This window comes from Erythrolamprus reginae, chromosome 7 (genome assembly GCF_031021105.1).
Source record: "Erythrolamprus reginae isolate rEryReg1 chromosome 7, rEryReg1.hap1, whole genome shotgun sequence".
Lineage (NCBI taxonomy): Eukaryota > Metazoa > Chordata > Lepidosauria > Squamata > Dipsadidae > Erythrolamprus > Erythrolamprus reginae.
The window spans coordinates 67,452,142-67,596,320 of NC_091956.1; the positions used below are offsets into that span (position 1 = coordinate 67,452,142).

At 40.1% G+C, this 144,179-nt stretch overlaps 6 protein-coding genes and 1 long non-coding RNA gene across 12 annotated transcripts in view; 3 read left to right on the forward strand and 4 right to left on the reverse strand.

The window, feature by feature from the left end:
* The window catches only part of LOC139170468 (ETS-related transcription factor Elf-2-like), a 37,583-nt gene extending 36,489 nt beyond the window's left edge, over positions 1-1,094 (reverse strand). The window contains exon 1 of one of the 3 annotated variants that reach the window (XR_011559632.1): positions 1,006-1,094. The gene's annotated coding sequence lies outside the window, so the exon portion shown is untranslated. The other 2 variants (XM_070757735.1, XM_070757736.1) reach the window with 2 other exon arrangements.
* Positions 1,095-19,211: 18,117 nt separating this feature from the next.
* NDUFC1 (NADH:ubiquinone oxidoreductase subunit C1) lies at positions 19,212-23,479 on the reverse strand. The gene is made up of 4 exons (XM_070757737.1): positions 23,372-23,479; positions 22,343-22,446; positions 21,010-21,094; positions 19,212-19,318 (listed from the first exon to the last, which is right to left on the reverse strand). Exons 1-3 carry the CDS (start codon positions 23,430-23,432, stop codon positions 21,029-21,031), a joined length of 231 nt encoding a protein of 76 aa, XP_070613838.1. The 5' UTR covers positions 23,433-23,479; the 3' UTR covers positions 19,212-19,318; positions 21,010-21,028.
* Positions 23,480-25,558: 2,079 nt separating this feature from the next.
* NAA15 (N-alpha-acetyltransferase 15, NatA auxiliary subunit) lies at positions 25,559-78,272 on the forward strand. Its single transcript, XM_070757731.1, has 20 exons — positions 25,559-26,009; positions 37,969-38,053; positions 38,906-39,010; positions 40,450-40,607; positions 44,002-44,136; positions 44,907-45,060; positions 48,685-48,804; positions 54,650-54,745; positions 55,010-55,116; positions 58,285-58,357; positions 58,911-59,080; positions 59,971-60,123; positions 62,145-62,273; positions 67,665-67,878; positions 69,788-69,981; positions 72,349-72,457; positions 73,949-74,047; positions 74,939-75,082; positions 76,275-76,372; positions 76,841-78,272. Exons 1-20 carry the CDS (start codon positions 25,956-25,958, stop codon positions 77,039-77,041), a joined length of 2,598 nt encoding a protein of 865 aa, XP_070613832.1. The 5' UTR covers positions 25,559-25,955; the 3' UTR covers positions 77,042-78,272.
* A 2,804-nt stretch (positions 78,273-81,076) lies between these two features.
* Positions 81,077-87,828, forward strand: RAB33B (RAB33B, member RAS oncogene family). The gene is made up of 2 exons (XM_070757729.1): positions 81,077-81,526; positions 86,593-87,828. The coding sequence occupies exons 1-2, from the start codon at positions 81,287-81,289 to the stop codon at positions 87,031-87,033; spliced, it is 681 nt and encodes a 226-aa protein (XP_070613830.1). The 5' UTR covers positions 81,077-81,286; the 3' UTR covers positions 87,034-87,828.
* A 6,926-nt stretch (positions 87,829-94,754) lies between these two features.
* LOC139169952 (uncharacterized) lies at positions 94,755-108,237 on the reverse strand. The gene is made up of 8 exons (XM_070756637.1): positions 108,100-108,237; positions 107,910-108,005; positions 104,873-105,041; positions 103,138-103,197; positions 101,745-101,882; positions 98,460-98,606; positions 95,203-95,263; positions 94,755-95,091 (listed from the first exon to the last, which is right to left on the reverse strand). The coding sequence occupies exons 3-8, from the start codon at positions 105,035-105,037 to the stop codon at positions 94,979-94,981; spliced, it is 684 nt and encodes a 227-aa protein (XP_070612738.1). The 5' UTR covers positions 105,038-105,041; positions 107,910-108,005; positions 108,100-108,237; the 3' UTR covers positions 94,755-94,978.
* Positions 108,238-113,616: 5,379 nt separating this feature from the next.
* Positions 113,617-138,418, reverse strand: SETD7 (SET domain containing 7, histone lysine methyltransferase). 4 transcript variants are annotated; one of them, XM_070757741.1, is made up of 8 exons: positions 137,999-138,418; positions 132,337-132,466; positions 129,898-130,099; positions 124,445-124,634; positions 122,061-122,142; positions 120,415-120,532; positions 118,399-118,556; positions 113,617-115,131 (listed from the first exon to the last, which is right to left on the reverse strand). In XM_070757741.1, the coding sequence occupies exons 1-8, from the start codon at positions 138,036-138,038 to the stop codon at positions 114,951-114,953; spliced, it is 1,101 nt and encodes a 366-aa protein (XP_070613842.1). In that variant the 5' UTR covers positions 138,039-138,418; the 3' UTR covers positions 113,617-114,950. The 4 variants fall into 4 exon arrangements, with proteins under 4 accessions (XP_070613842.1, XP_070613843.1, XP_070613845.1 ...); XM_070757742.1 differs by lacking the exon at positions 137,999-138,418 and adding an exon at positions 137,423-137,502; XM_070757744.1 differs by lacking the exon at positions 137,999-138,418 and adding an exon at positions 136,358-136,369.
* LOC139170473 (uncharacterized) overlaps positions 138,006-144,179 on the forward strand; it is a 20,669-nt gene continuing 14,495 nt past the window's right edge. The window contains exon 1 of the long non-coding RNA XR_011559633.1: positions 138,006-138,100. This is a non-coding gene — a long non-coding RNA (uncharacterized lncRNA). The remainder of the gene's footprint in view (positions 138,101-144,179) is intronic.

A 144,179-nucleotide genomic window follows, 5' to 3' on the forward strand; every position in this document is an offset into this window, starting at 1 on the left:
TCATTCTTTTGCCAATACGGCAAACCAGCGTTTCCCAACCTTGGCAACTTGTAGATATTTGGACTTCAACTCCCAGAATTCCCCAGCCAGCGAATGCTGGCTGGGGAATTCTGGGAGTTGAAGTCCAAATATCTTCAAGTTGCCAAGGTTGGGAAACACTGCGGTAAACATCGCCATTCAAGCAAGGCTGAGGGAGGGCAGGCAGGAGAGGCTTCGCTCCCTTTTTTCTCCCCCTTACAAAACAAAATAAACCCCCGACAGGCATCCAAAGCGTCGCTGGGGGAGAGAACCTCGCAACCAGCTCGGACCGATTTCCCTGCTCGTCCCCCCCTCCACTCACACACACACACACAGAGAACCACATTCTTGGGTACAAGTTGCACAACCGTTTCAACTGAGAAAGGAAAATTACAGTTCGGCGGACGGAGCGGGGGCAAGGGAGGGCTTTCCCCCCCCTCCCCACCAGAGGCGGTTGATGTCACTCTCCCCCTTAATCGCTCCCGTCACGACCAGACACCCCGAGCGACTCGTGTAAAGGGGATTAATACGGGGAAAGATGGATCCCCCCCACCCACCTCCCTATCTGAGATTAAACCCCCCCCCCCCCCACATCTCGTGCCCAGTGGGACCGCCTGGCCGAGACCAACCTTTCCCGGCCGCTCGCCAACGGACGGAGAAGGAACCAAGGTGTGTGTGGGGGGGGGGGGTGTTCAGACGGAGGTCGGCTCTTCTTCCCCGCGGCGATTCTTGTTAACGGAATCCCCCCCCCCCTTCCCTACACAACACAACCCGATTCTCATTCACGGGACCAAACTAAGCGAGGAGGAGAAAGGGGGGGGGAGCTCGCCTTTCTTTGCCGCTGCTGCCCGGGCCGGCTTCAGCCCCCCGAAAGCCGCTGCCATTTCTCTCCCTGGGCCGAAAAGGCTCCGGGGGTGTCGCCTCCGACGGCGCGGACCGGGGCACCGCGAGGGAGCCCCTCCTCTGCTCCGCCTGCCCTCCCCTTACCTTGTTTATGTGTCAAAGGGAAGCGCTCGCCCCTCTCGCAGCAGCAGCAGGCCGGGCGGCGGCGGGAGGGGAACAGCCGGTTAGCAACCGCCGAGAGGAGAGAAAGCAGCTCCGGGCGAGGGGGGGGGGGGGTTGAGAGAGAGAGAGGCGAGGGAGGGCTCCCTCGCGAACAGCGGCGGCGAGAGTAGCAGCCGCCCAACGCGGGGGAGGAGACACTGGGGAGGGGAGCTGGGCCCGTGCGACACAGCGGGCGGGCGGGCTGGCCTTTTTTTTTTTTTTTGCTTGCCTCATTCACTCGCCGCTGCTGCCGAGAGAATTACGCGACTCTGGGCCTCGGTCCCCGGTTTTTGTTTTTGTTTTCCCCTGCACATACTCAACGCACCTGAAGCGCTTTCGTGGAACGGGCCCCGGGCGCTCTCCGTTGCATAAAGAAGCGCCGTCGCCGCCTCCGCCGGAGAAGGGCAGCTAATAATATTAATGTTATTGTGCGACGAGTTGAGGGATTGAACGCGAAAGGACCCGTCGGTTTCGCTTTGCGGGTTGCTATTAGAGGAAGGGAAGCCGCAGTAGGATGAGGTGGCTTCAGTTCAGCGACGGTCGAGAATGGATACTTTTCTTTTTCGGCTCTTTTGGCGAGGCTTTTTTTTTAATATACAGTATTGATATGCTCCCTTTTTCTAAGGTTGTGCCGAAAAGGCGACCACTGGAGGGCACCTTCTGCATCTTGGCTGCATTTAGGGTTTTAGCAGCCTAGAGATGTGCCCAAGTTCATCTTTCATGGTTTTTTAATATTTATTTTATTTTATTTGTCAAACATGTATAGAAACATAGAAGATTGACAGCAGAAAAAGACCTCTCGGTCCATCGGGATTTTAGCAGCCTAGATGTGCCCAAGATCATCTTTCATGGTTTTTTAATATTTATTTTATTTTGTCAAACATGTATAGAAACATAGAAGATTGACGGCAGAAAAAGACCTCACGGTCCATCTAGTCTGCCCTTATACTATTTCCTCTATTTTATCTTAGGATGGATATATGTTTATCCCAGGCATGTTTAAATTCAGTTACTGTGGATTTACCAACTACATCTGCAGGAAGTTTGTTCCACGCATCTACTATTTCAGTAAAATAATTTCTCACTTGCTTCTGATCTTTCCCCCAACTAATCTCGGATTGTGCCCCCTTGTTCTTGGTTCTCTTTCCTATTAAAGACACTTCCCTCCTGAACCTTATTTAACCCTTTAACGTATTTAAATGTTTCGATCATGTCTCCCCTTTTCCTTCTGTCCTCCAGACCAGAGTTTCCCAACCTTGACAACTTGAAGATATCTGGACTTCAACTCCCAGAATTCTTTACAGCAGTGTTTCCCAACCTTGGCCACTTGAAGATATCTGGACTTCAACTCCCAGAATTCCCCAGCAAGCATTCGCTGGCTGGGCAATTCTGGAAGTTGAAGTCCAGATATCTTCAAGTGGTCAAGGTTGGGAAACACTGCTCCAGACTATACAGATTGAGTTCATTAAGTCTTTCCTGTTAAGTTTTATGCTTAAGACCTTCCTCCATTTTGTAGGTTAGTAGTTTGTATAAAAATAACATAAGTAAAAAGCAATGATAAAAGAGGGCAATAGAACATGTCCTCATGTTCTGTGAGAACAATTCATGTACTGTATTCTCACACTTCAGTGAGGTGTATGAATAGTCCTTGGCCTATGACCACTATTGAGCCCAAATTGTTGAGTTTTGCTCCATTTTATTTATTTATTTGTTTGTTTGTTTGTTTATTTATTTATTTATTTATTTATTTATTTATTTATACATTGGATTTCTATGCCGCCACTCTCCAAAGACTTGGGGCGGCTTTACAACATATAAAAACAGTAAGTTACAATAAAAATAAATTGCATAACTATTTAAAATTCCTAGTTATATTAAAATCAATCGCACTCAGTCGTACAGCAACCATGCAATCATTCATTGGCTAGGGGCTAAGGTCTAATAGGCCCAAGCCTGGCGATATAAATGAGTCTTAAGACTTACGAAAGGCATTGGAGGGGGGGACAGTAAGAATCTCCGGGGGGACCTGATTCCAGAGGGCCGGGGCCACCACAGTGAAGGCTCCTCTCCTAGGTCCCACAAAGCAACATTGTCCCAACTCTGTGGGACCTAGCCGGTCGCTGGAATTCATGCAGCAGGAGGCGGTCCCGCTAGTATTCTCACCTGATGCCATGTAGATCTGATGCCATTTTATGACCTTTCTAGCCACATTGGAATGAATTCATGGCAATTATTAAGTTAGTAACTCAGTTGTGAAGTGAATCTGGCTCCCCCATTGACTTTCCTTGTCAAAGGTGATCACGTAATCATAGGAATGCTGCGAAGATTGTAACTGAAAAATGTTAGTCACTTTTTACAGTGCCACTGTAACTTTAAAATGTCTCTAAAGGAACTGTTGTAAGTCAGGGACTACCTGTATTGGGTTAACTGGCTGCTTCCCCCAGAGCCTTAATGTTTTCAGTTGTCAAATACTGTATTATAATGACATAATTTGCACTGCCTTGAGACACATCTTTAATCTGCCTCAATAGGAGCCTTGCAAGTGATTTTGTTCTTGGATAAGGACAGATTTGTTAATGTGTTGCTTTCCCCACTCCGAGTTTTAAGGGAATGGAGCATGATAAAGCAAGAAGAGCTTTATCTTGTGCTATGAATTGAGGGAGTATTCTTCCATCTATCTTTTACCCAGTAACCTAACAATTACTTTTGGATTCAGTTTTCTGTCACTTAGGCTAGAAGAGGAAATTGACAACATTCTTGTCAATTTGTCCCCAGTTTTTAAATATTTAAAATTGGTAAACACTGCAAGTCAAAACAGGGCAGGAAGTAAATGGCCACCATCAGCAACACTTGGAAGCATCCTAAAGATTATATGCAATACTGTAACTGGCAATGCCTCCCACCCAAGTAAAAACAGTAAAAAAACTACATGGAAAACCCTCTTTCGGCAGGAGCATCACAAAATTTTTGATGAATTTATCTGTGAGAGAGGACCATCAACACACCGCATTATCACTTAAACTGAACTAGCAACACTTTAAAATACAGGCCTGCAGATCTTTTGAAAGAATGCTGAGCATGTGTCAACACTATTAGTATTGTCTTCCAGATGATTGATATTCAAGTGTACATAAGGAATCCAATAACATTTGAATTCCACTTGCAATCAGACGCATTATATTCTCCTTACATAGAAAGACCTTCACAGAAACCAAATGTCTAGTTTCTCCTGCAATGTAAGCCAAAATAGTTATAGAAGGCAATGATGAAGGGAGGCAACCTATGTACAGCAGCTTCAGCCACTCACTGGGAATTCATGTCATTTGGTGGGACCCAGGGGAAGAGCCTTCTCTGTGGTGGCCCCAGCCTTCTGGAACCAACTCCCCCCAGAGATCAGAATTGCCCCCACCCTCCTTGCCTTTCGTAAACTTCTCAAAACCCACCTCTGCCGTCAGGCATGGGGGAATTGAAATATCTTCCCCAGGCCTATATAATTTATGTATGGTGTGTTGTGTGCATGTTTTTTAAATGATAGGTTTTTAACTTCGTATTATTAGATTTTTTTATTGTACATTGTTTCTATCACTGCTGTGAGCCGCCCTGAGTCTACGGAGAGGAGCGGCATACAAATTTAATAAATAAAATAAATAAATTCAGGTGTTTGTGCATGGCTGCATAACCAGCGAGATGATGTGACTAAGGCATTATAGATTATACTGAGGCACATAGATTATACAAGTATGCCAAGATTTGTGTCAGAAGAAGACTGAAAACGCTATTTTAAAACTAACTACAGTACTAAGGTCAGAGTGAAAGTGAAGACAAATAGAAAAAATTATCTCATGCTGGATAAAAGATTTTGCCTCTTATTTTTCCCTTTACCTTTTTTGCAGGAGCCACCCATATAAGAAACATAGTTTGAACTCTCTTTGAAGAAAGATAATGAGGATAATGGTATATAAAAATTGAAGTTTTTTAAAATAGCAAGAATTCTCTGTATTGTACATTTTTTTCAAAGCAATAGATTCATTTTTAAATCAATTCATTTCCTCCAGTGAAAATACATAAAACATGTGTTTTCTCATCTCTTGTTGAATGTCAGATCTAAGGCTAGCTTATGAGTTTCATTTGATAGTTTCCATCAATGCTGAAGTCTTTGATTTAGTGCCCTGATACAGAACTACATATGTCCTATAATAAAAAAAAAGAATAAAGATACAGTATATAAAATTGATGGGATTAACAAAACGCATGTAGGCAAAATGAGCTAGCAGATTTTATACAGCAAGGCATATACAGTGGTACCTCTACTTAAGAACGCCTCTACTTAAGAACTTTTCTAGATAAGAACCAGGTGTTCAAGATTTTTTTGCCTCTTCTTAAGAACCATTTTCTTATTAAGAACCCAAGCCTGGAAAAATTTCCTAGGAAATTTAAGAGTGGCACGAAGGCCAGGTCAATTTCCTGCCATTCCCCCTTTAATACCGTCCATCTTGGGCTTTTCTGGGCTGCCAGAAGAGCCTTTTTTTGGCCCTTAAGGAGGCTTTGACAGTCCAGAGTGAACGAAGCATTTTCCTTTCTCTGGGTGCTTGGAGAGGGAATAAACATCTGTCAGCACCCAGAGAAAAGAAATGCTCCCTTCACTCTGGGCAGCCCAGAGCGAACAGAGCATTTTCCTTTCTCTGGGCGCTTGGAGAGGGAATAAACATCTGTCAGCACCCAGAGAAAAGAAATGCTCCCTTCACTCTGGGCAGCCCAGAGCGAACAGAGCATTTTCCTTTCTCTGGGCGCTTGGAGAGGGAATAAACATCTGTCAGCACCCAGAGAAAAGAAATGCTCCCTTTACTCTGGGCAGCCCAGAGCGAACAGAGCATTTTCCTTTCTCTGGGCGCTTGGAGAGGGAATAAACCGCTTTGCTGTGGTGACTCCCTCATGCTGCCTCCCACACACCCGGCGCAAGGTTGCCTCCCAGAGCGTCTGGGCATGGAAAGGCAAAAGGGGGTGGTTCACCACGGCTGAATCAACTCGGCTTCAGCCAAACCAAGGAGTCACCACAGTGAAGGAAAGGCGCAGCTACAAAGTGAGCAAGCGAGAGAAGAGGGGAGCCCTTCAGCATGGGATGGAAGGGGAAGCAGAAGCAGCAGTTCCCCCTTCTCGCCCGCCTGGGTTTTCCTCTCTGGCGCAGTGTATGGGAGACAACTTCGCGGCAGGTGTATGGATGGTGCATGCCTCCTTGCCGTCTCAGATTCCCTCTTTTTTTTTAAGCCTTAAAACTTTGGATTTTTTTTTTATTCCCCTCACCTCACCTTCTTCTTTCGGCAGCGGCTGTCCTCCTCCTCTTCCTCCTCCTCCTCCCCCCATCCAAATTCTGAGCTTTTATTTCTTTCCTAATGGGTTTGCATGCATTAGAAACATAGAAGACTGACGGCAGAAAAAGACCTCATGGTCCATCTAGTCTGCCCTTATACTATTTCCTGTGTTTTATCTTAGGATGGATATATGTTTATCCCAGGCATGTTTAAATTCAGTTACTGTGGATTTACCAACCACATCTGCTGGAAGTTTGTTCCAAGGATCTACTACTCTTTCAGTGAAATAATATTCTCCGTACTGAAGGAGCGGGTCCAGCAGTCACATGGGTTGCTCATGTCCAATCCGGTGGAACTGAGCCTAGTATTAAAAAAGCTTGCCGGATCCGCCCCTTCCCCAGAATTCGCTCAGTTCGCATATCCTGCGGTTGTATTGTGATAGCTCGTTCAACATTCTAACACCTTCCCTTCGATCTTTCCTTCAAAAAGTAGTAAGATTTATTGTCTTTATTCATTTACTTGCACTAATTGCGCCAGCCGTTTAAAAGAAAAAAAGAAAAAAATAAAGCGGCTCGGCTTTTTTCCTTGGGAGAAGTTGCGGTTTCGTTTTCCCCCGGCGGTTTTTGCCGGTTACGATTCCTGCGGCCGCTTGTGGATTCTTCTAATCCTTTGGCCTGGAGGTCTTGGTGCAAGTATTTATTTATTGAATTATTGATTATTTATTGTATACAAAAATATTTAAGGGCTTAAGAAATACCTCCTGCGGAGTGAGACGCCTTCTAGTCTCCTGGACTTAGTCGATCGCTTCCCCTTTAAGTATTTACGGGGCGATTTTTTCGGCGCGAAGGCCTTCGCGCCCTTTTTAAATCTAGGCCTCTCGTGTTGGCCTCCTGCCAGCCCCGTAGGCCTCAGTCCACCGCGTGGATCCCGGAGCGGGCCTTGGGGGTCCCAGGCTAAATTCTCCACCGGCTAAGCCTCCAACCAGAGTGCCTTGGTTTACTTAATTACAAAGTTTAGGGAGGCTGGCCCCGCTGGATTTGGGGGCACGAACTCTGGGTTTGCCCAGATTGTCCTCACGTCTCAGCAGCTTCGAGGCCTCGAAGCAGGATCCATTCCTCTTGGGAAGTCCTTGAAATTCTTCTCCTTATTATTCAGTTATTGGCTCAGCCTTGTCTTCTGTTAATTGTCAGACTATGGCTACTTTTCCCAAGAGAGGCACAACTAAAGGTCCCAGAGAGGCCAGGCCTACAGGCGATGAAATTACTAGTATCCCCCAGGCCTCTTCCTCCTCTTCTCCAGGGGCCCGCCCCTCGACCAAGGTCACCAGGGCCGAGAAGAGAAGGGACCTAGCCCTACAAAAAATCCATGACAAATCAAAACGTTTGAAAGTGCAGGCCCAAGTAATCAGTAGTCAAGACCCCCCAGAGGCTGCTAGTCTACCTCCTTCTGGGGTCCCTGTGTTATCTCTGGATGAGCCAAACCTAGACAGACCCCAACCTAACCTATGGGGCATAGGTCCAGAGGAACCAGATATTATTGAAGATTCCCCCCAGCCAGGATCTTCCCAGGCCTTTAGGAATTCTTCTGCCATTTCTGCTGATATTTCCAGTTTACCTCCTGAGTTCCAGTCTATATTTGCTGTGCTGTCCAAAGCCATTGATGCCAAACTCTCCACCATCAATGAGCCTTCCTTACCTCTTCCTCCTTCTCGCTCCTCCCGCCCCTTGGGTTCTTCCCCAGCGGTCAGAGCTCCTATTCAGGATGATTCAGATTCCTCCCAGGATGAATATGAGGATATAGAGGATGATGAGGATGCTTTCCAAGGCTTATCAGATGATGAGGAATCCCAAATAAAGGTTCCTCCTCCAATTACTATTTTTCCCTCTCAATTATTCAAATCTCTCCTCCTCAAAGCTAGAATTTCTACGGGATTAGCGGCCCAGGAGAAACAATCCTCCACTTCCACTGATCCCCCAGAGGAGAATTTACCTTACTTCACAGAGGAACAGGAGGATAACGAGGTAATTCCTATGCCTAAATTATTTAAAGATGCCTTACTCAAACAGTGGGAATTTCCAGCATCTGGCCTTAATCCCTCCACCAAGGATAGAAAGTTGTACAAACTTTCCTCTTCCTATGAAGAGCTTCTATCCTTTCCCAAACCAGATGAACCTGTCAAGATTCTTCACTCGGCAGCGGCTGTGCCAGGCGAGGCGGAGGAAGTCCTCCGCCCAGAGGACAAGCGCATTGAGCAAATGCTCAAAAGAGGATTCACCGCTGATTCCTGGGCCATTAAAAGTTCTGCAGCGGCTTCCTTTTTCTCCAGAGCCACGCTGCTGTGGCTTCGCCAACTTCAACAGCATATTCCTCCCGATGACTTGAGAGGTCAACAAGACTTCAACAAGGTCTTTGCAGCTGCCCAGTACGTGGCTGATGCCACCTTGCAATCTACTAGATTTTCTGCTAAGTCTATTGCAGCTTCTACAACGGCAAGAAGACTCCTATGGATTCGCCCTTGGCAAGCGGGAGTTCGCCAAAAGTGGCAGTTATCCCAGGGCCCCTTAAAGCGCGACCTTCTCTTCGGTGATCTTCTGGATCCACTCCTCACGGAGACCACGGACAAGAAGAAAGTTTTGGGCCCAACCACAAAAAAGGCTACCAAAACGCAGTCCTTTCGTCGCCCAGGGCGCCAGCAAGATCAAGCGGCTTCCTATCAGAGATCTCCAGGTCAGTATTCCCCCCGCTTTCGTTCCCAAGGCAGGAACTCCAGGGGTAGAGGGTTTCGCTTCCAAAGGGGAGCTTCCTCTAACAGGGCTTCAAAAAAACCTAGATGGTAATCTTACCTCCATTCCCATAGGGGGTCGCCTAGCCCATTTCGCCTCTAAATGGCGTCTCACCTCCAAGGACCCTTGGGTCATTGACACTGTTCAATCAGGCCTTCTTTTAGAATTTATTTCTCCTCCCCCTAAACGTTTTATTTCCTGCCCTTCTCCCAGGTCATCCTCAGATTGTAACCGTATGGAGGAGGCCATTTCTCATCTATTGTCCATCAGAGCCATTCAACCGGTCCCTTCCGATCAGAAGGGCCTAGGTTTTTACTCCATCCTATTTATGGTTCCAAAGTCCTCCGGAGGTTGGAGAGCTATTTTGGATTTAAAGAGACTAAACCTATTCATCAAATATAGGAAGTTTAAGATGCACTCCTTGTCTTCTATTTTGGCCGCCATTCATTCGGGAGATTTCATGGTCTCCTTAGACCTCACTGAGGCCTACCTTCACATTCCTATAGCCAAATGCCACAGAAAATTTTTACGTTTTTCCTTTCAAGGCAGGCATTTCCAGTATAGGGCGATGCCATTTGGCCTTTCCTCGGCCCCTCGAGTCTTTACAAAGCTCTTGGGGTCCCTGGCGGCCTATATCCGGGCGTCTCCCATCCACATTTTATGTTATCTTGATGATATTTTGATTCATGGGAACTCCCTAGAGAGAGTGAAAACAGACCTCTCGGTAGCCATGTCAGTCCTTCAGGACCATGGATTTTCCATCAACTTTGATAAAAGTCACCTCCAACCTTCCACTTCCATTTCTCACCTGGGATCCATTATTGATTCACAATCCTCCCAGGTTTTTCTCTCTCCCGAGAGAAAACTCAGTATAGTGGAGTTAATTTCTAACATTTTATCTAATGCTTCAGTATCCATAGTTACTCTATCTTCCCTTTTGGGGAAGATGGTGTCATGCATAGGCATCATTCCCTGGGCTCGCCTTCATGCTAGGGAACTCCAGTGGCTCCTGTTGCCTTTTCAGAGATCGGGGCACAGCAACTCAAATCGACGCATTGTCATCCCACTGAGTGTTCGCAGATCCTTCAAGTGGTGGAAGTCTCCGGCCATGGACAAAGGATCCCCGTTCAGGTGCCCGGATCAATTTGTCATCACTACAGATGCCAGTCTATCGGGATGGGGCGCCCACGCCCAGGGGATGATAGCCCAGGGCACGTGGTCCCCGGAGGAAGCTTCCAGACCAATCAATTGGCTAGAGTTAAGAGCCGTTTCCCTGGCTCTGAAGCATTTCTCTCCTCGCATCCCCAACCGGCACGTTCTCATTCTCACCGACAACATTGCCACAAAAAGCCATATCTGCAGACAGGGAGGCACGAGATCCAAGGCTCTCATGAGGGAAGCCCTCAAGTTGGGCCTTTGGGCGGAAAAACATCTCCAGTCGCTCCTAGCCGATCACATCTCGGGGAGTCTCAACGTCCAGGCGGATTGGCTATCCCGAGCAACGATAGACCCAGGAGAGTGGAACCTCCATCAAGACCTGTTCCATCAAATCACTCTCAGATTCGGCCTACCAATCCTGGATCTCTTCGCGACCAATGCGAACGCCCATCTCCCTCGCTTCTATTCCAGATTTCCATCCCCGGGAGCGGAAGCAATCAATGCCCTCCGGAGTCCATGGCCTCCAGGCCTACTCTACGCATTTCCTCCAATTCCAATCCTCCCGGACGTGATTCACAAGGTCCTCACCGAGAGGGCCCGAGTAATCATAATCGCCCCTCATTGGCCCCGCCGGCCCTGGTTCGCGGATCTCCAACAGCTGTCCGTCCAGGACCCTTGGCGACTCCCCGTTTCGGGGGATATGCTGCGGCAGGGGGCCTCTTTCCATCCAGACCCGGAGTGGTTCCACCTCACCGCCTGGCTGTTATCAGGAGAGATCTAGAACTGCGTGGTCATGACCCCGATTCAGTGGAGGTCATTTTAAAGGCCAGAAGGGGTTCGACCAATCGAATCTACGACCACACGTGGTCCAAGTTTCACCAGTGGTGCCTACAGGAAGGTCTCTCCCCTCTGTGCATCCCCATACACAGAATTATTTCCTTCCTTATGCAAGGCTTCCATAAAGGACTTTCCACCAGCACCCTCCGGCGTCATCTGGCAGCCATTTCATCTGTCCTAGGGGGTTCCCGCAGACAGCCTCTCTGATCCTTCCCTGAAGTTCAGGAATTCCTCAAGGGCATAGCCAACCTCAGACCTTCCAAGGTCCACAGGTATCCATCCTGGGATTTGCCACGGGTTCTCCATTCCCTCACGCAGGCACCATACGAACCCCTAAAATCGGCGTCCCTCAGGTACCTATCCTTTAAGGTAGCTTTCCTGGTGGCTATTACCTCTGCCCGACGCATTTCGGAGCTGGCTGCCCTCTCAATCAGGCAGGACCTTTGCCAATTCCATCAGGACAAGGTAGTCTTGCGACTGGACCCCACCTTCTTACCCAAGGTCAGTTCCATGTTCCACAGATCTCAGGATATTGTCCTACCTTCCTTCTGCCTCCAACGAGACCATCCCTTGGCAATTAGATGGCACACCTTGGATCTCACCAGAGCGCTGAGAATATATATCCAACGCACAGGACCCTTTCGGAGGTCAGAAGCACTTTTTGTAGCCTATCATCCCAGAGTCATGGGGGCCAAAGTGTCTTCAACAGTAATAGGCCGTTGGATCAGAGGGACTATATCTAAGGCCTATGAGTCGGCCTCCCTCTCAGTTCCAAGGAACATCACTGCGCATTCCACCAGGAGCGCAGCCACCTCGGCCGCTTGGGCGACTCAAGCCCCGTTGGAGGAGGTCTGCAAAGCAGCCACTTGGGCCTCGCCAAATTCCTTCATCAGGCACTACAAAATTGATTCTTACGCTTCAGCGGACGCTGCCTTCGGCAGAAGGGTACTCCAATCCGTTATCTCACACGATAGCAAGCTAATCCCACCCTAGGGACCATCTATTGGGTATGTCCCATGTGACTGCTGGACCCGCTCCTTCAGTACGGAGAATAGGCGTTGATTGCTTACCTGAACGCCTCTTCTCGTACGGTGAGCGGGTACAGCAGTCACTTCCCGCCCTTGTATGTGTCTTCTTTACCTTTCTATATCTTTCTTCCTCTAACAATGAGAGTTGAACACTACAGAGCTTCACAACTGAGCCTAGTCTATGGATTCGCGAATTCTGGGGAAGGGGCGGATCCGGCAAGCTTTTTTAATACTAGGCTCAGTTCCACCGGATTGGACATGAGCAACCCATGTGACTGCTGTACCCGCTCACCGTACGAGAAGAGGCGTTCAGGTAAGCAATCAACGCCTATTTCCTCACGTTGCTTTTGATCTTTCCCCCAACTAACTTCAGATTGTGTCCCCTTGTTCTTGTGTTCACTTTCCTATTAAAAACACTTCCCTCCTGAACCCTTTAACATGTTTAAATGTTTTGATCACGTTCCCCCTTTTCCTTCTGTCCTCCAGACTATACAGATTGAGTTCATTAAGTCTTTCCTGATATGTTTTATGCTTAAGACCTTCCACCATTCTTGTAGCCCGTCTTTATTTGCTTTTACATTGATTCCTATGGGGAAAATTGCTTCCACTTACAAACTTTTCTACTTAAGAACCTGGTCATGGAACAAATTAAGTTCTTAAGTGGAGCTACCACTATACAGGTATCTCGGCGTTTCTGTCACCACTGGCTTTTGCATCTTGGATTCTCAATTCTTCTAATTAATGCTGGCTTGCTTTTCTAATGGCGTGATTTAGAATTGACCTCACTTGCTATTTTAGAGGTATGAGATTGCCTTGCACCTTTGGTCCTCTGGCTTTCAAACTGGAAAAGTTTGATTCTGGAAAGATACATTCTCTTCACTCTGGGAAGGACTTACTGGGATGACCTTCACAGGAGCTAATTCCATCATCGGCAGCTCAAGGCAATAACTTCAAGCAACAGTATTTAGATCTCATTGAAATGTCAAAAAGTCCTGTCAGAACTTTTGAGTGATAAAACGTAGAGAAAGTGACATTTCATTTCTCTTCAAAGGCTTTTGCATAACATGGCCTTTTTCTCCCTCTGATCACTGTTAATGCTGGCTGAGGTCACAGATAAGCCAGAGAGAACTAATCTGTAGCAGCAGTATTGTGAATATTTCGTAGTCAAAGAGGAAAGAATGCGAAAAATGCAACCAATTTCTCACAAATTTCAAATACACTTTTAATCTGTTTTCCTCTTCAGAATGATATGAACATCTGATATGCTATTTAGTCTGGATGAATACTCTTAATAAATGTTTGGGAATGCTGTGGCCAAATCGCAAACAATAATTACAAAAAATATAGCTACATCAGATCTCCCACATTTTATGCCTCATGTCAAGTGAAAGTGCAGTTTGCTTGATGTGCCTTAGCATGTTATGTAAATATATACCAACTTAATCTTGGATTAACCAGTAGCAAAATAAGGGAAGAGACTTTCCCTCTGGCTATCATGCCCTTAACTTTTTCACTGCTGTACATAATTTTTTTTTCTTTTGGTAATTGTGCTTATTTTCCACGTTAAACAATCTGCATTGTTTAATGTGGGTTGTTTTAGAAAATGTTTTCTTTGGTATGGCAAATGATTAACATTTAAATTTTGGTTGGAAATATTGGTGAAGGTATTGTATTTGTTTGCATCTCATGTGGTGTCAGAGTTCTGTTTCCATAACTAAATAGCATAGCTGGGCTCTGATTAGAGCCTCAGTTGGCCTTAATCCAACCCTGGACAACAAAATGTAAAGAAATTTAATTTCTGATGACTACATGCAAACATCAACACAGTTCTCCTAGCTATGATATAAACATACTGTAGCTTTGAGGCTATTGTTGGATTTTCATCCTGCCTTTAATATATATCTAGTACTCAAATTACAAAAGTTCATTTATTGATGGTACGGATAAGGACGGTGCACCGGTAGCAAAAATTGAACGCAGCTTTACTTCTGCTGTGGTCACGCATGTACGTCCCCTCCATACACCTCTACACCTTTAGATCTCGCACAACAACACGACTTCCAAAGCACAGAGCCTTGGAATGAGAAGGCCTTCAGCAGGCTAATGGGTTCTTTTTTAAATTATGCCCAGTTACATTGACTCAGGAGAGAGAGAAGCACACATATATAGAAGTTATATGTGAATGCTTCCTATATTGTTTCTATTGCTATCTCTATGCTATTACTATGGCAATTATAACTTATCACTAAGACAACTACTATGCCTTTCACTATTACTATTCCCTCCGAACTTGAAGTGAGAGCATTCCATGTTCAGAGAGCGTTAGTATTATTATTATTCAATCAATCAAATTTATTTCAGTCTTAGACTAGTATGTTACTAATAATATAATTATCAGTATGCCAAAATAGAAATAAAAATAGATTCATAATAATAGAATAAAAAGTGAAGATAAAATTAATACAAAATTTAAAAACAAATGAATTCTATAAAATTACAATTACCATTTTTGAAGAATAATCTAGCACAATTTTAGAAAGTGAAAGAACATGAGTTCTGGTCCTGCCTTAGCCATGAAAAGCAGCTGAGTGACTTTGGATCAATCACATTCTCTCAGCCCAACCCATATTACAGGGTTATTGTGGGCAAAATAAGAGGAAAAAGGTATGTTGGATATATTTGCCACCTTGAATTATTTGTAAAAACAAAGGTGGGATACAAATAAATGCTATAAACTGAGACAACGATCACTAGAATTTATAAAACACTATGAGAATGTAAGGCAATGCTAACATAGGTTTAGTCCAATATTTGCTGAAGCCTTTGCTAGGGTTTGTTGGAATTAAAATCGTAATTTTATATAATTATAACAAAAAATAAAACTTAAAACACAATGTCGATGTTTAAAAGGAGAAAAAGGGAAAGGGGAGGATGAAGAAGGAACTGGAGAAAGAAAAAATATATTATGCAGAATAATTCAGAGTTGGAGGCCTTCTAGTTGAACTCCTTACCCAAGCAGGAGATCCATACTATTCCAAACAAGTTGCTGTCTAATGTCTCAAAAACCTCTAGTGATAAGCACCCACAACTTCTGAAGGCAAGTCATTCAACTGATTGTTTTTACTGCCAGGAAATTTCTTCTCAGTTCTAGGTTGGCTCTGTCTTTGATAAGTTTCCATTCATTCATTCTTGTATTTATTTATTTATTTATTTGTTTGTTTGTTTGTTTGTTTATTTATATTTTATTTTATTTTGTCCAATACATAATACACATTGAAGAGAATAGATATGTAGTAATATAAATAAAGAAAAGAATAGAAGAAAAGATATAAAAGTATAGGTGAACATATTTGAAAGGAAGAAAAGATAAATGAGATGAGGAGAGACAATTGGACAGGGGACGGAAGGCACACTGGTGCACTTATGCACGCCCCTTACTGACCTCTAAGGAACCTGGAGAGGTCAATCATGGATAGTCTAAGGGGAAAATGTTGGGGGTTAGGGGTTGACACTACATAGTCAGGTAATGAGTTCCACGCTTCGACAACTCGGTTGCTGAAGTCATATTTTTTACAGTCAAGTTTGGAGCGGTTAATATTAAGTTTGAATCTGTTGCGTGCTCTTGTGTTGTTGCGGTTGAAGCTGAAGTAGTCATTGACAGGTAGAACGTTGCAGCATATGATCTTGTGGGCAATACTTAGATCGTGTTTTAGGCGACGTAGTTCTAAGCTTTCTAGACCTAGGATTGATAGTCTGCTTTCGTAGGGTATTCTATTTCGAGTGAAGGAGTCTTACTCTAGAATAGAATAGGTTATCTCCTCCTTCTTTGTGACAGCCTCTCAAATGTAAGTCAAATACTGAGTTATTAAAGGCCAGCTAAGGCTCTGTATAATATCACTTAGGATTGGCTTTTACTTTTAATCAAATCTCTGACATAAGACCAGGCTATATAGTATTGGAAATTCCTGCCTGCAGTCAGCAAGCAAGAGATTAAGATAATTAGCTTCCACTCTGCTTGGACATGTTATGTATGGGGAAATATACATTTCTCTAGATTTCTATTAAAAAGGCAACACCGTAACAGTTAATTCAGTTTCAATCATCCCTTCATCAAAGGAGAGAGCCACAGCTTTTTGTTACATGATAGAACCACTCCAAGACAGAAGGTAGGGCATTATAGCAATCAGGAATAAAATATATTCTGGTGTTTGGGGGACAATAGTGTAATGCAGCAATCCCCAACCTTTTGGGCGCCAGGAACCAGTTCTGTGGAAGGTGGTTTTTCTGTAGACCAGGGTGTGGTGATTTTGAGAGCTAATTGGATTCAGCACGTGTGGATGGGGCTTTGCTCATTTATATGGCCTGGCATCTTTCACGCCATGGAGTGGTGCCAGTTCATAGACCATGCCCGGGGCCCTCTGGTGTAATGTATAGGAACAACTTTGTGTGTGTGTGTGTGTATTCACTGAATTTCTATCTGGTGGAGCCTAAGATCACTTTACAGCAGCATTTCCCAACCTTGGCCACTTGAAGATATCTGGACTTCAACTCCCAGAATTTCCCAGCCAGCATTTGATGATGATCTTCACTGCATTAGTTCAAATTAGCAGACAAAATTCAGCCTTTAAAAAAAAATGTTTCAATTGTAAGCCATTGCTAGGTTTTTCTTGATGGCATTTTGTTCTTATTATGACATTATTTTGATATTCGTGTTTTCTTTCCAGCTCATTCAATAAGTTCCCTTTTTTAATTTGCATTAATGCTTGTCCTTGGTTATCTTTTATGTAATCAGCCAGTGCATGCTTTTCTTTGACAGTTTGTTTCAGGTAAATGTCTACTTCCATTTCTCCAGAACAGGTTTAATCTATCATTATGGAAACGAGTAGTCATTAGCTTTCTGGGTTTCAGCTTGTGTTCAATTAATTGTTCCGGCAGCATATCATTTCACAGGTATGCCACAGATATTGATGGCTTTCACAGTATTTCCATCAATTTTGCCTTTGCACTTTTCTGGTTCTTTGGAAGTGATTTAGCAATCACATTTTAAACTTGCCATTACGGTGTTCCCTCGATTTCCGCAGGGGATGTGTTCCGAGATTGCCCACGAAAGTTGAATTTCCGCGAAGTAGATGCGGAAGTAAATACAGTGATCCCCCGAGTTTCGCGATCATTGCGAAAGGCTATATCGCGATTTTTCCACCCGATGACGTCACTCCCTTCCTTTCTCATCTTTCTTTCTCTCTCTTTCTCTATCTTGCTTCTTCCTCTCTCACACTCTCTTCCTCCCTCTCTCATCTCTTTCTTTCCTTCTCTCTCTTTCTCTATCTCTCCCCCTCTTGCTCTCGAGCGGCAAGTGAGCAGCCGGGCGGGCAAACGGGCAAGCGGCAAGCGATCTTGGGGTTTCCCCTTTGCCTGGGCGGCGGGAAGACCCAGGGAAGGTTCCTTCGGCCGCCCAACAGCTGATCTGCTCCGCAGCGCGGCAGCAGCGAGGAGCCGAAGATGGGGTTTCCCCGTTGCCTGGGCAACGGGGAAACCCCATCTTCGGCTCCTCGCTGCTGCCGCGCTGCGGAGCAGATCAGCTGTTGGGCGGCCAAAGGAACCTTCCCTGGGTCTTCCCCGCCGCCCACACGCAAACTCCACCATCTGCGCATGTGCGGCCATGGAAAAAGGGGCGCGCATGCGCAGATGGTGTTTTTACTTCCGCACCACTACATCCCGAAATATCGATTATCGCGAGGGGTCTTGGAACGGAACCCTCGCGATAATCGGGGGATCGCTGTACACCATTTTTGGCTATGGACAGTATCACAAGCCTTCCCTTAACACTTTAAATTATCCCTAAATTACCATTTTCCATTCCCTTAACAACCATTTACTCACCATTATTACTGGTATTCGCCATAAGACACTTAGTGATCCTGATATTTATAAACATAATTATTTATTAACAATATTTTTTTTTGTTATTTATTTGCAAAAATTATTAGTTTGGCGATGACATATGATGTCATTGGGTGGGAAAAACCGTGGTATAGGAAAAAAAACGCAAAGTATTTTTTAATTAATATTTTTTTAAAAACCGTAGTATAGGCTATTCGCGAAGTTCGAACCCGCAAAAATCGAGGGAACACTGTACTTCATGTTCTCAGATGATAAAAATGCCCAGATACTTATAGGCTTCAGTCAGATAGCTTCTGCTGGCTTATCCATTCAAAATTTCAATTTATTCTATTTTTACTGTAGCATATTACTTTAGCTCAAATTTCATTGCCATAGCTGTGTTAGAAATTCTTACCATACTTGTCAATTGTCGTTTTTCAATTTCTAATTTTCTGTAAAGCATCAGGTCTCCCATATAAAGCAAATATGACATTTTTGCTGTTTGGTAGCCAAGATTTGTCACTGGAACTAGAATCATAGCAATAACAAATAAGAGCGATGTCACTTTAGAAGATGCCTCTCCTAATGTTGACACCACTACATTTTTATTTTCAACATCCATTCCAATCTTCCACTGCTTATTTTTTCTATAAACATTCCAATATATTTTTGACACATTATTATTATGGTTCATCATAGTCAGCACAAGCTTAGATTGGACGTGGCACTTTTATTCACCTATAGAGTCCTTCCCAATAACATAGGCAGATATTATGGTGGGTTACAGTCAGTCAGATTAGACTAGATTTCATATTTATTCATGTATCAAGTCTCAAGGATCTTAGACAGATGTTGTTTATATGTTAACAGTATCGCCTCAGGATGTAAGTTATTCCAAATAAAGCTGCTTTTGCAATAGACTGGTAACAATTTTGTCAATAATTTTGTAATGATAATATATATTATCCTGTCCTTTTATACATACCTTATTTTCCCCATTACAACAACCCAATGAATTGGGTTAAGATGTGAAAAAGCAACTGGCCGAGGTCACCCAGCTGACATACAGCAATTTTTTATGATAAGGCTTTTGCATAATCAGAATGTTTTATAATTGTTGCAAGAGGTCAAATGGAAAAAAATATTTCAGTTACTTTCCATATTGGTCATTGTTTATTTCAAGAAGCTTAATATTAATTAGGAATAAATCCAGCTTTGATAATTTCACTGCAGGCTATGTCTCAGCTATGTTATCTTCAATCTAGAAAAAAAGATTTTAAAAGCTATTAATAATGGTACATCCCACAGTACAGTACATTCAGTCATATCCATCTATACAGTCTACTTATTTAAAAAAAATGATAGTCTCAAAGATTTTGAATTAAATTATAGAATGCTTACCAAACTCTTGAAAAATCTTTGTAAATTTTCTATGGTGTTATGGTGACAAAACAGTTTATATTTTACAATTATTATTACTACTGTTAATCAGATAGACCATAATGTTAACTCAGTAATGTGGAATTATAAATTAGTGTATTATATGTGTGTCTCTGTATGTGTGCACATATGAAACCTCAGGGTTTTTTTTTACTTCTAGCAGCTGTCTGGATTAATCCCTGCAGTTCACTTGTCAAGATTTTATTTGTTTACCCTGCCTACTTTATTTATTTATTTATTTATTTATTTATTACTTAGATTTGTATGCCGCCCCTCTCCGAAGACTCTTCTAGGACTAAGAGAAAAAATAACTGCACAAGGTCACACAGCTTGCTTTGTACCCAACAGGACTAGAACCAACACTTTTCAGGTTTCAAACCTGGAAACCTTAACCACTAAACCAAACTGGTTATATAGTAGGCTGAAATTACTCCAATTCAAAATCAGGAAGTTAATAGGAAAAATAATGGGCCAATTATTCCTAGAAATGGTATATTGGTTGTAACAACGGGGTTTATTACTAAAGGGGCAGTGCTTTCAAAGTCTGTTACTATTTACAATGTTGGGTATCAGCATTCTTTAGAGAAATTAATGTGAAGCAATTTTAGTACAAATAACTATGTTTCCAAAAACTTGAGAAAATACTGTTATGAAAGCTGGCATTTGTAAGGTCCCACATTTAAGTCTAGTTGCTGTTATGGCTGTTATAATCTCGTATGATCTTAGAAAATGTTAAGAAAATCAGTAGATAATGGTCTAAACCAAAGCCAGGAATAAACATTACTACCATTACTTATCAATTACTAAAGTTGAGAAATCTACATTCCCTTCTCCCCTTTCTCTTCTGCCATTTATAATGGGAAATGAGAATTTTGAATGCTAACCAAAAATATATATGAAGACTGAGTTCAGATATAATAGTGTTTTTTCTTTATGAATATGAGTCAGCTTCTCTCAACTATAGATTTCTGAGTTCTTCAAAAAATCTACCAAAAGCTTTAATTAATCAAAATTTTATTATATCAAATCTAAAACTATGGCCAGACTCAATCAGTGTTAGTTGCAACAAATCAATTTCATTATAATGAAGTTCATTAATTTCAATTATTAGTATTTCAAAATAACCAACGTTTAAATTTGAACACCGTGCTAATAGTGCTAATGCTAAAGTTGAAGTGAAAACACCATGGCTGTATTTCAATAATGTTCTAAGCTTCCATAGCAGTTTAATAAACATGCATGCATTGCCATATTCATCCTCTTATGAGCAATGACAAAGTGAACCAATTGCATTTTCAATTTGCAAGACTCAGAATTTGAAAACCAATTGGACTAAAAAAGAATGGAGTAAAGTCTATCACTCCAATGTGGGGCACTGAATTTTTTACGGGCAATGAAAAAAGCTACATAAAACAACATAAGAGTTCGGACGTATTTTTAAAATTTACAAGTTGCGAAAAAAAATCAAACCATAAAAAGAGTAAGGATATAAAGGCTTGTTTAAATACTTACCACAATAATCAGATTGGCATTAAGAATCTCGTTCGTTTTTTCTTCTTTCATATTCTGCCATTTCGTTATTATGGTGCCTGATAAGCTAAAAAATAATCATAGATAAATACATGGAACATACAGTACAAGGTTAGCATGTTCTTATAAACTATTATTTCATTATAGTGGCATGATTACAATTTATACATTAAAATAAATGCATACAACTTATTCATTTATTTTACTTAGAATATTAGAGTTTCTGTTGTGAAAATGATAGAATTCAAATGATAATTTCAATATCCTTTAAAAGTCTACCTTAGTTGCAAATTATTCAATCTTGCCAATTTCTAGCCTGGGGCTACATTTATTATACACCATGTTAACCCATGACAAGTTTGCAGTAATTCAGAACAAAAAATATTATGAATAAACCAATAGTGTCCCCAGCTAATTCATCAAAATTGTGACCAAAGTAATCTTTGGAAACAAGTCTAACAGTAACTTCCTATTTGGAAAACTGCAGCAAGATAATTATTTCTCTATTTTAAAAGAGAAGTAGATAACATGTTTCCAACCTTTACACATAATGCTTTTAAGAGAAAAAGCTAGGAAGGTTATCAGCTTCAGCCTTATTCAAGATATATGCAATATTCTGACATCACAGTCAGTTTGGTACACAAAGGCTAGTGTGCCCAGAGGTGGACTACGACCCAGAACCTTAAATTGCGCTCGCCACCGCAGCTCATAAGTTCGTGCAGAACCAGTGCGATTTTGCTGCTGCACCTGCGGAGGTAGCAAAATCGCGCACGGAGCCGCAGATAAAACCTCACTGAAACACAGGCACAATTTTGCTACCTTCACAGGTGGAGCAGTAAAATCATGCTGGTCCCGCAAGAACTTACAAGCCACGGCAGTGAGCGCAATTTAGCGTTCCGGCTCATAACCCACCGCTGAGTGTGCCACAAACACAACTAAAGTCCAGTTTTAAGTAAGTTTCTTCCACAATTCTATGCAAGCTAGGACGTCTAATCTAGAACCAATGTACTGTTTCCTGTTGGTGACATTCCACCAATTAGGAAATACATATCATATAGCTCCTTGAGATACATTCATGTTCATATATAATTAGTTATTGTTTACACATTTTTCTGAGTTTTAATAGATTGACCACTTACCAGTCTTCGGAGAGGGGCGGCATACAAATCTAATAAATATATAAATATATATAAATATATAAGGGCAACTATGGAAAATGATCCATGTAAGTGGTCAATCGATTAAAACTCAGAAAAATGTGTAAATAACTAATTAAAAGTTATTTTACAAATATTAATTTCACACATATTCTTACCATAGCCCATAATAGAACTGTTGCAGAAAGACTCAGGCCAACTTTTATCCAGTTAGGCTTTGATTGATCTTCCCTTCCTACTGTGTATATTGAACGAGACAATGCTAAAATAAAAAAGTTTCAAAATACATTAATTCAGAAATGAATGTAAAATACTTTTGGAAAATAATTCTTCAGTTATGGATTAGGTATACATTTCCCAATTAAACCCCAAAGTAATTAAGTCACATTATGATTATCTGAGCCACAAATTACATTATTTGTGTCCCAGATTATATTTTCGTAAAACAGACAAGATAGAAATAGGAAACAATTTTAGCTGAAGTGTCATAGTTGTGAATAAGTATGCAGTTATTAGATGAAATTCGAATTTTGTAAAGATTAATCCTTTTCATATGCTCTATGATTAGTTCTATCAGAAGAAAAGTATAATACAGTTTATTGTAAAACACAAATAGAATACTGTACAATAAACTGGAAGATGTAATGGTGTTTTAAATTTAAAATAGTTTTTAAACAAATCTAAACCCCATCTTTTTACTCCGTAAAGATGATTTTTTCCTACACTCATGTATAATCCCTGGGATAATTTTTTTTTAATGAGGTTCCAATGATAAGACTTTTTCTTCTGCCAAACCAATCACTGCAGGGTACTAAAAACAGGCATCTTACACAAAGTAACCCATCAGACTTTCGATGGAAGAAAAAAAGAGGAATGTAACGACATGCAATTAAAAGGATATGCTCATATGTTCATCACTCTGATATAGAGATGACACCAATGCACAAGCACACCCAACTCGCTGCCCTAATTTGACCACACCGGCCCACCGCAAATCGTTGTACGCACAGAGGGGTCAGCAACATTGTCATTTAAGACCTGCAGCTGAAGGTTAAGTCTAAGGCGCAACGCTCACACATTCACTCAACGCGGGTAGGACAACAGAACACTCATGCAAATTGAATGTTTTCCTCTGAATAGCCAAGTCCGAAAAGAAAATAAGTCCCATTCGAGACCATGCAACTCACGTCGAGTAACTTTGCTTGGAACCTGCAAAAGCCACTTCGCGGCCCGCAAGGTCGCCGCCATGTTACTTTTTTTCTCCTCTCGAGAGAAGCAATGAGACAAACGCACCAATCCAACAGTGAGCGGGGCGGCTGCTAAAAAGATCTAAGAAAAGGATTTAGGGCGCCATCTGTCGACAACTCGGCAAACTACTCAGTCCGCCGCAATAGAAGCTCATCCCCACGATCGTTTTTAATTAGGGTTTGGATGTTTGATTTTTTTTTTTTACATTTCGGGAACTAAAATATACACAATTTGTATTGTTCAAGATATTCTTGAAATCGCTGCTGTGATAGCACTCTCCTAAATTCTCATGTGCTTTGTGGATTGTAGTAATCGGAAAATAACTGCTATTCTAATCTCATTGTTTTCATAATTAAAAGGTTGCAAAATTTATTTGTTTGTTTTTTTATGCCGCTCTTCTCCTTAGACTCAGGGCGGCTTACAACATGTTAGCAATAGCACTTTTTAACAGAGACAGCATATTGCCCCCACAATCCGGGTCCTCATTTTATCCACCTTGGAAGGATGGAAGGCTGAGTCAACCTTGAACCAGTGATGAGATTTGAACCGCTGACCTACAGATCTACAGTCAGCTTCAGTGGCCTGCAGTACAGCTCTCTACCTGCTGCACCACCCAATACTGTATATTTTTTAAAAATAATTAAAAGCATGAAAGTTGGGATAGCTGAAAATGAAATTTTGATAGCAAATACTAATCTATTCAGATCAGAGTATTCTAACACTTAAAGGGTTGTGTTGTTCAATCACTGAATGTGATTTGTGACCCCACAGACCATAGCATAGTCTTATCAGTGTTACCTCTGTCCTACACGTGTGTTTGCGTGACTGCATGCCTGGGAGCACGTGTGCGCACGCATATGCATAATTTACCTGCAGTAATCATCTGAAAAAGTTGACTTCTGAATAAATATCAAGTTTTCAAATCATAAATTTCTGAAAGTATTACGGAGTACAAAATAGATATAAAATTGGGCTTACATGCTTTCTAATGAAATAGAAATGGTCAGAGTTACAACATTACAATCCTTGTCAGCATCAAGTGGTTCCTCAGTTTAAAAAGTGCTGATCATTTTGGAAGCCATATACGTACTATTCATAAGGCTGGACTCCAATTTCAAATATCTGAGGCTTCCGGAATGTTGCCTTACAGCTGGATTTTCCTGTTTTTTGTGATTAATAATACAAGATTGTTGTAAGAAGTGGTAAAAAGACTCTGTCAGTATGAAGTTGATTGTATACCTTCATAGGGCAGATGAAAAGAAAATCTTAGACTGCCAAACTTGTTTTCCTACCCAATTTTTAATTGGACTTTTGTACTACAGATTCCAAAGTGCCAACTATTGTCTTTTTAAATCAGTGTTTCCCAACCTTGGCAAGTTGAAGATATCTGGACTTCAACTCCCAGAATTCCCCAGCCAGCATTTGCTGGCTGGGGAATTCTGGGAGTTGAAGTCCAAATATCTTCAACTTGCCAAGGTTGGGAAACACTGATTTAAATAAGTAACATCTAGTTTCATATCTACTGATAATGGGGATCTGTAGAAGGACATTAAATTCCAGATATTAAAGACATGACAGGCTATTTTATTTATGCTTTGGGGGTGGGGGTTCATGTGGGCGATTGTGACGAATGGCTTCTTGCTCTGACCATGCACTTTCTTTATAAGATGGTTTGGATATTTGTTTTAAGCTGTAATACTTTTTCTCCAGGACAATTCCAGCAACCTCCATAGCTCCTATGATTTTAGATAGAATTCTTTATTGGCCAAGTGTGATTGGACACTCAAGGAATTTGTCTTTGGTGCATATGCTCTCAAGTGCACATAAAAGAAAAGATACATTTGTCAAGAACCATGAGGTACAACACTTAATACTTGTCGTAGGATACAAAATAAGCAATCGGCACTTTAGTTCTTCGATTCGGTTTCCTTTTCTAAGAACGGGTCAACCCTCATACAGGTGTACAGTTGTGAAATCTCAATACTCGCACGACCAGACCTTTTCGCAGCTTCCGAGCTCAGCAAAACGCGCAGGCGCAGCATTTCCCCAAGACGCTGCGAGAGATTAAGATCGGCCCCATTTCCCGACTTCCCCTGTTGTTGCCATTTAAGTCTATGGAAAAAAAAAAGAGAGGAAAGAGGGAGGGGAGAAAAGGGGTCGTGGCGCATGCGCGCAAGTTCTCATGACCCGGCTGGGGAAGCCCACATTGGCGGCCATTTTGGCGGCGCCTCCTCTCTGTGGCCTGCTCAGTTACCACGTGAACCGGCCTCCGCCTGGGGCTCGCTGCGGAGCAGGGGTAACCGGCCACAGGCGTCCCGGCGGCGAGGCAAAGCCGCACAGACTTAGGAAGGGGGAGTTGCCGTAGCAAACGACGGCAGTGCTGGTGATAGCGACGCCCTGGCGTGGAGTCCCTCCTGAGAGGCGGCGGTAGGGGTGGTGATCAAGGGAAGCGGGTTCACCGGCCCGGTCGTAGCAAGAAGGGCGGAGGCGGTGGCGGCGGCGGCGACAGCAGTAGCAGAGACCATGCCGTCAGTGAGCCTCCCGCCGAAGGAAAACGCGCTCTTCAAGCGTATCCTGGTGAGTGAAAGAAGCCCTCGCCTAAGCCTGCCTACCTACCCGCCAGACGGAGTTTTCCCATGAAACTGGGGGCCCCAGGGATGCTTATCAGCAACTCCCTGGTCAGAAACAATGTCTCCCGCTTTCGTTTGGGTTCAGCTCTGCTGACAGATGCAACTTGGACTTTTAAAGGATCCCTCGGCCATGTCAGCGTTTCTTGTTCCAGAACTGCCCCGTAGAATGTGTTGGCCATGCTTTACTTCATCACGCCCCAGGGCCAGCTTAGAAGGGATTTGGTCGCTGAGAGTGGCTATTCTCTGGTTTTAGAAGCAAGTAATAGACAACAAGCCTTTGGTGGGCGAAACAATAGGAAGGACAGAGCAAAAAAACAAGCGAAAACCGTTTGTTCAATGAGAGGCAGATTGGTTCTTTTATTTAACAGAGAATTCAAAGTCAGACCACTGTTAAATCTTATTTTTTTTCCTTAGCCTGAGTCTGGTCGCTTTGAAAACATCCTTTCAGTTATCAAAGATTATTTCAAACATAAATCAACTGTTTTGTATGTGTTATCTTGTAGTACTGTTACATTGTGCTGATCTAAAATAAGTGTGCCTAATGTAATATTAGTGAATTAAAGTGATCCATAAAATTGATCAGTCCAGTTTTAATTTTGAAAAAAAAATAGATGAAGTTAAATTATTTGAAACAAGCATTTTGAAATCTAGGGATTGGTGAAATGGATAAATTGTTAATGTTTGCTCTTTGGTCTGTTTAAAGATAGGATTCTGTCTTAAATATTTGTATAATGTATGTGATATTTTTCTAGAATTTTCAAGTTGTGGCTTAGTGGACAGTGATTGTTTGTATAAGGTTAGACCAAAACAGAGATATCACATTACACCATGTAACTCAAGCCTGTATTAGACATCTAATGGTCATCTATTTTTAAGAACATAAATTTGTTCTTAGGAGAATATTATACCCAAAATATTGCAGTCATTTAGAATATGACAACTCTAAGTTACGAATGAGTAATTGAGATTGCACAGGAACGATGAGGCAGTTAATGTCCTCTTATATCAGAGATCTTCAAATTAGGCAACTTTTAGACTTGTGGATTTCAACTCCCAGAATTCTGTCTTATATCTTGTCTGTCTATATTCTGTCTTATATCTTGTAATACTTGTCTGGAACAATCTGTATAAAGGAATATTCAGAAAGAGAAGCTGTATTATTCTCTTTCTGAATATAGATTAAACATATATAATTGCATCCACTTTATATATAAAGTAGCTATAATTACCAAGCAAATAATTCAGCTATGGAGCAAATATAGTTGTCTTCACTGGAAGACACCTAAATATGTACAGTGCCTCTTTTTCCTTAATGCTTAGATTTTATATTTGTGGTATCAACAGTTTATTTGCATGAATGGTTCATAGTAGTCTCTGAGAAGATCTTTATATGATACATTATGGGTAAAATATTTTAGCTTCATCCTCACATCTTACAAAAGTGGAATATTAGAATATAGAATTTTATATATATGTACATGAAGTAGTGTAGGATTTTAATATATCCTTGTATTCTGTTTTGCCAAGTTTGTTCAGAGTAGATTACTTTGGAATGTTCGTGGTACCATTCAGGTTTTTACATTGGGCCTTATTAGTTTTGGTAAACATAGAATTCTGTCATAGGTATTGTATGATACGTATGCATTAATGAATAGACAGAATAGCAATAGAACGTAGGCTTATATTTCATAGGGCTTTACAGTCCTCTCTAAGCAGTTATAGCATCAGCATATTGCCCTCAACAGTCTGAGTCCTCATTTTACTGACCTCGGATGGATGGAAGGCTGAGGCAACATGAGCCAGTGAGAATCGAACTGCTAGCAGCCAGCAGTCAGTAGAATTAGCATTCTAACCACTGTTAGTTACTATTATATCCCAATCAATATATTTGCCCAAATAAACCAAGATCATCAGCTTTAGATCACGAGTCATTGTTCGATTATGAATGCCAGTTTGAATATGTGACTAAAATATCCTTAAAAGTCTTTGCTGACCAGAGAATATCTAGAGAAATTAAGTGGGGCCAAATGGGTTATATTCACATTGGACTAAAATTGTGATATTCTGAAAAATCACAATTCCTGACATATTTGAATGTAGCAATTTGTTTAGATGGAACCAATTCCAAGCTGAATATTATCCTAAGAAATACATACATTCATAGTAAAAGCACTGTACAGCGTAATTATTATAATACAGAAGTTGAGAAAATGGTTTTGCAGCAGGCAGTTAGACTTAAGATAAGAAACTTGTTTTAGTGTTCCTTACTTGTCCCAACTTGATTTTCTGTTTTAATGTAGTTATGCAAATAAATGATATTTAACTGTGTTTCTTAAGCACATGCAACAGATTCTCATTTTCTGTGGAAAATGCTAAACATATCTAATGACTTATCTGAACTTTGTAGAACTTTTAAATCCTTTTTTAAAAATACAGAACTAAGATAGTTTTGCTCATCTTGACAACTAAACATAGTACTTTCTATGAAACCTGTATCAGGACAAAATGTATAATGAATGAAAGGCACGTGTATCTTTACAATTCTATGAAATCAAAATGCTTTAAGTGTTAGACGTGGGAAATAGCATATTTTAAATATATAGGAATAAGATTCACTGTTTTTTCTCCTCCTATGCAGTTCTTGACTTACAGCCATTCATTCAGTGACTCTTTCAAAGTTACAGTAATGCTGAGCTCAGTAGTGGGTTTCACTTACCTTCGCTACGGTTCAAAACTGTGAACATGTGCGCTTGCTTTGCTGGCACGTGGGGCTTCTGCGCATGCGTAGATCATCAATGATGATGTCCAGGTGGGTAGGCAGAGCTTGCTGTCGTCCCCGCTACCGGTTCTCCCAAACCAGTAGCACCCCACCACTGGCTGAACTAAAGACTTTATGATCCTTCCTTGAAGTTACAACCATTGCAGTACCCCTGTAGTCATGTGATTATGATCTGGGACATTGGCAACTTTCTGAGTGCTTGACAACTGGTTGCCAAGCAGCCATGATCATGTAAGCAATATTTGCACAGTTTCCCTCCCAGCTTCCCCAGAAGGTCAATGGGGAAGCCGACAGGGAAGGTTGCAAGCCATTGCTGCCTGTCTAAAAGTTTCCCTCTGGGAGTTGGCTGGAAAAATTCCATGCTGAAATTCAAGCTTTGAATATACAGTGATCCCTCGGTTAGCGCGGGGGTTACGTTCCAAGACCTCCCGCGCTAACCGATTTCCGCGTTATACTGGATGCGGAAGTAAAAACACCATCTGCGCATGCGCGCCCTTTGTTCCATGGCCGCACATGCGCAGAAGGTGGAGCGACGCAAGTTCGGAGGCTGGCAATGCAATGGTGATTTTTCCGGGCTCCTCGCCGCTACCCACAGGGCAGCGCTGGCGGCAATGGCAATGGCAACCCTCCCTCCTTCCCTCCTTCCCTTCTCTCCCTCCCTCCTTCCCTCCTTCCTTCCTCTCACCGGCTTTCTTGGGGCAGCGCTGGCGGCAATGGCAATCCTCCCTCCTTCCCTTCTCTCCCTCCTTTCTCAAAAAGCACTTAAACTGTAACTGTACTGTACTGTGTAATGACAGAATAAAACCCAATCAGCAATCAGTATGACGTCATCGGGCGGGAAAAACCGTGGTGTAGGAAAAAAACCGCGGACTTATTTTTTAATTAATATTTTTTTAAAAACCGCGTTGCAGCGTTTCGCGCTAATCGAGAACGCGCAAATCGAGGGATCACTGTACAGCATTTTCAGTCAGCCCCTCAAAGTGAAGAAGACTCTGGCACTGAACTCTTTCAGTCAGCCCCAAAGATGAGAGGAAGGAGTGGCAGCTTAGATTGCTTCATGGCTTTCTGCTTAGATGTCAGTATGGAGCTTTTTTTAGCCGAGCCCCAGAGATAAGAGTGAGCCTTTCCATTAAAAGCGGGTTGGCTGAAAACACTGGTGAAATCCGGGCAGAATTTTCAGCCACAGAGGATTTTCAACCATGGAGTGGAGAGGCTTCAGAAATCTCTCGACTCTGGGGCTGGAAATCTAAGCAGGTATGAGGCCCTCATCCACCCTCCCTGGCTGATGTGTTCCCTTGCTTCCTTCCCCACCTGGTGTGGCCTGCCTGGGGCTTGAACTGCAGCTTCCCTACTGACTTGATTGTGGGAAACTTGCAGGTTAACAACCAAGGCATTCACTTAACATTGGCAACTGGAGCTATCCTGGATTGCCACCACTAACCAGTTGCATTTTATGACTGTATCTCATAGCAACTGAAATTCTGGTTCCAATTGTGGTCATAAACTGAGAACTACCTGTTATGTTACCTTCAGATATTTGAAAGGCTATTTGTGTATGTGTGCATATTCACACATGCTTATATATTCTTCAGTATGCATCATAATTCAGTCTTCACCTCATTTTCATAAATGCATTACTTTTGAGATATACAGATAGTTACTGACTTACAACAATTCATTTAGTGACTGAAGTTACAATGGCACTGAAAAAAGTGACATGACCATTTTTCACACTTGTGACATTGTAGCATCCCTATGATCACATGATTTATATTTGGGTGCTTGACAACTGACTAACACTTAGGATGGTTGCAGTATCTTGGAGCCATGTGATCAATTCCCTATTGCGACCTTCTGACAAAGTCAATGGAGAAATCAGATTCACTTAATAACTGTGTTACTAATTTAACCACTACAGTTATTCACTTAACAGATGTGTCCAAAAAAAGGCGTAAAATAGGGCAAAATTCACTTAACACATTTCTCATTAACAACAAAAACGTTGGGCTCCATTGTCATATGTTGATGACTACCTGTATAGCTTTTGGGTATAATAGATAATAAATGTGATAATAAATGTTAATACAGAATACAATCTGGTTTGATTTCTGATGCAGGGTTTTCTCCAACTAGGATAAAACAAAACGTTTTGTAAACAGAAGAAAGTCTACCATTAAGTTCATCAATAGGAGAGCCTGTATTCATCTTTCAGTTTTTAAGTATGGGTAACCCTTGCTTAAGGACTACAGTTGGAACTGGCTACTCCGTCATTAAGCAAAATGGTCACCAAGTGAAACCACAAAAGTGCTTATGATCTTACTTAAGCTTTCTTTTCCTGTATAGACCTGCAGAGGTTATAAACGTTTGGTCATAAGCTTATATTTTAATCTATGTTATAACTGTGATGGTGGCTAAACAAAGACTCTGGTCTTTATTGCATTAGTTTAAATGGTTTGCTCTTGAGCTGCCGAAATCAAGTATCCAGTTCCTTTTTTTAATGTTCCAGTTGTTAGCCTTTGCCACGTTTTATCTTTATACATTTTTCTCTCACTATTTTGTAAAAATTGACCAATACAATGCTTTCCTTTGCTGGCATTCTGTTCAGGTTTTTATTACATTACTTGGATATTGATGTTTTGTTTCCTGCCCATTCAGGCTGTTCAAATTTTTAACTTGCATCAATCCTTTTTCTTGACTCTGACACAGTCAGCCAATTTAAACATTTTTTTGACTGAGTATCTCCATTTCTATGGGTTAGGAATAATCTAGCAATATCATTACATGGATGTAGTGCAGAGTAAATAGTGCAGTCCTTCCCAAGGGCCTGAAATGGATGACAAATGGTGTTAAAATAGTGGTCCAATGTTTTAGGTTTGTACCCCAGGTATCTATAATTTATTTTCTTTTGCCATACTTATTCCTTTTGCTGTTTGCATGTCTTTGTATCTTGTGATTTTGTCCACTGTCTTCTATTCTGCTCTCTCCAGGTACTGCCACATCCACTCTGCTGATATTTTGTCTTCGTTATCAACCACTTGTTATTTATTTATTTGTTTGTTTGTTTGTTTATTTATTTATTGGATTTGTATGCCGCCCCTCTGCGGAGACTCGGGGCAGCTAACAGCAACAATAAAACAGTGTACAATAGTAATCTGATACAGTAATAATACAGTAATCTTGTTAAGTCTGGGGACAGTGGCAAGTGCTCATCATTTTGAGTTCTAAACTTCCAGAATACTTCAACTTTTTCATTTTCTATCATTTTGTGATCCCACCAACTGTTGCTTGCAGACAAATGGAATTTCTTAAAGATATTCCAATGAACTACTGTTTCTACTTTGTCATGCCATTGTTTGTAGTCAACCCATGCAATCTTGCAACAGCTAACTAAGGGGTCCACTGTGTCTTCAGCTTCTTTTCTGTCACTGCCACATTTATATGTTATATTTTGGTCACTTGGTATGCTTCAGTAAATCCTACCAATTATTTTACTATCTCCTATATAAAAAAAATAACTGCAATGTCATTGACCTGTAATTGGGACTGGACTGAAAAATCTTGAATAAACTTAAGCTTAGGTGCTATATTAAGGAAACAGTTATCTTTAATATTCCTTGATCATAGGAAACATATCATATTTTTGGAAGTATAAGACGCACCGTAGTGTTAGACACACCTTAGCTTTGGGGGAGGAAAAGGGGCGGGGATTTTGCCTAACAGTTATTCATCTGGCTAGTCCTTAACCCTGGTCAGCTTCAACACATTAGCTTGCTGGTTTTGAGGTTGGGGGTGGTGGGGGCATAAGTTTCAGCACATTAGTTTGCTCATTGGTTTTGAGGTTGGAGGGGTGGAGGTTATGCTTGTAAAGCACAGAGATTGTCAGGAAGCAGTAATTAAAAAGGCAGGCAAAGCAGAGAAGATCACTTGTGCTTGGGCTGAAAAACAGCTTCAACAGCACAGCTGATCCTAGGAGTAAGCCCCAATGATTAAAGCAGGCAAAGTGGGGAAGGGGGTAAGAGAAGGCAGCAGCTGGTCATTTTGGGCACTGCGTGAGTATTTGGAGGCTGAAAAGGCAACGTGCAAAGCCCCAAAACAAGCCATTATCAGTGGCAATCTGCAACCAGAAAGAGGACGAACAGAGGCCGAAGGGTAGGGGGTGGCGAGTGGGCAGGGCTACATTTGAGCATAAGACGCACCCAAATTTTCAGCCTCTTTTAGGAGGGGAAAAGTGCGTCTTATATTCCAAAAAATACAGTAAGTGGAAATTATATACAGTGGTACCTCTACCTAAGAACGGCTCTACTTACAAACTTTTATAGATAAGAACCGGGTGTTCAATCTTTTTTTGCCTCTTTTCAAGAACAATTTTCCACTTACAAACCGGAGCCTCCAAAACTGTAACTGGAAAAGGCAGGGAGAAGCCTCCATGGGGCCTCTCTAGGAATCTCCTGGGAGGAAACAGGGCCTCCACCCTCCCTGTGGATTCACCAATTGTACAATTATTTGCTTTTACATTGATTCCTTTGTGAAAAATTGTTTCTTACAAACTTTTCTACTTAAGAACCTGGTCACGGAACGAATTAAGTTCGTATGTAGAGGTACCATTGTACCAGCAAGCGAACTAATGATTTGCAAACATTTAACTGTTAAATAATTAAATTTTGTAAAATAACTACAAAGTTAATTTTAGCATGTTAAGCTCAGAGGTATTGTTACTGTATGGTGAAACCATGACTATTTGCAATTACAATTTCGGAACATAATAGATTTTAGAATATCTAGATTCAAAGTTACATTTTCCATAAATTCAAAAAATGAATATGTAAATTAATATTCTATATTTAAATAAGTATTCTTTGTTTATCAGAATTGCTGCAATGAATGTTGGGATAAATTGCTTTAGATACAAAGAAAAGTGCGATGCTGCAATTTGTATGAAAAGTTCAATTTCTTTGAGTCCGCAGCGACAGGCGATGGCCCAAATGCTGGCGGCACAGCGCCCCGACCCCAACCTCGCTATGCAAATGCTGACCGTGTCCCTGAGCTGGCTCCCAGTGTTCCTTATGCACAGTCCCACCACCCCAGAAACACAGCTGCAGGGGGAAGGGCAACAGCTATTGATCTGCTCAGGCACACATCACCCTCCCGGGCATCCCTCGCGCGCCCCATCTTCTCTACTTTCGCCGCTGCTGCTTCCACAAGCACACGCACGCCAAGCCGCTGGCCAGCTTGCTTGCCTGCCTGCCCACCTGCAAGGTCTTGTGGCAACCGCAAGGCAGACAGGTGAGTGAGTTGGCCAGTGCCCAGGCAGGCACATGTCCGTTTGTGGAAGCAGCAACAGCTGCAAAGGCAGAGAAGAAGCCCAGGAGGAGGGCGATATGTTCCTGAGTGGGCCGTTAGCTTTTGTCCTTCCCCCTGCAGCTGTTGCTGCTTTTCTTGGGTGGCAGGCATGCTCATGAGGAACGCTGGGAGCCGACTCAGGCACATGGGGGCAGCATTTGCTGCCCTGCCCACTCCTCCTTGCCTGGCTCGACTGGGGGAAGGCATGGTGGGGCTACCGCATCACCTGCGGTTGACTTTGCACCTCTACCATTTTTATCGAGCTACCCCAAAAAACTCCCAGACCCTAAGAAAACCCGTTGTTTCAGCCAAAATGGAGCTTGCCTCCCTCCTCCTTCACAGACCGACTCCAGCTCTGTTGGCATCACAGTCCCTTACCTTTGGTGCGCATTTATAGCTGCTCCCCCAGGCCCTTTTGGCTCTGGCGTCAGGAAATGGCTGATATCGCCTCACTTCATCCCTCTGGCTCTGGCACTCCACCACTCAGTACACCCAGATAGCTTTTGGAGGAGGCTTTCCTGAAGCCTGGGAAGGGTGAAAATGGCCCCCTCTCTCGAAGGCCAAAAATCAGCTGGCCAGTGCGCACATGCGCGCTCGACCTGACAGGGCAATGCCTCGCGTGCCCTTGGATATGGATACGCATGCCATAGGTTAGCCATCACAGGACTATGTTATCAATTATTCCCTGTTAGGAACACTTTTCAGAAATACTGTTATAATTAATCAATGTGAAATTTTAATATTTAAATATAACAGTCTCTTACAGTGAAAATATCTGTAGAATAAATACAACTCATCCAAACCCAAGTACAGTAATCTCTTGCTACTTATTTATTTATTTATTTATTTTATTCTTTGTCCAATATGCAGTACATATGAAAGAGAATAGACATTAAGTAATGTATATAAAGATAGGAAGTAAAGAAGAAGAGAAGTAGATAGGAAGAGAATATACATAAAGGAGAGAATATATAAGATAAAAGGGATAAGGAAAGACAATTGGACAGGGGACGATAGGCACATCAGTGCTCTTATGTACGCCCCTTACTGGCCTCTTAGGAACCTGGAGAGGTCAATCGTGGAGAGTCTTAGGGAGAAATGTTGGGGGTTAGGGGTTGACACTATTGAGTCTGGTAATGAGTTCCACGCTTCGACAATTCGATTGTTAAAGTCATATTTTTTACAGTCAAGTTTGGAGCGATTAATATTAAGTTTGAATCTGTTGTGTGCTCTTGTGTTGTTGCTGTTGAAGCTGAAGTAGTCGTTGACCGGAAGGACGTTGCAGCGTATGATCTTGTGGGCAATACTCAAATCGTGTTTTAGGCGTCGTAGTTCTAAGCTTTCAAGGCCCAGGATAGTTAGTCTATTTTCATACTTCGCGGTTCATCTTTTGTGGATTCGCTACTTCACGAGTTTTCAAAGGGGACTTAAATCCATTAAATCCATTGAAAATTTTCAATCCATTAAAAATTCATAAAATTCTTCTACAGTGCTACAGTACTACTGTACTCTCTTAAAGAAACTGATAGGATATTACATGTAGTTCCAGCTGAGAAACATTATAGAATGACTGTTTAATGCAAAGGGTGGGTTTTAAAAGTCCAAATACTCGTTAAATACATAAAAAAATATATTTTCCCCTACTTCACAGAAATTGGTTTTTCACAGGTGGTCTTGGAACTCATCCCCCGCGAAAAATGAGGGATCACTGTAGTTTTGTTTATATCCCCCATTATATCTATAGGGATGATATTTTCACACTTTAAAAAACTTATAAAATTGATGGGGGCTTTGAAGAGTGTTCGTAAACTTCAGATCGTGCAGAATGCGGCTGCGAGAGCAATCGTGGGCCTCCCCAGATAAGCCCATGTCTCAACAACACTCCACGGCCTGCACTGGCTGCCAATCAATTTCTGGTCACAATTCAAAGTGTTAGTTATGACCTACAAAGCCCTACATGGCATCGGACCAGAATACCTCCGAGACCGCCTTCTGCTGCACGAATCCCAGCGGCTGATTAGGTCCCACGAGTTGGCCTTCTCCGGGTCCCGTCGACTAACAATGTCGTCTGGCGGGACCCAGGGGGAGAGCCTTCTCTGTGGCGGCGCTGGCCCTCTGAAATCAACACCCCCCAGAGATTAGGACTGCCCCCACCCTCCTTGCCTTTCGTAAGTTATTAAAAACTCATCTTTGCCGCCAGACATGGGGAAACTAACACACACACCAATTGTCAAGGCTGGTGTATGGTTTGGTTGTGTGATTATTTAATTTCATTGGAAGGGTTTTAAATTGGATTTTAAAATTGGATTTGTACACTGTTTATGTTGTTGTGAACCGCCCTGAGTCCTCGGAGAGGGACGGCATACAAATCTAATAAATTACTATTGTTGTTGTTGTTGTTGTTGTTATTGTAGTATAATGTGTTCAGAGAAGAGTTAGTTGATAAGAATTTAGAACATACACTTCTCCCTTCCTCCCCAGATGCTTAGCAGATATTTTATTAAAAAGCCACCTGCTTTGTACCATATTGGTCTGCATTTACGTCTAAATACAGTTTTTAGTTTATATGCTTCCATTTTCTTTTAAAGTTGGCCCTTAAATTATTTAGAAAACTAAGAGGACCTACTGTTAGCAGAATAAAATTTGATACATTAATAAAATGAAAATTGAAATTATGATATTTGGGGCAAATTTATCTGTGTTTTTTTACCTTTTTATTGCCTATATCATGATGCAAGTTTATAAACTTCATAAAGATAATACCTTTATGATGCTTTAATTCTTACATGACTTGTCAGTTGTTTACCTCTGTGTTTTGTTTTTTTCCATTTTGAGTGTACTGTGTATTTGAAAACATGCTATTGCTATTCCAGCTTAGCAGGATACTTTAGGGCACACCCTTCAAGAGTCATTGATAGAATCATGGCACAGTAGTAGACTCAAAAGAATTTCAAAATCTCCTTTAAGATTCAGGTTATTGCTGTTCTGGCATTTCAGCCATAGGCTGTATGCAGTGATGGATATAAATATGGAAAAAAGATAAGGAAAAATAAAAATACATTATTTTTTTCCTCATTGAGCATACTTGATATTATGTTAACCAAATTGATTTATATTGTGAATCTGATTATTTCCTAGAAGACGTTCTGAAAAGATTAAATCATGGCAACTGAATAAAGTTTATTGGTCCAGTTGTCATGAAATACTTTTGGCCCGGGTGATTGAGTCTTCATTTACATATCCGCAGAACACTGTTAATTATTTAAATAATTATTAGGAAGATCTCATTTAATTTTAATAAATTCCTGTCTGATATTTTCACTCAATTATACCTTTTTCTTATAGAGAATCATAGGCTAGAAATAATTGATTTTTAATCTTAGCAGTTTCCCCATCTCATTCCAAAGTTGTAAACTAGAATGTATACAGACAACTCTATACATTTAATTTAGCAAATGGGTTATTATAGATTTTCAAAAAATTAAAGGTGGATTTTTAAAAATAAACTAACATTTTGATTAATTTTGTTAACATAAATAATTTTCACTCAAATAATTTTTATGTTTTCCAGGAAATGACACTTTTGCTCTTATCATTACTATGTTCTTGATCACTGGTTTATTGAAATTAAATTTCATATTTTCTGATATTTCTTATACTTCTAGGCACCAGAAAATTTGTATTAGAAATAATAGCTAGATATGATTTAGTATGTACATTATTAACTTTACATGTTTTTATGTTTGTAACATGAATTTATAGTGTTTGGTTTTATGTCTCCTTACAGAGGTGCTATGAACACAAACAGTACAGGAATGGCCTGAAATTTTGCAAACAAATACTTTCTAACCCAAAGTTTGCAGAACATGGGGGTAAGTTTTCAGATTTCTGCATAATACTTAGAACTGTTGCTAAATTAGATTCTGAAACTAATATAATACTGCTATTATGTTTTATCCTGAAAGTTCAGCAAACATAAACAATATTTTAATATATTTATACTGTCACTCAATTTAAACATTTAATAAAAAGAGGGTAGCCATATGCATAACCACCATTTTATACTACCCATCAACACCCACCTAAATATAAATGTAAGGGTTGATATGCGGCATAATCATAAATATAAATGTTAGATTAATTTTAAAAGCTTATCTGATTTTGAGGAAGGACAAAAAATGGTTACTTTTAAATGTATAAATTCCAGACATGCAGCTGTGCTAGAGAAGATGGTATAGAAATAAAAGTATGTGATTATTGATTAATAATAATGTTTTTCTTCTCTAGTTCAGCTTTCATTTTAGAAAGGGAAAATACAAATCACAGATTAAAGAACAAATCACAAATAGTTTCTATAATAAGAGATTTGATTTAGATTTGTGGTATACTTTTATAAAATATGTTTTTATGTTTAGAGATATGATATTATGTATTCTTACTGTGATATCAATAAATTGATGATGCATAAAATTTTATTAATGTACATCATTTGTTAGGTGCCATTTTTGGAATCTAAGTAGCTCTGTTTAAAAATAATTTATTTAAACAAGTTGAAAATATTTTCTTAAGAACAATATTTTGTTTTGAGCGAAGGAAATAAAGTTATTTTATTTCCTGCTTACACATCAAATAAATATTTAACAGATAGCTTAAAATTTAGAATCTGCTGATAGTGATTTCTAAATAGAAAATGTATTTATCATTTATCTCTGTGTCTGTTTTAGAAACCTTGGCTATGAAAGGACTGACATTAAACTGCTTAGGTAAAAAAGAGGAGGCATATGAACTGGTTCGAAGGGGGCTAAGAAATGATTTGAGGAGCCATGTCTGTATCCTTTTCAAGTTATAGATTCAATTTGCAAAATAAATTGTGCTATTCTTCTTACATTGAAGAATTAAAATACGGTATGATCTTCCAGAAAAGCAAAGCAATTGTTGGGTGGAGAAATGGTGCTAGAACACATTGATAGGGACCATAACATTAGTGTAAATGGGAAAGCGAGAAAATAGGGAGATCATCTTAGTTCTATCTTTTTTCTGGACAATTACTTCCTTTTAATTTGTTTTACCGCTACAGTTAGTTCTCAGTTTTCAACCATATTGGAAACAGAGCTACCATTGTTAAGCAGTACTGTTATTAAGTGAGTTATGTCCCACTTTACAATATTTTGGGCGTACTTATTAAGTGAATCTGGCTTCCCCCATTGATTTTACTTATTGGACCACATCCCTCTCAGGTTCTGTTCTGCTCTACTCTAATCTAATCTACTCAGTCTTCTGGTCATTACAGAGTTCCAAAATACACACCTCCATTGTTTTCCTGTTCTACCATACCCCATACCTTTATCAGTGTTGCTGTACTGATGCAAATGGGAGGCGAAGAAGGTAGCACAGGTGCCTGATATTTTGCTAAGCAGATGGCTTTTCCATAGAGATACATAGAAAACTGACGGCAGAAAAAGACCTCATGGTCCATCTAGTCTGCCCTTTTACTATTTCCTGTATTTTATCTTAGGATGGATATATGTTTATCCCAGGCATGTTTAAATTCAGTTACTGTGGATTTACCAACCACGTCTGCTGGAAGTTTGTTCCAAGGATCTACTACTCTTTCAGTAAAATAATATTTTCTCACGTTGCTTTTGATCTTTCCCCCAACTAACTTCAGATTGTGTCCCCTTGTTCTTGTGTTCACTTTCCTATTAAAAACACTTCCCTCCTGAACCTTATTTAACCCCTTAACATATTTAAATGTTTCGATCATGTCCCCCCTTTTCCTTCTGTCCTCCAAACTATACAGATTGAGTTCATTAAGTCTTTCGTGATACGTTTTATGCTTAAGACCTTCCACCATTCTTGGACCCGTTCAACTTTGTCAATATCTTTTTGTAGGTGAGGTCTCCAGAACTGAACACAGTATTCCAAATGTGGTCTCATCAGCGCTCTATATAAGGGGATCACAATCTCCCTCTTCCTGCTTGTTATACCTCTAGCTATCAGCCAAGCATCCTACTTGCTTTCCCTACCGCCCGACCACACTGCTCACCCATTTTGAGACTGTCAGAAATCACTACCCCTAAATCCTTCTCTTCTGAAGCTTTTGCTAACACAGAACTGCTAATGCAATACTCAGATTGAGGATTCCTTTTCCCCATGTGAATTATTTTACGTTTTGTTATATTGTGTTTTGTTTTTTATTTTGGCTGAAAATGAGTTCAGTCACTTCTTGTAATTTCTTCAAAATGTAAGTCCTTAACTGAGCATCCAGGCTGGCATGTCTATGGTCTTCTTCAGAGATCAGACAAGAAATATGACGAAGCCATCAAATGTTATAGAAATGCACTGAAATGGGATAAGGACAATCTCCAAATCTTGAGGGACCTTTCACTGCTACAGATTCAAATGAGAGATCTAGAAGGTTACAGGGTAAGTGAAGAGTAAGCTTCAAGAACATTTTATAGGTTTCATAACAATTGGATTTACTTATTTGTTTACTTACTCATCCACTCAGCCAACAATCATATTTACCAGTCATATTTACATTGTCAACCACCTCATAGGATTGTGACTTTATTCTTTAAATAAGATGCAAGGAAATTTTAAATAGAATTCTTGATTCAGTGGGACAGGAGAACCCTGTTACAGAATCCAGAATGAGATTTGATTATATAAATGTATGCATAATTTAGCATCTGCACACACACAAAAATAGAACTTTAACACAAAAATGCCTGTTTAGTTTCTATTTCTCCATTAAAGGAGCTTATGTTCTGATTCCAGAGAATAATTTGTCAAGGGCTCTAATTGTTATACACATAACATAACAACTGGTTGTTTAATGACCTTCAAAATTACAGTGGACTTCAAAAACACTATTTACAGTCTATAATCAAAGTTACAGTTGCTGTGCCAACACACATGTAGTCGTGTGATTGAATTTTGTGTGCTTGGCAACTGGCTCACATTCATGAATGGTTTCAGCATCCTGCAATTTGTATCATTTTTTGACGTTTTCCAGCAGAAAAAGAGTTTAAAGAGGGTTTTTTTTAAAAAACCCACAACACCCATTGTAGGATGTTTTTCATTCAGTTCACAGGATGACCCACTTAACAATTGCAATGACTTAAGACCAAAACTTTGGGCTCAATTATGATCATAAATCAAGCAATCCTTTGACAAGTAGTCCTCAGCATATTATTATTATTATTTTTTATTATTATTTATTAGATTTGTATGCCGCCCCTTTCCATAGACTCGGGGCGGCTCACAACACAATAAAAACAGTTCATGACAAATCTAATAATTTACAATTTAAAATATTTTAAAAAACCCATTATTAAGCAGACATACATACAAGCATACCATACATAAATTGTATAGGCCCGGGGGAGATATCTCAGTTCCCCCATGCCTGACGACAAAGGTGGGTTTTAAGGAGTATATATCATTATTTCAGCAGTTGTTCAAAATTACAATGGTGCTGAAAAAATTGTGGCTATTGTCGATTTTTGGCTATCCTAGTACCCAGTGGTCACATGATTGTGATCCGGACATTTGACAACTGGTTTACACTAGTAACAGTTGCAGCACCCTGTAATCACGTGATTGGCATTTGCAACCTTCCCTGCTGGCTTCTCCATAAAATCAGTGGCAGGCCAGCAGGAAGAGTTGCAACTCATTTGGAGTAAATCTCCCCCCCACACATCCTGCCCCAGCTACTCTGCACTGAGACCAGCCACTCAGGTACCCTATCCATCTTTCACATCCCTTCCTGACCCATACTTCTTGCATATCTTCTTGTACTCTCTCCCTTGCACATTCACACACTATTCTTGACTCTCCCTTGTACAACTTCTTCAACCTATCTTTGCACATATACTATCCCCTCCCCAGCAGCAGCCACCTGCATGCCTGTCCACCTGCTTGTTATCTACCTTGCAATTGCATTGCCGTCACTAAGTGGTGCAGTCATTCTTCATGGTCTCATTGTTTAGCATAGGGAATTCTAGTCCCAATTCCTGTTATAAGTTGAAGACCACCATTTTAAAGACTGCGTATGCATTGATTGTCTTTCACATGCAAATGGGGGTCTTATTTTACTCCCAACTCAACTTCAACTTATTTTACTCCCAACTTCGTACCTCGTGATACAAACCCCTCGTCTTACGAACTTTTTGAGATACGAACCCGGGGTTCGGAATTTTTGTGCCTCTTCTTACGAACTGTGCCTTATGAGCCTGCTGCCATGAACGCCAAACCCAGAAGTTGGGCAAAAGTTCGGATTCGGGAGGCCGCCGAGAAGCACTACCGCCCGGCTGTCACCTTTTGAAATAGCCAGGGGGCTTCTTGGCATTCTCCCGGCCGAAATGTGGACTCCAGGAAGGACGTCTTCGTGACGTCAAAGCTCCGCCCATGGAATTCCCTATTGAAATTCCCCACCTCCATTTCAGCCTCCCCACCAGCCGACAGCTCAGTGACTCTTCTGCAAAGGTGACAGCTGGCGGCGGCGCTTCTCGGCAGCCTCCTGAACACCGAACCCGAACATTTGCCGAACTTCTGGGTTCGACGTTCAGGAGAACGTCGAGAAGCCCCCGAGCTGTTTCAAAAGGTGACAGCCAGGCAGCGGCGCTTCTCGGCGGCCACCCAAACCCGAACTTTTGCCGAACCTTTTGGGTTTGGTGTTCAAGAGAATGCCGAGAAGCACCCGGCTGTTTCAAAAGGTGACTGCCGAGCGGCGGTGCCCAGTGGAGCGCTGTTTTTGCAGGTTTTTTTCCTTGCACGCATTAATCCATTTTACATTGTTTCCTATGGGAAACATTGTTTCGTCTTACGAACTTTTTGTCTTAGGAACCTCCGCCTGGAACCAATTAAGTTCGTAAGACAAGGTATCACTGTATGTCTAAAGTGATACTCTTCCCAAATCTACAAAGATGTCCATATACAAAATCATCAATATATATTCATTGGCAGATAGGATAAGTCTATCCTATTACAGCAACATAACTTTGCATTCAAATATCTAATACTTCCATCAGAAAATTAAACACAAAATATGGTACCATTTTTAAAGCAAGCTTCATTCCCTTATTCTCTTGCCTCTTTGTAATTCCAAACTTTTGGATGCTAATTCTTCTTGTTGACTCAGATCCTGAATTCAGTTGACTGCCGTATCTTTTGATTTTATCTCGGTCATAATCAGCTGTTTTCCACATCACAAAATCCTAATGCAAAATGGGTCTCTGCCTTGTCAAAAAAGTTACTCAAAACATTTTATCCTTTTTCAGACATAAAAATATTGAAACATAATTAGAGGTAGTCTTATGACATAATCGATGAGCCCAAGATTTCTGTTGTTAAGTGAGACATTTGTGAAATACGTTTTGCCCCATTTTACAACCGTTCTTGCCATAGTGGTTAAATGAATAATTGCAGTTAAGTTAGCAACCCAATTCTTAAACGAATCTGGCTTCCCCATTGACTTTGCTTGTCAGAAAGTGATAAAGAGAATCACATGACCTTAGGACACTGCACCTAAAATAAATACGAACCAGTTGCCAAGCATCTGAAACTTGAGCACATATTCGTGGGGATGCTGCAAAGGTTGCAACTGAAAAATGGTCATAAGACACGTATTTTAGGGCCATTATTAATTTGGTCACTAAACAAACTTGTAAGTTGAAAACTACCTGTAATGAAATTAGAATATTTTTTTTGTATCTGATAGAACTTGTTAACAGCAGCAGTATGATTTCTGCTAAATATTGTGGAATTCAGTTCAGAAGACTAGAATATGAATTTGATATTTATTATTGTTATACAGGAAACTAGGTATCAGTTACTTCAGCTTAGACCTGCACAGAGAGCATCATGGATTAGCTATGCTATAGCTTATCATCTGCTGGAAGACTATGAAATGGCAGCAAAGATTTTGGAGGAATTTAGGAAGACCCAGCAGGTATTGCATAGATTTATTATGTAAGTCAATGAGTGGTTGATCAAAACTGTAAATTTGTTGTTTTACTTCGACCGAAATTTGTATATTTCCAAGTACTGTAGGCAACTGAAAATCAAACGAAAAGTTCTTTTTTATGAATGTTGGACGTAGCTTTGGGCTGTACTAACCCATCTGCATATCTGCAGAAAGTGAAGGATAGTGTCAGATGCTTTTATTTTACCAATTCCCATTCAGAAAGAAGCAGGACTATTGTGTGGATGGGGATCAGATCTGACACAACTCACATATACAGTAGTACCTCTAAATACGAGCTGCTCCACATGCGAGTATTCCACGTTACGAGCCACGATGGGAGCGAAATTTCTGTTCCAGACCCGAGCTCAAATTCGGGATATGAGCCGAGCTTCCATTAGGTGGCGCAAGAATCCTTGCTTCTGATTATCTCCCCTGGGGGGAAAACAAAGTCTAAAGCCATTTGTTCCAAATACGAGTTGATCGACATACGAGCTCCGTTCTGGAACGAATTAAACTCGTACCTAGAGGTACTGCTGTATGTTCAACATAATATAGATATCCCCTGTTGGATTGAAGTTCATTTGTGAGTTAATTTCTTATTTGCGTTGCTGAAATTAAAAATGTGAGCAGTACTAAAGAACTGAAGAAGCCTCTTGGATGACAAGTGAAACATGTTCATGGAAAAACAAAAGTCCAGTTGCCTTTTGAAAAAACCTTTGGAATATGAGTAGTATGATTGTTTCTTGCCTTTGTAGACCTCTCCTGATAAAGTAGACTATGAGTATAGTGAGTTGCTATTATATCAAAATCAAGTTCTCCGAGAAGCAGGACTTTATAAAGAAGCTTTGGATCATCTTGGAACCTATGAAAAACAAATCTGTGACAAGTTAGCCGTTGAAGAAACTAAAGGTAACTGGACTATTCAAATTCTCTTGCATCTAAATCTCTTTACAAATAAAAATGTTCTTGTGGAATGGTTTATTTAAATGTCAGAGGAATAAAATCACTGCCAATTCTCCATATAATCAGTGCTACTGATATGATTATATGTTGTTCCATCGGTAATAAAAATAATTGTTCTGACAGATTATTAGTACAGTGTTCCCTCGATTTTCGCGGGGGATGCGTTCCGAGACCGCCCGTAAAAGTCGAATTTCCGCGAAGCAGAGATGTGGAAGTAAATACACTATTTTTGGCTATGAACCACAAGCCATCCCTTAACACTTTAAACCCCTAAATTGCAATTTCCCATTCCTTAGCAACCATTTAGATTATTACTCACCATGTTTCTTTATTAAAGTTTATTAAAAAAAAAATTAATTAAAGGTGGACAAAAGTTTGGTGATGACATATGATGTCATCGGGCGTGAAAAACCGTGGTATAGGGGGGAAAACGCAAAGTATTTTTTAATTAATATTTTTGAAAAACCGTGGTATAGACTTTTCGCGAAGTTCGAACCCGCAAAAATCGAGGGGACACTGTAGTTTGATATCTAGAAAGAATGAGGCTGGCAAGCACCTTTCTCAACTTTAAGTATTACAATATAAAGTAGTTCAAATCTGAGTAATATTTTTCTAAGCAATATTTCATCTGTATGTATTCTGAAAATTGAACAGGACCTGACCCTTCAATTTGACTTACCAATCAATCAGATTTTTTTAGTTTCTTAACTGCCATACCGCCAGTACAATGATACCTCGTCTTACAAACCCCTCATCATACATACTTTATATACAAATTCATACAAATCCCAGCAGCGCAAAAACGGGCGCTTCCGCTGGCAAAAGGGGTGAGTTTTGAGCTTGCACGCATTAATCGCTTTTCCATTGATTCCTATGGGAAACATTGTTTGTCTTACAAACTTTTCACCTTACAAACCTCATCCCGGAACCAATTAAGTTCGTAAGACGAGGTACCACTGTATTTGTTTCCCTTGTATTCCTGGTACATATTAACAGGAACAGGCATGTCCGCTTACATGCTTTTGCATGGCTTTCACTATCTTTGCCCAAACTTGATTTTTTTTCCCTTAATAATTGCTGTAGCTGTGGAAGGATTGAATAAAACTCATTTGTTTAATATAAATTTCTATGGATCTAATGTTCTTCAAAATGAATGGTGTTTCCATTTTATCATGGGGTACGCTCAAAAGTTGCTACCAAGTTCTAATTTGTAAAGTAATAGAAATGAAAAATTATTATAATCAATAACTAAATTCAGTTTTGTCTTAGCTCGGCTTACACCCCAGTAAGTTACAGTGATACCTCGTCTTACAAACTCCTCATCATACAAACTTTTCGAGATACAAACCCGGGGTTTAAGATTTTTTTGCCTCTTCTTACAAACTATTTTCACTTTACAAACCCACCGCCACCGCTGAGATGCCCCGCCTCCAGACTTCCGTTGTCAGCGAAGCACCCGTTTTTGCACTGCTGGGATTCCCCTGAGGCTCCCCTCCATGGGAAACCCCACCTCTGGACTTCCGTGGTTTTGTGATGCTGCAGGGGAATCCCAGCAGCGCAAAAACAGGTGCTTTGCTGGCAACGGAAGTCCGGAGGTGGGATTTCCCATGGAGGGGAGCCTCAGGGGAATCCCAGCAGTGCAAAAACAGGCTGGCAAAAGGGGTGAATTTTGGGCTTGCACGCATTAATCACTTTTCCATTGATTCCTATGGAAAACATTGTTTCGTCTTACAAACTTTTCACCTTAAGAATCTCATCCCAGAACCAATTAAGTTTGTAAGACAAGGTATCACTGTATTTAATTTACATGACAAACTAAACTTAAGTGTGTTCTCCGATCAATAAATTTTGCTTTTAAAAAAAATTGTTGACTAGATCAAGGTTTACTAGACCAGTGATTTTCAACCTTTTTTGAGCCACGGCACATTTTTTTACATTTACGAAACCCTGGGGCACATTGAGCGGGGCGAGGAGGGCTAAAAAAAGTTTGGACAAAAAAATTCTCTCTCTTCCTCCCTTTCACTCTATTTCTCTCTCCCTCTTTCTCTCCCTTCCTTCCTCTTTCTTTCTCTCTCTCCATCCCTCTTTCTTTCTCTTCCTTCCTTCCTCTCTTTTTTGCTCTTTCTCTCTCCCTACCTACCTACCTCTATGTCTTGCTCTCTCTCTCCTTCCCTCCCTCTCTTTCTCTCTCTCTCTTTCTTTCTCTCTCTTTCTCTCTTGCTTTCTTTCTCTTGTTCTCTTTCTCTCTTTCTTTCTTTCTTTCTTTCTCTCTCTCTTGTTCTCTCTCTCTCTCACTCACTCTCTCGCTCTTTCTCTTTCTTTCTTTCTTTCTTTCTCTCTCTCGCTTTCTTTCTCTTTCTTTCTCTCTCTCTTGCTTTCTTTCTCTCTCTGAGCTTCGCGGCACACCTGACCATGTCTTGCGGCACACTAGTGTGCCGCGGCACACTGGTTGAAAAACACTGTACTAGACCATTGATACTATTTGTCCTTCTGATAGTTTTTCAAGAAGATACCAGGTAGAAGTGCCAAACTTTCCGCGAATGAAGTGTTACAGAGAATTTCATAACATTCTGTTTTGTCTCTGGACCTCATGTTTCTGGCTGTTTTGATTTAAGAAGGGTGGTCCAATTTTTCGGCAGCAAAGGATTAATATTGAAACAGCTTTCAGAACAAAGTTCAGAATGGCCTGTAGGGGACATGAAACATTCTGTAATTCTTTAGCACATTCTTTTACCAAAAGAGTTAAAATTTGGAGCAGATTTAGTCTATTGTATACAATTAAATTAGAACAAGAAACTGGTGAAAATTATCTTGTTCCTATTTTATATGGTAACATCCCCTGAGCAGAGGTCAAAACTAGATACCATAGTCACTGTAAAACTAGAAAACATCCCAGCTGCTATTGGGTACAGTAGTTTTTGGAAAGTTCAGTAAAACATTAACTATTAAACCAGTTTTAATTTTTTAAAAAGAAAAACACAGATGCTTATTTACTAGATTTTTTTTCATTCAAGAGCTCAAGATAACATACAATACATAATGTTTCCTTTTCCTATTTTATCAAATAACAACAATCCTGTGATATGAGTTATATGAAAAGAGAATGTTGTGAGCCGCCCCGAGTCTTCGGAGAGGGGCGGCATACAAATCTAAATAATAAATAAATAAATAAATAAATAAATAAATTACCAGTCTAATAGCAGAATGAGATTCATGGCTGAGAGTAGACTTGATCTTGGCTCATTTAAATCATTATACTGTACTGGCTTTCATATTGGTTTAAATGCTGTGAATTGTAAGAATTATAAGAAAAAATATTGTACATTAATTCATTAATGCATCATATATTAATTATATTAATATATAAAAGAGTGTTTCAGCAAGTGCATCAACCTATTTTTATTGTTGTGTCTTGGATTCTTACTAGAGTTTAAAGCAAGTAAGCTATGTATGTAAACTTAGTCTTTTTCTTTCATAAGGAGTTACTTGGCAGAAATAGAAACTAGAGCATTTGTTTCATTGGTAAATATACTCTATCATGGTTGATTGATAACTCTGCATTTTTAACAGGAGAACTTCTGTTACAACTCTGCAGGCTGGAAGAGGCAGCTGAGATTTATAGAGGATTGCAAGAAAGGAATCCTGAAAATTGGGCTTATTATAAAGGTTTAGAAAAAGCACTTAAACCAGGTATGATAAGCTTTAGTTTATATAGGTGTGAGTAGCTCCACATTTTTACATGTAAAAAATTAAGAATAAGGAAAAATAAAGAAAATATGTTACTATTTCTTCACAATTTGAAAAATTAGTTGGAAAAAATATTATACTTGGCTATAATGGATGAAGTCCATATGAATTGGAATACATATTTACCTATCTCCTAGGAGCATGGTGGTGTAGATTTTTATAGAGTGTTGTGATCTGGAAAAAGATATGGCTGCTTTTATGATGAAAAGTTTGTTATATTGATATATTCTTGTTGTTTTTTGTTGTTTATTCTATTATTTTACTTCTGTTTTGTTTACACACTTTTCATTTCTTCCTTTTTATTGTTGCAAATTATCGAGTAGTTCCATAGCAAGACAGATGGCAAATAAATTTTAACAAATAATTTTTAAAAAGAGGTGCAGTTTTATGTGCTCTTCTGCATTCCAAAAAGCAAAGTTGGACATAAAATTAATATCAGCTATTTATTTCAAGGATGGATCGGCTAGTCCTAATAAACATCAATGAAGACAAGCCTAAAACTGACACATATTCCTTTTTACTTGTCAAGGGTTGAGTTTGAATCAAAGGTGATTCTAGCTGGAAAATACTTCAGTGAAAATATCGCTATTATGGAAATTATTATTATTTATTATTTATTAGATTTGTATGCCGCCCCTCTCCGAAGATTCGGGGCGGCTCACAACAGTAATAAAAACAATATAGTAGTGGAAAAAAATCTAATATTAAAAAACATAAAACCCTATCATTATTTTTTAAAAAAAACCAAACAACACATTCATACCAAACATAAAACAAAGTATAAAAAAGCCTGGGGGAAAGGTGTCTCAACTCCCCCATACCTGGCGGTATAAGTGAGTCTTGAGTAGTTTAGGAAAGACAGGGAGGGTGGGGGCAGTTCTAATTTCCGGGGGGAGTTGGTTCCAGAGGGCCGGGGCCGCCACAGAGAAGGCTCTTCCCCTGGGACCCACCAAACAACATAGTTTAGTCAACGGGACCCGGAGAAGGCCAACTCTGTGGAACCTTATCGGTCGCTGGGATTCGTGCGGTAGCAGGCAGAAATGGCAGAAAACCTGAGATAATATGCTAAAGGTTGCTCCTTAGAGCCACTTCAGGGTGACATGAAAACAAGGCCCTATCCTCTAGTACAGTGATGGTGAACTTTTTTTCCCTCAGATGCCAAAAGTGTGTGTGTGCATGCATTATCGTACATGCGTGAGTGCCCACACCCATAATTCAATGCTTCGGGAGGGTGAAACCAGCTTCCACCACACACACACACCCAGAACCTTTGGAGGCTGGAAAAGCCCTGTTTTCCAACTTCTGGTGGCCCCAGTAGGCTCGTGTTCCGCCCTCCCCAGTCTCCAAAGGCCGGTGGAGGGTAAAAACATCCTCCCCCATTCCCCCGGAGGCTCTCTGGAAGCCAAAAATGCCCTCCCAGAGCCTCTACGTGAGCCAAAAATCAGCTGGCCGGCACACAAATGCATGTTGGAGATGAACTAGGGCAACGGTTCGGGTGCCAGCAGATATGGCTCTGCATGCCACCTGTGGCGCCCGTGCCATAGGTTCGCCATCACTGCTCTAGTAGTATTGTATATGGAGGTGTTTCTATAAAGCAGTTTATAATTATTCATATGGAAGAGGCAGGGTAATATGTGGAAAAGGCAGAGGTGTTTAAGCCTCATGCCATCTTATTTGCTAATTAAAGGAGATGGGGAACCATAGCCAAAGTTGGTTGCCATCCTGGTGGATATACCCAGAATTATTGGAGACTGGTATTAAGTTTCAGCTGAATATGTTAGTTCTATAGATGTTTATCCAGGATTTAGAGTTTACTGACATAACCATATCTCAGGGATAATTCTGCTAGATTGGTGTTTATTTTACATACAAAAGATTTGCCCCCATTTCTTTTTGTATCCTCAAAATTAAATTAGAGGGATTTTCTGTGCCTTTCTAAAGCAAAATACCTTGAGATACAAATGATCTGTTTTCAAACAGTTCTCTCTAGTCCATAAATCCTGGTTCTTATCTCAACCAGCTTCATTCCTTGCAAGTAGTAAGGTACCAAGAATTCCTGACAGTCCAGTTTTGATGCTGGACTGAAACATTTGATGTAAAGATATCCTTTTAAAAGTTTGAAAATAACATGTTACACCGTTCATTTATAGAAACTATCAGCTATCACAGTGATGCCAGGAAATAGATTTGGCTTTGGCAGACAGCTGGTCAAGATTAAAATATTTAGGAATATTTCCCCTTCCAGTAGCTATGCTCATGATGATGAACCTATGGCATGCATGCCAGAGGTGGCACATGGAGCCATATTTGAGGGCACGTGAGGCATTGCCCTATGTCAGTTCCTTTCTGGAGGGAGGGGGAGCCCATTTTCTCCCTCCCCAGGCTTCAGGAAAGCCTCCAGAATCTAGGGAGGGTGAAAAACGGGCCTACTGGAAATTCAGAAACTAACTTTCGGTAAATGCATTGGGCTGTTTTATTTATTTATTTTATTTTATTTATTACTTAGATTTGTATGCCGCTCCTCTCCGAAGACTCGGGGCGGCTCACAACACGTGGAAACAAATCATAAATAATTTGACAAATTTAAAATATTTAAAGATTTAAAACAGACCCCATATACTAACAGACATACACACAAGCATACCATATATAAATTAAACATGCCCATGGGGAGATGTTTCAGTTCCCCCATGCCTGACGGCAAAGGTGGGTTTTAAGGAGTTTACGGAAGGCAGGAAGAGTAGGGGCAGTTCTAATCTCCGGGGGGGAGTTGGTTCCAGAGGGCCGGTGCCGCCACAGAGAAGGCTCTTCCCCTGGGGCCCGCCAACCGACATTGTTTAGTTGACGGGACCCGGAGAAGGCCCACTCTGTGGGACCTAATCGGTCGCTGGGATTCGTGCGGCAGGAGGCGGTCTCGGAGATATTTTGCCCTCCCTAGGCTCCGGAAGCTTTCCTAAAACCTGGGGAGGGCGAAAAAACGGCCCAATGGGCTCACCGGAACTCTGGAGGCATCAGTGAGGCGTGTGCAGGGAGGCATCAAAGGGGTTGTGTGCGCATGCATGGGGAAGGCATTACATTACGACATACATGTGAGCCCATTTGACACTCGAGCAAAAAAAGGTTCCCCATCACTGAACTATGCCATCTCTAAATCCCTGGGCAGTTGTTAGCTCCCTGAATGAAACCGTTCTTCCTTGATGTATGCTCTTCCTTCATTTTATGTATATTACTGTATACTATATTGCATTTAATTTTGAAGAAAATTAAAGTAATTACAATGCTTATAACAGTAAAACCTGAAACTATAATTAATACTAATAGAATATCCACTTTTTTGTTTCTTTTATCTACATTTATTAGTCCAAGGTACATAATGGAATAAAATAGAAGAACTGAATTGAATTGAATTTTTTTATTGGCCTAGTGTGATTGGATACACAAGGAATTTGTCTTGGTGCATATAGAATAGAATAGAATAAAATTCTTTATTGGCTAGGTGTGATGAACACACAAGGAATTTGTCTTTGCATATGCACCCTTTTCTTTATGTGTACATAAAAAAAAATATACGTTCATCAAGAATCATAAGGTACAACACTTAATGATAGTCCAGATACCAATAAATAATCAAATCATATTAGGAACCAATCAATATAAATTGTAAGGATATAAGCAACAAAGTTGCAGTCGTACAGTCATTTATGGGAGGAGATAGGTGATGGGAACAATGAGAAGATTAATAGTATCACAGACTAGGATGAGGAAAAAGAAGAGGAGAAGGACAGTTGCTGCGTAAGGAAGGAGGTGAGGGGAATCAAAAAAATCCAAAATTTTAAGGCTTAAAAAAAAAAGAGGAACTCTGAGGCGGTGAGGAGGAGCACGCGCCTCCCATACACCTGGCATGAGGCTGCCTCCCATACACTGCGCCAGAGAGAGAAACCCAGGCTGGCAAGAGGGGGGAACCTCCCGCTCCTTTGACCGAAAGGCAGCTACTGCTGCTGCTACCTGCTTCCTCTTCCTTCCCATGCTGAAGGGCTGAAGGGCTCCCCTCTCCTCTCACTTGCTCATTTTGTAGCTGGTAACTTCTCAGTTTGGCTGAAGTCGAGTTGATCCGGCGCCCCCTTTTGCCTTTCCATGCCCAGATGCTCCGGAAGGCAACCTCGCCCCGGGTGTATGGGAGGCAGCACAAGGGAGTCACCACAGCAAAGTGGTTTACAGGTATTCCCTCTCCAAGCACCCAGAGAAAGGAAAATGCTTCGTTCGCTCTGGACTGACAAAGCCTCCTTAAGCGCCACTGAAAGGCTCCTCTGGCAGCCCAGAAAAGCTCGAGATGGCCGGGATTAAAGGGGGAATAGCAGGAAACTGGCCGGGCCTTCGTGCCGCTCTCAAATTTCCTGGGAAATTTTTCCGGGCTTGGGTTCTTAAGTAGAAAACGGTTCTTAAGAAGTGGCCAAAAAATCTTGAACATCCAGTTCTTATCTAGAAAAGTTCTTAAGTAGAGGCATTCTTAGGTAGAAGTACCACTGTAGTTTGACAATGTTGACGGAATTATTTGTTTAGCAGAATGATGGCATTCAAGAAAAAACTGTTCTTGTATCTGGTTTTTCTGGTGTTATAGCAACATTTTGAGGGTAGGAGTTGAAGCACTTTGTGTCCAGGATGTGAGTTGTCTGTCAATGTTTTCACAGCCCTTTTTTGACTCATGCAGTATACATGTCCTCAGTGGAAGTCAGGTTATTAGCAATTGTTTTTTCGGCAGTTCTGATTATCCTTTGAAGTCTCTGTCTTGTTGGGTTACACAGCCAAAGCAGACAGACTCAGTAATTCCTCTGTAGAACTGTTTCAGCAGCTCCTTGGGCAGTTTGAGCTTAATAGAATATTAAGAATCTAATCATATATTGTAAAAATATTGTATCGAAATATTGTACTAAAAATGAGAAGATGGAATAATATATGATTTATATGTCTAGACTTAATATGTATGCATGTGAGAAGCACTTGCAAAGCTATCCAAAGGATACTTCTGGATTTAAAAGATTTGCTAGTGACACGTTTTCCAGGGATACCTGTTTGCTAAAAGCATGGATGTCAAACCTATCGCGTCACTCAATGTATTGCAACATTTTATGCCTTTGCGGAGCTAGGGTGGATGTGGCCTATGCATGATGTATCCAGCCCATGGGCCTCCAGACCTGGCCAAAAGTAATGCAATCTTCAAGGAGGCTCCTTTCATGGCTCTCAGATTTAATAAAATATGGAGGTAGCTCTGTATTAACATTTTACAGAGATACTTTTCGTTTCTACAACTATCAGATCAATTTGGTTGAATTTTATCATATCTTTTGGTTGTTAGATATACATCTGTGTGTGCGTGATTTTTAAAAAGAAAGCTAGCTAGCTTAACTTGTACAACAGAGATGGGGATATAGGAAAACTAGGGTGACAATCCAATGAAAGGTAAGCAAGTGGCATATCTGTGATCCATAAGAATGATGTTTTACTTAATATGATATTGCTGAGATGATTTAAATTCATAGGATCCAGCTTTTAAAATTTTACTTATAATTGGGCCCGAGGGACCGCTATTTAAGAAACATGATGATCATTATGCCAAAGTCCTGATCATACTAAAGGGTACTCTAGAATTGTCATTTTGATATTTATCCAAATTAATTCTGTTTTGATTCTATAGTTTCTGTTATATTTTAAAATCTATGGCAATTAATGTAAGATTTGATTGGCAGCTTAGGTTGGATATGAGTATAACAACATGATTTTGTTACCCTAGCTAATATGTTAGAGAGATTCAAAATCTATGAAGAAGCCTGGATTAAATACCCAAGAGGACTAGTTCCAAGACGACTGCCATTAAACTTTTTATCAGGTAAGTTTTGTTTGGATACTTCAACCTATCTGTAAAAAAGACAGAGAGGATTATTTTGGTGGTATGTCTTTTATTGTCATCTTCATTTCTAAAGTGTCACAAATGTTCTATTTAGCTGAGCATAGATATTATAAAATTCTATGCTAGCCAGGTATAGAATGGCATAAAATTCTAATTCTTAGAGCGTATCATTAGAAAAGAGTTAGCATTTATTTGGTTTGAAATAACATGCTTGCCGTAGAATTCATACATATTTTTCATTAGGTGACAAATTCAAGGAGTGTTTGGACAAATTTCTGAGGATGAATTTCAGCAAAGGCTGTCCACCAGTTTTCAATACATTGCGGTCGCTATACAAGGATAAAGAAAAGGTTTGTGATGTATTTTAGTCATTTGGACTGTTTTCTAATACAATTTTCAACTCAATGATACAGTTAGTCCTCGATTTATGAATGTAATGGAGCCTGCCAATTCCATTTCTAACCCAAAGATTCTTGGGAGTGAATCTGGTACCTTGAATAGAATCACTCCTTTCGCCCATGCATTTGTTAATCAAATGCAAGGCTTGTTAAGTGCGTATCAGATATTTCAGGGCAAGGAAGGCTTAGGGGGGGGGGGGACTACTGATGGAACAGGCACCTGACTAAGACCACCCAAGGCTTCCCCACCCCACTGAAATACCTCACTCACCCCCAATTGCTTTACACACACACACACCACTAATCTGCCAAGTCAGGTCATTTACCTTGTGAAGATCTAGCAAGCAATCTCCACTCCAGCCTTGTGAACCTCTCTGCAGTTCTGTTCAGGCCTCCTCAGGCATCACCTGGCAGGTTGCTGGCTGAAATGAAGCATCTGAGGGCTGAATCTGGCCTGCTGATGCTCTGTTCAGCCCTGCCCTGGCCCATTGCAGGCCAAAATTGAGCCGTGGGGGACTCAGATCTGGCCCTCGGAGGCCACATTTTATTTATTTATTTATTTTTGTTTGTTTGTTTGTTTATTTATTTATTTATTTATTTATTGGATTTGTATGCCGCCCCTCTCCACAGACTCGGGGCGGCTAACAACAATGGTAAAAGACAATACGTAACAATCCAATTTAATAAAACAACTAAAAACCCTAATTATAAAAAACCAAACATACACACAAACATACCATGCATAACTTGTAATGGCCTAGGGGGAAGGAATATCTTAACTCCCCCATGCCTGGCGACAAAGGTGGGTCTTGAGTAGTTTGCAAAAGACAAGGAGGGTGGGGGCCGTTCTAATCTCTGGGGGGAGTTGATTCCAGAGAGCCGGGGCCGCCACAGAGAAGGCTCTTTCCCTGGGCCTCGCCAAACGACATTGTTTGGTGGACGGGACCCGGAGAAGGCCAACTCTGTGGGACCTTATCGGCCGCTGGGATTCGTGCGGTAGAAGGTGGTTCCAGATGTATTCTGACCCAATGCCATGTAGGGCTTTAAAAGTCATTACCAACACTTTGAATTGTGACCGGAAACTGATCGGCAGCCAGTGTAGGCCGCGGAGTGTTGCAGAAACGTGGGCGAATCTAGGGAGCCCCACGATGGCTCCCGCATTCTGCACGATCTGAAGTTTCCGAACACTTTTCAAAGGTAGCCCCATGTAGAGAGCGTTTTAGCCTGCAAAAAGGCAGAAAAAAGAGGGGGAAATAGTCAGGCAAAGGACATTGGAAGAAATAACTTATCTGAATAGGACTGCAACTAATAGTTATATTCACACTATTTCTGTATCTGTCAGGCACATATTCACTTAGCAGCCATTTGCTTAATGACTGAAATCTTGGAACCCTTTGTAGTCACTAAACAAGAATTACCTGCAATGTTTGACAGCCCTGAGGTAAATAGATAAATGAATGGATAGACGGGGATATAAACAGATTGTAGAATATGGTTTTTGAGGTCTGTTATGGCTGCAGTTTTGCTGCTGTGGACCCAGACAAAGGAGTGAAGGAAAAGGAGGAAAAAACCCAGCTCAGTTGTGGTCTTGAAAGTCAGCTGCCTGTTGAATTGACCTGGCTACTAGCCAGGATTTTGTGGGTGGCTTCTGAATGAGAAACACCCATAGGTAGACTGAGGTACAGTATATAGGTATTGGGAATTAGAGCCTGGGAAAACACTTACCTTCTCAATTGCTGGTGAACGTGCTGCAGAATAACCCAAAACTAAAGTGAGAGAAGGAGAGGAATGAAGAGTAAAAGTTGGTTGCTGGAGTGGAAGTTCATACTGGAGTGAGGTGAACAGGACAAAAGTCCTGTTGGATGTAAGAAGACCGAGAGGGACAAACTCCACTCAAGATTTCAAATCATTAAGGGCTGAAGAGGACAGAAAGGGAAATTGGCTGCCATAACAGTAACCCGGTATTGGGAAAACACGGCAGAAGATTCAGAAAAGCATTATTCCTGCAAAGCAGATGTTGATTTGGTTGAGCTGGAAAGAGAATCAAGCAATGATGAGCACATTCCAGCAATCCCAGCTCTTGTTTAGAAACATAGAAGATTGACGGCAGAAAAAGACCTCAAGGTCCATCTAGTCTGCCCTTATATTATTTCCCGTATTTTATCTTACAATGGATCTATGTTTATCCCAGGCATGTTTAAATTCAGTTACTGTGGATTTACCAACCACGTCTGCTGGAAGTTTGTTCCAAGGATCTACTACTCTTTCAGTGAAATAATATTTTCTCACGTTGCTTTTGATCTTTCCCCCAACTAACTTCAGATTGTGTCCCCTTGTTCTTGTGTTCACTGTCCTATTAAAAACACTTCCCTCCTGAACCTTATTTAACCCTTTAACATATTTAAATGTTTCGATCATGTCCCCCCCTTTTCCTTCTGTCCTCCAGACTATACAGATGGAGTTCATTAAGTCTTTCCTGATACGTTTTATGCTTAAGACCTTCCACCATTCTTGTAGCCCGTCTTTGGACCCGTTCAATTTTGTCAATATCTTTTTGTAGGTGAGGTCTCCAGAACTGAACACAGTATTCCAAATGTGGTTTCACCAGCGCTCTATATAAGGGGATCACAATCTCCCTCTTCCTGTTTGTTATACCTCTAGCTATGCAGCCAAGCATCCTACTTGCTTTTCCTACTGCCCGACCACACTGCTCACCCATTTTGAGACTGTCAGAAATCACTACCCCTAAATCCTTCTCTTCTGAAGTTTTCCATTCTGTCTCTTATCAGGCCTAGCAAAGGAGAAAGGAACATAAAGAAAAGAAAGCAGGAGAAGTAGAGAGGGCAAAGTTTCTGGTAGGGAGCATAGGAAGTAACATTATTTATTCTGTTGTAAATATATTCTGTATATGGTTTAAGAAGAGTAAAAAGTTCCCAGTCGTATGTTAGTATCCATTGCCACTTTTATCTAACACACCTGTAGTCCAAAAATGAATCCCATCACATTGTGATCCAGATACATTAACAATCATAACTGTTTTTAGATTTCTAATGAATAAAGAATGCATTTGTTCCACAATAAATTGAACTAAAATGTATATATTTAATTTTTTACACATAGGTGGCAATCATAGAGGAACTGGTGGTAGGTTATGAAACGTCTCTGAAAAGTTGCAGGCTGTTTAACCCAAATGGTAAGTACTGTGGAACTTTCATATTCTTATTGATAATAATTATGTCATGAAGAAATTACTCATGCTAATTTGGATCATCAAGCAGTTTTTGCGGTTATAACATGTAATTTTGATCTTCCCATTTCCATTGCTTATTCCCATAAAATGCAGATATATTCAGGGCCAGGGTTAACGTAAATGTAGAATATGTTCTATCTGGTACCTTTGTATAAGATAGTTGGAGCAAGTTTGGATTATCAATATTATTTTAGCATAGATGAACTAATCATTCAGATGGTAGGATCTGGTTTCCGTTTTCATTTTAATGTAATAGCTGTGGCCTTGAAGTGTTTTCCCAAATTATATCAAAATAAGTTTTGATATATACTTTTCATGAAATGTAAAATCAACAGGAACATACAACACATTTTCCATGAAATGTTCTTAAAAGAGAAAATGAAATATGTCTTGTTTAATTAACTCTATGTAATCACCTCATACTTTTATTAATTATCACAAGCAATATTAGATAAAGAGCTAAGTTTTTAAAAAGCATAACATTTTGTCCAAATAGATGATGGTAAAGAAGAACCTCCAACTACTTTACTCTGGGTCCAGTACTACTTGGCACAGCATTATGACAAAATTGGGCAGCCATCCATCGCTCTAGACTATATAAATGCTGCAATAGAAAGCACACCTACCTTGATAGAACTGTTCCTTGTGAAAGCTAAAATCTATAAGGTGAATGTTTGTTATTATACCATTGTGTTGGAAATCAGCTATCTTTGTGGATCTATTGGCTATATATATTTTTATTTTGTTTTAAACTTTACATTTTAGAGAACTTAAACAAAATTTCTGAAGTATTACAAAATTATAAAGAAAATGTTTCTAAAATTATTCAGGTTAGATGTTATGTATATTTGCTAGGGAGTAAATCACATTGAGCTATAGGACTTGCTTCTGAGCAAATAATTTATAAATTATCATATATAAAGTACAGTGATACCTCATCTTACAAACTTAATTGGTTCCGGGACGAGGTTTGTAAGGTGAAAAGTTTGTAAGATGAAAAAATGTTTCCCATAGGAACCAATGGAAAAGCGATTAATGCGTGCAAGCCCAAAACTCACCCCTTTTGCCAGCCAAAGCACCCGTTTTTGCGCTGCTGGGATTCCCCTGAGACTCCCTCCATGGTAAACCCCACCTCCAGACTTCCATGTTTTTGTGATGCAGCAGGGGAATCCGCTGCATCACGCAAAAACGGGCGCTTTGCTGGCAACGGAAGTCCGGAAGCGGGGCATCCCAGTGGCAGCGGCTTGGGTTTGTAAGGTAAAAATAGTTTGGAAGAGGGAAAAAAATCTTAAATCCCGGGTTTGTATCTCGAAAAGTTTGTATGACGAGGGGTTTGTAAGACGAGGTATCACTGTATTTATAATTTATGATACTTTATAAATAAACTTATAAAATAATTAAGAATAATTAATAAAAAATTATTTAAGTAAATAATTTATAATTTATTGTCACTGTCTTTTTTTATCCTCACACTTTTATAACATATCAAAAAAAACAATGTGAAAAAACTGAAATTAATGTAATATATTTAACTTGCTTCTCTCCTGTCATTTAAGCATGCTGGAAACATAAAAGAAGCTGCAAGGTGGATGGATGAGGCTCAGGCACTGGACACAGCAGATAGATTTATCAACTCCAAATGTGCAAAATACATGTTAAAAGCCAGTTTGATAAAAGAAGCTGAAGAAATGTGTTCTAAATTTACAAGGGTTTGTTCAGCTCATAATTTTTTACTTTTATAAGTAGCAATTAGCGTGTCAACCACTACATTAGGCAGTAGTGGGCATCAGTGTTCTCTCTAAAATTTTTTTGGGATGGGCGGAAAAGTATAGTGTCTGAGCGGCAGTCCCTTCGGGACTGGGCGGCACAGAAATAATAATAAAATTTCCCTCTCGGCTTCTGGGCAGGTTTGGAAAACTCTGAGTTGATGATGATTTTTAAGTGAGCGATTGCTCACTGCTCAGCTTAGAGGGAACTATGGTGGGCATTACTGGGCATTTTAAAGTGCTTTTTTGGATGCTAAAATCTGATATAAACCTGAAATGGGCTGTTTTCACCTATCAATTATTTTATTTTTATATTAGAGCTATTTACAGGCTGTCCAGCAAATCTGGAAATCAGGGAATTATCAGGGAAATTGACAGTTCGGGAATTATCAGGGAATTCGTGAAAAAAAACCAGAATAAATCAGGGGGGGAAACCAAACTGTATTAAAATGTTTAAAATTCAGGGGAAAATCATGTTTAAAAAAACACAGATCGCGCTGCCTGGCAGAGTCAAGCAAAAATGAGCATAACTGTGGCAACAACTTGCTTCCTCGGGTACCGATATTTCTCCATGGCTTAGCCGTTTGGTATGACATTATCTATGACCACACCTTACTTAGATCACAGGTTACAGGGAAATGTCAGGGAAATATCAGGGAATTTCAAAATGCTTTCCCCGTGGACACCTTGTATTTAGTTTCTATAGCAGTGGAAGTACAGTGATCCCTCGAGTTTCGCGATCTCGATCTTCGCGAAACGCTATATCGCGATTTTAAAAAAATTAATTAAAAAAAACCCCACTTCCGCGTTTGGCTTCGGGAGTCAGCTGGGAAGCGGCGCGGCTGTTTTAAAAGGTCGCAGCCGGCCTGGGGGGCTTCCCAGCACCCCCCTAACCCCCAACCTGGGTTCGGGGGGGTGCTGGGAAGCCCCCCAGGCTGGCTGCGACCCTTTAAAACAGCCGCGCCGCTTCCCAGCTGAGTCCTGAAGCCAAACCCCAAAGGCGAACTTCCGCGTTTGGCTTCAGGACTCAGCTGGGAAGCGGCGCGGCTGTTTTAAAAGGTTGCAGCTGGCCTGGGGGGCTTCCCAGCACCCCCCCCTAACCCCCAACCTGGGTCTTCCCGGCCACCCACACAAAGGGGAAACCCCGGCTCCTCGCTGATGCCCGCCGCTCGCCCGCCCGCCAGCAAGAGGGGGAAGACCCAGGGAAGGTTCCTTCGGCCGCCCAGCAGCTGATCTGCTCGGTAGCGCAGCAGCAGCGAGGAGCCGAATCGGGTTTCCCCTTTGTGTGGGCGGCGGGGAACGCAAACTCCACCATCTACGCATGCGCGGCCATAGGAAAAAAGGGCGCGCATGCGCAGATGGTGTTTTTACTTCCGCAACCCTACATCGTGAAAAATCGATTATCGCGAGGGGTCTTGGAACGGAACCCTCGCGATAATAGAGGGATCACTGTACTTGGGCAAAATATAAATCCATTAAACCCTTCTGCTCTTATTGCCCAGCAATATGTTTTTTTTTCTCTTTTCACTTAAGAAGGTGCTGCAGTCATTTCCAAGTTTTGGTTGCTCGTGACATTATTTGGCTTTTAATTTTCTATTCCAGTATGGAATTAATTTTTTAAAAGCTGTTAACATTGCATTTTCACAAAGCAACATTCTTGGTTAGTTGCAGCCATTTCTTGCCTGATCAATGTATGCCTGATGTTTTTATGAGTCAATACTTCTGCTCCCGGCTGCTAATGGAAATGGAATATATAGAATTCTGAATATTTTGCATTTGGTTCTATGAGTGTATATGGCTCCATTTCATAGCAGCATATTTTTTGTGCTAAGAGCTGCTCATTATAAAAAGTAAATAAAGTTCAGAATAAAAAATAATGATCTCCAGAGTTTCCTTTTTTAATATAAGCAAATTATAGTAGCAAACATTCATGCCTGACATTCCTGGGGTTTTTTTCTTTCTAGGAAGGAACATCAGCTGTGGAAAACCTGAATGAAATGCAGTGTATGTGGTTCCAGACAGAATATGCCCAAGCTTATAAAACAATGAATAAATTTGGAGAAGCACTTAAAAAATGTCATGAAATTGAAAGAGTATGTATTTAATGACTTCACATTAATACGTCTTGTCTTATTTTTCAGGGATAAGGTTTGAGACAGTATTTTTAGTTAGAGGGGCTTATTTGTGTTGCACGGTATATTTTTATTTCTATTCATATTATTTAATAATGGGAAGTATTTTTATTTATTTGTAAGAGCACATAATTTTTCCCCCTAAATTTTATCAACTCCTGTAGGAGTAAGGAGAGAAAAATTCTGTAGGCAGTGTCTTTTTTCTCACCCAACCACCCCCACCTGCAGTGTAAGATTGGAGAGAAAGAGATTTCAAGTTACTGTGAATCATTTGGCAGCATGCTGCGCCTTCCACCCCTAGACTGCTAACACAAATAACATGGATTTTGAAAAATCCCTCCCTAGTTTTTCTACTCTGCAGGGTGTGGGAAGATTCATAGAAAAGAGAAATTGTCAACCAAAGCTGCTGACAGTTTTTCTTCCACAACACCCCTGTAAAGCAGAGAGATTGGAGAGAAAGATTTCAAGAGAGTAAGCTGTTCGCTCTTTTATGGATTGAGTGCAGTAGGAGAGGGAAAGGGGCAGACAAAGGACATACAAATTTGATTTGATTTGATTTATTAGATTTGTATGCCGCCCCTCTCCGCAGACTCGGGGCGGCTCACAACAACAACAAAAACAATATATATTAACAAATCTAATAATTAAAAAATCTAAGATAGCAATTACACATTTAAAATATAAAAGCAAGAAACCCCAATATAACAAACATACATACAGTCATATCATGTACTAGAACTACATAGGCAGGGGGAGAAGTCTTAGTTCCCCCACGCTTGACAACAGAGGTGGGTTTTAAGGAGTTTACGAAAGGCAAGGAGGGTGGGGGCAATTCTAATCTGTGGGGGGAGTTGGTTCCAGAGGGCCGGGGCCGCCACAGAGAAGGCTCTCTGCCGCCCCTCTAGAGACGTCTAGAGAAGCGATGGAGGAAGAGTAGGTCTGAATCCGATCGAACACTTGTAAGAGCTTTTATTAAGACTTACAAAGTGGCGCTCAAGGCGGCAAGATGCGCGTACCATGCCGCCTTGATTGCATCAGCGGAATCCCGCCCGGCCGCTCTGTTTAGGGTGACCCGCTCCCTTCTTAACCAGGGGGGAGTTGGGGAGCCCTTGCAGAGTAGTGCCGAGGAGTTTAACACGTTTTTCGCTGATAAAGTCGCTCAGATCCGGGCCGACCTCGACTCCAATTGTAAAACAGAGTCGACTGACAACGAGTCAGTCGAGGTGACTGGGGCACGTACTTGTCCACCTGTCTGGGAAGAGTTTGATCTGGTGACACCTGATGAAGTGGACAAGGCCATTGGAGCTGTGAGTTCCGCCACCTGTTTACTGGATCCGTGTCCCTCCTGGTTGGTTTCGGCCGGCAGGGAGGTGACACGGAGCTGGGCCCAGGAGATTACCAACGCTTCCTTGGGGAGGGGAGTTTTTCCATCACTCTATAAAGAAGCGCTTGTGCGCCCCCTCCTCAAGAAGCCCTCCCTGGACCCAGCCGTACTTAACAACTATCGTCCAGTCTCCAACCTTCCCTTTATGGGGAAGGTTGTCGAGAAGGTGGTGGCACTCCAGCTCCAGCGGTCCTTGGAAGAAGCCGATTATCTAGGTCCCCAGCAGTCGGGTTTCAGGGCCGGTTACAGCACGGAAACCGCTTTGGTCGCGTTGATGGATGATCTCTGGCGGGCCCGGGACAGGGGTTTATCCTCTGTCCTGGTGCTCCTTGACCTCTCAGCGGCTTTCGATACCATCGACCATGGTATCCTTCTGCACCGGCTGGAGGGGTTGGGAGTGGGAGGCACTGTCCTTCAGTGGTTCTCTTCCTACCTCTCTGGCCGGTCGCAGTCGGTGTTAGTGGGGGGCCAGAGGTCGACTCCTAGGTTTCTCCCTTGTGGGGTACCTCAGGGGTCGGTCCTCTCCCCCCTGCTATTCAACATCTACATGAAACCGCTGGGCGAGATCATCCAAGGACATGGGGTGAGGTATCATCAATATGCGGATGATACCCAGCTTTACATCTCCACCCCATGCCCAGTCAACGAAGCGGTGGAAGTGATGTGCCGGTGCCTGGAGGCTGTTGGGGCCTGGATGGGTGTCAACAGACTCAAGCTCAACCCGGATAAGACGGAGTGGCTGTGGGTTCTGCCTCCCAAGGACAATCCCATCTGTCCGTCCATCACCCTGGGGGGGGAATTATTGACCCCCTCGGAGAGGGTCCGCAACTTGGGCGTCCTCCTCGATCCACAGCTCACATTAGAACAACATCTTTCAGCTGTGGCGAGGGGGGCGTTTGCCCAGGTTCGCCTGGTGCACCAGTTGCGGCCCTATCTGGACCGGGACTCATTGCTCACAGTCACTCATGCCCTCATCACCTCGAGGTTCGACTACTGTAATGCTCTCTACATGGGGCTACCTTTGAAAAGTGTTCGGAAACTTCAGATCGTGCAAAATGCAGCTGCGAGAGCAGTCATGGGCCTACCTAGGTATGCCCATGTTTCACCATCACTCCGCAGTCTGCATTGGTTGCCGATCAATTTCCGGTCACAATTCAAAGTGTTGGTTATGACCTTTAAAGCCCTTCATGGCATCGGACCAGAATATCTCCGAGACCGCCTCCTGCCGCACGAATCCCAGCGACCGATTAGGTCCCACAGAGTGGGCCTTCTCCGGGTCCCGTCAACTAAACAATGTCGGTTGGCGGGCCCCAGGGGAAGAGCCTTCTCTGTGGCGGCCCCGGCCCTCTGGAACCAACTCCCCCCGGAGATTAGGACTGCCCCTACTCTTCCTGCCTTCCGTAAACTCCTTAAAACCCACCTTTGCCGTCAGGCATGGGGGAACTGAAACATCTCCCCCTGGGCACGTTTAATTTATGCATGGTATGTCTGTGTGTGTGACTGTTAGCATATGGGGTTTTTTAAATATTTAAATATTTTAAATTTATCTGATTGCTTATGATTTGTTTTTTACATGTTGTGAGCCGCCCCGAGTCTTCGGAGAGGGGCGGCATACAAATCTAAGTAATAAATAAATAAATAAATAATAAAACCTGAATGAAATGCAGTGTATGTGGTTCCAGACAGAATATGCCCAAGCTTATAAAACAATGAATAAATTTGGAGAAGCACTTAAAAAATGTCATGAAATTGAAAGAGTATGTATTTAATGACTTCACATTAATACGTCTTGTCTTATTTTTCAGGGATAAGGTTTGAGACAGTATTTTTAGTTAGAGGGGCTTATTTGTGTTGCACGGTATATTTTTATTTCTATTCATATTATTTAATAATGGGAAGTATTTTTATTTATTTGTAAGAGCACATAATTTTTCCCCCCTAAATTTTATCAACTCCTGTAGGAGCGAGGAGAGAAAAATTCTGTAGGCAGTGTCTTTTTTCTCACCCAACCACCCCCACCTGCAGTGTAAGATTGGAGAGAAAGAGATTTCAAGTTACTGTGAATCATTTGGCAGCATGCTGCGCCTTCCACCCCTAGACTGCTAACACAAATAACATGGATTTTGAAAAATCCCTCCCTAGTTTTTCTACTCTGCAGGGTTTAGGTTTAGGTTTAGGTTTATTGGATTTATATGCCGCCCCTCTCCGCAAACTTGGGGCGGCTCACAACAATAATAAAAAACAGTACAGTACACAATACCAAATCCAATGCCCACCCATCCAGTTCCAATTGAAATTAATAATCTCATAAAAAACAGTATATATAAAAAACAGGCACACAGTCAATCAATCAACAAAACAACATGGACAAGGGGGAGGTGTTTTAGTTCCCCCATGCCTGACGGCAAAGGTGGGTCTTAAGGAGTTTACGAAAGGCAGGGAGGGTGGGGGCAATCCTAATCTCAGGGGGGAGCTGGTTCCAGAGGGTCGGGGCCCCCACAGAGAAGGCTCTTCCCCTGGGTCCCGCCAGACGACATTGTTTAGTCGACGGGACCCGGAGAAGGCCAACTCTGTGGGACCTAACCGGTCGCTGGGATTCGTGCGGCAGGAGGCGGTCCCGAAGGGTGTGGGAAGATTCATAGAAAAGAGAAATTGTCAACCAAAGCTGCTGACAGTTTTTCTTCCACAACACCCCTGTAAAGCAGAGAGATTGGAGAGAAAGATTTCAAGAGAGTAAGCTGTTCGCTCTTTTATGGATTGAGTGCAGTAGGAGCGGGAAAGGGGCAGACGAAGGACATACAAATTTGATTTGATTTGATTTATTAGATTTGTATGCCGCCCCTCTCCGCAGACTCGGGGCGGCTCACAACAACAACAAAAACAATATATATTAACAAATCTAATAATTAAAAAATCTAAGATAGCAATTACACATTTAAAATCTAAAAGCAAGAAACCCCAATATAACAAACATACATACAGTCATATCATGTACTAGAACTACATGGGCAGGGGGAGAAGTCTTAGTTCCCCCACGCTTGACGACAGAGGTGGGTTTTAAGGAGTTTACGAAAGGCAAGGAGGGTGGGGGCAATTCTAATCTCTGGGGGGAGTTGGTTCCAGAGGGCCGGGGCCGCCACAGAGAAGGCTCTCTGCTTTTTCACCTTCCTCCCAGAGCAGACAGATTGAAATGAAAGGGATTTCAGGATGGTACTGTGAACTATGTGGTGGACTGATGGCTCCCAGACCTCAGTTTCTAGTGCCGTTTCATTATTTTCAATGTTTAGAACAGTGTTTCCCAACCTTGGCAACTTGAAGATATTTGGACTTCAACTCCTAGAATTTCCCAGCCAGCGAATTCTGGGAGTTGAAGTCCAGATATCTTCAAGTTGCCAAGGTTGGGAAACACTGGTTTAGAAGACCAAAGAGCTTACCTTCTTGCAAACTTTTTCTCTTCAATCAATCTGCTCTGCTCGGGGGGGGGGGGGGTGGACACAGGTCAGATACAAACAACATATATTCATTGTAATGACTATCATATCAGTGAGGGACACTGAAAAAATAATAAATTGTCATAAATGGGCCATAAAGTTATTTTTTTCAGTACCACTGTAACTTTGAATGGTCAGTAACTATATGTATCCTCTCATAATTGCCATGCCAATTTTTAAAACTATGGTCTTGGCCCTTATGACTTGACTGTTGGGTTTGACATTTAGGCAGAGACTTCTGTCCTGCTATGTTATCTGATATCCTTCTAAATTACAAATTTTAAGGACTGGATCTGATGTTTACCTGTTTATGTGCTAAATGTTAAACTTTGGGTACTGTTGCTTATGTGTGCTTGTATTACCAGCATCCATCTTTATGGTGCTAAATTCAGTTTTAAAACTTCAGCAGTCATTTCTAAGTTAAGTGTGTACTATTGTAATATTGGATGCTTGCTAGATAATTACATATTATGTTAGCATTTTGTAGAAATCACAGATGACCAGTTTGACTTCCACACATACTGTATGAGGAAAATTACACTTCGGTCATATGTAGACTTGTTAAAACTAGAAGATGTACTTCGACAGCACCCATTTTATTTTAAAGCTGCAAGAATTGCCATAGAAATATACTTGAAGCTCCATGATAACCCTCTGACGGATGAAAATAAAGAACATGAAACTGATACAGGTATAAACATACAAGTACTTCTGCATTTATGCGGTATAACATTTTTGGATTGCTATGGCTGGTGTTTTAAGACAGTGTTTTTCAACCAGTGTGCCGCGGCACACTAGTGTGCCGTGAGACATGGTCAGGTGTGCCGCGAAGCTCAGAGAGAGAAAGAAAAAAAGAGAGAGAGAGAGAGAGAAAGAGAGAGAGAGAAAGAAAGAGCAAGAGGGAGAGAAAGCAAGCAAACAAGAGAGAGAGAGAGAAAGAGCAAGAGGGAGAGAAAGCAAGCAAGCAAGAGAGAGAAAGAAAACAAAAGAGAGAGAAAGAAAGAAAAAGAGAGAGAGAAAGCAAGAAAGAGAGAACGAGAGAGAGAGAAAGAGAGGGAGGGAAGGTGGGAGAGAGAAAGACATGGAGGGAGGGAGGGAGAGAGAAAGATCAAAAAAGGAAAAAAGGAAGAGAGAAAGAAAGGGATGGAAAGATAGAGAGAGAAAAAGAGGAAGGGAGAGAAAGAGGGAGGGAGGGAGAAATAGAGCGAAAGGGAGGAAGAGAGAGAGAGAGAAATTTTTTGTCCAAACTTTTTTTAGCCGCGCTCCCCTCCCCCCCCAAACTCAATGTGCCCCATGGTTTTGTAAATGTAAAAAATGTGCCGCAGCTCAAAAAAGATTGAAAATCACTGTTTTAAGAGGCGAAATTGTTGAATACAATACAGGTAGTCCTCGATTTATAAGCACAATTGAACCCAAAATTTTTGTTGTTAAATTTGTTAAGTGAGTTTTGCCCCATTTTATGACCTTTCTTGCCACGATTGTAAAGTGAATCACTGTGCATTGTTAAGTTAATGACACAGTTGTAAAATTAATGTGGTTTCCCAATAAAATTTTGCTTGTGTAAAAAGCTGCAAAAGGTGATCATGTGGCCCCAAGATACTGCAATTGCCATAAATATGAGAAAGTTGCTAACCATTTTAATTTTGATCATGTGACCATGGCAAGGCTTCATGGTTCATAAGTGTGAAAAAATGTTCATAAGTCACTTTTTTTCAGGGCTGTTGTAATTTTGAATGGCCATTACATAAACTGTTGCAAGTCAAGGACAACCTGTATTCTTAAAAACCGTATACAGTGATCTCTCATTTTTCGCGGGGGATGCATTCCAAGACCACCCTTGAAAAATGCATTTCCGTGAAGTAGAGGAAAGATATGTTTTTAATATTAAGAGGTTCTAATTCTACTTTTATTAATTGGATTTGTATCATTGTTTACTGTATTTATTGTTGTTGTGAGCCGCCCCGAGTCTTTGGAGAGGGGCGGCATACAAATCTAATAAATTAAATAAATAAATTAAATTAAACCCCACTCTTTGCATTAAACAGTCATTCTATAATATTTCTCAGCTGGAACTACATGTGACATCCTACCAGTTTCTTTAATAGAGTACTGGGACCAGAGGTTGACATCAATTGACTGGCGTGGGGTCATCATTATCCTGCTCACTTGACTGATAACCTTGCCCATGCCTGTCATGTAAATATTAAAGAAGAGGTCAAGAATTCCATGGAATTGGGCGCTGGGCTCAATCTGCCAAACGTTCCTCTTCAGGAAAAACTGACTGAAATTAATTAAGAAATAGGAGAACCACTATAATACAACGTTGAGTTCTATAATGACTTCTAGAAAAAGAGGTGTATTTTTGCTTCCTTCATCATAGGCAGAACCATTCTTCTCTCAAAGAGGCCGACACTAGAGGGCAACAATATAAAGTGTTTCGGAGAAGATCAAATTAGGGAGTTTGTTATATGGAGTGAGAAGTCACTTAATTTTGAGCTTGAAAATTTTGAACTAGAAAGCTTATAGATGCTTAATTTGAAAATGAAATAAAAAGTGAATTTTTTTTTTAAATATATAACCAAATGTGTTTTTCTATAAAGCAAATATGTCTGATAAAGAGTTAAAGAAGCTACGCAATAAACAGAGGAGAGCTCAGAAAAAAGCTCAGCTGGAAGAAGAAAAAAAGAATGCCGAAAAAGAGAAGCAGCAACGAAATCAGAAGAAGAAAAAAGATGACGATGATGAAGAAATTGGAGGGCCAAAGGAAGAGCTTATTCCCGAGAAATTGGCAAAGGTACCAAATTGTGTGTGCACTAGTGACATGAGGCAAATACTGTACATTGATATAGGAATTTGTTTTGTTGTAATCCGTAAATGCAAAATTAAAATTTCACAATATTAAAAATATTGCTTCACAATATTATCATTTTAAGAACGACTATTCAATAAACTTTTGAATAGCCACTCAGCTAGCATTAATAATTTCAATATACAGTGATCCCCCGTTTATTGCGTCCCCAACCATTGCGAACAGGGTACTTCGCTATTTTTCAACCCGGAAGTCAAAAATACCATCTACGCATGCGTGCCGGGCACGCATGCGTAGATGGCAGCGGCTTCCCTGGGTCTTCCCCCTCTTGCTGGCGTCAGCGAGGAGTTTCCCCACCGCCCACGCAAACTCCTTGCTGCCGCCCGCCCTTCGCCCGCCCACGCTGTTCATTCTCGCCGCTTTTGAGCTGAGTCCGGGAGCGAATTCGCTCCCGGACTCAGCTCAAAAGCACCGATAGCAAGCGGCAAGGAACGGCTTGTCTCGGCGCTTTCGAGCTGAGTCCGGTCAGGGCAATTCTACTCTTCAGGGGGAGTTGGTTCCAGAGGGCCGGGGCCGCCACAGAGAAGGCTCTTCCCCTGGGTCCCACCAAACGACATTGCTTAGTTGACGGGACCCGGAGAAGATCCACTCTGTGGGACCGAACTGGTTGCTGGGATTCGTGCGGCAGAAGGCGGTCCCTGAGATAATCTGGTCTGGTGCCATGAAGGGCTTTATAGGTCATAACCAACACTTTGAATTGTGACCGGAAACTGATCAGCAACCAATGCAGACTGCGGAATGTTGGTGTAACCTGGGCATATTTGGGAAAGCCCATGATTGCTCTCGCAGCTGCGTTCTGCACGATCTGAAGTTTCCGAACATTTTTCAAAGGTAGCCCCATGTAGAGAGCGTTACAGTAGTCAAGTCTCGAGGTGATCAGGGCATGAGTGACTGTGAGCAATGACTCCCGGTCCAATTAAGTTATTAACAGAGGAGTAGCAGTTCTGAATATTCATATAAAAATGTTTGGCCAATATAAGGATAGGCCAAAGTTTGCCCTTCACTATTTTTTATACTGAAGTTGAAATAAGGAACTATGGGATCTCAGGACAAAAATATAGACTTACCTTCTAATAGCATGCTGTATTTAACAGAAGCTACTGAATTTCTTTGAATAATGGTTCAATACAGAGTCATTTCTTTGACTTGCCAGATTTATAATTTTTTTTCTAGTAGATAATATATGCTGGTGCAGTATGTTCAGTAAAACCATGATACAGTACATTATGTTTTATATACAGTGGTACCTCATCTTACGAACTTAATTGGTTCCAGGATGAGGTTTGTAAGATGAAACAATATTTCCCATAGGAATCAATGGAAAAGCGATTAATGCATGCAAGCCCAAAACTCACCCCTTTTGCCAGCCGAAGCGCACGTTTTTGCGCTGCTGAGATTCCCCTGAGGCTCCCCTCCATGGGAAACCCCGCCTCCGGACTTCCGTGGTTTTGCGATGCTGCAGGGGAATCCCAGCAGCGCAAAAACGGGCGCTTTGCTGGCAACGGAAGTCCATAGGGGGGGTTTCCCAGCAAGGGGAGCCTCAGCGAAATTGCAGCATCGCAAAAACATGGAAGTCCTCAAAACCCCACCTCTGGACTTCCGTGTTTTTTGTTATGCTGCGATTTCGCTGAGGCTCCCCTCGCTGGGAAACCCCACCTCTGGACTTCCGTTGCCAGTGAAGCGCCCGTTTTTGCGCTGCTGGGATTCCCCTGCTGGGGATTCCCCTGCAGCATTGCAAAAACACAGAAGTCCGGAGGTGGGGTTTCCCATGGAGGGGAGCCTCAGGGGAATCCCAGCAGCGCAAAAATGGGCACTTCGCCAGCAACAGAAGTCCAGAAGCGGGCCATCCCAGTGGCGGCGGTTTGGGTTTGTAAGGTGAAAATAGTTTGGAAGAAGAGGCAAAAAAATCTTAAACCCCAGGTTTGTATTTCGAAAAGTTTGTAAGACAAGGTATCACAGTATTGTTTTACCTGATGTATTTAATAATAGGATATTAAACTCTAGTCACATTGTAAATCACTATACTGCAGGACAAAAATAGTGCTAAAAGATTTACAAATTTTTCCTTATCATACTACTTATTCCTAATAGTAATGAAAGACAATTACTACTTAAAAGGAAGAAGGGATAGATTTGAGTTTTGACTAAGTCAACTTATTTAGCTTGATGACATTAGATATTAAGAGGCACTAGGCTTTTTCCTTTTCTTTTCCTTTTCTTTGGCATATCTTCTGTAAGTATTGATTTCCTTGAATTTTTTTTAATTTTGTAAGATTTCCTCCCTAATTTTAGGTTGAAGCACCTTTGGAAGAAGCTATTAAGTTTTTAACTCCGTTGAAGAATTTGGTGAAGAACAAAATAGAAACCCATCTTTTTGCCTTTGAAATTTACTTCAGGAAAGGTAAGTGAAAACATACTGTAGCATAGGAATGAGCAGTGGTATATTTTCAGGTGTAAGGTCATCATTCTAAAGAGATACAGTAATACCTCGTCTTAACGAACTTAATTGGTTCTGAAAGTAGGTTCGTAAGGTGAAAAGTTCGTAAGACGAAACATTGTTTCCCATAGGAAACAATGTAAAAGCGATTAATGCGTGCAAAGGGGGAAAAAAATCACAAAATGGCGCTCCGCTGGGCGCCGCCGCCCAGCTGTCATCTTTTAAAACAGCCGGGGGGTTTCTCGGCGTTCTCCCAAACCCGAACTTTTCGAGTTCGGGTTCGGGAGGCCGCCGAGAAGCACCGCTGCCCGGCTGTCACCTTCTGAAACAGCTGGGGGGCTTCTCGCGTTCTCCCAAACACCGAATCCGGAGGTTCGGGTTCGGGAGGCCGCCGAGAAGCGCCCGGCTGTTTCAGAAGGTTACAGCTGGGCGGCGGCGCCCGGCGGAGCGCTGTTTTTGCGATCAGCGGCGGCGTTTTCGGCCGCTGAAGAGGTGGGGAATCCCAATGGGAATTCCATGGGCGGAGCTTTGACGTCACGAAGGCGTCCTTCCTGGAGGCCACGTTTCGGCCGACCAGGAAGGACGTCTTCGTGACGTCAAAGCTCCGCCCATGGAATTCCCTATTGGGATTCCCCACCTCCTTTCCAGCCTCCAAATCGGCTGAAAACGCTGCCGCCGATCGTAAAAACGGCGCTCTGCCGGGCAGCGGCGCCCAGCTGTAACCTTCTGAAACAGCCGGGCGCTTCTGGGCAGCCTCCGGTGCCCGAACCCGAACTTCCGGGTTTGGCATTCGCTAGAACGCTGAGAAGTCCCCCGGCTGTTTTAAAAGGTGACAGCCGGGTGGCGGTGCCCAGCGGAGCTCTATTTTGCGATCTGCGGTGAGTTCGTAGGCCGAAAAAAGTTCGTAAGAAGAGGCAAAAAATTTCCGAACCCCGGGTTCATATCACGAGGGGTTCGTATCACGAGGTACCACTGCATATGCAGAATCTGGAAAAAAACATGAATCTATCCATTTTCTTTACTTTGTATTTTTTGTTTGCCTTGGGTGAGTGATATATAAATGTACAGCCAAACCTTTCTGAACGATTCAAAATATGGCATATATAATTCAGTGCTAATAGTAAGAGTGTACCTGTCAATTAAGTACATTTTGGCCAATATGCAATAACTTCAAAGTCCAGTTTTGCCATATGCAGGTTTGCCTTATTCTGTGCAAGCCAAGAGATCTGCAGAAACAAACTTGTAAGTTTGTCCACATCTCACCAGCTATGAGATATATGATGTTTACTGTACTGCAATGCAACATAATCAGGATTTATGGCTGGAGACTTCTGGGAGTTCAAGTCCACAAGTCTTTAAAGTTCCCAAGTTTAAGGAGCCCTGTTGTGAGCATAATTGTGTGTTCTGTTTGCATTCCTGATTATGGAAATTATTTTGCAATTTTGTCTCATACAGAAAAATTTCTTCTTATGCTACAATCTGTGAAGAGAGCATTTGCTATTGATCCTAATCATCCATGGCTTCATGAGTGTATGATACATCTCTTCAGCAGTGGTATGAAGCTATCTTATATGATCTAGTAATCAAACTTCCAAAAGAGATATATATATATATAATTAGCTCTTGCTGATAAAGGAAATAAATGATTTATTCACATACATATGATTTCTTTTTTACTAATTATTGAGTTATTTAAAATGATTTTGCTTGCACAGTATGATAAAATATACTTTAGGCTATTAAAAGTTTATTTATAACTTAATGGAACAAGGTCATTTAAAATTTGCTATTGCTATGTATATTTCCACTGCCTCTTTTACTCAATTTATCCTTTGAGAAGAATTATGTGATAATATTTAAAAAATAATTTATTTTAACATCTGCAAATTTGTTTATAAATCCAGGTAAGCAGTAGTTAACAGTTTACTGAACTAAAATATTTGATGAAATACAGAAATATTAACAGAATATTAACACCATATATGAAAATATCGTCTTTACACTTCCAACAATTTGGAGATATTCCTTGGTAGACTTTTGCCAGTAAAATTTTTTGTAAAACTTTTCTTTGTAGGCCGAGGAGATGGTTAGTTTCAAATTGTAGTTCCAAAGAGTTTCCCATTTATCTAACTCAATCGTATGGCCTACATTTTGGTCCCATTTAATCATGACCTCTTTGACTCTCTCTTCCTCCATTTTATTTTTAAGTAGACATTTATAAAACTTTGAAATTTCTTCCCCCCCATAATTATATTACATTGATGAAATTATCAACATAAAGGAAGCCTACTTAATGCAGTCTTGTATTCTGTTATCAGTGTGTATAATTATTTGGCAGAACAGAACAATCAGGGTTACAGGAGAAACAGCATAACATACCGATAATAAGCTATTAAAGCCTTAATAGATTCCTCTGAAATTAATTCTATATTCTTAATATTATAGTTTCTGAAAGTAAAGATCTACAAGAAACGGTCAGGACAGTGTTGAATCAAGAAATGAATCGACTTTTTGGGGCAACTAATCCAAAGAACTTCAATGAAACTTTCCTTAAACAGCACTATAATTCCTTACCACATAGATTGTCTGGTATGTAGTTAACTCTATTTAAATTGGCTTTAGGCTCTTTAGAATGATTTGCTTTCATTTTGTACGTCTGTTGAGTTGGTACCTTTAATCATTGTTCTTCCTAGTATTTCTCCAGTGTGGTTGCAGGGGCTGGTTATTTTTGTACTGTACTCATCTAGTTCTAATAGCAATGCTGTCATTGCATGACTTGATGAGGGATTTTGCTTATCAAAAGCTTTTGCTGCAGAGCCTAACATTAATTTGGTCCAGAAAAGGAGTGACTGTCCCAGGGTCAGCTGGCTTCCATGCCTGAGAGAGAATTAAAAGGAGTGGGTCCAGCAGCTTTGGGTATTTAAAATAGTATCATAATCATATTCTAATAATATTTATTATTATTGCTATAACAAAACATATACCATATGATTATCAATTTTGCATACTTTGGTAAGTATTCTTTTGAGCGCAAATGAAGAATCAAGTGTTTGAATTCTATCTTAAATGTTACATATTTCTCTGCAGAAAAGTTACCCAGTGCTCAGGTCACATATCTATTCTTAATATTAAAATTGAAATGGGACCCATTTTTTGTTCTCCTCAAGCTCCAGAGCCTTTCTAGGCACCTGGAAAAGGTGAAAATGTCCTTCACACACCCCTCGCCTGCCCCCTCCCTCCCCGGTCCTCTGGAGACTGGAAACATTCCATTTGCCAAGTTCCAGTTAAACCAGAAGTTCCAGGGTTTTTTGCTCTCTCAGGCTTCAAAGCCTTTCTACAAGCTGGGGAGGGCGAAAACAGCCTTCCTCACCACCATCACCACCCACAGGCCAAAAATTGCCTGTTTCCCAACTGGAAGAAATTGGCAAACAGGCAATTTCTGGCTTCCGGAGAATCTCTGGGGGTTGGGGAAGGCCATTTTTGTCCTCCCCAGGCTCCTAGAAAGGGTCTGAAGTCGGGGGAGAACGAAAAACGGGTATGCCATCACGTGCCGGGAGCAGCGGGAGTGTCATGCATGCACGCAGGGGGAGCTACATGGAATTATGGATGTGGACACACATGCATGTGACCACCCCTTTTTGACATGTGAACCGAAAAAAGGTTCACCATTACTGGTCTATATATAGTATAGTTGTGAAAACATAGAGCAGGCCCAAATATAAAAGTAAATGTTTAATATCTAAATGTGTCTGTGGACAAGTATTTTTGTTTCTGTTTTTAGCTGCCAAAATGGTATATTATTTGGATTCTACAAGCCAGAAAAGAGCTGTGGAACTGGCAACTTCACTTGATGAATTTCTAGCGAACAGAAATCTTCAGGTAAATTTTATGTAAAGATTTATATACTGTCTTCCTATCAGGCAGCCTTTTCAAATTTCAAACAAAATAGCCCAGCAAATTATAATACAGTAGTATCGCTAGATACGAGCTGCTCTACATGCGAGTATTTCAAGATACGAGCCACGAGGGGAGAGACATTTCTGTTCTATTCCCAAGCTCAAATTCGGGATACGAGCCGAGCGTCCACTAGGTGGCGCAAGAATCCTTGCTTTTGGTTATCTCGGAGGGGAAAAACAACTTGTCCCATATACGAGTTGCCTCGAGATACAAGCTCCCTTATGGAACGAATTATGCTCGTATCTAGGGGTGCTACTGTACTAAGATTTAGTAATTTTCTAAGGAGAAGAATGTTTAAGCCTTACATATAACAATATACACAAACATCTTAACAGAATTGTATCAATTGTTAAAATACATGATCTTTTAAAGCACTTTTTTTCCTTTTAGACATGCATGGAGGTATCGGAAGCATTGAATGACGGTAGCCTTGGAGACTGTAAAGAAGCAGCTGAAATGTACAGAGCAAATTGTCATAAGCTTTTCCCATATGCTTTGGCTTTTATGCCCCCTGGATATGAAGAAGATATGAAGATCACAGTTAATGGAGACATATCTGCAGAAACTGAAGAATTGGCCAATGAAATATGAACTTTAAAAGGAGTGGAATGATTTTGGACTGTATCTGGTGTATAATATTTTTGTCACGCACCTGCTGAATTGTTCTAACTTACAGAGAATGGAAGGAGGAAAAAACGTTGCCTTCAAAGTTTTACTTTTTTTTATCCTGCTGACGAAGTATATAATATAAAGTAACGTATTGCTGGAAATAGATGGCACAATTAAAGAAAATTAAAGAAAAGCTAAGCACTGCTAAAATTGAAAAGTATCCCTTATCTACATACCCAATTTTTAAACTAATTTATATGAAATCTGAAGGCTTAACACCCCATTGGAGCAGGTGTGTGGCAGAAATATTACTTTAAATTTGTCTTGTTGAAAGAAGTATCTCAGACAGCAAACAAAATGCTGTTTTAGCACTGGATCCTTTTCACTGAGCACAAAGAGTTGTTGGGGCTTTAGCATCTGACTGATTTTGATACAGAGATGATTCTACCCTTTGGAAGTATGCAATGTGAATCATTATTTGGAAACAAACCTGCAACACATATTTAATGATGTTGTAGAGACTGGGACTTAAAAATATGAAGCAAAATAACGAAACATAAGGTGTTCAGTAAGCTTGTTGTGTCTCCGAAATTCACTGCACGTGATCAGTTTGGTGTTCTTGCACCACAGTTTTAAATGAAGGAACTGGTTAGAATATATTTTTTTTAATTCAGTTTTGGAAAAAAAAATAATTGATGTTTAGGAGATGAGAATGACAACATTGTTGGCTAATTTTTTTTTTAAAAAAACTGTAATGCAAGAACAAATGAATTATGCACTGTGATGTGGCACCAACTCATTAGGAAGACAGCATGTAGTTTTCACGTACAGTGAAAATATAAATGATATTCATTCAACTATGGATTGAAATTTTTAAGAGACGAACTCCTGGCTATGAATTTGACTGATTGAGAGATTGTTTAAAACCTCAGCAGGCCTTGTTCACGTTATGCAGGAAAAAAAAGTGCTGCAGTTTAGATACCTCTGAAACTTTTCCACAGTGTCACAGGTTTGTAATACTTGAAGCCCTACATTTCTAAGAATATATTTCTTGCTCAGTTATTTCAGGCAAGCCCATGACTTTGTAACTTTTAAGGGGCCCAAGATTTTTTTTCAATAACAGACCAGCTTCTTATCCCTGCAGTTACAGATGTAATTTCTTTTGTCAAACATAAGGTACCAAATATAATGCAATAAAATGTTTTAAAAAACAGTTGTGTGACTATAGAATTTGAGAACTGCTGTCAGGAGATGTAGTGCAAGTTCAGAGTAACATCATTAAAAGATTTATATTGGTGTTGGTGAAATCCCACAATGCATAATGCGACAGTGTTTGGAGACACTACTCCCCCGCCCTCCCTCCTCTCCTTCAATAAAGCTAACCATAATGACTGCCATTGTGAACAGTGATTTGCAACTTGGCAATCATGGGTGCTCGAATTAGTAGTAAATACCTCTGTGAGATATACTATCCCACAAAGATCATGCAAATTTATATGAATTAGCAAATTTACAATCAGAAATTCTAAAGTACAGTGTAGAAAATGCTAAAAACAAATGCCAGTATGGAAAAAAAAATCAAACAGCTAACACTTTGTGATTTTCATTGTTGTACATCTCTTTAGAGATATCATTACTCTTTCTGTGATAAGAACAATTTAAAAGTATTGACTGATCATTTGTCTAGAACCTTCATCTTTTGATATACGTGCATCTAACAAAATAGTATGGCCCCTATGGTTAATCTCGCCCTCCATGGGCCCAATATATCTGAGAAAAATCTTTTCTGGGATTAACCCAAACATACTGTATTAATTATATTAATACAAAATGAGAATCAAAGGGTAAAGCCTCTCAGTTCAAAAATCTTGGTAACTTTATTATGATTAGTTGGTGATACAAATTTCTTACTGTTAATGTTACAGTAACAAATATTGCCAGTAGCCATGAAACTACACTGCAACCATTCTGCATTTTTAGCTTAAAAAACATACTGACAAAAGGATAAAGTTTTACATGAGGGTTGATTTGAACCCTTTTTCTTTCTCCAATGATAGTTGATAATATAAAATGACCACACATCAGAAATTCTGTAGCAACTCTTTCCAAGCTGTCATTTTCTTTATACTTACAATAAAAGGTATATTATAGCCCAGGCTTTTTTATAGCCTACAATGTCATCAAGACAGATAATTTTGCCAGTGAACTGTCTTCTATAATGTCTTAAATTTGGAAAATGAAAAAAGGATCCCTAAAGCTTCATAGCATTTTTATAAAAATACAGAAAGAGGTACAAAAAATATGCTGTTTCATTTTGCAGAAACAAATACAGTACTGAGTATTTGTAATAGCTTTTTTAATGAATTTCCAAGAGTAATTTAAAATGAGATGATCATCTCATATAACTAGTTAATGTTCCTGGGAAGCAGGAATAGAGTATAATTTAAAGTTATTGGATAAATAAGATAAATTTCATCATATAAATAAGGGAAATACATAGGGAAAATTCCATTCTTGATAATGCTTGTATATTTAGTCACCTTCATAGAGAAAATAAACCCTAGTTTAAAGTTAACCTTTTTTTCACATGCAACTGGTAGGAATGGATGTATATAAAGTGTAGTTGAAGATTCTGTGCTCAAATATAAAATTATTTTCTAAATTTTAGATTCTTGCACTACAGCTCTGATAAATACAAATATTATAGCTATGTGCAAATCATAATGAAAAGTTAAGAATTTGGATTGTTACGCTTTTAAGATTTGAATAATGAAAAGGCTTCCTGTCCATCCAGGTGGTAGTACCTATCAAATCTTGGCAGATCTCAATTAAGTTGGGTCAGAGTTGGTCACTTCACCAATAAAATCCATCAAGAAATCCCTGTAAAATATGGTAAATTCGGTATTCATAGTGTCCCAGAAAGACTCCCTTGTTGCCAAGAAACATTTAAGTTGCCTGGAATTAAGCTTTATTTAAATGAAATCCATTTTTCATGTGAAAGTTACATATTATAATTGGAATGAGGCATCTTGTTTTTGCTTTTTCTGCAATGAAACAAATGAAGGGGGGAAATGAAAGGAGTAATTTATCATTTATAGGGGCAGATTGTATTTATTTTATTTATTAATTGGATTTATATGCCGTCCCTCTCCAAGGACTCAATTGCCAGAACTGCTCTATGCTTCATCGCAGTTCTAGTGATGGTGTGCAATAGGCTTTATATCCCGTTAAATCTGTATTTTTCAGTTATTATTTTATGGATTAGCACTACTATACACTATGATTCAGTATAGATCTATCTATTTACATTAATACTATGATTTAGTATAGGTCTATTTCGACCTTGTTATGGTTTCAATAGAAAATCGACCATATATTTATTTTCGTAGATTTTCACCGCTATATGTATGTAGATTGTTGTGAGTTTGGGTTTTTCCCGTCTAATATTTTGAGTGTCTTTGTGATGTTTTGGGGAAATCACATTCGCCATCATCAGGCTGAAGTTATTGGCTTCGTGCTGCTTTGAGTATGGTTACTCAATACATATGTGTATAAGTATAGATATGTACGTATGTCACATATACATACATGCACAAAGGAAGCACAAGCTGCTGCCGCTGGCCGACAACTGATGTTCAAACCACTGAAGCACTCCCAACTAAGAAAAAGTCCCTTTCCGAGGTCACTTTCCTATCCCAACGGATTTACCGTATTTTCTTGCACCCGTTTTATTGCTTCCCCAAATTTAGGCAGCGCTCGAATTCAAGGCAAGCGCTTACTGCCGTAGCGTTGCTCTACAGTAGGACGTTCCCCAACACCACAGCCCAGTCCTGGGCCACGGCCTGCTTGTAACCGGGCCGCGAAAATAGCAGGTGCGCGCGCAGCTCCACCTGCGGGAATGGCAGAGACGCGCGTGCTTTGCCTGCAGCCGACAGAACTATTCTCCCCCTCCCCGTGTCCCGTCCCGTCCTCCCACTCTCGCGGTATCTTAAGCCAAGTCGCGGCCGCGGCCGCTTTTCCTATGGAGAAGAAGGAAGCAGCGACGCTCGTGCCTGGAACGTCGCGGCCTTGCCCCGCCCAGCTTCCGTAGCCCCGCCCCCCGAGTGGCTTCGTGGATGCCGGTGGCTGCAAAGCGCGCTAGGCAGTTGGCGCTGAGGAAAGCTTGGCGCCCCGAGCCGAGTTTCCGGGCGGGCCTGAGGGAGGAGGAGAAGGAGGCGGCAGCGTCCGATGGCGGCCGACGTGGAGTCGTCTCTGGAGCTGAGCCTGTCGAGCAGCTACGCGGGGCCCGGGTCTTTGCCGCCCGCGCGCTCCCGTATTTTCAAGATCATCGTGATCGGGGACTCCAACGTAGGGAAGACGTGCCTCACCTACCGCTTCTGCGCGGGCCGCTTTCCCGAACGCACCGAAGCGACGATCGGGGTGGACTTCCGCGAGCGAGCCCTCGACATCGACGACGAGAGAATCAAGGTGAGCCAAAAGTTGGCGGGCCGCTGCTTCTGGTTCTCCCCAGATGGGACTCCGGTCCCTTCTTTCCCTCCCTCGCCGTCATCCGGGTTGGCTGGGGGCGGATGAAACTCTGGGCGGGGAAAGTTAACGGTGAGCCGGGAGCCCCTTTTCTCCCCCCCCCCCCCCGCGACCCCCGGTTTGGCCCACCAGCCGAACGCGAAGGAGTTTGAAATGGGAGCCAGCGTTTCCGCGCTGATAAACCCTGGTTGCTCAGTGTGAGGAACTAAACTTACAATCCTAGGTTTACAAAGCTTAGAACTACCTCGGCTTAACTTCATTGCTTATTTGACCCCTATAACAATCATTAAGTGTTGTACCACATGATTCTTGACATAGAAACATAGAAGATTGACGGCAGAAAGAGACCTCATGGTCCATCTAGTCTGCCCTTATACTATTTTCTGTATTTTATCTTAGGATGGATATATGTTTGTCCCAGGCATGTTTAAATTCACTTACTGTGGATTTATCTACCATGTCTGCTGGAAGTTTGTTCCAAGGATCTACACTACTCTTTCAGTAAAATAATATTTTCTCATGTTGCTTTTGATCTTTCCCCCAACTAACTTCAGATTGTGTCCCCTTGTTCTTGTGTTCATTTTCCTATTAAAAGCACTTCCCTTCTGGACCTTATTTAATCTTTTAACACATTTAAATGTTACGATCATGTCTTAAGACCTTCCACCATTCTTGTAGCCCGTCTTTGGACCCCTTCAATTTTGTCAATATCTTTTTGTAGGTGAGGTCTCCAGAACTGAACACAGTATTCCAAATGTGGTCTCACCAGCACTCTATATAGCAGGATCATAATCTCCCTCTTCCTGCTTGTTATACCTCTAGCTATGCAGCCAAGCATCCTACTTGCTTTCCCTAATGTATCTTTTACTTTTATGTAGGCTGAGAGCATCTGCACCAAACACAAATTCCTTGTGTGTCCAATCACACTTGGCCAATAAAATTCTATTCTATCTATTCTAACCCTGCTCTTGTGTTCGCATTTACTATTCACTTGTACCGTTTTGGATGTAGCAAAAAGTAAACAAAACCCATACTCATAGTAAGAACCCCTCAAATGAGGAAAAGTCAATTAATCACAAGTTTCAGATCCGCATGACAAATAATCTACAGGTCTCAAATTTCACTTGGAGTCATACAGACCCGAGCATAGTAGCAGGGCTAAACACGACTTAAGCATAGCCCATCTGCTGCAACGTCCTTCCTGTCAACAACTACTTCAGTTTCAACCACAGCAACACACGAGCACACAGATACAAACTTAAAATAAACCGCTCTAAACTCAACTGCAGGAAATACAATTTTAGTAACCAAGTAGTTGATGCATGGAACTCACTACCAGACTCTGTAGTATCATCACCTAACCCCAAAAACTTTACCCTTAGACTATCCACTGTTGACCTCTCCTGATTCCTAAGAGGTCAGTAATGGGCATGCAGAAGTGCACCAGGGTGCCTTCCATCCCCTGTCCTAATGTTTCTCTTTTACTAGTATCATGTATAATCAGTATACATAATAATCAGAGATCATATAATAATCATTATATCTTTGTATACCACCAATACATACATGACAAAACAAACAAAAACAAAAAAAGTTGATGTCAACGTCACAGAAGACGAAATTGTGACAATTGTGCCTCACCGTTTGGCTTGATGTACCTTGTGATTTTGTTTCCAAAGGAGACAAAATGAGAAATTCTGTATGACTTGAGTAGTAGCAATAGCATTTAGATTTATATACTGCTTCCCGGAGGTATTCAGATTAGAATACCTTCGGGACCGTCTTCTGCCGCACGAATCCCAGCGGCCGATAAGGTCCCACAGAGTTGGTCTTCTCCCGGGAACATCGACTAAACAATGTCGTCTGGAGGGCCCCAGGGGAAAAGCATTCTCTGTGGCGGCCCCAGCCCTCTGGAATCAACTCCCCCCAGAGATCAGAACTGCCCCCACCCTCCTTGTCTTTTGTAAATTGCTTAAGACCCACCTATATTGCCAGGCATGGGGGAATTGAGACATCTCCCCCAGATTTATATAGTTTTATGTATGGTATGCTTCTGTATGGTTTTTAAATGTCAGGTTTTAAGATAATTTCTTTTATATATTACATTGCACATTGTTATTATCGTTGTGAGCCGTCCCGAGTCTGCGGAGAGGGGCGGCATACAAATCTAATTATATTATTATTATTATTATTATTATTATTATTATTATTATTATTATTATTATTATTATTACTTTACAGCCCTCTCTAAGCGGTTTACAGAGAGGAAGTATATTGCCCCCAACAATCTGGGTCCTCATTTTATTGACCTAGGAACGATGGAAGGCTGAGTCAGCCTTGAGCTTTCTGAGATTCGATCTGCCAAACTGCTGGCAGTCAGTAATCAGCAGAAGTAGCTTGCACTATTGCACTCTAACCAGTGTTCCCTCTAATTTTTTTTTGGGGTGGGCGGAAAAGTATAATGTCTGAGCGGCAGTCCCTTCGGGACTGGGCGGCACAGAAATAATAAATAAATAAACAAACAAACAAACAAATTAAAAACCCACCCTTTTTTGCCTCAGAGAATTTCAAAATAAAATACTGTACTGTGTGTCTATAACAGTGAGCTCATAATAGGGAAACTCTATCAATATCAAAATGCCACTTAAATAGTTGAGCTAGTTTCAAACTGGATTTTGATTTTCTTTCTCTCTCCCTTACTCCCATTATTTTTCTTTCTCTTTTCCTTCCTCTCTTTTTTCTATCTGTTTCTCTCTCTTCCTCTCTTCCTCTCTCTCTCCTTCCCTCTCACTCTTTCCCTCTCGGCTTCTGGGCAGGTTTGGAAAACTCTGAGTTGATGATGATTTTTAAGTGAGCGATTGCTCACTGCTCAGCTTAGAGGGAACTATGACTCTAACCACTGACACAGGCAAAATTACCTAATGCAGAGGTTCTCCTTTTTTTCACCAATAGGGCCTTAAACTTGGGACCCCTGTTCCATTGCCTACCAATGTATTTGCCCCAAGAATGCCCGGCAGCAGTGCCTTGAATTACTGGATAAAGGCATTTATAATGACTGACAAAATTGTTTCTCCACCAAAAAGCAACTTTTTGCTATTTCAGTCAAAGTATTAATTATAGATCAGCGATTTCCAATTTTTAAAATTTACTCTTTATTTATTTTATTTATTTAGTCGATTATTTTATGCCGCCCTTTTCCTTAGACTCAGGGTGGCTTACAGCAATAGCACTTTTCAACAGAGTCAGCATATTGCCCCCATAATCCGGGTCTGCATTATGCGTTATGAGCCAGGGTAGCGCAGCAGGTAGAGTGCTGTACTGCAGGCCACTGAAGCTGACTGTAGATCTGAAGGTCAGCGGTTCAAATCTCATCACCGGCTCAAGGTTGACTCAGCCTTCTATCCTTCCGAGGTGGGTAAAATGAGGACCGGGATTGTGGGGGCAATAGGCTGGCTCTGTTAAAAAGTGCTATTGCTAACATGTTGTAAGCCAGCCTGAGTCTAAGGAAAAGGGCGGCATAAAAATCGAATAAATAAATAAAATAAAATATTTGTTTTTAATTTATATAGTTGCCCATCTCACATACATGACTGGCTCATAAAATTTATATATTCTAACAACAATGGCCTTGTCAGTGCCTGTTAAGATCACTGCCGCGTGCTTTAATGGCGTTTCCTTGAAAATTATTCAAAACTCCAGCTGATCCAAAATACAGCAGGTTATTTGTTGGCAGGAAAAATTTGAGATTCTAATGTAAACCCAGCACTGCAGGCTACAGCTAGACTTCTGGGTACAATTCAGGATGCTAATTTAATCTGGTTTTGTATACTGATATTGGCAGGAACACCTCCTTTAATTAAATCCTACCCATTCAATGTGTCTGCTTTAAATTGGGATGCTGAAGTTTCCTCTTGTCAGAGATGCTCTGGACAGCCCCTTACCAGAATTCCAGACAATTCCATCATTCAAGATCTTTAGAAAAATATTAGAAATGTAAAGCATCTGTCATCTGCACCTCTATAACTGTCTGGTTTGGTGCTGCAACCCAACAGTACCGACACAGACTTCAGAGGATAATCAGAACTGCAGAAAAAACAATTGCTGCCAACTTGCCTTCCATTGAGGACCTGTATACTGCACGAGTCAAAAAGAGGGCGGGGAAAATATTTACTGACCCCTCACATCCTGGACACAAATTGTTTCAACTCCTACCCTCAAAATGTCGCTACAGAGCACTGCACACCAAGACAACTAGACACAAGAACAGTTTTTTTCCGAACGCCATCACTCTACTAAACAAATAATTCCCTCAACACTGTCAGACTTTCTACTAAATCTGCACTTCTATTCTACTAGTTTTTCTCATCATTCCTTTCACCCATTTCCTCCCATGTTGACTGTATGACTGTAACTTGTTGCTTATATCCTAAGATTTTTATTAATATTGCTTCTTTATTGTTTATTTGACCCCTATGACAATCATTAAGTGTTGTACGTACCACATGATTCTTGACAAATGTATATTTTATTTTATGCACGCTGAGAGCATAGGCACCAAGACAAATTCCTTGTTGTGTCCAATCACACTTGGCCAATAAAATTCCATTCTATTCATCATTCCTATCACCTATTTCCTCCCATGTTGACTGTATGACTGTAACTTGTTGCTTATATCCTAAGATTTTTATTAATATTGCTTCTTCATTGCTTATTTGACCCCTATGACAATCATTAAGAGTTGTACCACATGATTCTTGACAAATGTATATTTTATTTTATGTACACTGAGCATATGCACCAAGACAAATTCCTTGTGTGTCCAATCACACTTGGCCAATAAAAATTCTATTCTATTCTATTAATAGAAATGATATTGAAAATATGTTTTTATTTAGACAGGTACTATAAATATGCCATCATCACTTGTCCATTTGAAGTTTGCATTGATCGATTGACATGTATCTATATTTGTATGGTCTTACTCACATTTCTTCACTTCCCACCTCTAGATTCAGCTCTGGGATACAGCAGGACAGGAACGTTTTAGGAAGAGCATGGTGCAGCATTATTACAGGAACGTACATGCAGTTGTGTTTGTATATGACATGACAAATATTGCTAGCTTTCACAGTATGCCACTTTGGATTGAAGAGTGCAAGCAACATTTGATCACCAATGAAATACCTCGGATTTTGGTTGGAAACAAATGCGACCTAAGGAATGCGATTCAGGTGCCTACAGATGTGGCTCAGAAATTTGCTGACACTCATGGTATGCCACTGTTTGAAACTTCTGCTAAAAACCCAAATGACAATGATCACGTGGAAGCCATATTTATGACATTGGCTCATAAGCTGAAGAGCCACAAACCACTCATGCTTTGTCAGTTACCGGATACTACAATTCACTTGAAACCAGAACCGAAACCTACGATGCCATGTTGGTGTTAACTTACAGTATAATTGCATTCAACATTGTATTATTCTCTTTGCCAGTGCTTTAAGAATGTGCAGTGTTTTGATTTAATAAGAATTATCTTCTGCTGGGCACTTTATTCAGTCCTTTTATATGTAGAAATTTAGTATGTGCACTTAGAAAGCTGTAGCGTCTAAGTAATTATAATGTTTAGGGAATTATTTTTGGTTTTAGAAATTTTTTTAATCTGTACAAATAGATTGTTTTACAGAAAAAATGGTCTCTTAGTTTTGAGAGCTTTTTTCCAAACTCTGGATATTTTAAAATGTATTAACTCAGATCTCTGCCTTTATTGTTCAGTATATCCTGTTTTCCCCAAAATAAGACATACAGTACCTTGATAATAACCCCAATAGGACTTTTTAGTGCATGGCAACAAGGACAAGCACTTATTTCAAGGTTCAAAACAATATAAGACATTGTCTTATTTTGGGGAAAACACTGTAAGAATATTTTTCTATGGAGGCCAAAAAATCAGTTTAAATTTATAATTCTTGGTACACAATTTTATGAAAATACAATGGAAGGAAGGTTCAATATGAATAAACTATTACTATTAAATAAATCTAATAAATAAATAAATTACAAACTTTTGCCCTTAATTTCTTCCCATTTATTTTTTTTAATTCATTAATTTTAGAAATAAATTATATAGTCAGACTTTTTTTAATTTTAATTTCTGATTGTATTGCTTTTGTTGAATGTTCCTAAAACTCACTCACTCTCTCTCTATCTCTCTCTCCCTCTCCCTCAATAAATGATGTTTATTCCCATAATGTTCCATATAATTATTATATATTTCAAAGTAAGAGGAAAAGAATGTGAATCTCCTGTATATTATTGGAAATAATACTGAAAATTTCAGCTTATTCTTGTAAGATGGTTACATTGCTTTAGAAGCACATCTATTAGTAGAGATTCCATTAAGTTCAACAAAAGTTTTCATTAGATCATTCAACTTTGCTTTTCTGGCCTTTTGCCTTTTTTCCCATACCTTCCAGTAAAACTGGAAGCTAGAAGAATGAAGTAAAAAGTAAGCAATCCACACTTTGAAAAAGTCTTAAATCACTATATTTTCTCTATTTAATAGACTGTGTATTACAAACTATTTGCAGTATTACTACTGGTAGATATGTGCATCCTCCTCACAAGACAAAACATTACCCTTGATTTGAAGATTAAAAACTGGACTTCTAAATTCAAGTATTTAACACTGCAGAATCCATAGCACATTTAATAAATCATAAACAAGTGCTAGCCAAAATTGCCTGGTTTCCTGCCATTTATTTTAAAATAGTTGAAATATTAACATCATACAAAGATACCGCTGCTTATATCATTTAACAATTAAAATATGGAAGGGATGGCAGAAAATAGGGAAAATTGTAAGATTATGTAAAATTGGTGCTCAGAAATTGCTGAAAGGGCTCTTAAAAATTTTTATCTTAATTATTTTGCACATAAACGCTCCTAGCAAATACTGAAGACATGAGCAAGGCCATCTGATGATCAATGCATAAGTTGCACAACTTTAAAGACTTTCTTTTGGCAAAGCAGTGATCATGGTGCAAACTTTCAGCTCATTTCTTAAGTGGAGCTTTAGATTTGTATATAGGTCATATAAATAGATATCCACAACTTTCTGTTAAAAGCAGTCATTTTTATACGTTTTTATTGGTTTTTATTTATGTATGTTTTTGGACAGTCATAAAACGGTTCAAGGGAAAAAGACATTCTTCATTTTTGAATGAAATACAAAAATGCCCAGACATTTTCTTCCTAAAACCATTCAGTAAGCTTGTGCAGGACACATTTCGCAAATGAAAGGTCCAACTCATCTCAACAGCTATACTAGACATTGCTGCTCTTAATTAATGGAGTAGTTAATGCTACCTCATTAACACATTGTGCTTGACTCTTAGGAAAGCAAAAACCATTTATACATCATGTTACATTTGTACTTTTCTTTAACTCAGTAGGAAAACCAAAATAGCTAATAATAATTGGAATAGTGCTTATCTGAACTGTTAGCATACGTAGCATTGGAAATTTGGCCATTTAAAATTCTTTTAAATGAAGCGTTGATTAATTAGTTATGATGGTAAGAGTTTATTAATTGGTCCACCTGTATGTGAATTCTGTAAGGATTTATTCCTATCCATTTAATATGTTTAATGGGTGTTATATCTAAACTTAATAGAACTGAGGTTCTGTTCGTCCTGTACGTTCAATTTTGCGTTAATGTTTTGGGAGCATAAGCCATGAGACTAAGGGATTTTTAAAAAAAAAATAGTATCGGTGTTACTTATTAATGTTTAAAAGAACAATGGCCTAAATGTCATTAACCTATAATGTCTGTTCCTCAAAAGTGAAAGTTCTTAAAAGGGTTTTATATTTTGTATCCTGCAAAAGTTAAATATAGTTATATATAGTAAATTCATATTATATGTATTATATTGCAAGTTAATATACTGTTGTATAAGATTGTAACATTGTAGATTAAAAATATGTTGTTTGCACCTTAAAACAGAATAAAACACAGAGAATGCAGTATATTTGCATGGTTGGCCAAATGTGTAAATGGATTGTATTGAGAATTTTTAGATTTTTCCTCCCAGTCATTTGTGTATTGTTTATTTGCATAGCAAATATGGAAGGCTGTTTATGTTTGAAATAAGGGATTTTTGTAATAATCATTTTAAGCCTTAATTATAATTTCAATTTACGTACTGTCCATGAATAATCTTTTTAAGAGTTTATTTAATGAAATGTTCTTAAAATATTTTTCAAATGAGATTACTCTATTGAGAATTTACCTGCTTGCTTCATCTGTATAATCCATGTTTTTAAAAAGTGTAGAAGATTCACTAATGATGTAAGAGCTTCATTACCTCTTATTAGTAAAAAAAAACACCTTTGAACAAATATAAATAACAGTATCATAATATTGATACAGTTCAGCTTCATAACATTGTTTCAGAACAATTTATTTTTATAGGATTACCATACAGATAACTATTTTTAATGCAAAGTGCTTTTTAGTTTATTTTTCTCTAATATAATTTGCTTTGCCTTCCCCTTCAAATGAAGGTTCGTCGTCTATCAAACTAGTACCGCATTGTAAATGAATAAATGCTACTAAATAACATTCCTTTTCTGTAGTCTGTTTTTCACAAAGTTTAATTGCAAATAACCTGAATTTGTTACACTACTAGTGAATACAGAAAGTCCACGACTTATGACCACAATTGAGCACAGACGTTCTGTTGCTTAGTGAGAACTTTAGTCCAGTGAATTCTGTCCCATTTTATGACTTTTTGAAACATTTCTTAAGTGAATCACTGCAGTTGTTAAATTAGTAATACGGTTGTTAAGTGAATCTGGCTTCCCCATTCACTTTGCTTCTCAGAAGGTCACAAAAGATGATCACATGACACTGGGAAGCTGCAACCATCATGAATATGAACCTGTTCTGCATCTGAATGTAAATCACACGACTCTGGGGAAGCTGCAATGGTCTTAAGTGTGAAAAATGGTCCTAAATCACTTTTTTCAGTGATGTTACTTCAAATGATCACTAAATTAACAGTTGAGGATCATCTACATTAAACTCTATCTTGAACCTTTCATTCTTGAAGTGATTGTCTTAAATCTTTCTATGATGGCAGCAGGTGACTGAGATTGAAGACCTCAGGCAGCTGTTGTGGTTGGATCACAGCCAGCTCCTTTAATCACAGACTCTGGAGAGGAGGAACTGGGTCCCTTGCATCATAGGCCCTTGGGGCTATCAGATGAGTCAAATAGTGATGGTGAGGAAGGGATAGAGATTGAGGGTCCTGCAGAGAATATAGAATACCCAGCTAGGCCCTTGTCTGGGTCTGATGAAGAGAGGGACATTGTGGATCCTATTTTAGTGCACGGGTAAGAAGAATGCGTGGGAGACGAGCAGGTACCCGGATGTAGAGAGAGGCCTTGCATACTGCTGTGAGCAGTGTGTAATCACAGTGTGTTTAAAAGGGGAAGAGACTGGGAGGTTCCCTTTGCAGGAAATCAACATTTCTAACTATTTTATTTATTTATTTATTTATTTTGTCCAATACACAATGAGGGTTTTAATGGGTATACAGTGTTCCCTCGATTTCCGCGGGGGATGCGTTCCGAGACTGCCCGCGAAAGTCGAATTTCCGCGAAGTAGAGTTGCGGAAGTAAATACACTATTTTTGGCTATGAACAGTATCACAAGCCTTCCCTTAACACTTTAAACCCCTAAACTGCAATTTCCCATTCCCTTAGCAACCATTTAGATTATTACTCACCATGTTTATTTATTAAAGTTTATTAAAAAAAATATTTATTAAAGGCGGACGAAAGTTTGCCGATGACGTATGACATCGGGCGGGAAAAACTGGTATAGAGAAAAAAACCACAAAGTATTTTTTAATTAATATTTTTGAAAAACCGTGATATAGCTGTTTCGCAAAGTTTGAACCCGCGAAAATCGAGGGACCACTGTATATCTATATACACATAGTAAAATACATGATAAAGGTTATAGAGGAGATACTCATAGTAAAATATATTTAAGAAATAATAGAAAAGAAGGTATAGTAATAGAACATGTCAATGAAAGAATAGAAGAAGAGATATAGGAATAGAAGAAAGGTATAGGAGATATAGGAGAGCAATAGGACAGGGGACGGAAGGCACTCTAGTGCACTTGTACTCGCCCCATACTGACCTCTTAGGAATCTGGATAGGTCAACCATTCTAACTACAAGAGGGAAAGAGAAAGTTCAGTTTCCCCCCTCTCAAATATTGCTGCAGTCAAATATAGTTTTGAGAAGGCTGTGAGTATTTCTGCTTCAGCCAAATTAAAGGTTTTAAGTTACAACTGTGTTTTGGAACAGCCACTATCAGTTTTGCCACTCACTTTGAATTTTGGCAGTCGACAGACATTCTTTGCTTTAATTTGTGGTTTTCAACAGGTTTGCTTGTACAATCGACTATTATAGTTCCCAACTCTGTGTTTTAGTGTTAATTGAACTCTTAATTGCTGGCTGGTCGTGGAGTCAGATAGAACTGCCTCTACTTCAGCTCCAGTGTTGCCACTGCCACCAAAGAGTGCCAATGTGTTCAGAGTAGCCAAGAGGGCAAAAATTAAGGGGCGGGAGAGATAGAGAGTGTTGTGGTTGGCTCTGGCCCAGCTCCTGCCCCAGGGAATGGGGAGGTGGATGCAGGGGAAACTTCAACATGTCACAACATGTGTTATTGCCGACAGAATCAGTTCAGAGTTTAGTTTCCTCGGACAAAGAAGAAGGTGGGAGTGACTCGGCAGAGGAGGGCTTGGCACACAGCCAAGGCAGTCAATCTCCCTTATCTTCTATTGCTTCAGATGATGACATTTTGGATCCACGCAAGCACAGAATTATGCGTAGAAGAGACCAAGTAAGAACATATTACAGGAAATAAGGGAGGCCACCTGTGTTTGGGTGGGGCTCCAGTAATTAGGGCTGCTGCTATAAATAGCAGCATGTGGATTTGGCCATTGTGGAAGAATATCTGTTGCAGTTTCGTCAGGAATCTTGTGTGCTGGACTTTGTTGCTTTTTCACGCCTTTGAAACCAAAGCAGAGCAACATGTGTGTGTGTCTCACTTCATTGGAAGAAGAAGGGGTGTGAAGTTTCTCCACAGCTGCTAGCTAAGTACTTAATGACTGCTTAAGGTTAATTGTACAGACTACCTGGTTGTTTTGGGACAAGTGCTCTTTGCAATACAAAAAGAGTGCTTAGTTTATTTTGAATTTTTGGATAAAGAACATAGTTTTGAATTTTCAAACGTGTGTGTGTCTGAAATTTGTACCATTGAATTTTCGGGAGGCTCCTATCATTGAGCCCGAGAGAACAGAGAGGAGTTCAAGAGGAGGGCAATCCCTTACGAAGACTCAAGACAGGAAACAATGAAGCCAAGACTGGCTTGAATTGGGGTTGGTCATTGCCTGAAATTGGATTAACTTGGCAATGGGGACTGTATTGCAAGTGCTAAGTATGAGGTCATGTGATGTTTCACTTCACATAATTTGTTCCCAATTACCATCATAACCCAAGGACCACCTGTAAAACAAATGGCTGGCTCTTGCAGAATTTGCCTTTAACAAGCCCTCTTCCATTTGGAATTCCCACAAAAGCCCATTCCCAGGAACTGCCTCTAGCATTGCCAGACAATGACCTCCAGAACAACGATGCTTTGCTTCCTGACATTGGGGGCCTCCAATGGGGAGGGAACATTTTTCAGCTCCATCTAGCTCAGGGGTCCTTAAACGTGGCAACTTTTAAGACTTATGGACTTCAATTGTCCGGTCAACGAAGCAGTGGAAGTGATGTGTCGGTGGCTGGAGACTGTTGGGGTCTGGATGGGTGTCAACAAACTCAGACTCAACCCAGATAAGACAGAGTGGCTGTGGGTCTTGCCTCCCAAGGACAATTTCATCTGTCCACCCATAACCCTGGGGGAGGAATTATTGACCGCCTCAGAGAGGGTCCGCAACTTGGGCGTCCTCCTCGATCCACAGCTCACATTAGAGAAACATCTTTCAGCTGTGGCGAGAGGGGCATTTGCCCAGGTTCACCTGGTGCACCAGTTACGGTCCTATCTGGACCAGGACTCACTGCTCACAGTCACTCATGCCCTCATCACCTCGAGGTTCGACTACTGTAATGCTCTCTACATGGGGCTACCTTTGAAAAGTGTTCGGAAACTTCAGATCGTGCAGAATGCAGCTGCAGGAGCAATCATGGGCTTCCCTAGGTATGCCCATGTTACACCAACACTCCGCAGTCTGCATTGGTTGCTGATCAATTTCCGGTCACAATTCAAAGTGTTGGTTATGACCTATAAAGCCCTTCATGGCATCGGACCAGAATATCTCCAGGACCGCCTTCTGCCGCATGAATCCCAGCGACCAGTTAGGTCCCACAGAGTTGGCCTTCTCTGGGTCCCGTCGACTAAGGAATGTCGTTTGGTGGGACTCAGGAGAAGAGCCTTCTCTGTGGTGGCCCCGACCCTCTGGAACCAGCTGTCCCCAGATATCAGAGTTGCCCCCACCCTCCTTGCCTTTTGCAGGCTCCTTAAAACCCACCTCTGTCGTCAGGCATGGGGGAATTGAAATTTCCCTTCCCCCTAGGCTTATAGAATTTATACATGGTATGCTTGTATGTATGAGTGGTTCTTTAAATTGGGGGTTTTTAGATTATTTTTAATATTAGATTTGTTTATATTGTCTTTTCATATTGTTGTTAGCCGCCCTGAGTCTTCGGAGAGGGGCGGCATACAAATCTAATAAATACAAATACAATTCCTAGAATTCTCCAGCCAGCTATGCTGGGAGTTAAAGTCCACAAGTCTTAAAGTTGCCAAGTTTGAAGACTTCTGAGCTAACTCAATTTTTTCAAACCTAGGCATCTGAGATTTGCAAATTTTAGCACCCAAGATCTTAGCGGTGATAACATTAGGAAACATCAGTCTACGTTTTCCATACCAGAGTTGTTAAATGGAGATTTTTTTGTAAACTCTCTGCTGGGAGTTTAAAAAAATGAAGTTTGCCATAGAATCTGCTTTGTGATTATGCAGCCAATTTTCAGTACAGAAAATAACTCTTTCTGTGGAGACCTTTTCAGAGTATCAGGGTTTCTAACTCAAGAAATTTAAATACCACTTTATTTTTGTAATAAAACATTTTTGTACATAAGTAAATCCATACATTTGAAGGTGTACATGTAGATGAACGGATAAACAATAATGTTAACATCTCTATTTTCAGGATCTGTTGAAGACAGTCTTTTAAAATTTCTTTACAAATTGTACACATTTATTACTTTTTTTATTATAAAGAATCTGTTCATGAAATCCTTATGAAATTTATTTCTAAGTCAACCTGATGTATGGGGGAGGGTTAGTTATTTCACTTATTTCATAATCTGTTTCTGTATTTGTTTGTGGAAGTTTTACTGGACAATTAAAAATTTTGTCCTCTTGATCTGTAATGGAAGAATGTAATAAATCAATCACATGTGGCAAAGTCAAACATTTCTTGTATTTTTAATACAATTTAACACTGAAGTTCTAAAAAAAAAGAAGACCCAACATACCATGTGAAAGGCAGACTAATTCTGTAGTTTGTAACTGGTCTTCATTGTTTTTTAGATGCTCCTAAGAATGAGAATGTGAAATATTAAAACAGGCTTGCCTATGGATCAAACTGATGCCAGAATGTAGCCATAAAGTATTATATTGCACACTTCACTTAATAAAAAAAAGTGGTTGAACAGTATGCTGTAATAAAACTAAGATTCAAAATAAAATAGCAACATAGGAATCATATACAAGCTCTTGGAAATCTTTAAAGAGCTTAAACATGAGGCCCAATACAATCAATATGCAGATGATACCCAGCTCTAAATCTCCACCCTTTGTCCAGTCAGTGAAGCAGTGGAAGTGATGTGCCGGTGTTTGGAGGCTGTTGGGGTCTGGATGGGTGCAAACAGATTCAAACTCAACCCTGATAAGACGGAGTGGCTGTGGGTTTTGCCTCCCAAAGACAACTCCATCTGTCTGTCCATTATCTGGGGGGGGGGGATCATTAACCCCCTCAGAGAGGGTTCGCAACTTGTGTGTCCTCCTCGATCCACAGCTCACATTAGAGAAACATCTTTCAGCTGTGGCGAGGGGGGCATTTACCTAGGTTCGCCTGGTGCACCAGTTGCAGCCCTATTTGGACTGGGAGTCACTGCTCACAGTCACTCATGCCCTCATCACCATGAGGCTCAACTACTGTAATGCTCTCTACATGGGGCTACCTTTGAAAAGTGTTCGGGAACTTCAGATCGTGCAGAATGCAGCTGCGAGAGCAATCATGGGCTTTCCCAAAAATGCCCTTGTAACACCAACACTCCGCAGTCTGCATTGGTTGCCGATCAGTTTCCGGTCACAATTCAAAGTGTTGGTCATCACCTATAAAGCCCTTCATGGCACGAGACCGCCTTCTGCCGCATGAATCCCAGCAACCGGTTAGGTCCCACAGAGTGGGCCTTCCCCGGGTCCCGTCAACAAAACAATGTCGTTTGGTGGGGCCCAGGGGAAAAGCCTTCTCTGTGGCGGCCCCGGCCCTCTGGAACCAACTCCCCCCAGAGATTAGAATTGCCCCCACCCTCCTTGCCTTTCGTAAGCTCCTTAAAACCCACCTCTGCCATCAGGCATGGGGGAACTGAGATATTCTTTCCCCCTGGGCCTTTACAATTCATGCATGGTATGTTTGTATGTATGGATGGATGTTTGGTTTTACAATAAGGGTTTTTTAGTTGTTTTAGTATTGGATTTACATGCTGTTTTTTTGCTACTGTTGTTAGCTGCCCCGAGTCTACAGAGAGGGGCGGCATACAAATTCAATAAATAAATAAATAAAATAAATAAAATATCATTTTGGTATTTTAAATATATGCATTTGGCTATGCCATTGGGCAATTGTAGACAATCCTAAAATTAAACAGTTATATTGCACATGTTTAAATAAACAGACACTAGTTTCATCTAAGATTAGCCCTAACTCTGCCAACTCACTTGGAGATTGCAGTAAAAACATGCAACCTTGAGGTCGGTGAGCATCTTGAAAAATCTCTCCCACCTTTTGAACTTATATATTACTGTTTTAATTGCCTCTTATTGGAATACAGTGTTTATGTGGGATTTATGTTTAGTTGGACATCACATAGAGTTGCTCTGTGACTCTGTGAAATGTCAGCAAATAAATATATGTCATATTTCTCATCATATTTCCAGTCAAAATTCAAAGTGTTGGTCATTACCTATAAAGCCCTTCATGGCACCGGACCAGGATATCTGCGAGAACTCCTTCTGCCGCACAAATGCCAGTGGCCGGTTAGGTCCCACAGAATTGGCCTTCTCCGGGTCCTGTCGACTAAACAATGTCATCTGGCGGGACCCAGGGGAAGAGCCTTCTCTGTGGCGGCTCCGATCCTTTGGAATCAGCTCCCTCCAGAGATTAGAACTGCCCCCACCCTCCTTGCCTTTCGAAAACTTCTTAAAACCCACCTGTCGTCAAGCGTGGGGGAACTGAGACATCTCCCCCTGCCTATGTAATTTTTGTGCATGATATGACTGAATGTATGTTTTTTATATTGGGGTTCCTTGCTTTTTAGACGTTTTAAATGTACTATTGTTATTTTAGATTCTAATTATTAGATTTGTCATTATGTATTGTTTTTATCACTGTTATGAGCCACACTGAGTCTACGGAGAGGAGCGGCATACAAATCTAATAAATAATAATAATAATATTTAATTACTTTACAGATGGCATACTGACACGATGAATCAAGAGAGTATTTTTGTAAATCATTCTCGTGGAAAACCTGATAACAAACTATGGAAAGGAATCCCTTCCAGAAAAGGAATGCACAATGAAACAATAAGGAATATTGTTTGAATCATGTTCACAAGCTTTTATTTACAGGAAACTGCAACATATCCCTTAAAGGGACATTCTTGGAATTGAATTAATCCTCTTTAATCAACAAATCTTAAAATCAGAATTGTACTTATTCTTTCTAAAATGCATACCAAGGAAAAAATACTCCTCTTTTTACATATTATTATTATTTATTAGATTTGTATGCCGCCCCTCTCCATAGACTCGGGGCGGCTCACAACAGTGATAAAAACAATACATGGTAACAAATCTAATAATTTAAAATCTAAAATAACAGTTTTACATTAAAAAGTCTAAAAAGAAAACCCCCAATATATAAAATACATACACACAGTCATACCATGCACAAGGGGGAGATGTCTCAGTTTCCCCAAGCCTGACGACAGAGGTGGGTTTTAAGGAGTTTACGAAAGGCAAGGAGGGTGGGGGCAGTCCTAATCTCTGGGGGGAGTTGGTTCCAGAGGGTCGGAGCTGCCACAGAGAAGGCTCTTTCCCTGGTCCTGCCAGATGATATTGTTTAGTCGACAGGACCCGGAGAAGACCAACTCTGTGGGACCTAATCGGTAGCTGGGATTCGTGCGGCAGAAGGCGGTCTCGGAGGTATCCTGGTCCGGTGCCATGAAGGGCTTTATAGGTCATAACCAACACTTTGAATTGTGACCGGAAACTGGTCGGCAACCAATGCAGACTGCGGAGTGTTGGTATAACATGGGCATACTTAGGAAAGCTGCATCAAAGCTGTATTATCCATTGTTTGAAAAGGTCACAATAACTTATAGGGGATACACACTTTCTTCATCTAGGGATCGATTGAAATCTATGGTTGCTTAATTTGAATGGTGCTACAATGTGATGCATTCATGACTGAACACACTCTCCTTTAATGATGTTGCTACTTACAAGTCCAGTGATACTGTCATAGCACGAACAACATGGAAGACTTCGGCAGCTGACGTACACAATGATCAGCACAAAAAATATACTAAAAATTGATGCAATCATCATTGTGATGTTAACTCCCTGAACCAGTTTACCCAGCACCAATACCTGCAGTTCAAAATACAGAAAATTAACATGCATGTTTTATCAAAATAAAAGAAAACAATACAGTGTGCAGCGTATGGTCTGAGCTCTGACAGGCTGATTCTCCACCCCTTCAACCTCTGCAGCAATGCTGGCAGCACTCATATGTCTAGCTCCCAAAGCCAACCACTTGACATGAGGCTGAGCATGGGCATTCAACTTCTTTAGTCAAAACCTGTTAAAACACTGTATGGTCTTGGCCACCGTGCTACAGCTCAGTTTCAGGGTCTTGGCAATCTTTATAGACGATGCCATCTTTATGTAAACAACATAGCTGATGCTATCTTTATGTAAACAACATAGCCAATGCCATCTTTATGTAAACAACATAGCCGATGCCATCTTTATGTAAACAACATAGCCAATGCCATCTTTATGTAAACAACATAGCCGATGCCATCTCTATGTAAACAACCATTCTTTTTTTCAGATCCTCAGAGAATTCTTTGCCATGACGTGTCATGTTGAACTTCCAGTGACCAATATGAGAGAGTGAGAGTGATAACACCAAATTTAACACACCTGCTCTCCCTTCACATCTGAGACCTTGTACCACTAAAGAGTCACATTATACCAGGGAGGGAAAATGGCTATTTGGGCCCCATTTGGACATTATCACTTAGGGGTGTGCTCATTTTTGTTACCAGCAGTTTAGGCATTAATGGTTGTGCATTCCATTATTTTGAGGGGCAGCACATTTACACTGTTATACAAGCTGTATACTCACTACATTGTTTGTTTGTTTGTTTGTTTGTTCATTCATTCATTCATTTATCTATTTATTTATTTAGTTATTTATTTAGTTATTTTGTCCAATACACAATGAGGGTTTTAGTGGGTATATATCTATATACACATAGTAAAATACATGATGAAGGTTGTAGAGGAGATACGGTAAAATATATCTAAGAAATAATAGAAAAGAAGGTATTATAATAATAGAACATATCAATGAAAGAATAGAAGAGATATAGGAATAGAAGAAAGGTATAGGAGATATAGGAGAGCAATAGGACAAGGGACCGAAGGCACTCTAGTGCACTTGTACTCGCCCTTTACTGACCTCTTAGGAATCTGGATAGATCAACCGTAGATAATCTAAGGATAAAGTGTTGGGGGTTTGGGGATGACACTATGGAGTCCGGTAATGAGTTCCACGCTTCGACAACTCGGTTACTGAAGTCATAGTTTTTACAGTCAAGTTTGGAGCGGTTAATATTAAGTTTAAATCTGTTGTGTGCTCTTGTGGTTGTTGTGGTTGAAGCTGAAGTAGTAGCCCAGTGTCATTTCTTCAGTTTTGCATATGAAAAGATATACTTAAATATTTACAAAATGTGAAGGGGGGCACTCACTTCTGTGACATACTGTATCTGAAATTCTTAGATGCTTCTTTTAAAATGTAGTAAAGGTTTTTAAGTAGGTTGAATCCCCATCTGCTGGAGATAGAATATTTGAATTGCATTCTGGTCATGCCATGTCAGTTGTTAAAACAGAACATCAAATGACCAAGCCCAATATTATAATCTGTTACCACTGTTCACTGGTTAAGTGAACACTGCAATCATTAAGTAAACCTATTGTCCACAATGGGCTTTTTTTTGTTGTTGGAAACTGGAAGTAAATTCTTGTTTAAGCAAAAAATATACAGTGTTCCCTCAATTTTCGCGGGTTCGAACTTCGCGAAAAGTCTATACCACGGTTTTTCAAAAATATTAATTAAAAAATACTTTGCGGGTTTTTTCCCTATACCACAGTTTTTCTTGACCAATGACGTCATACGTCATCGCCAAAGTTTCATCTGCCTTTAATAAATATTTTTTTAAATAAACTTTAATAAATAAACATGGCGAGTAATAATCTAAATGGTTGCTAAGGGAATGGGAAATTGCAATTCAGGGGTTTAAAGTGGTAAGGGAAAGTTTGTGATACTGTTCATAGCCAAAAATAGTGTATTTACTTCTGCGTCTCTACTTTGCGGAAATTCAACTTTGGCAGGTGATCTCGGAATGAATCCCCTGCGAAAATCGAGGGAACACTGTACATTGCATCATTTAACCTCAGGATGCTTCAAACAGTTTCACATGTAGCCAGTTGCCAAATGCCCAAAATGTGATCCCATGACTATGGGGAGGAGAGGAATCGTGCTGACTGGCCATTAGAACTTCAAATTCAGGTCATAAGTAGTCTGCAGAAAATCCATCATAGTTTTGAATTGAATTTTTAGCTTTATTAAAAAAATGCAAACTTTTTTGGCAATGCGCATATGCGCGCCTATGAGGCGCATCCATGCGATGCAGGAGGAAACAAATTAGTAGTGAGGTAAGTTAGAACCCACCTCTGGCAAAAGCTAAAAACAAGATGGCACCAGTAATGGGCAGCCAAAGTTTTTACTCCCACACTGTGGGTGTGGCTTATGTTGTGGGTGTGGCTTAATGGTCATGTGACTGAGTAGGAGTGGCTTGCTGGCCATGTAATCAGGTGGGAATGGCTTGAACAATCATCATCGTTCAAGTGAACTGTTAAGTCCTCGACTTACAACCTTACCAGTATCGCTCGCCTGGGTGACAATTTGCTTCGCGTTTCCTGTACTCTCCTTCCTGGGTCGCCCCCCCCTCAGGCTGAATAGCTAGGCGAATGGGTGCTGCCAGAAGCATCAATGTTGCCAACACCACTTCTACCCACGCCTTCTGCTTGCAGCTCTGGCGGCAGCCGGGCAGGAGAGAGGGACGCTCGTCCGAATCCAGGAAGGAGGAAAGAGGAAAAAAGCAAGGAGTCCAGATGCAGCAGCGGCAGCAGGGGGAAAAAGGAGAGCCGAACCGAGACCAGTAATCCAGGAACTGTGTTCCACCCCGTCCTGCCTGCTGCCCACCCCTGGATGGCACCATCTATGGTGCCGCTGGGAGAACCAGCTCAGGGGTGTGGCAGATCTGGGTTGCTGCTGGTTCTAGTGACCCAAGCTGCCAAATTACTACCAGTTCTATAGAAGCGGTCTGAACTGGGAGTTACCAACCTCTGAGTAGAGCATGAATTGGAATAGTGTACAAGTTTTATGAAAGAACAGGAATTTAATGGGGAATACTAGACACAAAATATGCTACTTACGATATCTCGGTGGGGAGACTCCTCATACTCTGTCTTAGAGGCATATCTTTCACCATACTCCATTGTCATAGAGGCATAAATTATTACAGTTAAAGTGGTGAAGCAGGAAAATACTGAAGCAATGATTGTGGCAGTCACCTGTATAAGGCATAAAGTAAATTTAAGATTTGATTAGATCATTTATTTTCTTAAGGAAGACAAAATTTTTAACAGATTAACACTTTTTTCTAGCTTACAAAGCAGTAGGTTGTGATCTATTTTGTCAAATACCTTGCTGAATTTTAATTATATCATGTCCACAATTTATTTATTTATTTATTTATTAGATTTGTATGCCGCGCCTCTCCGTAGACTCGGGGCGGCTAACAACAATAATAAGACAATATAAACAAATCTAATGTTTAAGTTTAAGTTAAATTAAGAAACCCTAATTTGAGAAACCAATCATACATACAGACATACCAAGCATACATTTTATAAGCCTAGGGGGAAGGGAATATCTCAATTCCCCCATGCTTGATGACAGAGGTGGGTTTTAAGGAGCTTACGAAAGGCAAGGAGGGTGGGGGCAACTCTGATCTGTGGGGGGAGTTGGTTCCAGAGGGTCGGGGCCACTACAGAGAAGGCTCTTCCCCTGGGTCCCGCCAGATGACATTGTTTAGTCAACGGGACCCAGAGAAGGCCAACTCTGTGGGACCTAACTGGTCACTGGGATTCGTGTGGCAGAAGGCGGTCCCGGAGATATTCTGGTCCAATGCCATGAAGGGCTTTATAGGTCATAACCAACACATTGAATTGTGACCGGAAACCGATCGGCAACCAATGCAGACTGTGGAGTGTTCGTGTGACATGGGCATATTTAGGAAAGCCCATGATAGCTCTCGCAGCTGCATTCTGCACCATCTGAACTTTCCGAACACTTTTCAGAGGTAGCCTCATGTAGAGAGCAATACTTCACTGGTCTTCTAATTTAGTCACTGTGTTGAAGAATGAAAAAAGATTCACACGCATCATAACTGAATATCTCAATATGAAGCAATGTATTTGATTCTATGTGAAAATACAGAAAGAAACCAAATCCAGAGTTGTTAGGGAGTGCTAACTACTAACCCACATACTAAAAATACATGCTAAATGGCTTTTCACCCAGTTCTAAGGGGAGTGAAAGTGAGACCCCTTGCTTCATTGTATATGCCATTTTTATCTTTGTCTTTTACATTTTAGTGATTTGATAGTAGTTTCTTTCATTGTTGTGAGTCACCCAGAATCATTAAGAATTTGCTGGCATACAAGTTTTGATATATTATTATAGTTGTTGTTATTGTTGTTGTTAAAATCATTGTGTTTTGAAATCTGCTCTTAAACAATATTTAAAAACCTACTCAGAACTCACCAGAATTGGATTCTTTCTCTGAGATGAATTTAAAGCCATAATTCCAGGAATGCCCATAAACTAAAACACAGAAAGCACATGGATAGGATAAGGAACATAGCAAAACAACCATAAATGTAAAGTTACATTATGGTTACATTTACTATCAAAAAGGTCAATCTTTAGTACCCCAAAAATATAGTCAGCTGGAGACATTCTTTATGAGATATTATTTTCTGTAATGAAAAGTCCTCATTTTTTTACTTAGCCCTTCAAAGTTCTTTTTCACCCATGGAATCTACTTTATCAGCAAAGGCAGCTATAGACAATTTACACATTTAGAATAATTATCTATAGCCTTCTTGGCTGGTTGGAATAGGTAATCCCATGGATAGTCCTAGCATCTTGAGGGTCTTCTTTGAACACAGAAGTTAAGAGGAGTCATGCCTGGTTAGTAATCTGGTTGGATGGACTGCTTCAAGATAGATTGGAAATTGGAAAAAATATATAGAAGAAGCTAACAATTTTTTTTTCTGTATTCTTGCCAAGAAAATTTCATGACCATGTAAATTAATTCTCTAGGAGTCAAAGCTTGATTCAAAAGAAACTTTAGCTTTATAGATACTGTGATGAATTGCAACAAACCTTATTAGTCTCCTGTCCTAATTTTAAGCTGCTCTTTTACATTTAAGGAGCTGGGGGAAATGATAAGCTAAATCATTTTATGGAAAGATTTATAGAAATCTTAAGATCGCAGACTAGGATAGAGGTAGGAAGTGAACTCAAACATAGACATAGGTCAAAGCAATGGAAACTGCATTGTAATGTCTCCAAATGTAAAATAATGCACTTGGGGAAAAGGAATCCTCAATCTGAATATTGTATTGGCAATTATGTGTTAGCAAAAACTTCAGAAGAGAAGGATTTAGGAGGAGTGATATCTGACAGTCTCAAAATGGGTGAGCAGTGTCGTCGGGCGGTAGGAAAAGCAAGTAGGATGCTTGGCTGCATAGCTAGAGGTAAAACAAGCAGGAAGAGGGAGATTGTGATCCCGCTATATAGAGCGCTGGTGAGACCACATTTGTAATACTGTGTTCAGTTCTGGAGACCTCACCTACAAAAAGATATTGACAAAATTTAACGGGTCCATACATGTACAGTAGTACCTCTACCTAAGAACGCCTCTACTTACAAATTTCTCTAGATAAGAACTGGGTGTTCAACATTTTTTGCCTCTTCTCAAGAACCATTTCTCACTTACAAACCCAAGCCTCCAAAACTGTAACCGGAAAAGGCAGGGAGAAGCCTCCATGGGGCCTCTCTAGGAATCTCCTGGGATGAAACAGGGCCTCCACCCTCCCTATGGTTTCCCCAACCGCACACATTATTTGCTTTTACATCGATTCCTATGGGAAAAATTGCTTTTTCTTACAAACTTTTCAACTTAAGAACCTGGTCACAGAACGAATTAAGTTCGTAAGTAGAGGTACCACTGTACCACTTGCAAGATCTGTATTATATATTTAAAAACAAAACAGCAAGTGGATTTTGGATCCCAGAAAGCAACAACCTGCCATTCTAAAGCTCATGGAAAAAAATTACTGAATTTGTCTTCTTTATAGTTGTCACCATTCTACTTCCTACTATGAAATCTAGGTCTTATTTTTCTAACAGTGAAGTAGAAACAGCAAGTTCCCTGGAACTAACAATACATTCTTAATACATTCTGGAAAGAAGGATAGAAAATGTAGCTTACCACTCCAGCCCATATGGGTATCCTAGATTTGCTCAATTCTGATTCCTTTCTGAAAACACCATCTATTAATCCACCGGTGATACAAATTGTAGCACAAGCTATCTGAAGTAGTCCTAATATCAACATGCTTCTCTGGTTGAAGATGAAATATCTGTAGCGATCCATTTCACTGTATACAAATACACACATGTATTCAAGTCAGAAAGAAGCACAGAGATTATTTAAAAATAAGACAGCCCTATAATATATCCTAAACAGAGGAGCCTGCAAAATATCTATATAATAATAATAATAATAATAATAATAATAATAATAATAATAACAACAACAACAATAACAATAATAATAATAATAATTTATTAGATTTGTATGCCGCCCCTCTCTGAAGACTCTATCTATCTATGTATCTATCTATGAATCTATCTATGTATCTATCTATGTATCTGTCTATGTATCCCTGTGTCTGTCTATCTGTCTATCTATCTGTCTATCTATCTATCTATCTATCTATCTATCTATCTATCTATCTATCTATCTATCTATCTATGTATTTATCTATCATCTGTCTGTCTGTCTGTCTGTCTGTCTATCATCTATCTATCTATCTATCTATCTATCTATCTTTCTTTCTTTCTTTCTTTCTTTCTATCTATCATCTGTCTGTCTGTCTGTCTGTCTGTCTGTCTGTCTGTCTGTCTGTCTGTCTGTCTGTCTGTCTGTCTATCTATCTATCTATCTATCTATCTATCTATCTATCTATCTTTTCACTTCTGCACATCCCCTCGGCCCTCTGGAATCAACTCCCCCCCAGAGATTCGCACTGCCCCCACCCTCCTTGCCTTCAGTAAGAGTTTGAAAACACATTTATGTCACCAGCCTCTGGGTTATTAGACCCCAGCCTCTGCCCAATGAATGTATCTGGTGTGATAGTATGTGTGTGAATTTTTGATTTTAAATGTTTAGTTTTAAGAAATTTTTTAAAGTTATTATCCTATTAATTGGCCTAGAAAGTTTTATTTATTGTATTTTTTACTAAAATGTTGTAAGCCACCCAGAGTCCATGGAGAGGGGCAGCATATAACTCCAATTAATATCTATCTATCTATCTATCTATCTATCTATCTATCTATCTATCTATCTATTTGGTTTTATTTTTTAATGCCGCCCTTCTCCTTTGACTTAGGGCAGCTTACAACATGTTAACAATAGCACTTTTTTAACAGTAATATTAGTAATCTGCACCCCCAGATAATACTGTTGATCACCTCTACAGCTGCATACTTGATACTGAGTGGAGTATTACTATGCCAGCTAAACCAGTTGCTAAATAAATTTCAGTTAAGGATTACTATAAACCAGTGGTTCTCAACCTGGGGGTCGGGACCCCTTTGGGGATCGAACGACCATTTCACAGGGGTTGCCTAAGACCATGAGAAAACACAAATTTTCCATGATGTTAGGAACTAAAGCTTCTATTCTGGCACCTTGGAACATATTTTTACAATCCGACCAATCCGCCGTTTACAGTATGAGTATCCCTGGCCTTCCTGCCAATCAGCTTAAAACTCTGTTGGGAGAATTGGTACTAGGCTTATGGTTGGACCATTAAAATATATTAAAGGGTTAAATAAGGTCCAGGAGGGAAGTGTTTTTAATAGGAAAGTGAACACAAGAACAAGGGGACACAATCTGAAGTTAGTTGGGAGAAAGATCAAAAGCAACATGAGAAAATATTATTTTACTGAAAGAGTAGTAGATCCTTGGAACAAACTTCCAGCAGACGTGGTAGATAAATCCACAGTAACTGAATTTAAACATGCCTGGGATAAACATATATCTATCCTAAGATAAAATACAGAAAATAGTATAAGGGCAGACTAGATGGACCATGAGGTCTTTTTCTGCTGTCAGACTTCTATGTTTCTATGTTTCTATGTTGGGGGTCAGCACAACATGAGGAACTGTATTAAGGGGTTGCGGCATTTATTATTATTGTTGTTATTATTATTATTATTATTATTATTATTATTTATTAGATTTGTATGTCGCCCCTATCCAAATACTCGGGGCAGCTCACAACAATAAAAACAATATTATAGCAAAGCAAATCTAATATTAAAAGAAGCATATAAAACCCTATCATATATTTAAAAACCAAACAGCACATTCATACCAAACAGGAAACAAAATATAAAGAAGCCTGGGGGAATGGTGTCTCAACTCCCCCATGCCTGGCGGTATAAGTGAGTCTTGTAAGGCATTAGAAAGTTTGAGAACCACTGCGACAAACTGAGGATATACAACTTTATAAAGCAATGCTTTGGACAAAGCCTATATCATGGAAACAAGGATTTAAAAATTCAAATACAGTGTTCCCTCGATTTTTGCGGGGGATGCGTTCCGAGACTGCCCGCGAAAGTCGAATTTCCGCGAAGTAGAGACGCGGAAGTAAATACACTATTTTTGGCTATGAACAGTATCCCAAGCCTTCCCTTAACACTTTAAACCTCTAAAGTGCAATTTCCCATTCCCTTAGCAACCATTTAGATTATTACTCACCATGTTTATTTATTAAAGTTTATTTTAAAAAATATTTATTAAAGGTGGACGAAAGTTTGGCGATGATGTATGATGTCATCGGGTGGGAAAAACCATGGTATAGGGAAAAAAACAGCAAAATATTTTTTTAATTAATATTTTTGAAAAAACGTGGTATAGCTGTTTTGCGAAGTCCGAACCCGCGAAAATCAAGGGACCACTGTATTTAGATTGTTCTGGTAGTGCTGTAAGTCAACAACATTGAAATATCTCAAAGCAAAAAGGTAATTCTTCTCCTGTCAGCCATGGATCATTTTATGAAAGAATTTCAGAAGGTTAAAATAACCAATAATCAGAAGCTCCATATAGAAGACCAAACAAAAGCATGTGAGACAGAAAGGCAAAAGATTTTAGTGTTAGAGAAGCAGAGAGAGAGAGACTTTTCATCTCTCAAGCATACATTTGGTTTGTCATAGCCAATACTCAAAATTGAACCCACCTCTGAACGTTCTCCGTTCTTCCACGATGCCAACAAAGAAAAGGAGCAATTACAGGAAGTTGGAGAAAAGCAAACAACGCAAAGCCTTTGTACCTCCTGCCAAAGCAAAAGAGAAACTCAGTTAAACATCATCGGGACAAGGTGTGTATGCTCAGCATTGCCTTACCTTAGCCAGGTTTAAGATGCTTACTCAAAAAATGCTTGAGAGCTTCACCAACCACTATAGTCCAATATGGGAATGACTTGGTCCTCCAGGGACTGACTCTGGCTTTCAAGCCCCACTCTTTTCTTCTTACAGTACAATCAGAATAAAATCTTGCTCCACCCACATATTGCGTTTAGCCGCCCTTCCCTTTTTGCAGGTAGAACTTTTTCTCTGTGCCTTTCCTTCTATCTCTGAATTTAACCCATTGTATACAATGGAAAGAAAATGCATTTCCGGTAGAAGTTTGAAATTTAATCTGCTAAGAGGTATTCAGTAGCTCTCCATCCTCCCAGCGTACAACTATTTAATTGGACATAAACAATTGCTGCGGGTTTTTTATTAGAGTTTTTTTTTAGTTCACACATATATAGAATCTCTACTAGTTATATGATATTCTAGTAAGATTCAGATAAAAGAAACTTAGAAACATAGAAACATAGAAGTCTGACGGCAGAAAAAGACCTCATGGTCCATCTAGTCTGCCCTTATACTATTTTCTGTATTTTATCTTAGGATGGATATATGTTTATCCCAGGCATGTTTAAATTCAGTTACTGTGGATTTATCTACCACGTCTGCTGGAATTTTGTTCCAAGGATCTACTACTCTTTCAGTAAAATAATATTTTCTCATGTTGCTTTTGATCTTTCCCCCAACTAACTTCAGATTGTGTCCCCTTGTTCTTGTGTTCACTTTCCTATTAAAAACACTTCCCTCCTGGACCTTATTTAACCCTTTAATATATTTAAATGTTTCGATCATGTCCCCCCTTTTCCTTCTGTCCTCCAGACTATACAGATTGAGTTCATTAAATCTTTCCTGATATGTTTTATGCTTAACATTAACATTGTTAATGTTCTCGTTGATGTAAGGCAAGATTTTACAGTAAAGTGGAGAAAAAGATTTTTTTATTTAGAGGTTTAATAATTGATAATGTTTTATGAACTTTGGAAAGAAAATGCATTTCCGGCAGAAGTTTGAAGTTTAATCTGCTAAGAGGTATTTATTTATTTTTATTTATTTATTTATTTATTTTGTCCAATACACAATGGGGGTTTTAGTGGGTATATATCTATATACACATAGTAAAATACATGATGAAGGTTATAGAGGAGATACTCATAGTAAAGTATATCTAAGAAATAATAGAAAAGAAGATAAAGTAATAGAACATATCAATGAAAGAATAGAAGAAGAGATATAGGAATAGAAGAAAGGTATAGGAGATATAGGAGAGCAATAGGACAGGGGACGGAAGGCACTCTAGTACAACTATTTAATTGGACATAAACAATTGCTGCGGGCTTTTTATTAGAGGTGTTTTTAGTTCACACATATATAGAATCTCTATTAGTTATATGATATTCTAGTAAGATTCAGATAAAAGGAACTTTGTTAATGTTCTCATTGATGTAAGGCAAGATTTTACAGTAAAGTGGAGAAAAAGATTATTTTATTTAGAGGTTTAATAATTGATATTGTTTTATGAACTTTATAGATTTTTTTCTAGGTGAGTAAAGAGAGATAAGAGCCTTCACTTGAAGGTTTAATATGGAAAAAAACTTTTTTATATATGTTTGATTATAAGCATTGTTTTAGTGTATGTAACTATACTGCTCAAAAAAAATAAAGGGAACACTCAAATAACATATCCTAGATTTGAATGAATGAAATATTCTCATTGAATACTTTACTCTGTACAAAGTTGAATGTGCACAACAGCATGTGAAGTTGATTGTCAATCAGTATTGCTTCCTAAGTAGACAGTTTGATTTCACAGAAGTTTGATTTACTTGGAGTTACATTGTGTTGTTTAAGTGTTCCCTTTATTTTTTTGAGTAGTGTATGTATTATTTTATTTTATAGTGAAGAAAAAAAAATTAACATCCCAAAAAGAAAAAAACTGCTGCATGAACAGCTACGGGGCTTGCCATAAAGAATTAATCCTCACATTTTGCATATGGAGAGAGACAGTCTTCATGATTCTTGTACCCTCTGATTAAAACAACTCGCAGTATCCTGGGCATATTAACTATTGTGGCGATAAAGGTTAATGAAATCTGTACTCTGAAACTTATTTTTTGACACAAAACTCCCTAACTCTGATGCATGCATGAAAAAAGAGTTTACCGCATCTTAATATTTCAGCCTGACATTTTAAGTGACTTGATAAGAAATGTGGTTTTTTTTTCTCATTTGGTACAAAAAGCTTGTATTGCAATGTTTCCCATCAGAGTTCAAATGTAGAATCTTGCCCTGCGGCAACATCTGGGCAGAGATTGGCCTTTGGAAATGTACTGTTCCATGTAAACATAACAAGCGGGGAGAAAAATGGGTAGGAATACAAATGAGAGGTAATTTGCACGTCATCCTCTATTTTGTAAAGATGAATACATGTACAGTATATGTTCTTCCACAATATGGAGGAAAATAATTATTTAGAAAGCTGTTATGCAAGTTCTGAAGCCCTAAGAAGGGTATTCATGAATATAGAAACTGTCAATGTGAACTCTCCTTTGTATTAAGAGTAGAGAGAATACAGTATAGGTAATCCCAGTGAAGGGCTACCAAAATTTTTATTCCCACACTGTGAGCGTGGCTTATGCAGGACGCCCTGCATTTTCTTTCAACATCTTTCAGTGCAAATTGGGTACTCTGGGGTGGAGCTCCATTTTTGCCACCTCACTGTGTCCCCCCCCCCTCCGGGCAGTAGCCCACCCCTGGCGTAGTTCTAATTTTACAACCACAATTGATCCCAAAATTTCTGTTGCTAACATTTGTTAAGTGGGTTTTGCCCCATTTTTTTACCTTTCTTGCCCTAGTTGTTAAATGAATTTCTGAAGTTGTTTAGTTAGTGTTGTGGTTAGCTCTGGCCCAGCTCCTGCCCCAAGGACTGTGGATGTTTTGCCCCGCCCCTGGTGAAAACTATTTTATTGTATTCCAAAAGTGTTAACCACAAAGTATTTTAAAAATGACAAATCCATTTCACTACCATCCTTTGTAGTTTCAGAGGTTCACAGCATACAGTAATTGTTATTGCTTGTGAATATTGGGTTTGATTCTGCACCCTCTTACAAACACACAGCATTAGCATGAAAAATTGATATCTAGATGTTATCATTAATGAAGATAGTGATTTTAATTCCGATGAATACATTTCCAAATATTTTTTAGGATATAAAACAATGTTATGGAAAATGAAGAAGACTTTAAAGCAGACCAAACTGTGGATCTTAAGATCATGTTATCAATGTCCATTTAAAATGTCCATTATTCTCTTGATGTAGAAATCAAATGCAGTTTTGTAAAAAGAAATGTTAGAAAAACTTCTCTTAGATAAACATATAAAGGACTGAATTCTTAATAATAAACTCTAAATTTAGCTCTCTTGAATTGCTTTAGAAAACCCACTGGTAACTAGCATAATTCATGAAGCAATGGGTCATGTGTGTCGAATTTCCTATACCATTTACTATTTGTGCACCTGCATTCTCCACCAGTTGAAACTTCCTCAAGAAAAGTCCCATGTAGAATACTTTGCAAAAATTCAGACAGGAAGTCACAAGAGCATTAGTAACTGTCAGCACCAGAGGTGGGTTCCTCTTGGTTCAGACCAGTTTCCCGAACTGGTAGTAAACTACTGGTCACGATGATGTCACAGAACCGGATTGGTCAGTGCTGCTCTGTGGGAACTGCCATATCTTTAAAAATTTGTAATTTGGGGGGGGGGGGGTGTTTCTGGAAGCCAGGTTTCCAGCACTGCACATGCATCGCCATCTTGTTTTCAGCTCTTTTTTTAAAAAAAATTGAGGGTTTTTTTTGCCCTGTACATGTGCAAGCGCGCAAAGCATGTGCCCTCCTATGAGACACAGGAGGAAGTGAACTGGCAGCGAGGTAAGTTAGAACCCATCCCTGGTCAGCACCCAACATGTGCAAACACGCTGCTGGTCACAGCTGCCACAGGCAAGAGACAAGACAAAATCTGTAGAGTGTACACTGGGTCTCTTTGGGTGATGCCATCTCATTCATATGTGGAATTATTTTTATTTTATTATTATTATTATTTTATTAGATTTGTATGCCGCCCCTCTCTGGAGACTTGGGGCAGCTCACAACAATAGTAAAACAATATTATGGCAGAACAAATCTAATATTAAAAGAAGCATATAAAAAAACCCTATCATATTTTAAAAAACCAAACAACACATACATACCAAACATAAATATAAAAAGCCTGGGGGAAGGTGTCTCAACTCCCCCATGCCTGGAGGTAAAGGTGGGTCTTGAGTAATTTACGAAAGACAAGGGGGGTGGCAGCAGTTCTAATCTCCGGGGGGAGTTGATTCCAGAGGGCCGGGGCCGCCACAGAGAAGGCTCTTCCCCTGGGGTCTGCCAAACGACATTGTTTAGTCGATGGAACCCGAAGAAGGCCAACTCTGTGGGCCCTTATTGGTCACTGGGATTAGTGCGGTAGAAGGCGGTTCCAGAGGTACTCTGGTCCAATGCCATGAAGAGCTTTAAAGGTCAGAACCAACACTTTGAATTGTGACCGTAAACTGATCGGCAGCCAATGCAGGGCGCGGAGTGTTGTAGAAATGTGGAAGCCCCACGATAGATCTCACGGCCGCGTTCTGCACGGTCTGGAGTTTCCGAACACTTTTCAAAGGTAGCCCCATGTAGAGAGCATTGCAGTAATCGAACCTCGAGATGATGAGGGCATGAGCGACTGTGAGCAACTGGTGCACCAGGCAAACCTGGGCAAACGCCCTCCTTGCCACAGCCGAAAGATGATGTTCTAATGTCAACTGTGGATTGAGGAGGACGCCCAAGTTGCGAACCCTCTCAGAGGGGGTCAGTAGTTCCCGCCTCCCCAGGGTGATGGATGGACAGATGGAATTGTCCTTGGGAGGCAAGACCCACAGCCACTCCATCTTGTCTGGGTTGAGTATGAGCTTGGAATTAAGGAAGAGATGCTGCCTAAATTGAATAACAAATCTATCTCCACCACCATTCCAGATCTTACAGTCCATATTTTTCTCTGTGCTCAAATACAGGCAGTTTAGATTTTCCCCTTAGTAAATAAAATGTTTAGGAGACTTTTTCTTGACATTTTACATGGCCAGTTTCTATATATTTATTGTATATGCCTTCTCCTCTATGCAGTATCCTAGATTTAAATCCTTATGAGACTGCAATATGTAGGTTCTAGCTTTGTTACTTACAATAAAATACAGTAGTTTACTACTATAGTGCTAATTTATAATCTGTACAATCGTTCAAAATTATTACCTAATTTACATAAATTATTTTGGAAGTAAAATAGCTCTTTTTAACCTGAAAATTAAAATATGCATAGTATAAAGTCTGTGATTAGGCACTACACTATTGCATATTTTAAAAGGTGAAATAATCAAATCAGAGTTTCATCCACAGAATTAACAGCCCGTTGATAAGGATCTTATTCAGAGTCCTTTTTCTGCATAAGAAAACAGTAATGCGATCTTTTACATTTGAAGAAAGTCCCAATGAGCTCAGTGGTTATTTATTTTTAAATAAATAAGTACATTGCAAATAGACATTTCTACTTGTATAATACAAAGCAAATATTCTGTAAACACATATTGCAAATATTTGAAAATTTGTTTAAGAAATGCCAGTAACTGGCTATCAGACCCGTGAAAGTTTACCTTTGTTGTCATGATATTATTAAATGTTGGCTAGGATTAGTAAATGTGCTTTCATGAATCCCATAAAAATGTTTGACAATCAAAAGTAGAATTCACTTCATAGTAAAAATGTTGAGTTTTCCATGTAACTCTCTGAATTATTCTGGTTTAAAAAAACAAACAAAAAAGATTTGCAATGTAGGATTTCTCTACTACTTTCCTAGCTCTACAAAACTCTGCCTTTGATGAGTATTGGTAGCTTCCAGGATTACCAATACTTTGATGAGTATTAGTAGCTTCCAGGATTTTGTAAATTACCAGTTAAAGGCAAGAAAAAGGATAAATTAAGCAAACAAGGGATTTTTTGTCCTTGATTCATTTGTTCTATATAAACTAACATTATGCTCTCCAGTGTAACCAAAAACAAGTAGAAAATGCTCATATGCACAAGTAGAAGTCACTCAAATATGATTATAGCAGCTCTGGTCTTTCAGGCACATATCCCTGTAGCCTTAAAAAACTGACAAGTAGTAATAGCACTTAAAATTTATATGCCACTTCACAATGCTTTACAGCCCTCTCTAGGCGGTTTATAGAGTCAACAATCTGGGTCCTCATTTTACCAACCTTGACACTGTAGTTTAAACTTTTGTGCTGACTTTAAGAAGTTAATGTAAAGAGAGGTTTCTTGTGCATCAAAACAGAAAACACCTTAAAGCAGTATTCTGAAATTATACTGTTTTTAAATAATATTAAACTTAGAACAATTCTATTATCATCACAATATGGCAAAGACAAAATGTAGTTGTGCAGAATCAGAGAAACCACAGTACGGATAAAACCTTGCTCTTTAAAAAAAAATGCTATTTTTCTATATTTTGACAGCTGCTGATGCAGACTAGTTGCCAAAAAAGAAAAAAAGGCCACACTTCCTTATGTAGCATATTAAATAATTCATTTTGCACTATTAGCTAAAATGTAAATATTATTTTAAGGGAGGGGCTCAAAGACATTTGTCTGCAAGGGAGAAAAACAAAGAAGGCTCCCACTCTTTGTAACATAGGGAAAAGTATTGAAGAATCACAGCATGATCAACCACTGGCTGTCCCAATTCCAGCATCAAAGATAGTGCATAGATTCAATGTATTAAATAGGGAAATTACTGGCATTTCACTTTTTCAGGGAAGCTTGGAAGGCTCTTAGTTCTGCCAGATACCACTCTGGGGCTTCTGGCTCATTTTGTCCAGTAGAACTGTGATCGTAGCCATAAGCCACTGTTAGCTCTTCATTCTTCTCCACTGCTTGAATTGTCCGAATACATTTAATCAGGCCAAAGCGAGGGTGAACAAATCTAGAAAACAAAGAGGCATATGGGTTCAGCAAAAAACAATATGAAAAATGTGAACTACAGTGACCCGAGTTTCGCGATCTCGATCTTCGCGAAACGCTATATCGCGATTTAAAAAAAAATATTAATTAAAAAAAAACCCCACTTCCGGGTTTGGCTTCAGGATTCAGCTGGGAAGCGGCGCGGCTGTTTTAAAAGGTCGCAGCCGGCCTGGGGGGCTTCCCAGCACCCCCCGAACCCCCAACCTGGGTCTTCCCAGCCGCCCACGCAAAGGGGAAACCCCGGCTCCTCGCTGATGCCCGCCACTCGCCCCGCCCGCCAGCAAGAGGGGGAAGACCCAGGGAAGGTTCCTTCGGCCGCCCAGCAGCTGATCTGCTCGGTAGCGCAGCAGCAGCGAGGAGCCGAATCGGGGTTTCCCCTTTGCGTGGGCGGCGGGGAACGCAAACTCCACCATCTACGCATGCGTGGCCATAGAAAAAAGGGCGCGCATGCGGAGATGGTGTTTTTACTTCCGCAACCCTACATCGCGAAAAATCGATTATCGCGAGGGGTCTTGGAACGGAACCCTCGCGATAATAGAGGGATCACTGTATTAACAATAATCACTATGGCAGGGGTCCCCAAACTTGGCAACTTTAAGACTTGTGGACTTCAATTCCCAGAATTCTCCAGCCAGCTATGTCCACAAGTCTTACAGTTTAATTTAATTTAATTTAATGTATTTCTATGCACCCCCAATTCCCAAAAGACTCTGGGTGGCTTACAAGAGAATATAGAAAATAGATTTTAAAACATCATAAAAGATTAAAAAAACATTCAGGCTGGACCTCGCAAGTTGCAAGATCAATGTCCCCAAGCCTGCCGGAAAAGCCAGATCTAGAGTGAGGGCAGTCTGGATCTCAGGGGGTACTTGTTTCCAGAGAACTGGGGCAGCCACAGAGAAGGCCCTTCCATGTGAGGCCCGCCAGCCGATGGGACCTGGAGAAGACCAACTCTGTGGGATCTTATCAATCACAGAGAACTATGAGGTAGGAGGCGGTCTTGAAGATAACCTGACCCTCAGCCATGTAGGTTTTTAAAGGTAATAATCAACACCTTGAATTGAGTCCAGAAACCAATAAGGAGCTAGTGCAGCTCTTGGAGGTTTGGTGTAATGTGAGTGTACCTAGGTGCCTCCACAACCACTTGCGCGATTGCATTCTGGACCAATTGTAGTCTCTGAACACTCTTCAGAGGTAGCCCTATGTAGAGTGCGTTGCAATAATCTAACCGTGAGGTGATAAGGGCATGAGTGATTGTGAGGAGAGCCTCCTGATCCAAGTAGGGTCCTGATCCAAGTAGGGGAAGAGCCTTCTCTGTGGCGGCCCCGACTCTCTGGAACCAGCTCCCCCCAGAGATTAGAACTGCCCCTACCCTCCTTGCCTTTCATAAACTTCTCAAAACCCACCTTTGTCGTCAGGCATGGGGGAACTGAGATATTTCCCCCGGGCCTATATAATTTATGTATGGTATGTTTGTATGTATGTCTTTTTAATAATGGGTTTTTAAAAATATTTTAAATTGTAAATTATTAGATTTGTCATGAACTGTTTTATTGTGTTGTGAGCCGCCCCGAGTCTACAGAGAGAGGCGGCATACAAATATAATAAATAAATAAATAAATAAATTGGTTCACCACTGCAAAGGTCCCCCTAGCCACAGCTGTTAGATGTTGGTCTAATCTTAGCTGTGGGTCTAGGAGGACACCCAAATTGTGGACCCGTTCTGAGTGGGACAATTTCTCCCCCGCCCTTGAGCCAAGGGTGGACAGTCGATAGAGTCTTCAAGAGGCAGTACCCATAGCCATTCAGTCTTGTCTGGGTTAAATTAAAGTTGTCAAATTTGAAGACCTCTGCACATTTACATTTACTTTCTATTCTTACATATAAGAAATACAGTGATCCCTCGATTATCGCGAGGGTTCCGTTCCAAGACCCCTCACGATAATCGATTTTTCGCAATGTAGGGTTGCGGAAGTAAAAACACCATCTGCGCATGCGCGCCCTTTTTTTTCATGGCCGCGCATGCGCAGATGGTGGAGGTGGGGAGCGACGAAAGTGCGGAAGCCGACAGATTGCTTTGAATGTCTGCTGCCCTCGCCCCCCCAGCACCCGCTCGCCCGCCCTTCGCCTCTCGCCCGCCCTTTGCCCGGCCACCCGCTGTTCGCTCGCTGCTCGCCCGGCCACCCGGGTTCGGGGGGATGCTGGGAAGCCCCCCGGGCCGGCTGCGACCTTTTAAAACAGCTGCGCCGCTTCCCAGCTGACTCCCGAAGCCAAACGCGGAAGTGGTTTTTTTAAAAATTAATATTTTTTTAAAAATCGCGATATAGCGTTTCGCGAAGATTGAGATCGCGAAACTCGAGGGATCACTGTAGTACTAAATCTTATGGTGGGAAAAACAGGCATGTTGGATATGTTGTCTACTTTGAGTTATTTGTAAAAATAACAAAGGTGAGATACAAATAAATACATAAATAAATAAATACAATAAAAACAAGGACTTAGCACAGATTTTTGGATTTTATTTAAAAGAAGACTTCTATGGCTACCTACAACTTAGTTTTAAAATCCTACCCCATTCCAATGGAAACTTTGATTCAAGTGTTGCAAACGTAGCAAATTCCATTAGATATAAGTAACTCAGTTAACTTTATTGTGTCTACCATAAATTTCGTGGTGTGTGGTGCTATATAACAACACATTTGCTGTGCTAGGCTACCCATAATGTTTTTCTCAGATATCAGAGTCTACGGAGAGGGGCGGCATACAAATCTAATAAACAATAATAATAATAATAATATCTAAACTAATGGAGTTACACGTAGTGGGCCAGGATTAATGCTTGTGTTTCGTTTAAAGGTAGCTGTTCTATCAAGCTGGCACTTTCTTCCGAAAATGCTTTCCTTAGTTCCATTTTTAACTAGGGCAATTTGTTATGTATATCATTTAGAATAGAATAGAATGGAATGGAATGGAATGGAATGGAATGGAATAGAATAGAATTCTTTATTGGCCAAGTGTGATTGGACACACAAGGAATTTGTCTTTGGTGCATATGCTCTTAGTGTACATAAAACAAAATATACATTTGTCAAGAACCATGAGGTTTAGTGTTTATGTATTTAAAATTTACTGTTTGTCCTTACAAATACACACCCAAAATCACAAAATCGGTGCACCATTGTGTACTATTGTGACAGTTCCAAGACATCAGCAGAAGGTAAATACTTACGAGTCATAAACAGAATTTGGGGTGAATGAGTGGTTTGCCTTGTGCCCCAAAGAGGCGCAGTATTTGGATACATGGCTGTAAGGTTCTGGCACATCTATGACAGTTTCATCATCAAGAGATATTGTATTTCCATTCAAAGACCAGTCCCTGCTGTCCACCTGGAATTGAAAATAATACTGCTATGACAAATATTTATTTTTATCAAGTCAAAACTCACATGCATTTTTTTTGTGTTTGAAAGAACCACATAGATAAACTGTTGGGCAAATTTGCCACATAAGGTCAGAGCAAAGATGGGAAAAAGTGTTCCACTCCAACATAACTATTCATGAAAATTTTTGTACCTGCAAACTTATGTACATTTTTCACGTTTCTGCTTTTAATTAATTTTACACAAAAGCAGACTCTGTGTGTGTTTGTGGGTTGTGTGTTGACTCAACTCAGTGTTGACTCAATCTTTCTCTCTCCAAAAGCAGACTAGTATTATTATTATTATTATTATTATTATTATTATTATTATTATTATTATTTATTGGATTTGTATGCCGCCCCTCTCCGCAGACTCAGGGTGGTTAACAACAATGTTAAAAACAGCATGTAGCAATTCAATTAATAAAACAACTAAAAACCCTTATTATAAAAACCAAACATACACACAAACATACCATACATAACTTGTAATGGCCTAGGGGAAGGAATATACTAACTCCCCCATGCCTGGCGATAAAGGTGGGTCTTGAGTAATTTGAGAAAGACAAGGAGGGTGGGGGCCATTCTAATCTCTGGGAGGGAGTTGATTCCAGAGGGTTGGGGCCGCCACAGAGAAGGCTCTTCCCCTGGGGCCCGCCAAACGACATTGTTTGGTCGACGGGACCTGGAGAAGGCCAACTCTGTGGGACCTTATCAGCCGCTGGGATTCTTGCACTAGAAGGCGGTTCCGGATGTATTTTGGCCCAATGCCATGAAGGGCTTTAAAGGTCATTATCAACACTTTGAATTGTGACCAGAAACCGATCGGCAGCCAGTGCAGGCCACGGAGTGTTGCAGAAACGTGGGCGAATCTAGGGAGCCCCACGATGGCTCTCGCGGCCGCATTCTGCACGATCTGAAGTTTCCGAACACTTTTCAATATACATTTTTTGTCACTAGAAAACATACACATTTATTCTTTGTATTGAACAAAATCATATCATGAAAAGAAGGAGGAGATGGCATTTATTATTGCCAAGAATAGTCTTGGCAATAATAAAATAATTTTAATTGCCAATAATAAGTAGTCCTCGGCTTACAACAGTTCATTTATTTTCCATTCAAAGTTACAACGCCACAGAAAAAGATGACCCATGGCCATTTTTCAGATTTATGAGCATTGCATCACGATTTATGTTCGGTTACACGATTTATGTTCAGTTGCTTGACAACTGCCTCACATTTAAGATGGTTGCAGTGTTGTGAAGTAGCGTGATCACCTTTTGCAACCTTCTGACAAGCAAAGTTAATGGGGAAACCAGATTCACTTAACTACTTTACTAATTTAAAAACTGCATTAATTCAATTAAGAAACGTGACAAGAAAAGTTGTAAAATGGGGCATAACACACTTTACAAACATTTCTTACTTAGCAACATAAATTTTGGGGTCAATTGTGGTCATAAGTCAAGGACTACCTATATAATTACTAGGAGATCTTTTTATCAGGGGTCCTCAACCCCTAGTCATGCCAAAAACTGGGCCACACAAACAAGCAAAGTCCCATTCATGGGATGCAGGCAGCATGCACCATCATGCCCCTTCCAAGGAACTAGTCCCTGGTGCCCAAAAGGTTGAGGGCTGCTGCTTTATACATCTGAAATAACAGATGTGAAGTAGCCCAAAAGTTATTAGTACAAGTGGCATAAACATACACCCCATCTTTCCATTTAATGAAATGTTGTTACCATGAAAATATTACTGAAATATTAATAAGCAATGTGGAAGTTGTTACAGAAGCAATGAAAATGTTTCTTTGCACTTTACCTCTTGATGTGTAATTCGTATACCGTTGTAGAAAGACAAAACTGTGCCAGCTTCAGCAGCTATTTTAGTAAATAAACCTTCTCCAGCATTGGAAATAAGAGATGCATCTACATAGACCCTAAATTGAAGCAATGGATAAAAATAGTATCTGATCTAGAACTTTATGAATGTGCAGTAAGGTTTGTAGGACAGATCTTATTAGAGCCCACATGAGAATCTACAAGTGAAGCTCATATTGCTAAGTGTTACTTTTGAAATATATCAAAAGAAACTAATAATTTAAAGAACTTTTAAGGAATAAGCTAGTCGTTCATATCAATTACATGTTACTTTAAAAAAAATTTAAATTACACATTCTGTATTATCCTTAGTTCTGAATATCAGTAGAGAATTAAAAATGAGTCTCAATATACAATTTATTTCAAAAAGGCCTTTTAGGTTATTCACAATGGCAATCCTTTGAAATCAGGCTTGGAATTAGTCCTGTTTAATACACCAGTTTTCCCAACCTTGGCAACTTGAAGATATTTGGACTTCAACTCCCAGAATTCCCCAGCCAGCATTTGCTGGCTGGGGAATTCTGGGAGTTGAGGTCCAAATACCTTCAAGTTGCCAAGGTTGGGAAACACTGTAATACACAACACATATTTTTGAATATAACCTAATGAAATTATGCTATAAGTCAGGGCTGTCAAACTTGATTTGATTGAGGGCCACATCACAGTTGTATTTGACCTTGGGGGGTGGACATGGTCAGGATGGGTGTGGCCAGTTTAATGTCACTTGTGTCAGGGGTATCTGTGGTGGCTCAAGCATTCTGCCTATGAAAGTGGGTTTCTGAGCCCCGTTTTCGCCTGCAACAGTCTCCTGCAACCCTCTGCCAGCAAAAATGGAGTTTGCAAGGTCCGTGTGCAGCCCTCCTGAGCTCCATTTTCATGGCAGAGGCATCACAGGCTGGTCCTTCACTGTTTCCAGGGTGGCACTATGGGCCAGATCTAAGCACCCCGTGAACCGGATCTGGCCATCAGCGTTGAATTTCACACACCTGATATAAGGGAACTCTGTGGAAGGTAATCAAAAAACCAAGATGACAGTTATGAGTGTACGTTCAAAGTTCCACCTATTTTAATATGTTTTGCATACATATAAAAAGCAACAGGTCTTTGATTGTGTGTTTATGACTGCAATCCTGATTTTATCTCAACTGACATTGCACCTGTGCAAGCACATATATATATACACACACAGAGGGAATATAGTCAAAGAAGTAGACAAACTGGAGCCAAACCAACTTGTAGAAAAACAGAATAGACCAGAGATTCCTAGTGTTTCTCAGTTCACAACATCCTGAATGTCTTGGTAATTTTTTCATGGTGCTCCTCTGTAAAACTACTTCAATCTATGAGTTTATGATCCTACAGCACCATTGTGAATTTACTGGGGTAGCACTGTATGGCCCATTGCACAGTATGGGGAAAAATGACTAGATTGATGTCAAATGTGACAATCTCTATGTTCTCATAACGGATTAATATTTGAGTAGGAAGGAAGCAAATGAATAGTAAAGTCATGTAGGTAATCCAGTGAAATATTATTTGTAAATATTTGCATGGAAAGACAAAACTATAATAAATAAAACATTCTACCTCTCTGATTCATAAGGGTCAGGAAGAAGTGGATTCGTAGAAATGCAGGATGAAGTAGATTTATCAAAACTGTAAACTGGGCCTATAATAAATCAATACAGAAAATAATAGAGAGGATAAAATTGTACTGTGTATGTTACACAAATTTAATATTTTTCAAAGCTATCACAATTTTAGGATCAATTAATATAGAATTTTGCATATATATTTTTGAGGTTCATACCAACTATAAGTAATTCTATAGGAGTTTAGCTTCATCCAAAATAATGCTTTTTAGTTGTAAATCAATTCTGAATTAGGTCTATTTGCATACACAAATGGATCCACAAATGGATCACTTTTTAAAGTGTTCTTTAGTCTAAGACAGTATTTTTGCATACCTCTTAAACAACTTAAAAATTACACATCAAACAAACAGCTAAAATATTAGGTACTTATTTTTCTTGGTAACAAAATTCTAAAAATGGATCTATTCCTGAATGCCATCAATTTATAGAGTTGCGATATATACTGCTCTCAATGCATAAATTATAATTTAAATTTTGTTCCAAAGGCGTTAACAGTAGCCACCATATCACATCTATGTCTTTAAAAAAAAATACATTTCTTCATGTTTTTATTTATTAAATGTATATGCTGCCCAGTGGTGGGTTGCTAGCGGTTCACACCAGTTCATGTGAACCGGTAGCGGCAGCAGCAGGAGACTCCGCCCACCCACCCGGATGTCATCATGGATGATCTGTGCTCATCTCTGAACTGGTAGCAAAGCTAAGTGAACCCAGGGGTGGGCAAGAGGCAGGACGGGGTGGAACGCAGTTCCACCGGTGGAAATGAAGATGCGCGCGCAGCTCCAGCTGATTGGTGGCTGTCACTTCCTGGATTACTGGTCTTGGCTCGGCTCTCATTTTTCCCCTGATGCTGCTGCGTCTGTGTTCCTTGCTTTTTTCCTCTTTCCTCCTTCCTGGTCTGGGACAAGCTTCCCTCTCTCCTGCCCGGTTCCCCTCCAGCGTCATGCGGCCTGAGGTGCAAGCAGAAGGCATGGGTGGAAGTAGCGCTGGCAGCATTTATGCTTCTGGCAGCACCCATTCGCCTAGCTACCCAGCCTGAGGTGTGTGTGTGGGGGGGGTGACCCAGGAAGGAAAGCACGGGAAACACAAAGCAAATTGTCACCCCAGTGAGCGACACTAGTAAGATTGTAAGTTCAGGACTTAACAGTTCACTTGAACGATGATGAACGTTCAAGCCACTCCCACCTGGTCACATGGCCGGCAAGCCACTTCTACCCAGTCACGTGGACATTAAGCCTCACCCACAAATAAGCCACACCCACAGTGTGGCAGTAAAATTTTTGGCTGCCCATTACTGAGTGAACCCCATTATTGATGCTACTATCTCGCTATTTTAGCGTTATATAACTGCTCCTTGAAAGAACACCAAATAGTTTTAGATAAGGCATAAACTGACAAAGTAACCTCATGATTATTAGTAGCAATATTCACCTGCCCCGAAAAGCACAATATTTTCCTCTTTTTTTCATCATTTTCTTTTCCTTTCAGCTACTATGCCCTAGATACACAGAATTGTAGCAAAGGAGTTTAATATCTGGAATTCAAAGGCAGTTCTCCCAGAAAGGACTCAAGAAATGTCTATTAGACAGAAAGCCAACACTGTGTTTGGGAGACTCCAGAAAATAGATAATGTTTAGAAGAGTAGCCGCAAGTCAAAAAGAGTTGACAAATACTGCTGTATTTCGTGATCTGAAATGACAGTATAAATTATAATATTTATATTTATTTTGTCTGCTGTCCATGTAAAATTAAATTCCTTAGCTTGACTGAAAAAGAAACACTTGAAGAACAGTAATTATCTCATCACCAGCTCAAGCCTTCCATCCTTCTGAGGTGGGTAAAATGAGGACCCGGATTGTGGGGGCAATAGGCTGGCTCTGTTAAAAAGTGCTATTGCTAACATGTTGTAAGCCGCCCTGAGTCTAAGGAGAAGGGCGGCATAAAAATTGAATGAATGAATGAATGAATGAATGAATGAATGAATGAATGAAAGAACGAACGAACGAACAAACAAACAAACAAACAAACAAATATGTATGGTTCTCAGAATCTATTTTTTCTTTTGTATATTCAGCTGTTGTAAATGGGGATCTATATTCAAACTATAAAAAGCCAACCTAATTATTAATGTCAGATATAGGTTCACATTGCTACATTACTTGGTAAAAGACATAGGATTAGCTATTGGAAGAATTTAACCCTAAAGGCAATATATATATTGTAAGTACAATACAGTACTTTAATAAAGTGGTCAAATCTTTAAGAGGACCTAGACATTCACATATCATGAGATATGATACATGAGTGACAACTTACTGCCTGGTATAACATCAAATTGTAGTTTTTCTTCCTCTGCCAGTAGAACATTTGCCAATCTTGCTTCTATCATTTCCCCATCGATGAAGTGCCCATAATATGCCATCTTCCCATCAGGGTATACATAAGCTAGCTTTTCTCCAGTCATCTCTCCTTCTTCATTAACTTCTCCAACCAGATACCCACCATCCTGAAAAAGAAGCAATAAAACTGTTTTCAAAAAATAAGGGAAAATATTTTTGCTATTTTTAAATTTAATTAAAATTACCATTAACCAAAATCTTAGTCTTAATATTGAGATGAGGGATTCTCAAGCTTTTCCAACTCACAATGAAAAAATTAAATTAAATTTCTAATACCCTGATCCAAAGGCAAAACTACTGGCTTTGTCTAAGTGATATTTTTTTAAAATGTATTTAATCTCTCACAGAATCTTAGAGTTCCAGAAAATAATTTCCTTTTTTTTCATTTACTCTGGCTTTTATATCTCTCCACTCACTATTTCAGTCCTATTAATGTAAAATGTTGGTTATTACCTATCAAGCCCTACATGGCTCCGGGCCAGACTATTTACGGGACCATCTGTTGCGGCATACTTCCGTGAAACCTATAAGAGTACACAGAGTTGGCCTTGTCGAGGTCCCATTGATTAAGCAATGCAGGCTGGCAGGGCCGTGGGGGAGAGCCTTCTCTGTTGCTGCCCCAGCTCTATGGAATCAATTCCCTTCCGAGGTCCGTACTGCTCCTACCCTAATGGCTTTCCGTAAGGCCACAAAGATCTCGCTTTGCCAGCAGGCCATAGATCAACAACTACCATGGCCAAATTGTATGAATGCTACATACAATGGTATGGTATGTATGCTGATTATTTAATTTATTATGGGTTTTAATCCAGGTTTTATTGCTAGATTGTACATTTGACTTCTTTTTAATTCTTTTTTGTATTTTATATTGTTGTAATCCACCATGAGTCCTTCCGGATTGGGCAGCATAGAAGTTTAATTACATAAATAAATCATAAATAAAATGAAACACAAAAATCAGAATGACTATGTGTTCTGCAGCCAAAAATGGAGAAGCTCTATACCAGTGCTGGCGAACAGGAGCGCATAGACATGGGGGGGGGCACCGAAAACTGGAACAGCGGCTCCTTAGCTGCAGCGCCTGAAACTGGAAGAACATGTGGGTGCCAGGAAGTTTAACTTCTGGTTTCTGGCACATGCAAGTGACCTGGTCTTCCAGTTTCTGGCACACATGTTCTTCCAGTTTCAGGCGCTGCAGCTAAAGAGGAAAGTAGGGTCGGGCAGTAGGAAAAGCAAGTAGGATGCTTGGCTGCATAGCTAGAGGTATAACAAGCAGGAAGAGGGAGATTGTGATCCCCTTATACAGAGCGCTGGTGAGACCACATTTGAAGTACTGTGTTCAGTTCTGGAGACCCACCTACAAAAAGATATTGACAAAATTAAACAGGTCCAAAGACGGGCTACAAGAATGGAAGGTCTTGAGCATAAAACATATCAGGAACTCAATCTGTATAGTCTGGAGGGCAGAAGGAAAAGGGGGGACATGATCGAAACATTTAAATATGTTAAAGGGTTAAATAAGGTTCAGGAGGGAAGTGTTTTTAATAGGAAAGTGAGCACAAGAACAAGGGGACACAATCTGAAGTTAGTTGGGGGAAAGATCAAAAGCAACGTGAGGAAATATTATTTCACTGAAAGAGTAGTAGATCCTTGGAACAAACTTCCAGCAGACGTGGTTGGTAAATCCACAGTAACTGAATTTAAACATGCCTGGGATAAACATATATCCATCCTAAGATAAAACACAGGAAATAGTATAAGGGCAGACTAGATGGACCATGAGGTCTTTTTCTGCCGTCAGTCTTCTATGTTTCTATGGTGCAGGTGAAGGAGGAGGGCAAAAGTTGGCTTGAAACTCAACATTAAGAAAACTAAGATCATAGCATCTGCCCTCTCTAGATGTGGAAGAAATGGTGGTAGTGACAGATTTTATTTTCCTGGGCTCCAAGATCACCGCAGATGGGGACTGCAGCCAAGAAATTAAAAGACACTTGCTCCTGGGGAAGAAAGTTATGGCAAATCTAGAAAGCATACTAAAAAGCAAAGACATCATCCTGCCAACGAAGTGTGTATAGTCAAGGCTATGGTTTTCCCAGTTGCAATGTATGGCTGCGAAAGTTGGACCATAAGAAAAGCTGAGCACCAAAGAACTGAGGCCTTTGAACTATGGTGCTGGAGAAGACTCCTGCAAGACCCTTGGACTGCAAAGTGATTAAACCGTTCAGTCTTAAAGCAGATGAACCCTGACTGCTGTTTAGAAGGCCAGATCCTGAAGGTAAAAACTCAAATACTTTGGCTACCTAATGAGAAGGAAGGACTCACTGGGGAAAAACCTAATTTCCCTACCAAACCTACCTAAGGTTTGGTAGGGAAGGTTTGCCTATTTGCCGATGACTCTAAAGTGTGCAATAGGGTTGATATTCCTGGAGGCATCTGTAATATGGTAAATGATTTAGCTTTACTAAATGAATGGTCAAAGCAATGGAAACTGCAGTTTAATGTCTCCAAATGTAAAATAATGCACTTGGGGAAAAGGAATCCTCAATCTGAGTATTGTATTGGCAGTTCTGTGTTAGCAAAAGCTTCAGAAGAGAAGGATTTAGGGGTAGTGATTTCTGACAGTCTCAAAATGGGTGAGCAGTGTGGTCGGGCGGTAGGAAAAGCAAGTAGGATTCTTGGCTGCATAGCTAGAGGTATAACAAGCAGGAAGAGGGAGATTGTGACCCCGCTATAGAGAGCGCTGGTGAGACCACATTTGGAATACTGTGTTCAGTTCTGGAGACCTCACCTACAAAAAGATATTGACAAAATTGAACGGGTCCAAAGACAGGCTACAAGAATGGAAGGTCTTAAGCATAAAAGACTTAATGAACTCAATCTGTATAGTTTGGAGGGCAGAAGGAAAAGGGGGGACATGATCGAAACATTTAAATATGTTAAAGGGTTAAATAAGGTTCAGGAGGGAAGTGTTTTTAATAGGAAAGTGAGCACAAGAACAAGGGGACACAATCTGAAGTTGGTAGGGGGAAAGATCGAAAGCAACATGAGAAAATATTATTTTACTGAAAGAGTAGTAGATCCTTGGAACAAACTTCCAGCAGACGTGGTTGGTAAATCCACAGTAACTGAATTTAAACATGCCTGGGATAAACATATATCCATCCTAAGATAAAATACAGAAAATAGTATAAAGGCAGACTAGATGGACCATGAGGTCTTTTTCTGCCGTCAGACTTCTATGTTTCTGTGTTGCAAACGATTGAAGGCAAAAGAAGAAGGGGACGACAGAGAATAAGATGGCTGGCTGGAGTCATTGAAGCAGTATGCCTGAACTTAAATGGACTCTGGGGGATGGTAGAGGACAGAAAGGCCTAGAACACTGTTTCTCAAATAATGGGACAGGCCTCCCTGAGGGGGCGCAGAGCAATGTTGGGGTGGTGCGTGACCCCAGGGAAAGTGAGGGGTTTTTCCACAGGGACTAGGGGTTTTTTGTATTGAACAATAGCACACAGCACAGAGCAGGAGATGTGAAATTCAGATAACAAACCTCTAAGAGACATCATGGAAAAATATTTAGCAGGTAAGAATGTTTGGGAGTCTTTAACAGTAAGTCTCCTGAAAGCTAACATGAAGAAATATGACAGTCTTCACTGTAACTACGGTGGGAGACAAGGAAAGACCGGTATGGGTTACTATGTCTAAAATGTTGGCAGTAGACAGAATGAAGCCAAATAAATTAAGGCATCACTTAAACACATTATACCTCAATCACACTGATAAGCTGCTTGAGTTTTTTCAGCAAAAATGAGCCAAATATTGCAAACTATCATCCCAGTGGAGAGTTGGAGGGGCACAAAATGTTTCCTTCTTCCTGGGGGTGGCACAACAGAAAATAATTAAGAAGACTGGCCTAGAGGAACGTTGTCCATGGGTTCGCAAGAGGTCGGACACGACTTTGCAACTAAACACAACAACAGTGTAAAATGCTGGGTCTGTAAAGATGAAGGCAGCATCTACATTTAAAAGCATACACATTTAAAATTTAAAAAAGTAGAGCCTAAGGAAAAAGAGAGCCATCTCACAAGAGATTCTCAAACTGTCTAGCTTTTGTTAAAAATTATTTGAGAAATAATTTACAAAATAAATTACATGCATAAAATATATAAAATAACCAGTTTTACACTGTTCTGCTTCCAAACCTTAACAAATTCTAATAAAGCTAAGACACCATTAAGTTTGAACAGGACAGAAAGTTTATGCTGTGTTACTTGCAACATAACCTTGGAGTCACTCTATAAAGATGCTAAGATGGAAGTTTTCTGCATTTACATTTGGTATTGCTATGAACAGCTATATTCATTATGTATGGTATGTTTGTATGTATGCTTTTTATATAATGGGTTTTTTAGGTTTTTTAATGTAAAATTGTTATTTTAGACTTTGATATTAGATTTGTCATTGTATATTTTACAGCCCTACATGGCAATGGACCAGATTACCTCCGGAACCACCTGCTACCGCACGAATCGCAGCGACCGATAAGGTCCCACAGAGTTGGCCTTCTCCGGGTCCCGTCGACTAAACAATGTCGTTTGGTGGGCCCCAGGGGAAGAGCCTTTTCTGTGGCAGCCCCGGCCCTCTGGAACAAACTCCCCCCGGAGATTAGAACTGCCCCCACCCTCCCTGTCTTTCGTAAACTACTCAAGACTCATTTATCCCACCAGGCATGGGGGAGTTGAGATAGCTCTTCCCCCTAGGCCATTACAAGTTATGCATGGTATGTTTGTGTGTATGTTTGGTTTTATAATAGGGGTTTTTAGTTGTTTTTTTATTATTGGATTGTATATGTTGTGTTTATTATTGTTGTTAGCCGCCCCGAGTCTGCGGAGAGGGGCGGCATACAAATCTAATTAATAATAATAATAATAATAATAATAATAATAATAATAATTCAACTATGTTCATTTATTTTCCTTATTCTTTTATTTTTTATTTTAGTTATATACTTGTAGCATACATGTATACTTGTATAATTTATATTATGCATATTATTCTTGTTGTAAACTTCCACTAGTCACTCCAGATTTGGCAATACACAACTGTAATAAAATAAGATACTAATTTGCATCCAAACTGTAACAACCAATTTCCATTTAGCTGTGAACAAGTGAACAAAATAATGAAAACAGCATTGTACTGCTGGGTAATGATTTCTGCCACTTTTGTAATGCTTCTTACATCACATTATATACAAAAGAGATGAAGCCTGCATTGTATTGATGTAAAGCTCTCTCTTGATCCCTGCAGTTATCCTTGGTATAACTGTTAAGTGTTACATGGTGAAATAAATGAGAAAATAAGTCAACTTACCGAATAGTAAATCCAACAAAATCCACGCCGGATATTATCTTTATATTGCCCTTTGAAGATCAATCGTCCATCGGCATCATATTCCTGAGCTGGTCCATTCAGTTCACCATCAATGTAAGTGCCCCGAAGTGTGCCTCCATCCTCATAAGTGTATGTTCCCTGCCCTTGCAAACCATGATCAACATAAAAGCCTTCTAAAGTGCTAGCAAAGAAAAAAGAATAATTTATAAACTATTGTTATTTTATCTCATTTACAGAGAAAAAAAATTAAGACCCTTCATAATTTATTTACATAAAGATAAATGATGATTTCCCATAGATGTTCTTAATACCTACTTTAAAGACCTATTTGCTATTTGTACTTGAGATGGGCAACAAAGAGAGTGATCTCAAGAAAGTTGAACTGCTTAATGCTTGTGCCATCGTTCTGCAGTATTATACTCCTTTAGATTTTTTTTTCCTTTGGTTTTCCCTCAATATAATTTGAAAATCCATCCTATCACCCTGTTCGTGTCCAAGGTTTTATTATGATCAATTTGTTTCTGGTTTCTTATGATGTAAATCACAGCTTTAGTTTATTTAAATAAGGTTTTTAATAACCTGCCTTGTTTTTCTGATAAACTGTATATAGTGAAGAATGATACTTTGTAATATATCCTATACATTCTAACCTTATGCTGTATTATTGCTCATTTCCAGTTAAAGGAATCAGGAAATTTTTATAAAATTATGGCAAAGGGGAAAGTGACTAAGTCCTAGTTCCATTTACAGCACTTTGGGTCAATGAGCTTACAGACAACAATATTTGAGCCTTCAAATCATATACACACTATAAAGGTACTGAAATGATTTCACAGAAAAGAGCATGTCTACTATTTTAACTTACTTATTTTTGCTGGTTTGGCTCCAGTCTGTCTACTGCTTTGACTATATCCCCAATCATAGATTCTACATCATAAGTTATTTGTTACTTTACTTTATCATCCCACCATTACAAAGTATTATCCTACTATTTTAAAAAACTTTAAACAAACAAACAAATAACAATGTAAAGCCAATAAAGTTTGTAGCATGTCATTTTACCTGATTGTATTATTTTTTAAAGTAAAACCAGGAAATAATAAGGCATCATATACAGATACAGTGATACTTTGTCTTATGAACTTAATTGGTTCCAGGACAAGGTTTGTAAGGTGAAAAGTTCGTAAGACTTAACAATGTTTCCCATAGGAATCAATGGAAAAGAGATTAATGCGTACAAGCCCAAAATTCACCCCTTTTGCCAGCCGAAGCAACCGTTTTCACCAGCGCGGAAATGGGCGCTTCAGCTGGCAACGGAAGTCCAGAGGTGGGATTTCCCAGCGAGGGAAGCCTCAGGGAACTTGCAGCATCACAAATGTCATCACTACAGTCAAGTGAGTCACATGATCTTTGAGCAAATTTAACTTTTCTCATCGACTTTGCTTGTTGGAAGCTCGAGTAAATTGCAAATGGCAATCACATGACCCCAGGCCGTTGCAACCTTTGTAAATATCTGCCAATTGCCAATCACCTTAATGTCAATCATGTGATCATCCAGATGTTCCAACAGTTGCAAGTGTAAGTACCCATTGTATTTTGTACAGATTTTTCAGTGCTGTTGTAATGTCAATCAGTAAATGAATGGTCATAAGATAAGGACTATCTATAACATTAAGTCATCTGTTGGTTTACTTATTTCATAGATCAAAATGCTTTATGTTTTCAAACACTGTGGTTTATAAATCATAGCTACTAGTTTAGTATGCTATACCTACCTACTAATTTTGCTATATATCATATAATATATCTGTGTCTAAAATACCATGGCTAAATATGAATCCAGTGAAATAGAATAGATAGTTTGTTATAGTTATCTTTTTTAAGAGATGAAGTTTTATTTGATAGTATTAGTCCTAAGTATTTAATTTTTTTTGTGGTTTGTAGATTTGTAATTTCTTCCAATTTTTTAATTTGTTTTATAGTCATATTCTTTGTCATAAGCATCGTTTTTTGCTTATTAATTTTTAGTCCTGAGAGTTCCCCACAAATTTCTATTTCTCTGATTAATTCTGGGCCAGATCTTATAGGATCTTCTAGGAAAAGTACAATATCGTCTGCGTATGCCTGTAATTTGTATTCTTCGTCTTTTATCTTAATTCCTTTTATTTCATTATTTAGTCAAATTTTGTTTAATAGTATTTCCTGGGTTAATATGTATAACAAAGGGGACATTGGGCATCCCTGTCTTACCCCTTTTTCTATTAGAATTGTTTATTGGCCAAGTGTGATTGGACATACAAGGAATTTGGTCTTTGGTGCATATGCAATGTGTACATAAAAAGACAAGACACATGCATCAAGAATCGTAAGGTACAACACATAACGCAATATATAACTCATAGATATTGTGATGTCTACCTTCCATCAAAGAAGAAGAATTTTCCATGACCATTCTTTTCTCCATGCACAAAGTTCCCTTCAAATCTGTCTGTGGAAGAATATGTGACTATACAAAACCCATGGGGCATACCATCATCATCAAGTGTTCCTAAAAAAAATAACAATAAAAAACTATTTTGAAAATCAGTGGGAGTCACACAATCAATCTGTTCTTACAAGAAACAGCATTGATTTTATCCAGCCATACAAATTAACTCAAATTCCTCTAACACATTGCCCTTGTACCGCTTGAGTATTTATAAATTTAGTACAAATGTAGTATTTATCCACTTAAATTATGATTTAAGATACCGATAAATACATTTCTCTCCTCTTTCAGAGTCTGATATACATTCTGAGTGGAGAATGAAAGAACATAAGCATAAGGGCTGTTGTAAATGAGCAGTATTTTACAAAACTGGTAGAGATCACATTATATTAAAGAAATCTATGCATGTAGAGATGTAAGAATGAATCAACTAGGTAAACATACTGTAGTTGTCTAGTGCTACTGACCCAGTTTATTGATATAGAATGACCTTTATACCAAGCAAATAAAATAACTCAGACACATCCCCAATAAATCATGGTTGATATATTTTCAAACTTTGTTATTTCATATCTGCATGTTCCCAAAGAGTCTGTATTCCATGAACAAGCCTGTACATTTGTGATATACGAAGTAGACAAGTTAAAACATTTTGAAGTGTGACCCAGTTAAATAAATAAATACTGTATGACCAAATCAGATGAGTCAACACAACTCTTAGTTTATTTCATTATATCCCAAATTTATATAGGGCATCATTTTGACAGCAGGAATGTTGCAGCAAATTTAATGCACACTGTAGCAGATTTTATGGAGATAAAGGTTTTACTGTACTCCATTCTCTACAGATCCAGACATGCAAAGACAGAAATACAAACTAAATTCAAAAAGCTGGACATTTTTAGATATACAAGAAACGTGTTTTGATTCAAATGTATCTTGTTATGCACTTGCAACAATTCTTAGGTTATATTGTTTCTAACGTTTTATTTCTTGACATAATACTATAGAAATATTTTTTCTCTAGTAAAAAATTAGAGGGAAAAGAAGACTCGGATTACTATAAAATATGGGGAAAGTTTTACGATTGGCTACAGGAACAAAGCAAAGCAACAAGTCAAATAAAAAAATTAATGCTAAGTGACAAAAGAAAATTATCTGATTGAACACCCAAAAAAAGAAGTGGGGAAGCTTTTGTTTCCCAAATGTTGTATGTATATGTTTTGTTTATAATTTACTGGCATGTCATATTTATTGTATTGTGTTTGGTTTTGTTTTTACCTTGTTTTTCTTTTCTGTTCATTTGTTGTTTAGTTTATTATCTATGTAAAAAAAATTGCAAAAAAATTTAAATAATTTTTTTTCTCAGTTTTGACTCAGATCAAACAAACTAGTTTTTTTTTTTAAAAAAAAATACATATTGCAAATACTGCCATTTACCTGGTTATCTGAAAGAATGAAAACTGCATCAGCTGCCCAAGAAAACAGATTTTATTACTGTCAATTTTCAGACAAAGCTGACTTGTAATTGTATCAGACTGCATTGTTAACTATAGTTGACATTTGTTCCACAGCCTCTCTATAGATGTTAACAATGAACTATTGATCTTACAGTTTTGGAATCAACATGTGAACTGAGAAACACATTCAAAGGATGTTCACATTTTGCTAAACTTTCAAAGTTGAGAGAGCTGTAGAAACACTGGCAATAGTTGGGTTGATTAGATTAGAACAAAGGAGACATTGGAAATTTCTTTCAGTGGGAATAAATGTAGAGATTGTACAAATGAATTAAGTAGCACAGATGTAAAGGTGAACAAAGCAGTCAGGGATCTTTATTATCTCCATCATCCATGATCTCAAATTCTAGTGAAAGTATAATTTGCTTTTGTTATTTAAGTCCAAGAATTGCATGTAAGCACCAACTAATAAAAAATAAGAGGACAACTCTTCTTCCACTTATCAGCATCCTCAAAGGCTATTTGAAATGGAAGATTTTAAGAAGCTTCTGAAATGCTGGGAATATTCAACAAAATTAGAGTCACTACTTAAGCCTAATGCCCGCCTTACCTCACCTGTACCTCATCTTAAACCAACCAAGATGGGCAAAATAATTTTGGACAATGTAGTTGCTAAAATAACTCTGCACCTTTTCCCATAGGGTTTCCTAGGTGAATAGTCAGCATTTTGAATTGGGCCCAAATGACTCTTATCAATCAAGGTATCAACCATAAAATAACTCCTCTTTTGTAAAGCTGGGATCTATTCACAGCAGCCTGGGTTTGTGCTCTTTGTATCAGCAGTACTTCTACATTATCCTTAAAGCAGAATATATTGCATTAGTCCACTGTAATAATCTCACTGTAATAAGATCATGAATCATTATTGTGCCTGAGACCAGGTAAGGTTATAATTGGCATATTATTTGATGGGAAAAGACCATTCTGGACTCAGAGACACAGCTGGTACTAAAGTTCCAAGAAGGCGGATTATTTTTATGGATGAACAATAGCTCTGATTTACTAGAGTTTAATCAGAACACTTTCTTCACAACTAATTCCTAATATCTATTTAATATCCAAAGTATTCTCGGCTTAGTCTAAAATGGTGATATACAGCTCAGTATTATTAGCATACCAATGAAACTTAACTTCAAACCAATTGATAATCTTTCCCGTAGAAGTTTAAAAGTATGGGGAGAAGTCTAGTAATGTGGTGATCAGCACTGGAACTACTATGGGCTTACTACTCTTCCCCTATTAGTACTGACTAGCTAGGGTTTGATTCTTACTATCAATCTTATGTAAAAGGAGGGGGTGGAAACTATCCAGAATTGCTGGACCAAGAGATGGCCTCTTTGAGAAAGGGTCATTAACATCTCTTTCAAAGCCAGGAACATCCCTATCAAATCCAGGTAACCAGATGTACACTCCTGGCCACTTAAAGAAGCCAAGTCACACTGGTGACTAAGATCATATTCTACTACAAAGATTTGGTCATCTAACCAATGTAATAAAAAAACCCAATGCAAAGTCAGAATTGCTGCAGGCATTCTTAAAAGAAACCTGAAAATCTATCAATATATTATGTGAAAATGTTTAATTTATATAATCGAACATTATGAGCCTGATATTTAATTTTACTAGAGACTATGGATTTGACTGCTGATAACTCCATTATAAGTTAGCATACAGTTACTAACTATACTTCGTAGCACATATAATTATTTGCCAGGATGTGTTCATAAATGATTGAATACAGTAAACAGTGATAAGTCCTAATGACTCATAGTGAGAATCAAAACTTAAATGAAGTTTTTAGTTGCCCAGTATTAATAAAATATTTCCTCTAGCTTATCTCTCTTTCTCTTCAATTTATGTGCCATTCTGTTATAGATTACAATACACCCAGGTGAGCCCAACTTTTTTTAAAGTGTAGTCCGACATTAGAATACTATAATTAATTAGTTTTGACTTTTTCCTTGTCTTGAAAGAAAACAAATGTTTAATACTGCCGTGGATCTAAGTCCATAATGATCTAAGTCAAAAATGATCTTCTCACAGCCTTAATTTGTGTACAACTAGGAATAGAATACCATATTTAATGATTTATTTAAAATATATTTCAGATTTTAAATGCATTTAAACATAATTTATATTAGTTTGAAAAGCAAAAGCTTTCATAAAAGAATATAGTTATTGTTTACAAATTATATGGTGCCAGGATTACAATGTAGCTATTATTCAGAATTAACCAATTTGGCAAGTGCCAATTCCTAAAAATCTTGCTACAAACTTCCAATAGTAAAAATAAATAAATAAATAAAGAATATTTAGATTCGGGTTAAAACCTTATGTTTCTGTTTAGGAACTTTTAAAGACCAAATCTTTACTTTAACTAATCTCCAAATACTACACATTTTAATATCTGTCATCACAACTATACACTCACATTAAAAATTACTGGAGAAAGGTTGTGGGGTGCGGACTTTGGTGTTGCATCCTCAACAAACCACAATGCAGGAAATTTAAGCACCTCAATGGATTTTCAATTTTAGCCACATGAATTTTCATAATAATAATAATAATAATAATAATAATAATAATAGTAGTAGTAGTAGTAGTAGTAGTAGTAGTAGTAGTAATAATAATATCTACATGCATCATATGAAAACACATCATACAGTCCTAGATGCTTGGGAAACGTTCGACTTGTGATATTGTGATACAAAATTTATTATTTATTTAATTATTTTGTCAAGTAGCTGCCCCGAGTCCTCAGAGATACAAATCCAATAAAATAAATAAATCAAGTATATATTGGTAGTATACAAAGATAAAACAATGTTTATATACATGATACTAGTAAGAGAGAAACATTAGGACAGGGGACTGAAGGGCATGCTGGTGCCCTTACTGACCTCTTAGGAATCTGGGAGAGGTCAACAGTGATTAATCTAAGGGTAAAGTTTTGGGGGTTAGGTGATGATACTACAGAGCCAGGTAGTGACTTTCAAATCCAGCCTATAAATCTCGTTTGCTATGTATTATTGGGGTTTTCTGGTGGTAATAATAATAATAATAATAATAATAATAATAATAATAATAATAATAATAATAATAATAATAATGGTGGTGGTGGTGATGATGTAACAAAATGTTGAAAGTCTCATATTATGTTAAACTTTTCCCAGACTTCAAGGTCCCTGAAAAAACATTTTTGATAGCACGGTTCTTCTTCCTAAGGACAGCGCAGGGAGAAACTAAGGCACAAAGATGCAAACAATACGTTTCTAAAACCGGTCGGAGACTCTAAGACCCCCTTCGGTTTCTCATTCAACCGCCGACAGTATTAACATGGAGCGGAAAGGAGACAGATGGCAGCGGAACTTTCAGCGGACAGATTTCAGACTAACTTGCGAAGCAGGCTTTTTAGCGCATAGAAACCTTTCTACCCTCGCCTCCACCACGCCTCGCTTCTGCCCGGGAAAAGACAAGGCAAAAGGTTTGCAGTAACCTTGGAGGACGGTCATCCCTGAAGCAGCGATTCCCTTTGGGGTTTACTGAAGAAAAAGTGGTTCTTCCACCCTAAGCGCCTATTTCCCCAAAGCTGGGGTAGGCAAAGTTGGCTCTTCTATGACATGTGGACTTCATCTCCCAGAATTCTTGAGCTAGCATGATTGGCTCAGGAATTCTGGGAGTTGAAGTCCACTTTTGCCCTACGCTTGCCCTAAAGTGGAGTCCAGGCTGTGCCACACGCTCTAAAATCCACCTTCAAACACCGACTCCGCAGAAGAATGGAAACTTTCGGTGAGTTTTTTTCCCCCTCAGTAAAGCGCACCCAAAAGGGGTGTGTGTCCTACTACTCCTTTTTGGAAAGCTACCAGACGTCAAGAAAGACCCCACGTTTACTCCCTCAGTGCTCCGAGGCGGAGCTCTTCTTCCATTTTCTCCACGTGGAGATGCGGGGCCAGAAAAAAAATACCTCAGACTTGTCGCCGCCTCGGTTCGCGAATGTCCCCCAACCCGGCGCCCGCGAGCACCTCGCCTGAACTCCTCCCTCCCTGGCTTAGGCCCAAAGCCACGCAATTACCCTCGACGGTCTCTTCCAGCGTCTCCTCGTCGCTGTCCATGGCTCGGCCCGCCGAGAGCGCCAAACGGTTCACTTTCGCTCGGCCGCGGCACCTTGCCTTGGGTAGGTGTGCCCGGGGAGCCGGTGACGCCGATGTCTCGCCCAACCCCGGAGAGAGCCGCTCCTCCTTCGCGCGCTCTCTCTCCCTCGGAGCTTCGCTTCGCGCTTTGGCTTCTCCCCGCTTTTGTTATGGAGCTGCTGATGCGCTGACATCACCCTGGGACGGGGCTCTTCCCTGACTGACAGCTCCTCGGCGCGGCCCCGAAAGCGGAAGCTCCCTACTAACCGAGGTCGTGGTTGCCCTTGAGTCCCAAGGCCGCCGGGCAGCATCGGAGCGCTTGCTCTTTCTGCGCGAGGACGACTCTGTTCCCTGGTCAAACCGCTGGGCGCCTTGCGGACTTCCATGAGCCGCGGGAATAACGACGAATAGTTCGCTCCTAATGCAATAAATAAATGAATGAACGAACCCAATAAGGGGCGTGCATAAGTGACTATTTTATTTATTTATTTTATTTATTTATTTTGTCCAATACAAATTGAAAGTTAAGGAGAATAAAAACGTATAGTAGTAAATATCAGGGAAGAGATAGAAGAAGAGATATGAGAATAGAATACATCAATGAGGAGTAGAGGAAGGATATATGGATGGGAGAAAAGATATATAAAATATAGGAGAGACAATTGGACAGGGGACGGAAGACACACTAGTGCACTTATGCTCGCCCCTTACAATGAGTTCCAGACTTCAACAGCTCCACTGCTAAAGTCATATTTTTTGCAGTCAAGTTTGGAGCAGTTGATATTAAGTTTGAACCTGTTGCGTGCTCTTGTGTTATTGCGGTTGAAGCTGAAGTAGTTGTTGACAGGCAGGATGTTGCAGCATATGATCTTGTGGGCAATACTTAGATCATGTTTAAGGCGGCGTAGTTCTAAGCTTTCTAGACCCAGGATTATAAGTCTAGTTTCATAGGGTATTCTGTTTCGAGTGGTGGAGTGAAGGGCTCTTCTGGTGAAGTATCGTTGGACTTTTTCTAGGGTGTTGATGTCCAAAATTCGGTGTGGGTTCCAGACAGGTGAGCTGTATTCGACGATGGGTCTGGCGAAAGTTTGGTAAGCTCTAGTGAGTAGTGTGAGATTGCCGGAGCAGAAGCTACGTAGGATTGGGTTGACAATTTTAGAAGCCTTTTTGGCGATATTGTTGTGGGCTTTGGCACTGGAGTGCCTTCTGTCCTATTGTCTCTCCTGTATCCCATATATCTTCTCTTCTATCCCTATATCTTTCTTCTATTCTCTCATTGATTATTTTATCCTATACAGTGATCCCTCGAGTATCGCGAGGGTTCCGTTCCAAGACCCCTCGTGATAATCGATTTTTCGCGATGTAGGGTTGCGGAAGTAAAAACACCATCTGCGCATGCGCACCCTTTTTTTCATGGTCGCACACGCGCAGATGGTGGAGTTTGCGTGGGCGGCGGGCAGCACCCAGGGAAGGTTCCTTCGGCCGCCCAGCAGCTGATCTGCTCCGCAGCGCGGCAGCAGCGAGGAGCCGAAGATGGGGTTTCCCCGTTGCCCAGGCAAAGGGGAAACCCCATCTTCGGCTCCTCACTGCTGCCGCGCTGCGGAGCAGATCAGCTGCTGGGCGGCCGAAGGAACCTTCCCTGGGTCTTCCCGCCGCCCAGGCAAAGGGGAAACCCCAAGATCGCTTGCCGCTTGCCCGTCACCCGCCCCGCCCGGCCGCTCGCTTGCCGCTTGCCGCTTGCCCGTCACCCGCCCGCCCGGCCGCTCGCTTGCCGCTTGCCCGTTCACCCGCCCGCCCGGCTGCTCGCTTGCCGCTTGCCCGTTCACCCGCCCGCCCGGCTGCTCGCTTGCCGCTTGCCCGTCACCCGCCCACCCAGCCGCTCGCTTGCCGCTTGCCCGTTCACCCGCCCACCCGGCCGCTCGCTTGCCGCTTGCCCGTTCACCCGCCCGCCCGGCTGCTCGCTTGCCGCTTGCCCGTTCACCCGCCCGCCCGGCTGCTCGCTTGCCGCTTGCTGCTTGCCCGTCACCTGCCCACCCAGCCGCTCGCTTGCCGCTTGCCGCTTGCCCGTTCACCCGCCCGCCCGGCTGCTCGCTTGCCGCTCGAGAGCAAGATGGGGAGAGATAGAGAAAGAGAGAAAAGGAAAGAAAGAGATGAGAGAGGGAGGAAGAGAGTGTGAGAGAGGAAGAAGCAAGATAGAGAAAGAGAGAGAGAAAGAAAGATGAGAAAGGAAAGGAGTGACGTCATCGGGTGGAAATATCGCGATATAGCGTTTCACGAAGATTGAGATCGCGAAAATCGAGGGATCACTGTACTCTCTCTTCTATTTTTTCTCTGATTCTATTTCCTCGAAGGTGTCCCCTATTACCTTCATTGTGTATTATTGTGTATTGGACAAAATAAATAAAATAAAATAAAATAAATAAAATAATGGACTACTGCCCCTGGGTGTAGGGGCCCGCAACAGGGGTAGTAAGTTTATGCACCATTTATTGTATAACTTTATTTATAACTTTATTTATTTGTTTGTTTGTTTATAACTTTATCTATTTATTTATTTATTTATTTATTTATAACTTTATTTGTCAAACAATTATAGGCTAGCAAATAAAACGTTATATAAGTAATGATAAAAAGTAATGATAGAGACAATAGAACAGTAGGACAGGGATGGTAGGCACAATGATGCGCTTATGTACACCCCTTACAGATGTCTTAGAAAAGGGGAGAAGTCAATTGTAGAGTCTAAGGTTAAAAGTTTTGGGGTTAGGAGTAGAAACCACAGAGTCCAGTAGTGCATTCCAGGCATTGATTTCTCTATTGCTGAAGTCATTTTATTGTCCGTCCTTCTCTAATACCTTAGTATGATCCTTATTTACTTTTAAAATAGGAAATAATTAAATAGTATGTTTTTACCCATTAGCACTTTAATCATTTTAATCATCTAGAACCAGTGATGGGCTACCAAATTTTTTACTACCACACTGTGGGCGTGGCTTATGCATTTTGTTTCCATATCTTTCAGTGCAAATTGGGTGCTCTGGGTATTTTGTTACTGGAACTGCGTTCCTGACCGTTCCCGTAAGAGCCCATCACTGTTTAGAACTGAATTTTTATAACAGTTAAAGAAAATTGAGCTACTTGCCTAATCTGTCATCATACTGAACCTTGTGGGTTCAGTACAAAACCTTAAAATATTACTGTGCTCCTCAACAAATAATACTGTCTTATCATTTGTCCTTTTGGTGGTTATTCAAATAATGTGACTTAATCAACCAAAAAAGAGTCCAAGCACCTATTTGAAAACTTATCTTGGTCACCCAGTCACATGATCTTTAAGCCACCCTGTCACATGATTATCAAGCCACTCCCACCTGGTCATATGGCCGGCAAGCCACCCCTACCTGATCACATGACAATCAAGCCACACCCACGAGATAAGCCACATTCACAGTAAAAATGGCAGTAAAAATGTTGGCAAAATTTAGCGTGAACCCTATCCTGGGGGGGGGGGGACACTTATGCATTGGGAGCTGCGGAACTCTCACATTTATTGGTAAAGAGCAGTTTTTTCTCTGAACGCCATCACTCTGCTAAACAAATAATTCCCTCAACACTGTCAAGGTATTTACTAAGTCTGAAATTAGTGAATCAGTCTCATCGTTCCCATCACCCATCTCCTCCCGTATGACTGTAACTTTGTATTTATATTGACTGGTTCCTAATATGATTGGATTGCTTATTTTTATCCGGACTATCATTAAGTCTTGACGAACCTATCTTTTCTTTTATGTACAGTGGGAGCATATGAATCTCACTGGCATATAAATCCAATAACTGACTGACTGACCGACTGACTGACCGACCGACCGAATAAATAAATAAATAAATAAATAAATAAATAAATAAATAAATAAGCAAGCATCAATACAAATTCCTTGTGTGTCCCATCACAATTGGCCAATAAAAAATTATATTCTTCTATTCCACTGGTCTCAACCCTCCATTTCCGGGGATTTTCAAACTTTGTTCTTGAGGAGGTTGCAAAATCCATACTTTACCTAACACTAATAAGGGCATCTGGTAATTGATAAGTATGACTCATCCACTTACTGACTCGTTTATGAAATGTTCCTGGAAAGATTAGCTGTAAGGACTGTTTATGAAAATTATGTCATTTCTAGAAGATTAAACCCAACCTTTGGTTGAAGAACTGATAATCCTACAATGTTATACTGAGACATCTTTTGATCTGCTGCTTCTTGAAGGCAGCTACAAATGTTGGCTGATGCTCTAAGTCTAAACCTAACAGTTGTACTTTGGGTAAAGAAAACAGATCTGCAGGATGCTGTACTTTGACTGTGAAGTACAGAACATTTTAGCACATTTAGTTTACATAATAATCCACAGATGTTAAGGGTTTCTTCTTTCATATAACTATTAAAAAGTATGTTATATCTCATCTTTTGATGAAAACAATAACTTGGGTCCAGATAGGACATGAGGGGATATGCCAGTGATAGCGAACCTATGCCATGGGTACCACAGGTGGCATGTGAAGCCATATCTGCTTCCACACGATCCATTGCCCTAGCTCAGCTCCAACATGCATGTGGGTGCTGGCCAGCTGATTTTTGGCTTGTACAGAGACTCTGGGAAAGCGTTTTTGGCTTCCAGGGAAGCCTTTGGAGCCTGGGGAGGGTAAAACACCAGCCTACTGGGCCCACCAGAAGTTGGGAAACAGGTCATTTCCAGCTTCCAGAATGCTTCTGGGAGGCGGGAAAGCTGTTTTCGCCCTCCCCAGGCATTGAATTATGGGTGTAGGCACTCACACATGTAAAATAGCAAACATGCACGCTCTTTCGGCACCCGAGGGGAAAAAGGTTTGCCATCACTGGGATAGGCTATTGATGCCAAGATTATCCAGAGTTTATTCTCCTGAACAAAACCCCTATAAAAATGAAGCAGGTTATATAAATATGATTAAATGACATGCTAATTCATTAAAAATAAAAGGTACTTTTGCTCCATAACCTAAACAATCAGTAGTTTTCCAGGCCTTTTGTGCTGCCTGATACAAAATCATATTTGTGTGGCTTGGCTAGGTGAAACTGTCCATTTCTTCACATTATCTAATTGCTTTCTTCTCCACCTCTTTGCAGACATGTCCCACCACCACTGGACCACCAGTGAATATTAAGGTTGCCATTCTGCAATCTGTAAAGCAAAATATTTCTTTCTAAAGCAGAGAGTTGACCATGTTCTGGAAACACCAAAAATCATTTTCAAAGAAAAAGGGATGTGGCGAAGGCAATAGCGGTTGAACTGCTGATACTGCCACCCAATACATTGTTATATTAATAGCTGTATAATGTTACGCTATAAATTTCTTTTCAAATGCCACATACAGGTAGTCCTCGACTTAGAATAGTTCATTTAGTGACTGTTCAAAGTTAACAATGGCACTGAAAAAAGTGACTTATGAACGTTTGTCACATAACCATTGCAGCCTCCCTAGGGTTATAGGATCAAAATTCAGACTTTGGCAACTGACTCATGAAAATTGCAGTGCTCTAGGGCAGGGGTCTCCAACCTTGGCAACTCTAAGACTTGTGGACTCAACCCCCAGAGTTCCTCAGCCATCTTTGCCTTGCATCAAACTTATTCTACATATTTCTGCATGCCATTTGTGGACCATACGAAGTGCTTAAAAAATTCTGAAGTTTTACCTAGACCTCACATATTTTTTAAAAAATGGTTTTGCTGCAGATTTCATGACTTGCCAGTGTCTTAATAAAAAAAATAAAATGTCTTTCAAACATCTATTAAAAATATATGTATGAAAAAACTAAAAAGAGAAAAAAAATAAGTTCTATAAATATTTGTTAATGATATGGCTATGAACTTTGTATGAACACAAAACGTACACTACACAATTTTTAGATTACAGAATTAGAAGAAATTAAAATTATGACTATCAGTATAAGCGTAAGTACTTATGAAGCAGTGATGGGCTCCTATGGGAACGGTCAGAAATGCAGTTCCGGTAGCAAAATTTGGAGCTCCACCCCAGAGCACCCAATTTGCACTGAAAGTTGTTGAAACAAAATGCATAAGCCACGCCCG

Bases quoted from the DNA above. Each gene is read 5' to 3' on its own strand.
- NDUFC1 (XM_070757737.1), bottom strand. From the start codon at position 23,432: ATGGCGGCGACCTTGCGGGCCGCGAAGTGGCTTTTGCAGGTTCCAAGC. The intron at 22,447-23,371 runs GTGAGTTGCATG...TTTTTATTTTAG, and splicing joins TCCAAGCAAAGTTACTCGAC to CATTGTCTCGTTCAATATAC. The intron at 21,095-22,342 runs GTAAGAATATGT...ATTATTTTTTAG, and splicing joins CAGTTCTATTATGGGCTATG to CTTATCAGGCACCATAATAA.
- NAA15 (XM_070757731.1), top strand. From the start codon at position 25,956: ATGCCGTCAGTGAGCCTCCCGCCGAAGGAAAACGCGCTCTTCAAGCGT. The intron at 40,608-44,001 runs GTAAGTGAAGAG...ATTGTTATACAG, and splicing joins GAGATCTAGAAGGTTACAGG to GAAACTAGGTATCAGTTACT. The intron at 76,373-76,840 runs GTAAATTTTATG...TTTTCCTTTTAG, and splicing joins TAGCGAACAGAAATCTTCAG to ACATGCATGGAGGTATCGGA.
- RAB33B (XM_070757729.1), top strand. From the start codon at position 81,287: ATGGCGGCCGACGTGGAGTCGTCTCTGGAGCTGAGCCTGTCGAGCAGC. The intron at 81,527-86,592 runs GTGAGCCAAAAG...TCCCACCTCTAG, and splicing joins TCGACGACGAGAGAATCAAG to ATTCAGCTCTGGGATACAGC.
- LOC139169952 (XM_070756637.1), bottom strand. From the start codon at position 105,037: ATGGATCGCTACAGATATTTCATCTTCAACCAGAGAAGCATGTTGATA. The intron at 103,198-104,872 runs GTAAGCTACATT...TCTGTGTTTTAG, and splicing joins TACCCATATGGGCTGGAGTG to TTTATGGGCATTCCTGGAAT. The intron at 95,264-98,459 runs GTAAGTAGCAAC...TCTCATTCTTAG, and splicing joins ATGACAGTATCACTGGACTT to GAGCATCTAAAAAACAATGA.
- SETD7 (XM_070757741.1), bottom strand. From the start codon at position 138,038: ATGGACAGCGACGAGGAGACGCTGGAAGAGACCGTCGAGG. The intron at 132,467-137,998 runs GTAATTGCGTGG...TATTTTTTTTAG, and splicing joins GCTGGAAGAGACCGTCGAGG to GAACACTTGATGATGATGGT. The intron at 115,132-118,398 runs GTAAGTATTTAC...TTTGTTTTCTAG, and splicing joins CCAAATTCTGTTTATGACTC to ATTTGTTCACCCTCGCTTTG.